This window comes from Staurois parvus, unplaced genomic scaffold (genome assembly GCF_062004578.1).
Source record: "Staurois parvus isolate SC_StPar_1 unplaced genomic scaffold, SC_StPar_1.0 ptg000566l, whole genome shotgun sequence".
Classification (NCBI taxonomy): domain Eukaryota; kingdom Metazoa; phylum Chordata; class Amphibia; order Anura; family Ranidae; genus Staurois; species Staurois parvus.
Genome location: NW_028318362.1, coordinates 5,806,774 through 5,950,952, shown reverse-complemented (window position 1 = coordinate 5,950,952; position 144,179 = coordinate 5,806,774). Strand labels below are relative to the sequence as shown.

Sequence of the window (144,179 nt, the reverse complement as noted above, 5' to 3'; positions counted from 1 at the left end):
TTGCTCAGTTTTTGGTATAAAGGAGGCAAGGGACAGATGCAGCAACAGATCTATGCTGCATCCACCAAGGTGAGTATAAATGTTTGCTTTTTTTTTTTAGTTTTAAATATTTTAAAGCCTTAACTTCCCAATTGAAAGGACAGCTGAGTTGAATTTCAGCTAGTTTTTGAGATGGGAGTGATATATTTAAGGCTTCAGATTTCTGGTAGTTTATTTTTAAATTGGATACATATCCAAAATCATAAAAAAACTGCCAACAAATTAGGAATGGATGTTTGGGGTCTAGTTAAGAAAAAAATATCATCAGCATAAGCTGCCACTTTGAACTCTCTGTTCTGAACCACATGGCCACATATGGAGGAATTAAGATTCACAGTGCGTACAAAGGGTTCCAAAGTTAAAATAAACAGCAGAGGAGATAATGGGCAGCCTTGTCTCGTGCCATTAGATATTACTACTGGTTCCGAGAGTGCGCCATTAATCTTAATTTGAGCAGACGATTTGCAATAGAGAGAGGAGATCCAGGAGATCATTTTAGAGTCCAGGCCAACATGTCTACACGTAGGAACATATAGTCCCAGGAGAAAACCCTCAACGTTATCCAGGCTTTTCCTGTGTACCAAATTTACAGCTTTGATTACGTTATCCCTTGCTTCCCTGCCAGGCATAAAACCAACTTGCTCCGGGCCTATTCGTTTAGACAAAAGGGGTCTCAGATGGTTGGTCAGGATTTTTGCCAACAATTTTAAGTTTAGATTTAGAGATGAGATTGTCCTATAACTCGTGCAATCAGCCACATCTTTATCGGGTTTCGGGATTATCGCAATGTGTACTGAGGAGAATGAGGTGGAGATATCTTGAGGTTTGCTAAGGGAATTGAAAGTCCGTAAGAGAGGTGCCTTCAAAATCTGCTGAAAAGTTTTATAGTATTGGGCAGTGAATCCATCAGGACCTGGACTTTTGCACAACTTTAGTGTTTTGATAGCCAGTGTTCTTCCTCAGATATAGGTTGCTCCAAATCTTCAATCTCTTCAGCATTTAGGGTAGGCATTTTACTATGAAGTAAATATTCTTTGAGGATATATTCCCTGGTACCCTGTAAAGCAGAGGGTTTGTGCTGTGGTGGGAGATTATATAATTGTGAATAGAATTCTTGAAACTGTTTGGCGATAAGTTCCGTGGTATGTTCCATTTTACCATTTTTTTCCCTAATGCTATGAATATTGTTAGCCAACTGAATGTCTTTTAAGGCCCTGGCAAGAAATGTACCACTTTTGTCTCCATATTCATAATATATGCCTTTGCGTATAAACTATATATGTTTTGCATTCACATCTAAGATTTGTTGAAGGAGTTTACGCGCATCTTTAAGTTTCATCGCAACCTGGATCGCAAATGAATATTTGTGTTGCGCTCCTAGAGATGCAATTTTATTAGAGATATCTGCAATCTGTTGTTCGCTTTCCTTCTTACGCCTGGCTCCCAGTTTTATAAATTCATCTGTCTGTGTGCATTTATGTGCTTCCCAGATCGTCAGGGGGAGCAACATCTGCTGTAGAGTTTTAAAGAGAAAAGGTTGGTGATCTCTCCCGTTATATGTTGCTGGATCTTTATATCCATCTGCAAAGTGGGATTTAAACGCCAGTTAAAGGTTTTTCTTGTATGAGGAGTAACTGGGGCCAGGCTTATGGAAACAGGGGCATGATCTGAAGTAGACTGCTTACCAATATTAGCTGCTTGTAAATACGGTAAATCTCGCTGTGTCAAGAAAACATAATCTATATGAGAGTATTTGTTATGTGGGGCTAAGTAGCAGGTGTAATCTTTGTCCTCTTGGTGTAACGTTCTCCAAGTATTTACCAGTGTCAATGAACGCAGCAAGTTTTTAATTCTATTAAGAACGCTAAATCTCACACTGGAAGTTCCAGTGGAGGTATCTATCAGTGGATCTAGTGGTACATTAAAGTCTCCAACTAGGATAATACAACCAGAGGAGAAGCATTTCAACTCATCAACTATAGTTTTGCAAAAAGAAACATGCAAGTTATTTGGAAAATATACATTAGCCAATGTGACCTGGCGACCTGCTAATGTGCCTTTAAGAAATAGATATCTTCCTCCCAGGTCTATCACTTGTCGCGTTTTACCGTGTTATTCAGCGTTAGAGCGTTTTTACAGCTAAAATAAACTCTAGAAACCCCTGGGTCTTTTTTCCAGCCAAAAGACGTTGATTACAGTCTATGTGTGCATGAACACATAGCATAACATACTGGGGAGTTTACTGGATGTAGAAAAAAATGTCAAAAGTCAACAACAGAAGCTGTAAAACGTCCAGTGTGCATGAGGACGAAAGGTGCTGATGAAAGCTTCCATGGACAAGGTAAGTAAGAGATAAGCACATTGGGATAGCTTTGGCAGAAAAGACATTACAGAAGGCTTCTGTTTATTATGAAAGGTAAAGGCTAAGCTCACCTTTTCAGGCAGAATTTCTGTGTCCAGTCAAGCTGTGAATTTATTTCCACAATGCATTTTCAGACAGCAGCAGGGGTCAATGGTATTTCAAGGAAGCTCTGTACTTCCATCATAAATATTTCTTATGCTCTACTGGCCTTGTGTGACTCGATAGCATTTTATTTATCAGTGTTACATATTCAGTTTCTTCTTCACATGTAGTATTTTTTTCTTTTGTATCCTTTTATTTTTAAACTGTTTACATGAAGTTGTTGTGCTCAGTGATCATTCAACATCTGACCCTGATTTTGTTTTATGTGAAAACATTAAATTGGTTGTAAAGGCGGCTGAAGGTTTGTTTTTTTTTACCTTCCTGTATTCTATACTATGCATGAAGTAAAAAATCTTCTACGTGCAGAGCCCCCCTCCCCCAATCCTTACCTGAGGCCCCTCCAATCCAGCTGTCAATCACAGCCATGATACACTGCTAAAGGGCGACACCTGTGCACAGGATCATGTGTATATATATGTAATTTTGCATTTCCGGGTAGGGGGCGCTCGCAAGCCCTACCCGTGCCACCATTCATGGCCGCGGATGTCAATCACCGGATCCAGGCCAGTAATTACCCGCTGGCGTCCGTTGATTACCGAGCATCTCTGACGAGGAGGAAGATAGTTTTGTCTACTGTGCACAGTACAGCCATTCCGATCAGTGTGCTTACAGTGAAGAACACACCCCTGCCCCCTAGTAAAACACTCCCAGCACACAGTTAACCCTTTGACCACCCCTCACATTGTGCAGTGCCATTAGTACAGTGTCAGTGTTTTTTTTAGCACTGATCACTGTATTGGTTTCACTGGGGTGTCAGAGACACCAACTTAGTTCCCCCCCGTGTCAGAATGTCCGCCGCAGTCCTGCTAAAAGTCACTGATCGACGTCATTATTAGTAGAAAAAAAAATTCCCATTATCTATACCGCCATTTGTAAATGCTATAACTTTCACGTAAACCAATTAATTTACACGTATTGGGATTTTTTTTAGCAAAAACATTTCGCAGAATGTATTTTTGCCTAAATTTATGACAAAATTAGATTTTTAAATTTTTTTTCACTGGACATATTTAATAGCAAAAAGTCCAAAATATTGTTTTTTTTCCCTCAAAATTGTCTGTCTTTTTTTGCTTATAGCGTAAAAAATCAAAAACGCACAGGCGATCAAATACATCCGAAAGAAAGCTGAATTCGTGGGAAAAAAAGCCCCTAAATTTCATGTGGGTTCAGCGTTGCATGACCGCACAATTGTCAGTTAAAATAACGCAGCGCCGTAGCGCAAAAAATGGCATGGTCATGAAGGGGGGTAAATCCTCAGGAGGGCAAGTAGTTAACCTGGAAGATTGAACACATGCTGTGAGTGCATCACTATGGCACCCTTCATTCACAGTGTACTGATGCAGAGAGTGGCACTGATGTCACTACATAGGCTTTGATCTTGGCATCAGTAAGGACCAACCAGCCCAGAAAAGAGGACAAAACATTTCCCACCTGGGCTCTGTTTCTTCTGCTGATGGGTGGAAGTATCTTCATCCATATCAATGGAAGAGTTGTTGACTGCTGCAGTCAGTTATTCTTTAATCGCCTACCGCCGGCCATATAAGGAAATGATGGGTGAAAGGCGGTTCTCTCGTTCTGGGAGGACGTCATATGACATCCTCCCACTCTAACCGCGCGTGCGCGGCTCTGGGGGTGCACAGTGCGGCGATTGGTGGAAAGGTAAAGGAAAGGGCCGAAGATGTCAGCTCGGTCATGTGATCAGCGGTGTCCAATCACAGCTCATCGCATGTAAATAAGGAAATGCCAGTTATCGGCATTTCTCTCCTCATGAGCTGTCACACTGTATTCCTCAGAGGGGACATGTACACTGATCATCAGGGCACTGATGATCAGTGTAGCCCCAGCAGTGCCACCTGTCAGTGTCCATCAATGCCAGCTGTCAGTGCTCATCAGTGCCACCTGCCAGTGCCACATATCAGTGTGTACCAGTGCACATCAATGCCACATATCAGTGCCCATCTGAGCTGCCTTTCAGTGTCACCTATCAATGCCAGTCAGTGCCACCCATCAGTGCTGCCTATCAATGCCCCGCCTATCAGTGCCAGTCAGTGCCGCCTATCAGTTCCAGTCAGTGCACATCAGTGCTGCCTAACAGTGCTAGTCAGTGCCACCTATAAGTGCCATATATGAGTGCTGCCTTTCAGTGCCCATCAGTGATGCCTGTCAATGGCCATCAGTGCCACCTACAAGTGCCTCCTCATCAGTGCAGCCTATCAGTGCCCATCACTGCAGCCTCATTAGTGCACATCAGTGAAGGAGAAAAATCACTTATTTACAAATTTTATAACAAAAACTAAGAAAAAACATTTGTTTTTTCTAAATTTTCAGTTGTTTTTGGCTTGTTTAGAAAAAAATAAAAAACCCAGAGGTGAATAAATACCACCAAAAGAATGCTCTATCTGTCTCAAAATGATACAAATTTGATATGGGTACAGTGTTGCATGACCGTGCAATTGTCATTCCAAGTGTGACAGTGCTGAAAGCTGAAAATTGGCCTGGGCAGGAAGCGGGTATAAGTGCCTTGTAGGCTAGTGGTTAAAGAGGCAATCACTAGAGTTCAAAATAATCTTAGTAAATACTCTGGAGTTTTCATTTTCCATAGATGTAGAGATCCAGAATATCTACAGAAGTACTGTTGGGGAACATTATTCTAAATTAATTTTTGAATTGAGTATGATCTTCATAGCTGGCTGCTGTAGACAACACAAGTTATATTCAAAAATTAGCCAAATGAGATGAGATTTACTATGTTAACTTTGCTTGGCATTCTACTTTATTAGATTCCTTATCAGGGGCGGACTGACAACTCATGGGGCCCCCGGGCAATAGGGGATCATGGGGCCCCTGTGTCCTTGCCCAAACTCAAAAAAGCCTATGAAAAAGTTACCAGGGGCATCTCATGGGGCCCCCTACTGATGCCGGGCCCTCGGGCAGTGCCCGAGTTTCCAAATGGTCAGTCCACCCCTGTTCCTTATATTTACTGAGATAAATACAGTTGCAGACCTAAAATCACAATATAAGTGTTGGATTTAGGCGCTAATTAACCTCAAGACCCGAATTTACGTAAGAAGCTGTAATGATGGACTTCAGTGTAAGCATGATCTGACAGTGCTAAGTAAAGCCAATGCATTACATGCAGACAGCAGGTGAATGGCATGTATGTGATGCACAAGGCTTTTTGGAGGGGTCTGGGGAAGTGAAAGGTGCAAATGAAAGGATCTGTGATAATTACAACAGATTTGTTTATTACACTGAGTGGAATAGTCTAATGGAGTAGAATAGGCACGCCTTTAGATATTCTATGTTTTTTGCATTTCTTTCACTGTAAAGCCATTTAAATATGAAGTAATTGTAGGCTGCAGACAAACCTAAAAAATCTTGCGCTTAAGAAAATCCTGTCGCCAGACCACTCAGTTCAATAAAAACCTCACAGTATGATTATATGTGCAATTAATGTATTTTCTGCATTTTATTTACGTATAAAAAACCTCTGTTGTGTAGACATCTACTTTCCTTGAGACCACTTCTGGACACAAACCCCTTGGATGTGATGTTAGCAGCTCCAGGAGACTCGGAGCTGCCTTTCAAATGACATGCTGTAGTATTTCCCTTCACTTTCCCCCCTACAGTTTGCATATTCTCCCTGTGCCTGTGTGGATTTCTTCTGGGTACTCCGGTTTCTTCCCACACTCCAAAGACACTGCGTAAATCGTTGGTTCTATGCAGGTACCTGTAATAAATAAAAAATAAGTAAATAAATTTAAAAAATAAAGTGAAGGGAGGGGTGAAGGAGGTGGGCTGGCACAGAGAGTAATTAGACACTCCCAGAAGAGATCGCTATGACGTACAAGAGGCGAGGAGGTTTGGTTAGGGAATTAGGGAGTAGTTGAATTCAGGGGCGGACTGACAACTCATGGGGCCCCCGGGCAATAGGGGATCATGGGGCTCCTGTGTCCTTGCCCACACTCAAAAAAGCCTATAAAAAAGGTACCAGGGGCATTTCATGGGGCCCCCCACTGACCCCGGGCCCTCGGGCAGTGCCCGAGTGCTCGAATGGTCAGTCCGCCCCTGGTTGAATTATATAGCCGGTTCAAAGACACATTTCACACAAATAAAAACAGAATTAGGTGAAGGAAAAAATTTCATTTTTACGTTGAATTAGAGAATTCATCCTACTGAACCACTTGCCCTCTGGAAGCTTTTACCCCCTTCATTACCAGGGCCTTTTTGTGTTATTCTGCACTGTGCTACTTTAACTGGAAATTGCAAAGTCAGGCAACACTGTATGCAAAAATAAATTTATATTGTTTTTTTCACACAAATAGAGCTTTCTTTTGGTGGTATTTGATCACCACTGAGTTTTGTTATTATATAGATGAAAAAAGACTAAGATCCCTCCCTCCTTGATATTTTCTACTTTCTGTTATAAAACATATCCAGTAAAAAAAAAATTAAAAAATCAGACCTCTTCATAAATTTAAGCAAAAATATATTCTGCTACATGTCTTTGGTAGAAAAACAAATAGGTGTATATTATTTGGCTTATGTGAAAGTTAGAGAGTCTACAAACTATGGGATATATATATATTTGAAAATAGATTAATCTTGATGTACTGACTGCCTATCTCATTTCTTGAGGTGCTAAAATGCCAGGACAGTACACATGCCCCATAAATGACCCCTTTTTGGAAGTAGAAAGTATAAGGTATGTAGTAAGAGGCACGGTGAGTTTTATAATGTTCTAATTTTTTGACACAATGTTTTGTGAAAGTGAAGAAATTAAATAAAAATTTTTTTCTTTCCACAATTTCTTTTACATACTGTCACCAGTGCAGTACAGTGTCATCATATGACTGATGTGGCAGTGAAACTCACTGACGACAGTATGTTAAAAAAAACCAAAAAAACTTTTTTTATTTAATTTTGAAACATATATATATATATATATATATATATATATATAATTTCAACTGTTTATTTGTGTTCTTCCAGTCATCAGAATAGCTCAGTGTCACCATAATGACACTGTACTACTCTGGGGCAGGGGAGTGTGATCTGGAATTTTTTTTTTACACTTTTATTGTTTATCCACTTCCATACCAGGCACTTTTACCCCCTTCCTGCACAGGTCAATTTTGAAGTTTCAGCGCTCTCACACTTTGAAAGACAATTGCGCGGTCATACAACACTGTACCCAAACTAAAATTTTATCATTTTCTTCACACAACTAGAGCTTTCTTTTGGTGGTATTTAATCACCGCCGGGGTTTTTATCTTTTGCTAAATAACAAAAAAAGCCCAAAAATTTTGAAAAAAAAAAACATGTTTTTCTTTGTTTCTGTTATAAAAGTTTGCAAATAAATAATTGTTCTTCTTAAATTTAGGCCAAAATTTATCCTACTACATGTCTTTGGTGAAAATAACCCAAATTAGTGTTTATTATTTATTCTGTAGGAAAGTTATAGAGTTCACAAACTACGGTATATATCTGAATATTGATCAATCCTGAAGTTCTGAAAGCCAATCTAATTTCTTGAGGTCCAAGAATGTCAGAACAGTACAGATATCCCCCAAATGTCAGGACAGTACAGATATCACCCAAATGACCCCTTTTTGCAAAGCAGACAGTCCGACGTATTTCATAAGAGGCATGGCGAGTTCTTTGAAGTTGTAATTTTTTTGTCATTTTTCGGAAATGAACAAATAAAAAAAAATGATTTTCACTATTTTTTTTTTTTTTTACATACTGTCACCAGTGCAGTACAGTGTCATCATATAACTGGCATGGCGGTGATCAGGGACACTGACTGGTGACAGTACGAAAAAAAAAGATTTTTTTTTCATATTTCACCATGACCAAAGTAGTATAATGTTACCATAGTAACATTGTACTACTTTGGGGAAGTGATCTGTATTTTATTTTTTTTACACAATTTGCTTATAGCAAAGAATTACTTGTGGCGGGGCAAAGCTTCACGGCCATGGCATGTGTACAGCCATAGTCAGGCTGTAATCTTAATATTTGGGTGGGCAACCATGGGGCGGTAAAACTTCAGATTGACTGCCTCTTTTTACTGCTGCCTGTGTGAAAGAGCCCTTAATAATTTCTTAAAGCCTTTGTCTTACCAACCAAGCAATTCCCCCTGTGCCCCTCCATCCCATTCAGCATTTTTATTTCTTTAATTTACTGTAGATTAATTAGAGGAGTAGCATGGAGAGAACCATTCATTAACAAATACATTACTGGATTGAATGTTGTCTTTATAAAATTTGCTTATAGTTCAGCTTTCAAATTTAGTTGATTTTACTCATTGCTTTGAGTGTAATGTATTGGTTATTATTATTATTATTATAGAGGATTTATATAGCGCCAACAGTTTGCTCAGCGCTTTACAATATAATGGGAGACAATACAGCAACAATACAGTTCAATACAAGAGGGTTAGGAGGGCCCTGATCCTGGGAGCTTACAATCTAAGAGTATCTAAGAAAATATCCTGCCCAACCAGTAGCTGTTTGGTGGCCATTCCAAACACAACAAAAAAAGCGTAATGTGTGATGCCAGTCGTGAGTATCAGGTGCTTCCCTGAGATGTGGTTGATACTGTATAGTGCAGCCAGTCTATGGAAACAAATGAGATTTCTGGTTTAGTGTCTGTGGACTCGTAAAATTCAAGACATACAGGAAAAAAAAAGAAAAGGTTTTTGGATGGAAAATATTCACAGGAAATGTTTGTGCGCATTTTATTCCATGGTATTGTTTTTGCAGGAAAAAGGAGAGTTTGTTTTCAAAAGCAAGCCGTCTGCCTTAAAATAAATACCAGTGTAACAGTGCTCACATGGCAATACAACTGCTCATCTTTCCATTGGGAAACCTATCGAGAACTGATTAGCAGTCTCTCAGGATGTCATTAATAGCATTGGGATCTTCTGCTAACCAGACTGCACTGTACCTTTCATTTTCTGAGCAGTTAGATTATAGAAGACGATTGCTGATTGGTTGTTGCATCAACTGAAACTATTTTAAAGCCAGACTCTGGGAAAAGCACATACTGTCTAAATACAAGAGTCGTTTATTCTTCCTTGAATCTCTATGTGCCTTGTATATTTCTTTCAGATCTATGCAGCAATCTAGGGTGAAATTTTGCCTCTGTGCAGGAGCTACCTGTAATAAAGACCAGTCACTGCTGCTCTCTCTCCTGGTGCAGGATGACTGGTCTTGTCTCCGCCCCCTCCTGTAGTTTTCTGCAGCCAGCCTGTAGTGGGCAGGGCCTTTCCCACAGTTCTGCTCTCTACACAGGCTATGCGCAGCACAGTAATGAGGTCACTGCTTCTTTTACAATGTAACATCTGGGATTGTAAAGCATTTGCTCTCCAAAAAGTGAATTTATACCTTTTGTGGATCTTTAGGAATAAATTTACATGGAAATTTTTGTGCCTGGAATTCAGCTTTAAGGTATATTGTATTTAAATGGAATTAAAGTGGTTCTAAAGGCAAAAGGTTTTTTTCACCTTAAAGTGATATTAAAGGTTTGGCTTTTTTTTTTTTAATGTCATACTTGCCTGCTCTGTGCAGTGGTTTTGCACAGAGCAACCCTGATTCTCTTCTTCTCGGGTCCCCTGCCAGCGCTCTTGGCTCCTCCCCCTTAACCAGGGCCCCCAATAGCAAGCCACTTGCTATGGTAGCACTGGTGCATGGTCGCTCACGAGCCCTGCTCTATGCATTCATAAGACAGATAGAGCTGCGGCTCAGCCCAGCCCCCTCTCCTCATTGGCTGACTGCCAATGGCTCCTGCTGCTGTCTCAGCCAATGAGGAGGGGGAGATCCAGGACAGCCGAGACTTTCATGCAGATCTCTGGATAGAGAGGGGGCTCTGGTGAGTATTGGGGTGAGGGGAGGAGCACACAGAAGTTTTTTTGCATAGAATGTGTGAAGGTAAAAAACCTTCAGCCTTTATAACAACTTTAATGCATTCTCTGCATTAAGATAAAAAAACTCCCCCAAACACCCAATTCTGCATGTGGAGACATTGGGGTTTATTTACTAAAGCTGGAGAATGCAAACTCTGGTGCAGCTCTGCACTGAAACCAATCAGCTTCCAGGTTTTATTGCCAAAGCTTAATTCAACAAGCTGAAGTGAGATGCTGATTGGTTACCATGCACCAGATTCGGAGTGCAACAATTTTAGCAAATCTAGTTTATTGTCCATAAAGGCTCCAGTCTTTATGCCAGAGATGTGCATTAGGGCTGTTTCACATAAACATTTCGATTGGGTATGCCTGCCCGTTTTTAAGGTGGACCCAATCGGAACCTACATTCTCCTCTATGGAGTGGCGGGTGTAAATAGACACATATCCGCTGACATGTGATCCGATCCTCCAAAAAGGTACAGATGGGGATCCAATTCCCCTTCCTTCCGTTGGATCGGGTTGGATCAAAATGGATCAAAACCACCCATTGAGGAGAGCGAGCAACTCTGTGTCTGCTCTTCAGCAGTGGATTGGACACAGAGCTTTCATCCGCTTGTTCAGCGTAGGGATCCCCCGCTGAGCAAGCGTATCCGTTAAACTGGTCTGCTGCGTGTGAAAGGCCCCTACAAAGGCTGGAGCAAAAGAGAGAGGTTCTGGGAGAACATTTGGAAGCAGGTTGGGAGTCATACTATGCCAGACACCAAGGCAGCCGTGGTAAATCTCTATATTTCTGTAGGATCAGTATGCATACATATGATGTCACAGATTATACTGCTTTCTTCTCACCAAAACAAAAATGCTTGAGAAAACTTGACTGCAAAACACGTCAAATACAAACATCTACACATGGAAATATGCATGAAATAAAGCTTCAGCCCAGGTGTTAATGGAGGCTAAAACAGGAGAATGCACAGATCTGGCTTCCAAACAATGTTTATTTGTAAAAAGAAATCCCATATTCTTCTCACATTTAGCAGGCTGAAAATATCTTTGAACAGCCTTGGTCACTGTGCAGGAAGGTCATTAACCTGGGGCCAGCAGTTCTGCAGCAGATGATCAGATCCTCAACACCATAGAACAGACAGACCAGAGAAAGAAACGTCCATGTCTCTCAGCTTGATCCACGCTCTTCTAGTAGCGGCCAGAGCCTGGCAGCCTGTATACACCTGCTTATTTCCTGTATCATGTCGTTACCTTGACAATGCATTGTCGGGGATACATACCAGTATATGTAGACACTCACGGATAATTGAACAAGCTCACGTATTAACCCTTAAAGCTTAACTCCTGAAATTATTTTTTATACTTAAATTGGGCCAGCTTGAATCAATGTAAGTATGCATATTTGGAGGCGGCTGGTGATGCCATAAATCACTGTAGTAGTCTACGCTACATACAGTGAGAGCCATGATTTCCAAGGTTCTGTGTTAGTGGCTTCCCTTCTGCACAGAATGACCACAGGGGGTCTTTCGCTCGGCACATCTGGCATTTATAGAAAAGCCTGTATTGTTTTCAATGAATACAAGATGTTCTCTGGTTGGACAAGGTGCATATTGTGATGTCCAATCACAGAATGCCTTGTAGTCATTTAATAAATACAAGGTGTTCTATGAATAGCAGTAATGTTCGGTGAGAAACCCTTTGCTTTGTTGCTCTGTGTGCTTCTTACATAGAACCCCAGCAAGACCCAAAAGATCATGGCTGTCACTCTAGTAGCAATTAATATGAGATTTTACATTTAATAAGAATATCTGAGGTTGAGTGTGTGAAACACATTTCATTGTGAGCAGCAACACTTGATTATTGGTTGACACTGGTAGGGTAATAGCACATTTGATATATATTAATAGGTTGTGCAGAGAATTATTTACATATATCATCTGTCACTTTAGTAGCCCAGAATACTACAGTGGTTGTCAGCTTCCCCAGCAACCCTTTAGGTATGAGTAATGCACACTTACAAACTGGACCAGTGGAAGCATGTAATAAAGATCATTCCTAGAATTTAGCTTGGAACAATAATAAACGAGCAGCACAGTGGCTAAATGGTTAGCACTTCCGCCTGGCAGTACTAGGGTCGCTGGTTCAAATCCCAACCACAGCACCACCTGCATGGAGTTTGCATGTTCTCCCTGTGCCTGCGTGCGTTTCCTCCGGGTACTCCGGTTTTTTCCCACACTCTAAAGACATGCTGGTAGGTGAATTGGATCCTGTCTAAATTGGCCCTAGTATGTATATGTATGAATGTGAGTTAGGGACCTTAGATTGGACACCGCTTGAAGGTTAGGGACTGATGTGAATGTACAATATATATGTAAAGTGCTGTGTAAATTGACGGTGCTATATAAGTACCTGAAATAAATAAATAAACAGCATGGACTGCATTTACATTTGTCAATCACAGATCCTGCCTGCGATTCCAAATTGCAGCAAAACACGTGATAGTACTCTTAATGGCACCCCAAACGGTGCAAATTTGTTGCGATTTTTATCCGACAAGACAAGCATTTAAAAATCATATGAAGCCCATTGTCGAAAAAGGTGCATGAGCTTCCTTTGCATGACAAATGTGGATAAGGCAGTCCATTCAATGATTAGGCTGCCCTATGCACGACACACGGAATAACGTGAAAATCATGCAAACAAAATTACAAGCAGGACCACTTGTGTCAACAGGGCCTCACTGTACAATGTTAAACAGAAAAGTTGTACAATATTATTATTTCATTGTATTATACAATAATAAACAAAAATATCTATGTTATCTAGATAAATAGAGCTGTGTGTACAAAAGAACTCAACCTCTCTTTTGTTTATTGGTTCTAGAAAAGAGAATTTGTGTGCACATACCTCCTGCTTATCTAGATAAATTATAGCATTCTTTTTAACTGAGGGGTATCTGACATACTTTAACCACTTGCCCTCCAGAGGATTTACCCCCCCTTCCTGGCCAGGCCATTTTATGTGATACGGCGCTGTTACTTTCACTGACAATTGCACGGTCATGCAACACTGCAAAAAAAAAAAAAACCCACTGAAAGCGCATCCAGGAGCAGCAGCGTTTTGGCAGAAAAATTGCTTAGCATGTGTCTAAATGTGCATTAACACAATGTGCATTTAGTTCTTGAGCAATAATTTATTATAATGGACAGAATAAATTATTATTCTGGCCAATTAAATTAATTCATGTCCAAGTGCTTGAGGTGCCTAAACACATCTAAACATGTTTCACACGTTTCCAAGCCTCAAGTGTTTTTTCTACAATTGCTGCTTCCAGGCGGAAAGGCGTCTACAAGAGATGGCCAACCATCCAGTGTGCAGGGGTGTATTTACCACAAGGCAAACAAGGCTTTTGCCTAGGGTGACATTTTTCAGGGGTGGCAGCACTGCCCCTTGGACAAAGGGACAGAAGAAGGAACACAAGCGGCATGCGGACCTGGTGGGTTCCGAGAGAGGCTGCGAGTTTCATGATGGTGTATGCATAGCCTGACTTTCGTTCTCAGGGATGTCTGAAGCTGTGAAGGTGTCTTTCTTTCTCTCACCATGGGGGATGGTGGCTGGTGTATGGGGGGCAGTGGTAGTGGAAGGCTCTCTTGGGTGGGAGGCAGGGGTGTTGTTGATCAATGTCAGGTTCTCTCTGTGGGGGACACCGGTTTTGGTGTTGCCTAGGGCAGCATAAAACCTAAATACACTACAAGTGTGCATGAGGCCTTATAGTGAACCTGAGCTGCTGTATTTGTGGCAGGATTGGGCCATTCATAACACCCCCATGTCTTTCATGGCATTTCTGTTTTTATTTCTTTAAAAAAAAAAAAATACACAGGTAGATTTGTTTTTCTACAGGTAATTGTTTAAGTCCTCTTGCACACTGGATGTTTTTTTACAGCTGTTGTTTTTGGCTTTTGACGTTTTTTTCTACAGCCAGTAAACTCCCCAGCATGTTATGTGTCCATGCACACATAGGCTGTAATCAGTTTTTTTTGGTAGGGACATTTTTTAGCTGGAAAAAAACACGGTAAACGCAACAAACCGCCATTTTTGGACTTTTTTTTGTAAAAGAAAAAGGCTAAAAACCGCAAACACGGAAAAATACAGCTAAACGCTAATGTAAAAACGCCAAAAAAAGCTGAAAAACTCACGTTTTTAACGTGACTTTACACAGCTAATGTTAGCAGCGTTATGAAAACGCCCAGTGTGCATGGAGCCTAACTCTCGGGAAATCCTTTTTTTACATTCACTAACTCATACTTGTTGGACAGTCTAACCACAAGAGACTGTAAGTCATCATCAGAGATGGAAAGAAAGCAAAGCACGATGCAGGGGTTGTTTACATGGTGCTCAGACCAGCCAAATGCAGCATGTTTTCAGGAGAAATGGCTTTTGTTTGACATCCATTTGGTTTGCCTATGAACTCTACTAGGGATTCAACATTGGTTCTTCACCCAACATATTTTACACTGAAGTCTTCCACTTGTGTCTGGCATTGACTTATTGCACATGCTGCAAATTAGCTTTACAATGAACATAAAGCCAGAGAGTGAATGTAGCCAGCTCCAGGAATACAAATGTGTCTGGATTCAGCTGTTATATCTGCCATATTAAATAAACTACATTCTGTGTACAACAACATTTTATACACCTTTTTCAAAAAGATGTGGAGTAATTTGGATCCTTGTTTAAAGTGTATCTAAAATGAAGTGTATCTAAAGTGTAAGTTCGGTTTAGATAAATTGGTGAGGGGTTAGAACATCTGTAAGGCTTTTATTGCTTTCTGTGCCCCAATTGGGTAGGTTCACCAGAAGTGAAAGTGATGGAAATTCCAAAAGTTGTCGCCATAGCTGGAATAGAGTAGAAATCTTCTTGTTCCAGATATTTCTGCCTAAGAGGGAATTTCCTTCACTTTGGGGAAATGTTCTCTCAATTTTTGTTCTGTCTACTGAAGTGAAGAGAAATCTCCTTGGGTTTCAACCACCTCTATCCAAACACAAAAAAAGTAAGTTATGACTTTAGATATACTCTTTTTTTTTTTTTATAAGGTTGTGCCTACTATTATTCCTCAGCATGAAATGTCTGAGTAGCCCCAAACCAAAGAATATAACATCCCAATTTATGTGATGCATCGGGAGCAGTTACTGGCCTACACTATGTAAGCCAGTGGTGGTTAACATGCTCAATATAGGGGGCCTCAGGTACGATGTTGGATATTACCAAAGGGTCACACGAGATATTCAGTGAATATAATGCAACAGAAAGCTGTCAGACACTGCAAGCATGCTACAGTAGATGGTCAGAAACTAGAGACATGCTACAGAAGATGGTCTGAGACTTCGACATGCTAAAGAGATGGTCAAAAACTGCAGACATGCTACAGGAGATGGTCAGAGACTGCAGACCTGCTCCAGGCAATGGTTAGAAACTGCAGTCATGCTCCAGGAGATGGTCAGAGACTGCAGACATGCTCCAGGAGATGGTCAGAGACTGCAGACATGCTACAGGAGATGGTCAGAGACTGCAGACATGCTCCAGGAGATTGTCAGAGACTTCAGACATGCTCCAGGAGATTGTCAGAGACTTCAGACATGCTCCAGGAGATGGTCAGAAACTACAGTTGTGCTACAGGAGATGGTCAGAAACTGTAGTCAGTGACTGCAGACTTGCTCCAAGAGATGGTCAGAAACTGCAGTCATGCTACAGGAGATGGTTAGAAGCTGTAGACATGCTACAGGAGATGGTCAGAGACTGCAGACATGCTTCAGAATATGGTCAGAGATTTCAGATATGCCAAAAGAAATGGCCAGAGACTGCAGACATGCTGCAGAACATGGTCAGAGATTTCAGATATACCAAAAGAAATGGCCAGAGACTGCAGACATATCCTAAAAGGTGTTAAGATGTTGTGCCATGCTACTGGAAATGACCAGAGACTGTAAACATGCTATAGGAGTGAGACTAGAGACCTGCTTCATGAGACAGGTGGCATAGCCTTGAGACATGGTACATGAGACTGCTAGAGACCATGCATATTACAATCCCTTTACAATGCAATGCTTCCGTGTTTGTGCTCCCCACAGACTTCTTAAAAATGACCTGTGCCACATTTGATATTTTGCTCAGAAAGATCCATTATTAAAGGTCAGAGAAAAAACCCCCACATAAAAATAGAAAAGGGATAGACAGCACAGAAAAAAATAAGATTTGTGTGATAGAAATGACCAAACTATTAACTACAAGGAGACACACTAAAGAATACTGAGTAACCACCAAAACAGTCCACTGTCTGCAAGGGCCCTGAGGGCCACACAGTAAGTGCCATCAGCCACAGGTTAGGTACCAGAGAACTAAGCACTTCTGTCAGTTGACTTTAGGAAGCGGAAGCAAAGACATAACTTGTGTTACTTTGTTAGATTCTTGACTTGATAATATTGGGGTGAATGTGGCCATTGGCTATAGTTAGTAAAATCAGCTTCTTTTCATTTTTAACCACTGGCTTGCTTTTTTTCTAGTCCAAAAACCAGCATAGTGAAACTTGAGGAATGCTGGGCTAGTTAATTAACCAGGGCAGGACAAGGTCATCTGATTTCTTATAATAACCTGGACTTCTTTCAGATGGCATATGTACTACATATAACTGATGACGAGGTCACTTACTCACTTTTTGGATTGTAATATCAAGTTATTATGGAGTGCACATCTGCGTGTCATAGGGAGCCAAAAGCAGGCCTTCATTTTAAGGAAGGTTTAGGATGTAGAACTTGGCCAACATATCAGCACCTGAATTTTGCCAGAATAATAGATATAAAATGAATAGCTCGTTTCTAGGAATTCTGAACATTAGTAGTGAATTAAAGGATAAGTTCACCATCAGGAACATGTTCCACCCATGTTTAAAGTGTATCATGTAACATGCTCCTATACACCCACCTCCTGCCGTCAGCACTCTGTGACAGTGGGTGGGGGGGTATTCTCCCCACACCAGTTGGCATAATTTGAACACAGCATGGCCATGCAGGGCTCCACCCATATGGGCATCATTCATTTGCAGAATCCTGTGAATGAATGGACTCCAAATACTGTCAGCCATTACAGCAGATGGCTTGTAGTTCTCAAAGAACTGTGGGGGGTTTTCGTAGTTCATTACAGGAGGTACAGGCAAACAACTTACTGAGAGTCGGCAGGATCCAGGCATTGCACCCTCAATCTTCTGATTGTGGGTGCAAAGCTTTACAGGCTTCAGTGTAAAAAAATAATAAATGCACTTTTTTTTTTTTTTTAGAACATCACGGGACACAGAGCAGGTTATAAATCATGACTTTTTTATGTCCTGTGATGTATTCGAAGAAATGGATTTTACAGGTAAGTACAAAAATCCAATTTTCTTTTTCGTACATCACGGGACACAAAGGTAGACATGATTTATAACCTGCTCTGTCTCCCGTGATGTAATTCAAGAAATGGATTTTACAGGTAATTACAAAAATCCAATTTTTATTACCTGGAAAAAGATGTACATTTCCTCCTTTTTATTTTACTTTTTTACAAAAGGTGAACTTAGCCTTAACTAGGCAAAGTGCAATGTGCAGTAATAGTGACTATCAATGTTTGTCATTGGCTGGAATGCGTTCAGTAAGCTGGGGTCTGATTGGCTGTCATGGTTTCTGTATCTGTTGTAGTTAATCATTGCACAGCCTACTTAATTTTGCCTCCTGTATCTGCTGTCATTATATATAAAATTGTTAACCTTATTTATCTTAAACAGATTCTTAAATAAAAGGACGTGGAGTGTTCCATTGTGCATTTCACATTTCAGGTGATTTATTTTAAATCACCTTGTCTGGTAACATGATGGACAGGAGCTAAAAATAAAATGGCTTACATGATAAGAACCTTAAGCATACATTACTCAGCAGGGACTGTTCTTTCACTAGCTGAGCAACATAGACGGTAATTGTTTCATAGTAAAATCATTTCCAAAGGTTAGGAATGCTTTGCATCTGTTCAGTTCATAGTTCCATATTGGATGCGCAACCCTGCTGGACTACATGTCAAATATTTATTTTGGTCCCTTTTATCAATTTCGCATTGCATGCAGCGTTTGCTCTCCTTTGCATATTTTTGAACGGTTTGTATTAGGGATGCACCGATATATCAGCCACTGAAATGTTTTGGCTGAAAATATTGTCATCGGCATCTTGCCGATAGGAAAAAAGGTGCTGATAATGGCCGCCAAAAACACGCAATTTTACCTGTGATTTTATCCACGATTTTGCTGCAATTGTACACTGTTTAGGGTGCGTTTTTCATCGGTCATGTGACTTTTTTGTCACATGACCTATGAAAAACGCACCCTAAACAGTGTACAATTGCAGCAAAATCGTGGATAAAATCACAGGTAAAATTGCGTGTTTTTGGCACCAAGCATCAAAATGCAACACGTGTGCATTTTTGATCAGTTTTCAGTGCATTTCAGGACTGGTTCATACAAATGCAGTTTGGGCTTTGTCCATTTTGCAGTGCTTTTCTAAGTGAGTTTTGTGTTTTTGCATGCGCAATGACGCATTTTTTTAATGTGTTTTGCGTTTTTTTAAATTTTTTTGGCTAACTTGTTGCTGGGCAGATTAAAAACCCAAAATGCACCAAAAACGCAATATGTGTTGTGGTAATACGGCTTACTTATAGTGCTTTAAAATATCCCATGGTCCACCTCAGGGAGACGCGGGGGGGGGGGGCAGGGGGGGTACTGGAGCTGACCTTCCCCATACAACCCACCCCCAATCTGTCCGTTTTCTTCTCTTCTTTCCCCTATTCTTTTTGCTCTTTGTTAACTTCAGTTCTTTCTGGCCATATGATACTTTGAATTGTTCGGTTCCATGTAGATTGCCTTGCCACTCGGCTCTGCTATTTCAAGGATAGTGAGGGGGAGGTGAGCATCTTAGGGCACTGAATGATGTGGGGTCCTTGAAAGGCTCTGTAACTATCGTATGTGCCCATTACGAATTCTGTTTGTAATCTCTACTATATGCGATTGGTCATGTTATTGTATTCTGTATAACATTGTATTTTCTTGCTGTGACCTAATTAAACTGTTTTATGGAAAAAAAACCCAAAAAAATCAACACGTGTATTTTCGATGCTGTGTTAATGTGTTTTCAATGCATTTCAGGCCTGGTTTATACCAATGCAGTTTGTGTTTTGTCCGTTTTGCATGCATGTTTTTGATGTGCTTTTAGTTGCTGTTAACCCTTTGATCGCCCCAGATGTTACATCCTTCCTGCCCAGTGTCATTAGTACAGTATCAGTTCTTTTTATTAGCACAGATCACTGTATTAGTGTCATTGGGATGTCAGTGGCAGTTAGTCAGTTCCCACCCAGCATCAGAATGCCCGCCACAGTCCTGCTATAAGTTGCTAATCACCGCCATTACTAGTTTAAAAAAAATTGAAAGCCCAGTATATATTCCACCATTTGTAGACGCTATAACTTTCATGTAAACCAATTAATTTACATGTATTGTGATTGTTTTTTTTTAGCAAAGACATGTAGCAGAATATAGCAGAATAGCAGTATTTTGGCCTAAATTTATGAAGAAATTAGATTTTTTACTGGATATTTTTGATAGCAAAAAGTCAAAATATTGTTTTTTTTCAAAATTGTCTGTCTTTTTTTGTTTATAGCGTAAAAAGTGCACAGGTGATCAAATACCACCAAAAGAAAGCTCTATTTGTGGGAAAAAAAGGACATAAATTTCATTTATGTACAGCTGTTGCACGACCATGCAATTGTCAGTTAAAGTAACGCAGCGCCGTATCGCAAAAAATGGCCTGGTCAGGAAGGGGAGTAAATCCTCTGGAGGGCAAGTGGTTAATTAAAAAGTCAAATATCATACAATTATATATAAAAAATATATTTCTAAAAAAATTGTCCATTTCGGATTTGGTTTTCGGCCAAATACATCCTGAATTTATAGTTTGTTTCGGTCCACAAATTTTCTGTACACCACTAGTTTGTTTGTATGTTTAAGCAATAGGTATGGATAAGACCACTGAGTTCAATTAGTAGCTTATTGGAATAGTGTTGATTGATAATTGTATGTATCATACTCATTCCTATAGTTTTTGATACTTAGACAATACAGCAAAATAAATTACAGCTTGACTGCAAACATTTTTTTGCCATCTTTTCAAAAAGTTTGTGTTCTGGCATCCTTAGAACATGGGTCTGATACAGCTTAAAGAGGTATAGAAACACTACTGCACTTTCCCCAGTAGCTGGAAATTCTGCCTCATTAAGGAGGATTTCATTGTCGTCGATGAGGTTTTGCTCACTACTGAACACATTTTGGACACTTATGTAACTGCAAGATACCTTTAGCTCGGAGCAAAGTGTTATTATTGACATCTCTATCCAGAGAAATCTATTATCTCTTTGCAAGCCTGGAGATGTTAAGGTCAGAGCAACACTGAAATGTAATAAAAGGTAACTGATATTTAAAGAACATTAACTCTCATCTTTTAGTCCACAAATCCTGTTGGAGGCCCTTAAAGTATTAGAAATATCCTAAAATTAAAAAAAGATGTGGAACCCTGGATGGTTTAGCCAGAATGTGCTGGTATGCATCACATACTAGCACATTATGACAGATTTACCATAAAACAAAGCCCTCCAGCAGCGCGCTGTCACCACTATCAACGCTTCCATCTTCACTTGGTCTTCTTTCTGGGTTTGCACTCTCCAGCCGTTTGAATGGCTGGGCTGTGATGATGTCACTCACACACATACGCACAGGTGTCATGGTTGTGGCACTGTGCTCCCAATGGACGGCATATTTGAGTGTGCCATGCATTCAGAGTGCAGTGTGCATGTATCGGTGACATCACTGACTACTACAAATCGCTGTATGTTTAGGAGATCTTCGTTGTACCTACTGGTAAGCCTTATTATAGGCTAACCTGTAGGTACTAGTCATAAGGTGGAATTTACTACTGTTTTCAGCCCTTAAAGAAAACCTACATCAATAGGAATATGGGTTTGCCATTGCTCACCTCCTGATAATGCTAGTTGCCTGCTCTACGTTCATTACTTTATGTCACTAACCTAGAGGAAGCCTGCATCAAACTGAGTCACAGTGAAGTCAGAACTCGGTCAGCATACAATACATGTTGCAGGTCATGGTCTCAAAATGTACTGAAGACCTTGGATCAGCATGGCATCCAGACAACTGGCATTTTCAGAAGATGAGTTTAGTAGTGCCTTCATTTTTCCCTTAGTATAGGTTTCTTTTTGTGACAGGAAAGCAGGAAGAGCTGGATGGAATTTTTATTTTTCGAATAAATGAATTTCTTACAGTGTATGTGGTTTTTGTTTGGGAATTTAGATTCATTCAATAATCAAATGTTAAAGCAAACACAATTTTGAAGTACTTGCGAGTTACCTTCGTCCAGTCATCGAATAGGCAAAGAATTTTCAAACAAATAGCCAGATGTACATTTATTCGAAAATCTACTAGTGTATGGCCAGCTTTCGTGAATTTACTGATGGCTTTTCTGCATAAAGTGGGCCTTTTTTTAATACAAATATTTCTATATCTTTTTATTTTTTTTTTCAAACAAGTTTTATTAAAGTATGTCAGCAAATAAAAAATCAAACATTATCGAGTGTGAATAAGGTACATTTCAAAGGTGTTTACATTAGAACCAATGGTCAGAATCACAGAATGGGGTATACATCGTTCTATTGTTAACAAGTGAGATCTTTAAGAGGTAGAGGGAAGTAAATAACAGTAGCCCTTAAAATCGTTATAAAAATTTCAACAAATATGTTATGGCTTGAAGGCCCCCCGATCCCGGAAACTGCAATTTCTTGATGTAGCTGTCGGAGGTATCAACTTCCATAGGGCATTACAAAGTTCAACTATTTGCACTGTGGCCAATGCTGTCATATCTTTTTATTTTAAACAACTCAAGTTCTAAGCTTCGTGATAATAATCATAATAATCATATTATAATATAATAAACTTCCTAAAAGCTTTTGACACCTAAATCTATCTCTCTACTTCTCAGCTCACTCCATTAGTGTCCTCACACATCACTCTTTTATTAACAGACATATCAATGTTTATGTTACATCACTTCCTCAAACTCAGTCTATCCAAATCCGAACTCATAATATTTCCTTCCCCACGAGCTCCTTCCCCTTACTTCCCCTTATTTCTCTGTTAAGATCGACCGCTCAACCATCAACTTGCATTCCATGGTGCTAAGTGTATTCCTGGACTCTGAACTCTCCTTTTGGGCCCACATCCAATCAATGTCCAAAACCTTCCACCACAGCATCTCCAAATATGCCCCTTCTTAACCAATGACACCACAAAGCTCCTAGTCCACTCCCTGGTCATCTCTCGCTTCAACTACTGCAACTCCCTCCTCATTGGCTTACTTCTCCATAAGCTATCCCCTCTTCAGTCCATCATGAATGCTGCTGCATTTGTTTACCTTACCAACTGCTCAGTGTCTGCCACCCCTCTCTGCCAATCCCTCCACTGGTTTCCGCTCACCCAACAAATTAAATTCAAAATTCTAACAACAGCTTACAAAGCTATCTACAACTCTGCCCCCAGCTAGATCATTAACCTAGTCTCAAAATACCAACCTAATTGTTTTCTTTGTTCTTCCCAAGACCTCGTGCTTTCTAGCTCCCTTATCACCTCCTCCCGTGATGCTTGCCTCTAGGACTTTGGAACTCTCTACCCCAATCTGTTTGACTATTTCCTACTCTGGCCACTTTTAGACGATCCCTGAAAACCCTTCTCTTTAGAGAGGCCTAACCTGCCTCCACCTAACAACTGTACTTTTATTTTCTCCATCAGCTCATCCCCCCACAGTTATTACCTTTTGTATCTCTTTACCCTCCCTCTTAGATTGTAAGCTCTAATGAGCAATGTCGTCTGATTCCTACTGCATTAAATTGTGTTGTGATTGTACTGTCTGCACTTGTAAAGTTCTGTGTAAACTGTTGGTATAAATCCTGTATAGTAATAATAATAATCATAATAATAATATTTAGTAGTCTAAGCCTAGCCCTAATTCTTGCTTTAGCCATCTGAAAAAAAGGCAGTGTAGCCATTACTGGGTCGCACTCAATATCTGCTGATAATGGCTGGGAAACTTTATCACAGCTAGGTGACTATAAAGTTCTAAAAGGGTTACTAATCCACAGTAAATATTGGAATATAATAGAATTTATTGAAGCTGGGTAGTCGAAATAAATTCTCTAATACTTCAGCTCTACTAGCATTTGCCTGATTGCTTGTCAAGGCCTAGCTTTTATGGACTTTGAGATGGGCTCTATTAATGCATTTTGAATAAAGATTGTTCTCTGCTGTCTGAAAAATGTTATATTAATAGCCAGAGCTGTATAATGATATCTAATGATGTGCCCTATTATTGTAACATATGGCCACAGTGACATTTCCATGAACATACTGTGCGCAAAAAATTCAAACATCTGCAGAAGTTTCCTGACTGTTATGGTGTACATGATGAAATGGGGCTCATTCACACTAGCCCCTTTTTTTTTTTCTTTTCTGCCCTAGCGTGTGCTGCATGCAGGCAGCCCATATTAGTAAATGGACATGCATCAGCTGTATGGACCTACCCGGGAATGGTTGTGCAGCCCTGGATGTACAGGCTGTGTGTCCATGCACCCGTACAGATTCACCCACACAGCCGATGTGTGCCCATTCACTAATATGGACTGCCTCGAAGCAGCTCAGCACTAGGGCAGAAATGTTAACAAAGAACTTTTCATCCTTTACAGGGCTGAGCGCCCGTGAGAATATACCAAATGTGTTACAAATGCATATGCAGTAAATCTCAGCAGATTTGCCCATGTTTCACCCTTTAAAGACCCTGCAAGTACAGAAAAATTAAGTTTGATGATCCAGAAATCACTCTGCTCTTAATTTCTTGCGCTGACAACATTGAATGTGTTTAGTATTACTAAAAGCAAACCTTTAGTTTTGGATAGAGTACAGAGAGGTTAGAATGATTTTTATTGCTGTCTATGCCCCCCCATTAAGGAGATTCACCCTCTTTACAGTATTTGTCCTGTTTACCATTTTCATTGAAAGTAAAAGTTGTCCCTAGAAATGTAATAGAGGGGAAATCTTCCAATGAGGACACTAGTTCTGTTGATTTGGGGGTCTCCAAGAACTTCCCTTAATTTGCAGGGATTACCTCTCGCTTTCTGTTTGGCTATTGGACAGAAAGTGAAGGGAAATCTCCCCAATGGGACACAGATGACGGAAAAAAAAATCTGAAGGGTTATAACCCTCCCTTGCTCTATCCAAAATGAAAAGAAACGTTTTGCTTATAGTTCTACTTTCGTGGTGCTAACCCTGCCTTGTTGTCTTCAAACTACTAAATCTCATTTCCACAGCAAGGGGATTAATTGTTCTGTAGTCCTAGATCTGGGAGAGCTAATTACTCTCCTTAAGATAACACAGGAGGTGTGCACAGGACACAAGATAGTTCTGGGTTTCTGGTTTTTATCTTCCTTTTCCTCTCCCCTCATCTATTCGCAGGAGGGCTGTTCACAGAATTCAGTGTTTCAGAACACCTTGCATTCTGTGAACACTTGCCTTCTATTTGTGGGTTTCTCCTTACCCAGCTGCTAAGAAAATGCCCATGCATGTGTGCACCCGGTCGGTGCTATGTACATACATAGCCACACACAGCTGTGCCTATCCACACCCCTGTTTCCTCCTCCCCGTGATTTGACTGAGGACAGCTGAAGCCAACCACTTTGCTGCTCTCAGTACGCTCCTGTAGAATCCAGATGATCGGTATATTGGCACAGATCAAAAGACCTGGCAGCAGTGAAGCAGGAATGCATGTAAGTGTTTGGGGACAGGGCATGGGCACAGAACAAGATAACAGTTTTTTTGTGTTTTTTTTGTTTTTTTTTAAGGGCTAAGTCACATCATGGTGCAGAGATGTCAGTTTTTCTGCATGCGCTCTGCAAGGGCACAATAGAATTAGTTGTCCTCCATGTGCCCTGTTCACGCCACAACACTGGTATCATGTGAAGATTCTTTTCTGCACAGGAATCTGCAACATGTATAAAACACATTGAAGCGCGCATGTAAACTGATGTCTCTGCAAGTGAAATCTGCGCATCATTTTCCATCAGTTTTTCTGCACGTATGGTGTGAATGAGACCTAATGCAAAAGATGCATTAAGGTAAAAAACAGCACGCAATTAGCACCACCTTAGGTTCTTTTGCTCATGGACAGTTGAGTCCATTCAAAAATGGTGGTGCTATCTTAGTTCACTGTATGTAACAAAAAAAAAATTAGATTTTTGTTTCGCATATGCCTGTATGCTGTACCTTTGTTTACGATTGCACCAATGTGTACACGAGTACAGCAGAGCACAGCCATTCATGTAAATGACAGGCTGTGTGCTGCATCTGTGCTGCCTGGTTGGAGAAAATGCACCAGAAATTACGCTGAACAGGCTCAGTTGACCTGTGTGTAAGAGCCCTAAGGAAAGAGAAAGAAGGGGGAGGACCTTGTCAGTATAGGAATACCCTGATAGGCTAGGGCAGGAAGGTGGCCCCACCGTATGCTTCCAAGTGTTACTAAACCCAGGACTCTGCATTCACTATACCTGGTATACTACAGTACACAGAACATGGAAATGAAATTAGTTTAGTAAATGTAAACTGCTAAATACCTTTCCTCATCAGCAGTATATAGCAGTCCTGTGACTTTGATCAGCGTCCAGCTGATTAAGCTTGCAAGAGGAGTTTTCAATCTATGCTGAATGTCCTATGAGGTCGCATGACCCCTGACCCTCTGGACAGTGCTGATTGGCCCTTTGCTGATCATATGTACCCCCTCCCCCCAAAATAAAACATAAAACAACTCTAGCAATACACACCAAACTGAGCATGTGCAGAGTGCCTCCAAGGGCTCTGTACTATCAGTGGATGGATTGAGGACTGCATAAAAAGGAGGATCAGAGAAGACAAGATCAAACAGCCTTTCTACACAATGCAGAGGATTAACCCTTAGGTTCCACAGTGTGTATAACAAGCATGCTTTACTGCGTATGCAAACTGTTGTGGGTTTAGTAACCCTTTACGGCTACATTTACACCAGCAGTTCAGGCTGGTGCGAATTGTAGCGGCAGTTCCTTCTATGGTTCTCAGCGGCTCTCGGCAGTCAGGTGTGACCACCAGGCCGTTCACAATAATGACAGTTCACCAATGGCAAAAGCTACTCGTGGCTGTCTTCACAGCCAGTAATTACATGCAGTGATCACTGCTGGGCACACACAAAGTATGCCGCATCTAGCCTCTGAGAGCCGCTGAGAATCAGATTAGGTAGCTATTTGGCAAGAGTTCAAAGTTTACTATTCTTATTATTTGTAATTTACAGTACTGTAATTGTAAGTGTAAGTGTTGAGAGTTTTGGATTATTACAGACCAGACCTGCCAACATATCAATTACTACAAAAAAGAGGCATGTAATGCAAGCAGAAGGAACATTGGTCTTATCTAAAAATGTTTTTGACAGAGTCTGTGTTGCCATAGCATCCAGAATTTCCCTTTTAATATTTGACTGTAAAAACAAGACCTAGAATATGATAGCCAGAGACCCTTTTTATACATGAGGCCCACTGTGATACCAAGAGACACGGCAGGTGGGGGTCATGTTATGTATCCTGTGCTCACAGATGTGCTTCACATCTAATGAAAACTTGTCGGGAGCATTTGGTAATGATTGTTCATATGCCTAATCTGCTGTGTCAGTGCTTTGTAGAGTCACTAATCATTGCTGTATGTCATAGGTTTGTGCAGGATTTGGAAAGATCACATTAGCGCTATGCTTCATTAATGTAGAGAATATGGATGACTCGAAGATTATTTGCCTCTCCACCAACCAACTGCTGCCTCCATCTTTGTTCTCTTCCATTTCCAGAGCAAATCCGTCCTCCCCATTAGCACATCCCAGCACATGCAGAGAACAAGGGGCACAAGAGGGAGTGTTGGGTGTGACTGCAAAGAAAAACAGGTCCTCAAAACTGTGATTGTTTCATGTAGACGTTTGTCCTTAAAGTGGAACTTCACCAAAAAGGGGAAGTTCCGCTTCTTCCTTTCCCCTCCTCTACCATATTTGGCATTTCATTTTTTTTTTTTGGGGGGGGGGTACCTAATTTTGACAGGTACCGGTTTCCACTTCTGCATGGATTGCCTAGATGCTCTGTCTGAGCAAAGTTCTTCTCTCTTTGCCCTCACTGTAGTCTTCTGGAACATATCACAGGTCCCATAAGAGTGCAAAACCATTCACAAGGTACAGCACGGCTCAATCATGCGCAGTGGGCAGCCGGCTGTGAAGCCGAAAGTAGCATAGTCGGCTGCCTACAGTTAGTATGCCGGTGCCAGGAACCCATTGCTGGATCCCAGGACAGGTAGATGTCCTTTATTAACTGCTTCCCGACCGCCCTATAGCAGAAATACTGCTACAGGGCGGCACGGGTGTGCAAAATTCTGTGTATATACATGATGTTGAATATCCAGGTAGGGGGCACGCGCTCCCTACCCGCTCCACCTTTCGCGGCTGTCAATCACCGGGTCCCAGCTGTTGGTTAATTGCCGGTGCCCGGTGATTACCGAGGATCTCCAACGGGGACGAGAACTGTTTTGTTTACTAACAGTTCTCCTCCCTGTCAGCTCGGGCACACTGCTTTGGATGGCTGTGCACAGCACAGCCATCCAAAGCAGTGTGCTTACAGTGAAGCACACAGACCCCGCCCCATAGTAAAACACACCCAGCACACAGTTAACCCTTTGATCGTCCCTCATGTTAACCCCTTCCTACCCAGTGATATTAGTACAGTGTCAGTGCTTTTTTTTAGCACTGATCACTGTATTGGTGTCACTGGAGATGTCAGTGACACCAAGTCAGTTCCCCCCCAATGTCAGTGTCCACCGCAGTTCCACTATAAGTCACTGATCACCGCCATTACTAGTAAAAAAAAAGAATCCCCAGTATATATAGCCCCATTTGTAAACGCTATAACTTTACCGTGAACCAATTAATTTACACGTATTGGGATTTTTTTTAAGCAGAGACATGTAGCAGAATACATTTAAATTTATGATGAAATTTGATTTTTTTTATTTTTTTCACTGAACATTAGTCTCTTTTTTTATGTAGCGCAAAAAAATAAACGCACAGGCAATCAAATACCACCAAAAGAAAGCTCAATTAGAGGGGAAAAAAGGACGTAAATTTCATTTGGTCACAGCGTTGCATGACCGTGCAATTGTCAGTTAAAGTGACGCAGCACCGTAACACAAAAAATGGCCTGGTCAGGAAGGGGGGTAAATCCTCTGGAAGGCAAGTGATTAAAAGCCAACAGCTACAGGGTTTGTAGCTGCTGACTTCTCATTGTTTTTTCCAGCGTGAAGAACTGTTAAAAGTATAACAAAAGGCAAAACTTTTTTTTAGTTTTGGATAAAGTGGAAAGGGGTTAGAAAATCTGTCAGGTTTGTATTGCTGTCTGTGACCCCGTCAGGGAGATTCACCCTCTATTTGTCCTGTTTACACTCATCACTGAGAGTGTGTTTGAAAGATAATCCCACATCAGCAGTAGGGACTCTAGTTCTAATGACAACCAGGGATTCCCCACAATGTGTGTCTGCAGCTTCCCTGTCCGAACACAAATCCCCGGACACCACCCGCTGATTATGCAGGAAAATAAGACAGCACCCGACTCTTCTTAATACAGGAAGTCAACTCCATTATTTTTACACAAACACAAGATATATACACAGGGCGGGGAAACACAACCAGGAACAGGAAACATATCATCAGCCCGCCCCATCAGTGGGAAGGTCTACAGGAAACACCCCCTACCCATCCAAGACACAGAACATTGGGATGCAGTACATGGCAGAGAACAATGGACAGCCACATGGCAGAGAACAATCCCCCACACCAATGCACAAGACTATGACATTCATTATCACACCCTGTGCCCCTTAACAGGCACAGGGTGGGTTAAACATAATGAAGGGAACATGAGCTGACCCAGGGGTCCCCCCACCCCCAAAAATCACTCCCGTCACAGTGTCCACAATCACAAAACGTAGATTTAATCTGCAGTGTGTTCCTCATGTAGATACAAAAAGATAAAACTCCTCAAACTGTGAAACCATGTCACCAATGCATTCCTCTACCACATGCTATGTCAAACACGCTTACTGTGCTATGAAGACTTCGTTTGTGACTAAACACATAGGATGGGACCGATGTTCATGAAATCACCACGCACTGGGAAGTCTGCACATCCCTGGACTGGCTTCTGTTTTTACAGCACTGTTGTATTTACAATATGTGAGTACCAATTGGCCTTTTAACTTAAATATTTTTGAATGGCTTTTACACTATGTGGTTCCTTTGGTGCTTTCTTTTGATTGTATTTGAAAGTCAGAGGGGACTGGCAGACCCCAAGGGTAATAATGACTACGCTCAATAACATAATCTCATTCAACTGGATCAGTATCAAGCGATGTTTGACTTCTCCAGTGTTTAACATAGCACACGGTGGAGAAATACATTGGTGACATGGTTTCAGTTTGAGGAGAATTATCTTTGTTTTGTATTCGCACTACAAACAAAATCAATCTACTTTTTGTAATTGTGGACTCACATTGTGGGGATATTTTTCCTTTTTTGGGAGTTTATTTTGCACTTTTATTATTTTCACTGTATGCTTGTTACATCACTGCCCAATTTATTGTATTATAATTTTGTGTTGCACAGCACTTTTTTATTAATATGTCATGTGGGATGGACTCAACTGGGCAAAGCACAGGTTTACTTTATTGAGGCCCTATTGCGGGCCTTGAAATTTCCACCCTCCTGCTCGCCAATTCCTCCCCCCACTGACACCAACGATGGGGCACTATTCCTCCCCCCACTCACACCAACGATGGGGCACTATTCCTCCCTCCACTGACACCAACAATGGGGCAGTATTCCTCCCCCCACTGACACCAATGGTGGGACACTGTTCCCCCCCACTGACACCAATGATGGGGCACTATCCCCCCCCCCCACTGACACCAATAATGGGGCACTATTTCCCCCCTCCCCACACTGACACCAATGATGTACATGTGTCTGTGTATGTATGTACATGTGTCTTTGTGTACATGTGTCTATGCATGTGTATTTCTGTGTATGTACATGTATCTGTGTGTATGCATGTCTGTATGTGCCTTTGTGTATATACATGTGTCTGTATGTGTGTGTGTGTGTATATGTGTCTCTGTGTGTGTATGTACATGTCTGTGTGTACAGGTGTCTCTCTTTGTGTGTGTTTGTTGGTGGCGAGTAACTCTTAAGGCCTGGCTAGTAGCTCAGGACTTGAAATTTTAAGCCCTGCCCTATTGGCAGACTTCTGTTTCAGTAAAATATTTCCCATGAGAGTATATGTGATTTTGACACATTTTATGCTGTTAGTTACATTTAAAAGCTTCTCTTGTGTAGACACCCAAAAGTCCTGAAACTGCTGCTTGGTGGAGGCATCTTGGATGTTATGTCAGCAGCCCAAGCAGGCTCAGAGATGTCACTTAAGTGACCATTATTGAACTTCTACCTGCTCCTCCAGTAGCCATATAAAAGGTTCTGTGGGAATGTTAAAGGAGGAGAGATAGAGTTGGGTCAGCATAGACATCATTTGGACACCCCTAGAAAAAGAGGGCTATGATGTCTGAGGAGACATAAGGCTGTGCTACGGAATTGACTCTCTTGGAGCAGTCAAATTTTCTACAAAGTTCAAAGGCACATTGTAAGAGAATAAAAATCAGCAAGAGCAGATAATTTTGATACAAAACCCTACAAAAATATTTTTCAGTAATCATGAAATAAACAATAAGTACAAAAAAAAGGAAGACAGTAAAAGTTGTGGTGTCCCATAACATTAGTGGTTAGTGTTGAAGTATGACCCCTTGGTATGGTTGTTAGTGGAAAATTGTGAACTTGCATTGGTGGTTAATGTAGGTAGGAGATCAATCCACTATTGCTCATTGCTCAAATAATTCTTAGCAACTTTAGGAGGAACCCTGGTTTGGAAGCATTTATCTAAGGACTTGGCATGGGTACTGGTGGAAGAAAAAAAGTTGGCACACATGTTTCCAGTAAGAACAATGAATAGTAAAGTAGGTACCATGGACCAACATGTTAAGGAAACACAGCAAATTAGAGAACAATTCCAAGCAACTAGTGAAATCAATCAGTGAGCTACTAACACAATCAGTTTACCATTGCAACCTTGGTGAAGTCAGAAAGATCACCCAACTTACTCTAAAGTAATATTAACATTTCATTTTTTTAAGCAGTTTCAGCAGATGAATTTATCACTGTTTATGCAGTATTTTTATCTTTTTTTTCCTTGTCTATGTTCCAATATAAGCTGGTGCCATGAGGACAAGGTTTCCCATTTCAGAGTGGCTTCTTTCTCCTATGGAGCCACCTTTGCATGTAGGGACTACAGTTGTTTCTCCGTGCACTGTGTGTATGAATAGGAACAAACAGCTCTGTAGCCTAGGATGACAGGATGACAAGGTATTCAGCCTCTCCTTCCTCCTCCTCTTCCCTTCTCCAAACTAACATACTGACAGGAGACTGCACTGGCAATTGTTAACTCCTTTCTGTGAAGACTGGAAGTTCAGGGAAGCCGTACTGAGAGAATAGGAGCCAGCAGCATGGAAAGTTGCTGGGATGGGAGTTTTAACAAATAATTTACCGGAGAATGTTTATTTGATTGTGCTCAGTATATTAATCTGAAATACTACTTATCGAAGTTAATAGATATATGCAGCAAGAATCTAGAAAGTGCCTCACAGGGTCACTGGGAGTGTACTTCCTGAGTCTTTTTTATGTAACTTTCTTTGTCTACTTGTATTGGCAGTGGGATTCAGTCATCCAAGACAGATTAGTCTGATTGATGGCTATGACCTACAATAAAAGCTTAGTGGCCCCCACTTAGTCTAACAAGCTCCAATGAATTGTATGCTGCTGACTAGTGAGGCTGCATGATGAGAAAGGTTCGTCCAGACCCAAAGCATGCTGTAGAAAAAGTAAGAGATAGCCTGGCCCGAGTGGCTAGCAGGTAAAAGCAGCCTCAGCTTGATTCATCCAGGACATGCCCCTACAGGGCATGCCCCTACAGGGACGAAACATGTTGGGGCCATGGCTTGGATGAATCGAGCTGAGTCTGCTTTTACCTTCTAACCATTCAGGCTGCGTGATGAGCGTGGCGGCTGGTCTGTCTCTTCCTATTTTTGCAGCATGATTAATGGCTATGATATATTTTTTTTTCATCAAGCTTTCTGTATAATGGAGGCAGCAAGGAGCCTGTAGCGTGTGTTTCGATATATCTCTCCTGCATCATCAGCACTGTTTCTCCTGTCACCAAATTGCTAATTAAAAAAGTACAGGCTGGGCTGGTGCACTACAGCAGTACGTAGATGAAAAACTAAGGAACTGCGTAGGTAGGCTGTGCCCCCTGCATGCATCTCAATGAATGATTTTCAATTTGGAGCTAAAGTGATTGGACAAGTGCTGCTAGAATGAATCTGCAGGCCGGTAGGCTATAAAGTGGGGGAAGACGAATTTGCAGTACTAAGGTGGCCACCCAGCACACAGCACTTTCTCATTTTACCTCTATTTTTAAGTGTGTTTACATAGTGGAGGAGTGAATCTTCATTTTACTGTATATTCCAGAGGTTGCGGCAGGATAACTGCGAGAAATGCTTTTTCTTCTTACTGGAACAGTATGTGAACCTGCGCTTTCTGAATTTGAATCAGAAAATAATTAGCCATACTCTTCCTTGATGCCTGAAAGCACTTGAAATATGCTTTTCTATTTTTGAAAACCTCCTTGCAAACATAATGATATAAACAGTAAATTAAAGCCATCAAATCATTCCTTGAAAATACTCATGCTGAGTACCTTGCAGAGCTGAGCCAGATATGAAGGTTTTTTGTTTTTATTAAGCTGATCTGAACCTTATGCTTCTCTAGTTTAAGAGATCACACCCGCTATATAATTTTGTTTTGGCACTTGTACCAGAACATTGCCTGGCATGTAGGTAAAAAAGACACCCAGCTGAAGTCTGACAAAGCATACATATTTTATAGCTAACTTGAGTGGTTTCCAGCCTTTCAAGTCATGACACACTACGATCAAACTGAAAATGTTTATGACACGTAGCATCATACAATTATATGGTTTGTAGGCTCTACCATAATATACAGTAACCCAGGAAACACGTAGAGAATATATCAAGTATTTTTTGTTGTTTTGAAGGGAGTAAACTGTGGTTTAAAAATATGTTTTATTTATGGTTAGAAGTAAAATAAAAAAAAAGTTTTCTTTCAAACTAGGGAAATATGAAATATGAAATATTAAATTTCTGCATTCTCCTTTTAAGTCAGCTTTAGGCTTCTTTCACATTTTCTATGGTATTTCGTCCTTTTTTTGTATAAAAAAAAAAATCCTGTTAACAGTGCTCACTTGGTCAAACAAAAGTTTACAAACACAAGTGAACTTTCAACCCTATCACATTTTCTTCATGTGAATGGCTCACTCTGATAAAAAAAAATGAGTGCATGAAAGAAGGTAACAACAGCTGTGCTGCCTCTTTAGGAAACTTATAGTGCTCTAAGAATCCTTTATCATCTATTAATGTTTATTTTCAAAGCTATGATCATGTGTATATGGTTGAACTGGATGGCCGTTTTTTAACAAGACTATGTAACTATGTTTAAGTATATATGTATGTATACACTTTATGGCAAAACATAGCTGAATAGCCCTTCAAGTTATGGAGTTCAGATACACAGGGCCAAGGACATTGACCTACAACCAATGGCAGGATGCGTTTTAATATCTATCAGTTCTCAATAGATAATATCTCCATGAGGCAAAGTGTGGCCCAGGTAACAAATTGCCCGATCTCTTTTGCCTGCAACAACCGACTGCATCAGAGGAAATGTTAAAATTGATGTTTGTATATTTACGGTGTAATAGGGTAAATATCTACCACATCTTTTATCCTATGTATGGTGTAGTAGGGTAATTATCTACCCCATCTTATATCATATCTATGTTGAAGCAGGGTAACTATCTACCCAATTTTATATCATATCTATGGTGAAGCAGGGTAACTATCTACCCCATTTTATATCATATCTATGGTGAAGCAGGGTAACTATCTACCCCATCTTATATCTTATCTATGGTGAAGCAGGGTACCTATCTACCCCATCTTATATCATATCTATGGTGAAGCAGGGTAATTATCTACCCAATTTTATATCATATCTATGGTGAAGCAGGGTAACTATCTACCCCATTTTCTATCATATCTATGGTGAAGCAGGATAACTATCTACCTAATTTTATATAATATCTATGGTGAAGCAGGGTAACTATCTACCCCATTTTATATTGTATGTATCATGTAGTAGACTTACACGCTCCTGCACATCCCGCTCCCATGCCACCTTTCTCACCCTTCTTCTCCTCCTAACCACAGGGGACATCTCCCCAAACCCTAGCCCTCCACCATCTCGCTCACCCACACAGCACCCTCCCGCTTCCAGGTCCTGCCGCAACCCCCTCAACCTAGTATCTGTCCCCCTTCTCCATAAAACCACCCCTCCCGTTTTCGTGTGCACTCTTGAATGCCCGCTCGGTGTGCAACAAGCTCACCGCCATTCACGACCTCTTTGTTTCCCGCTCCCTCAACCTCCTAGCGATCACAGAAACCTGGATCCAGGCCACTGACTCTACCTCCCCTGCTGCACTCTCCTATGGAGGTCTCATCTGGACCCACTCAGCCAGACCCAATGGTCGTAAAGGTGTGGGGTTGGTCTACTCCTGTCACCGCAGAGCACCTTCCGAGTCCTCCCAAACCCCCCCTCTATCATTCTCCTCCTTTGGGTCCACTGCATTCGACTATTCTCCCCAACCCCCCTGAAGATTGCCGTAATCTACCGGCCTCCTGGACCCGTATCCCGCTTCCTTGATGACTTTTCCGCCTGGCTACCCTTCTTTCTCTCCTCCGAGCTACCCACCATCATCCTTGTGGATTTAAACATCCCTGTCAACATCGACAACCCGGCCACATCCCAACTTCTCCACTTAACCTCCTCTTTTGCACTTGCACAGTGCATACAATCCACCACCCACTCCGATGGCCTTCACCCGCTATAAATCTGCCTTCCACACCTACACCTCCTCCCTCCACGCTGCCAAACAAGCCTACTTCCTGACTCTCATCAAGACCCTCTCCTTCAATCCTCGCCGACTCTTCTCCACCTTTACCTCTCTGCTTTCTCCGCCCCCACCTCCAACCAGCATCTCACTCACCGCCCTTGAGATTGCCAATCACTTCAAAGACAAGATTGACACAATTCGCAGGGACATCGCCGCTGCTCAAACTCCCTCCAAACCCGTCCCCTCTCACACAGCTACCCCCTCATCACCCCTCTCCCTCGGCCTCACTACTGCTCTGACCTCCACCCCACCTAACATTCCTTACACTGAAGCCCCCTCAACACTCCACATCTTCGACCATATTACCATCGAGGAGGTCACCAAGGTCTTCTCTGATGCCCGCCTCACCACCTGCCTCCTCAAACCTATCCCTTCACAACTCCTATGACCTCCCTCCCCTCCATCCTATGCTCCCTCATCCACATCTTTAATCTCTCCCTCTCTTCCGGCGCATTCCCCTCCCCTCTGAAGCACGCGCACATCACTCCCATACTTAAAAAGCCCTCCCTGGACCCCAATGACCCGAACAACCTCAGACCCATCTCCCTGCTCCCATTCACATCCAAACTCCTTGCGCGCTTAGTCTACAATCGCCTAAGCTCTCACCTCAATGACAACAACCTCCTCGATCCCCTACAGTCCGGCTTCCATCCCCTACACTCCACCGAAACTGCCTTACTCAAACTCTCCAACGACCTTCTAACCGCCAAAGCTAATGGCCACTATTCAGTGCTCCTACCCCTCGACCTCTCCGCGGCCTTCAACACAGTCGACCACCCGCTCCTCCTCAAAAAACTACACTCCCTCGGCCTCAGAGATTCCGCTCTCTCCTGGCTCTTGTCCTACCTATCACAACGCTCCTTCAGCGTTACCTATAACGCTACCACCTCCCCCTCACTCCCCCTCTCTGTTGGGGTCCATCAAGGCTCCATCCTCGGGCCCCTTCTCTTCTCCATCTACACCTCCTCCCTTGGCCAACTCATACACTCTCACGGCTTCAACTACCACCTATATGCCGAGGACACACAAATCTATCTCTCAACCCCTCGCCCCTCAGTCTCCGCCCGAATCACAAAGCTACTAAACGACATATCAGATTGGATGTTGCTCCACTTCCTTAAACTGAACCTTTCCAAAACCGAGCTCCTAGTCTTCCCCCCAGTCCGCACACCACCCCCATTGACTTCTCCATCATGTCCAACAATGCCACTATCAGGCCCGCCTCACAGGCCAGAGTACTTGGTGTCATTCTTGACTCCAATCTATCTTTCCAGCCCCAAGTCCAATCATTAACAAACTCCTGCAGACTCAACCTCCACAACATTGCAAAATCCGCACGTTCCTAACCCCAGAAACCACTAAACAGCTCATCCACTCCCTCATCATATCATGACTAGACTACTGCAACTCCCTCCTCACTGGCCTGCCTCGCCACAGGCTATCCCCGCTTCAGTAGATCCTGAATATGGCAGCCAGACTCATTCACCTTACCAACCGCTCCGTTTCCTCCACCCCCCTCTGCCAATCCCTCCACTGGCTATTGATTGCACAACGGATCAAATTCAAAATCCTAACACTGACGTACAAAGCTGTCCATCATACTTCCCCAAATTACATCACCGACCTAATAGCCAAGTACCACCCAACACGCACACTCCGCTCCTCACAAGACCTCCTTCTCTCTAGTTCCCTGGTCTCCTCCTCCCATGCACGCCTCCAGGATTTCTCCAAGGCGTCACCCATCCTCTGGAACTCTCTACCCCAATCCATCAGACTATCACCTACTCTCCATTCTTTAGGCGCACCCTGAAAACCCACCTCTTCAGGGAAGCCTACCCCACCCCCTGCTAATTGCTGACCTAGTCCACTCCTCCTACCACCCCATCCCCCACAGCTATCTCCTCCTGTACCACTATCCCCTCCCTCCTAGATTGTAAGCTCGAAGGAGCAGGGCCCTCGAACCCCTCCTGTATCACATTGTATTGTTATTGTACTGAGCGAACTGTTGGCGCTTTATAAATACTGTATAATAATAATGATAATAGTAGGGTAAATGGCTATATCCTATATCTTATGTATGGTGTAGTAGGATAAACATCTACCTATTTCTTGTATACAGTATAGCAGGTTAGTTATCTACCCAATTTTATATCTTATGTATGGTATAGTGGGATAACGATCTATCCCATCTTATATTATATCTATGGTGAAGCAGGGTAACTATCTACCCAATTTTATATCATATCTATGCTGAAGCAGGGTTACTATCCACCCAATTTTATATAATATCTATGGTGAAGCAGGATAGCTATCTACCCCATTTTATATTGTATGTATCATGTAGTAGGGTAAATAGCTATATCCTATATCTTATGTATAGTGTAGTAGGATAAACATCTACCTATATCTTGTATAGCAGGTTAGTTATCTACCCCATTTTATATCTTATGTATGGTGTAGTGGGATAATGATCTACCCCATCTTATATCTTATGTATGATGTAGTAGAATAACTATATGTAGAATAGGATAACCCTGCCCTCCCCTCCCTCCTCACATTAGAGAAACGGACAGGACTTATACAGCCAGTCTGGTGCATTCTTGAAATGTCCAACATTTCATCTGTACCATGGAGTGCTGTCACTTCATTGGGCCGGAAAACAGTTGTACATGGGTAGACATAAATAATGTAGAAAAGGTTTTCATTTGCCCAGTGTGGAATGCTTTCATATTAGAGATTTAACTGTTATTGTCTTTTCTGATACTGTTGACAATGAAGCCTATGCATGCATCCGCATGAGCTGTATCAAAACTGTCATTTTTACTTGATTGATTTCTCTGTTGCTATGGTGCCATTCTAGGTGGTATCACAGTGCTGGTTACTAAAAACAAAGTCGTTGGCTGACAAATCAAAGGAATGACAGTCAGTCACTGTACCTTTACTGACAGCTGTTTAAAAGGTCTTGTAGACAATTATTGGACACTGGGGAAAACTCAGCACATAAAAGACAGCTAGACTTAGAAGATTTTCAAACATTTTGTTCTGCTTTTTGAAAACAAAATGTACAATTTATCAGCTATTCTGAAAACTCAGCATTCTTAATTTCCTTAAGAAGAGTTGATTATGGTTTTTTAAAATAATGTATTAATGTATGGCAAACACATATACTGTATATATCTTTATAGCGTACATTGATGCGTTAATAATAGTCTTCCCATGAAAGACCGTCTTGCATAATGTCCGTATTATCCTTCTAAAGGGACACTCGTACATTCTCTAGAACAAGTTTGGTCTCCCACCAGTATGCTCTTCACTTATTGGAGGAAACTAGAGCATCTGGAGGAAACACACTAACTGAGAAGTGTACAGTTTCACTGCAGGTAGTATTCCTGGTCATTGAGTTAGTACTTAATTAGTAAAATTCTGAAAACCTAACTACAGCACTTACAGAAGCCTGTAAAGTTGTTTCATATGGGAAGAGAAGATAACCCACATATGATGTAACTGTGTAATCATAGTACATGTGTTATCAGTTAAAGCTGAACTCCAGGAAGATATAGAAACCATAAATGAAGTCAGCTCTGTAATCATAAAGGAATACTGTAACTATAGACAAAACCTTTATTTTTTATGTTTGGATAGAATGGTTAGGTTTTTATTGCTGTCTGCGCCCCCATTGGGAATGTTCAACATCTATGTTTGTCCTGTTTACTGTTATCACCAAGATTGAAAGTGAAAGAAAATCTCCAATTTTGTGTAGTCACTAGGATAGGAATAGATGGGAAATCTTACACTTGAGACAGTAGTTCTGGTGACACCCTGCACTCTTGCACTTTGAAAGGATTTCTTCTAACTTCCTGTTTTAGCTATGGGACAATAAGTGAAGGTAAATGTCCCCAATGGGGGGAAGGTTTTACCCTCCCTTACGCTAAAAAAAGTTTTGCCTTTCGTTCTACTTCAATACTTAATGAATACATAACATTTTTTTTTTTAAATAAAAGCAGTACCTGAATTTGAATAGGTTATCTGCCTCGTGTGTACTCTGTAAACTAGAACTCAGACTGGCAGAGGTAGAAGCAGCACAAGGAGCCAGGCAGTTGTTCTGCAGTGCTCATGATCTAACAATGAACATGCTGATTGGAGGGAGCAGAGTGAAAGAGAAATGAGCTCATCAGTCTTCTGAGTCTTCTTCATGGTCTATTCACAGGATGGGTGTCCTGTAAGTGTTGCCTACTTGCGTTGCCTACTTCCTGCAGAGAATTTAGGTATTGTGCTTGACAAGGCTATGTAAATCTCCAAACTGGCTGGGCAGAAATACAGATCATTTGATAGATAAAAGAGTTTATATGTATTTCATGTGTGTAATAATCTGTTTGCTCCGGCTTTAAGGAATAGAAGGAAATTAGGGCATGCCAGCTGATAGGCAGAAATACCCATACACAATGGATAAGTCTTCCAGTTTGGCCATTTCACCTGTATTATGTGGCCATCTATTGCTGCCTTTTTAAACCTTTGTAAGTTGGAGGAACCCCTGATATAACATCTTGGTCCCAAGGAATCCCTGCTAATAATGACTACATCAACAACTTACTGTACATTTCATGTGATGGCCACTGGGAAGAATGCTCCTTACATTTGTGGTCATTGGGAACATTTTATTTTTTTTGAAAATAGCTAAAAAGATCATTGTTGTCAGTGGCTAATTATCTGAAAGACATAAACTGTGTATTTCTCAAGAAACCCCTAGCAACCTTTGGAGGATATACAAGCTTTCATGGAATCCTGGTTGAGAAAGGCTATGGGTAGGGTCAAATGTCCTGATCAAGGAAAACACGAAGTCTGTCCCACCCCCAAGATGAGCTGACACCAGGACTGTCTTACTGTGGTTCACTTTCGTTTATTCATTCTCTAAAAAGGAATGATCATTCATTGCATGTTAAATAAATGGAATTTAACTGCAAGTCATTACAGTAAGCCCCCTATTTGCGATCAAATTCCATTCCATGAGCTCATTTGTAAGTCCAACTTGTTCGTAAGTCCAACAAAGATCAGCACTTGAAGACAATGGCTGTGGGGGAGATCACTGTAGCAACATTACTTGTGTTTTTTTTTTTTCATTCAGCCTGCTAGGTTGAACAAAAAAAAAAATGAGTGCCCTGCTTTAAACAATTGGACATGTTTGCATTTTTTAAAGTTCGCAAGTTGAATGTTCGTATGTAGGGGACTAACTAAAGTAATTTTCTCTCCCTAGATTCAAGTACGAGTTTTCCTTTTTCTGTCTTTTTTAAACTGCTACCAAATTTACTTGCTGTAAAAATATTCTAAATGCCAATTGGCATTAGGTGATATTTATGAAATCACACTGTTTATTGTGCTCTTTTGTTTACTGTATGAGTTAGTATTTTATGTTCTGTGGAAGCCTTTGAGATATTTACTTTTGGCAGGAGGAGAAGCTAATAAACTGCAGAATTACATGACTAAAGTCTCACGCCAGTGGTTTTAATGTCTAAAAATGTTCCCAGCTTTTTCCACATCCTTGAAGGGGAAATGCTCAAGTCAAAACTTTGCAGTACGCAGTAGTTCCAAAGTAGAGAATATCAGCAACAATGACCCGTTTCAAAGACGCTGTATGCCTATGAATAGAGTTCAATGTTCAGGGCTGTTAATTCATCTTTCCTATTCTTCTTTTCTTCAGTGGAACACAATTCATGTATAAAGCTTGGGGTGCCGATCTCTGCCTTTTAAGTTATGGCAGACTGTGGTGAGGGGCCAATAGGAGTCAAAAAGCTCTCTGCTGATATACTTGGAGCTTAGATCACCAATTTCATATATTGCACTGATGAGTGTTAACAAACCTAAAACGGTGTTGCAAGATTGAAAAATGGCTTTCTATTTTAGTCTATAATTGAGTGGGCTAGTATGCTTGGTTGATCACTGGGACTTAAAGGAATTGCTAGCATGGCGTCACCAATATCCTTATATGAGGAATGAGCACCCTTTTTTTAAGGTGATGAGCTATAACATCATTTATATCATTACAATTTTACTGTAATAGCCAGTATATTATTCCCAAACTTACCCTACTCATATTTGGTGTTGATAACAAATTAACAGTTTAATTCATTGAATCTCAGATCCAATGTGGATCCTGCTGATCCTGAGGACCCCAGATTACCTATATATAAAAAAAAGCCGAGGTGTTGGTTAAATTTAAAGAGAATATTTGCAAGGCAGTGTGTACACTTTACCTCTACCCACCTGGCAAAAAAATATTGTCAGCAAAATACAGATAATACCTATTAGTAAGCCCTGTGGGCGAAACGCGTTAGTGGAGTGATCCTGGGGGAGGATTGTTGTTGTGGTTATCAGCTCTAATAAACTGGTGTGTTTAAACTGTTCGATTGGAATCCAGATGGCTCTGTATGCCACCTGCACCTCGCACTTGAGGCAGAGTGGGAGGATTTGGCTGAAGAGTGGAGTAGGAAACCATTCCACACACCTACTACAAATAATACCTGATGATGTTTCTAGAAATGCAGAGCACTTTTCACTTCCTTTGAGCTGCACTGAAGAATGCCTTCGTTCCTAGCAATTTGTTGGAAACTACCAGTTATCCTGCCCCCCCCCATGTAATGGGGATGAATAAATGAAAACATGTTAATAGTCCATATAAGGAGAGCCGCCTAGGGTGACAACAACGGCTCCTTCTATAGATACAGTAGAGGAGTGATGTAGCCACCTAGGCTAGGAAAGGAAGTGTATTATATGTAGGAATACAAGGTGAAAATAAAGCTAAAGAAGCTTGAAAAAAGAAAATTGAAACAGACACCACAACAAGGGCAAGTAAGCTGCAATATATTTCTTTTTTGGCTTTGGGTTTAGATATACTCTGAATTTCCTAAACGTTTGCACATACAGTTGTGTTCAAAATAATAGCAGTGTGTTGAAAAAAGTGAGTAAAGCTCAAAATCCTTCTAATAGCTTTTATTTCCATACACACAAATGCATTGGGAACACTACACATTCTATTCCAAATCAAAACATGAAGAAAAATATATCAAATTTGTGTTGTTCCTCTAAAAAAAATTGAAGAAAAGTTAATATTAGACTGTTCAAAAAAATAGCAGTGTTTGTATTCTTCTTTACAAACTCAAACATTCACTATATAAACTGAAAAATGTTTGAAGATTTTGCTTTCCTTTGAATCACTTAATTAATATTTAGTTGTATAAGCACTGTTTCTGAGAACTGCTGTACATCTGTGTTGCATGGAGTCAACCAACTTCTGGCACCTGTGAACAGGTATTCCAGCCCAGGATGATTGGACTACATTCCACAGTTCTTCTCTATTTCTTGGTTTTGCCTCAGAAACTGCATTTTTGATGTCACCCCACAAGTTTTCTATTGGACTAAGATCCGGGGATTTGGCTGGCCACTCCATAACGTCAATCTTGTTGGTCTGGAACCAAGATGTTGCACGTTTACTGGTGTGTTTGGGGTCGTTGTCTTGTTGGAACACCCATTTCAAGGGCATTTCCTCTTCAGCATAAGGCAGCATGACCTCTTCAAGTATTCTGATGTATTCAAACTGATTCATGATCCCTGGTATGCGATAAATAGGCCCAACACCGTAGTATGAGAAACATCCCCATATCATGATGCTTGCGCAACCATGCTTCACTGTCTTCACAGTGTACTGTGGCTTGAATTCAGTGTTTGGGGGTCGTCTGACAAACTGTCTCCGGCCACTAGGCCCAAAAAGAGCAATCTTACTTTCATCAGTCCACAAAATGTTGTGCCATTTCTCTTTAGGCCAGTCAATGTGCTGTTTGGCAAATTGTAACCTCTTCAGCATGTCTTTTTTTTCAACAGTGGGACTTTGCGGGGGCTTCTTGCAGATAGCTTGGCTTCACATAGGCGTCTTGTAATTGTAACAGTACTCACAGGTAACTTTAGACCTTTGATCTTCCAGGAGCTGATTGTTGGCTGAGTCCTTGCCATTTTGGCTATTCTTCTATCCATTCGAATAGTAGTTTTTTGCTTTCTTCCACGTTTTTCAGATTTTGGTTGCCATTTTAAAGCATTTGCGATCATTTTAGCTGAGCAGCCTATCATTTTCTGCACTTCTTTATATGTTTTCCCCTCTCCAATCAACTTTTTAATCAAGGTACCCTGTTCTTCTGAACAATGTCTGGAATGACCCGTTTTCCTCAGAATTTCAGAGAGAAATGCACTGTAACCAGCATGTACAACATTTGCTGCCTTCCTTCCTTAAATAAGGGCAATAATTGCCACCTGGTTTTCAAAGAATGAATGACCTCACTAATAGAACTCCACACTGCTATTATTTTGAACATGCCCCTTTCAATTAGTGATTCAGTTACACAGAATCAGCAGCATGCATGTCATGACTGTTGGGTCTGTTGGATTTCTATTACTCTACTACACCTGCTAGTAAATTATTTGCCATGTAGAAATATAATTTCTACCAATACCAGTGATTGATCAGGTTAGTGATGTCTGACTGCTATTATTTTGAACACAACTGTACATGTGATTAACTTTTGGTTTTAGTTTAATCCATTTATGTTTGACACAAGTTTACTTTAAATAAAATCAGTTTGTTTTCTGCCATGTTTGGGGTCTGATTCTCAGTGTAAAGGCTTGATGTAACTACTATTAGGAATAGAAGCTGTTACGTTTTTACAGATGGCTTAAATTGTACCAGTCATTACAGTAAAGCAATTAAGCAAAAGTTCTTGTGTTTTGCATATTATGAATTAGATTTATACTTTTGTTACCAACCTGCCACTCACATCTGTCTTTGCAAAGTTAAACTCATGTAATTAAGGTGTGTCTCATTCTGTATTGTAATTCTATTTGTGCGTCTGGGGAGATGTGTAAAAACAAAACTGGCTTTGAGTAGCTTGCAGAACTGCTATAGCGTGAACTCATATTATGCAATGACATTTGTATTAGTAATCCATTCTGTTAGCATAATTCAGTGAGGTTAAAGCCCAAACTTGTCTCATAGGTATTGCAGGAGACTGATACAGAATACTGAGTTATCGCCCATTGTTGCTGGGTGTGGGCTTGGAAATGATAGGCAAAATGTCGCAAGGGCTGTCTTGTCCAATAATCACGAAAGCTATTAATTGATTTATTCTTTCTTAACCCTTTGCTGCCAAAGCGGTTTTTAAGTTTTTTTGTTTAAAAAATAATTTTAGGCCTGAAGATTAGTTAACCCCCTAAACATTAAATATTTTGGTAGTTCCAACTTTACAGTAAAGTAAATTTTATGGTAGGGGTGTCAAACTGGCGGCCCTTCAGCTGTAGCAAAACTACAAGTCCCATCATGCCTCTGCCTTTGCGATTCGTGATTGTAACTGTCAATCTTGCAATGCCTCATGGGACAGCTGGAGAGCCAATTTGACACTTGTATTTTAGTGCACACCAGCAAAAATAAATTATCCATTTTTTTTATAAATATGAAAGATGAGGTTGCACCAAGTAAATAGAGGCTCAACATTGAAAACTACTTGCACCCATGAAACGGCAACAAACTTGGTACCCTATATTTTCCATTGGTGACATTTTAAAAGCTCCTACAGGTCATCAGGTTAAAGTTAACTGTGAATAATGGCTCTAGAATTATTGCTCTCACTGCAGCATGTTGGTGATATGTTTCATGCATAGACACCCCTGACATGTGCATTTACATTTGCGTGTGTAAAACACATACCCATGATGTCCTGCTGTAAATTGTCAGTTCGGCTTCTGTTAAAATGTTAGAAAACTTTAGTCGATCAGCAGCTGCAGCCACTGATGACTGTATTCTGGCAGTGGAGAGTCCTGCAGTTAGAATACAATGTCCCAACAGGTGGGGGGATTCTTCCATGCACTGTGCTTTTATGGATGGAGTAGCCTAGTAGTTGAACTTGAAAAAAATGACTAGCATTCCAGAGAAGTGCAGAACAGCCTAAGGAATGAATGAAGTGAGCCAAGTAAGTGCATGACCCATCCAGGGTTTTCTTTGCTGAAAGTAGACAAACCACATTACATCCTACAACACCCAGAAATTAACAAATACTGTGCAAAATAACTTATTGTGATAAGATAAAATAATACTATACAAGATAAAAACATTGACCCATATTTTCCCAGGCTCATCATAGAAGGTTGCCTTCCATCTTAGGCTCCATTCACACTAGGGTGTTTCAAATTAAAATGAATGGCACCTGAACATGCGATCATGCGTTTTCACACTTTCACAGTGCTTTTTCAGATTGTGGGCAGAATAGTGAAACATCCTAGATGAATGGAGTCTTAGCAGACTGATGTCACCAGGCTTCTTCCTCCCCTTATCTTTCAGCCCTGCTTTTTAGCTTCTCAGAAAGCGAACCTTTATAGATCTCTTGATGTTTGACACATTCAAATATTCATATTTTTCATGCATAATATTGCAGGCAGGAGTGGAAAAATGTGTGAAATTCTAAATAAAACAGAAATAAATTATTTCCTCACAGTTTTAGGTGGACCCTTTCCTTTTTTAGTATGACTGTGGCTCTGTGCATAAAGCCAGGTCCACAAAGATGACACACATGTATATTGGAATTGGTGGACAAATAGTTCAAAGGAATACATTTCTTGAATTCATCTAGGGCCTAGTTCACACCTATGCAGTTTGCTTTTGATCCATTTCTGCAGTGCTTTTTGCAGTGCATTTTGTGTTTTTTTTTTTTTTTTTTGCAAGCTTCTTTTTTCACACATTTTCTAATGCCCTTTGCTTTTTTTTCTTGCGTTTTTGTTATGTAGGTGAAAGATGCAAAACACATAAAAAAGGCGCTGCACACTGCATGCGTTTCTGCGGCATATCCATTGAAGTCTATTGCACTAAAATAGCACCATTTTGCATTTAAAAAGTCCCTGATCCTTTCCAAGAATGCAGCGGCTGAAAAATGCATAGATGTGAACGTGTCCCATAGGAAATAATGTTAAATAGACTGTAGTGCATTTCTGCAAAATGCACTAAAAACTCATGTGTGAACCAGGCCTTAAGTGGGATTACCTGTACTGTGTTGAGTGATGGGTCTGATAGACACTCATACAGTTACTGAGCAGCAAGCTGTATCTCTTGGACATGGCTCAATGGCCATCCTAATAAGGTCTTGTGGTATATTTAGTGGTCAATTTATCAATGATTTTACCCAAGATTCACACAACTTTCTTATGAGTTTGACAAAGTGTAAATCTTGTGTGGAAGCTTTGATCAACAGACTCCTCAGTTGGAATACTTGTGTTTGTTCCCAAAATATAAAAAATAACCCCCTGTTCTTTATTTCTTTCAGTTTTTGGGGATAGCCTTTCTTGGAGTTGGCCTATGGGCATGGAGTGAAAAGGTACGTGTTAAAATTGTAATTGGTGTGGTGTATGCATATGTATGTATGATTATATATACATGAGGGGTGTTCAGGTCAAACCGGGACTTTTGAGTTTATATAATAAAAAAACAAATTTCAAGGAGTGGAAACTGCATTTATTTTTCAACATTCTCCCCTGCTACATTAATTCCCTTATCCCAGCATTTAACTAATGCCTGGAAAGCTTTGGTATTGAAAGATTTGTCAGTACACCTGAACCATCCTAGGACAGCTTGCTTCACTTCATCATCACTGTGTTCACCGATCTCACAAAAAGATTTGTCTCTTGTGCAATTTCAACGTTCCACATGCTGAATGTTCACAGGAATAACTGCTGTGGGCTGGGAACCACCATAGCCGGAATTGTCACCGAGGGATGTTTGGCCATCCTTGAAACGTTTACACCATTCAAATGTCTTACTGCAGCTGAGTCTCTCATCACTGTACTGTGCTTGAAGTATTCTGTAGATATCTTCAGGTTTTACACCTTCATTCACAAGAAACGTCATCACCACATGCTGTTCTATGCACACACTAATGCTGTTGTCTGCCATCTTGATTAACGGACAAGATGTGTGCCGCCTATTAGTAATATAACACACTTGCCACTTACTACTGTGTATAGTACCGCCATGCTAGCATCCCTTTTTATATCTGTAAAATGAAAAGTCTGAGTTTTACTTGAACGCCCCTTAGATGTGTGTGTATATATATATATATATATATATATATATATATATATATATATATATATATATATATATGTGTGTGAAAGAGTTCTTGATAGACTAACAGATTTATATTTAATGACATACATTTGACATACATGACATTGAAAACTACTTTTCATGCTGCTCTTGTTTTAATACAATTCTGAAAGCTGTACATACTGTATGTATTCCTAAATGCTGTTAATATGAACCTATGCTTAGGACATATTAAATTAATCATATAGCAGGTAGAGAGGCTCCCGTATTGCTTTGTGAAAGGTGCTGGAAGGGGGAGCTTAAGCACCAAAACTTGGTGAAAAATTATTTTCATATTACATGAACAATTAATTAGCATGCCTCTTCATGTAAAACTCACCATTCCATACAGTAGACCTGTACCTATGGAAGACATAGTCAAAGAGGCAGTTTTCCTGTAAAGCCATGCCTTTCTCACACCGGTGTATTTTAAGCATGCACCCTTGTGAGGGCTGTATTTACCTGCAAAGGGATGACTATGTTTTTACATAACATAGGGAAAAAAGAAGGGGGGGGGTTAAGGCTGCTGATGCTTCCAATTTGGGTGCACGGCTGTCAAACTGGGTGCAGAAGTTGCGTCAGTGTAGCCACTGCATCCCAATTAACATTAATAAATCCTGTGATAAGTAAAAACACATCTCATCTCATGTAATCTATTATATGAACAGTCATACTATTCCAAGCCAAGTTAGGAGCAGTTAAAAAGAAAATATGTGTGAAAATTAGTGTAAAAGCAGTGATCTTAGCAGATGGATGTTGTAACTGGGTGCCAAAGGTTGTGTGACTGCAGTCCCCAATGATGGAAACTTGGCCCTGGTTGTATGAAGTTCTCAAATGGCCCTTTAGACCAGTGGCTTTCAACTTATAAGCTATAGGGGGCCTCAACTTTGGCCCCTAATATCACCAAAGGGCTGCACATAATGTTCAATTTATGTAATGCTTGAGAAAGCTGTCAGATACTGCAGACCTGATAAAGGAAATGAGGGTCAAAGAGTGTGGAAATGCTAAATTTTCGGCTGAGGATATGCTATAGATGGCAGTATGAACCTGGGAACATGTTACAAGAGGTTAGTAGAGATCAATGCTGTTACCCTAACCAATGTTCCCACTACAGACTGCTGAGGTCTAAGGGCCGCACATCATATAACAAACGGCTGCATGAGGTCCTTGGGCCACAGGTTGGGCACCAGGACTTTAGACTAACTGCTTGGGGTTAACTACACTGATGTTTGCTTAGAAACAGAATAGGTACCAACAACACAAAATAAAAATGATTCTTCGGTATGTCAGTTACACAACTGTAGGCCAGAAAGAACCAGATGTAGGGAGGTGCTGCTGAAATAATCTTTATTAATGATGGAAGTTAGACCTCTGTAATCAGAGGAAAGTAATAGCAGAAAGAGAAGAGGAATACTTTATGGAATGGTTAGGAAAGTAAAGAATAAAATACTGAGCCTGATATTTGTGTGGCTGTTTATTGATTTCCTTAGCAGTTTGCGATTATTTCCTAACCATTTACTTTTCTCCTTAGGGGCAGAATAGTAAGACGGAGTTCCATTTACCTGTCCATTCTAGTTACATCAAATGCAGTTAGTGTTATACAAGAAACAGGAATGTTCTATCTGGTGAAATCCCAACAAAACAGAAGACACTAAAATGTCTTCTTAAACTTGTTCTGTCTGTCTGGCTCCAGAATATGTTTAGACTTTGAACATGGAGGAATCTGGGGGCTGATATTTTTATTAGTTTCTTCTGAATGACTTAGTGGTTAGAACTCCTGCCTTGTAGCACTGAGGTCCTGTGTCATTTCTGTTTTACAGCATTCCATAGTGAAAAGCAAACCCATATTCATTGGTAAACTGAAACCCATATTCATTGGTATTTCTTGTTATGCCGTTGTATAAAATTCATTACTTAATGGAAACGTATCATGTATTTCTAGCAAGTGCAAATTATATCAGAGGAGTGGTTTACTTTAAAGGGAAAATTACATTTAAAAAGTTTTCTGCTAAAGAAGATGCTTAATAACTCTTTGGCAAGCGCTGACTCAAATATTCACTGTTGGGAAAGCTATACTGTCCAATACATCTTCTACAGGCACTGTTGGATGTGTTGTGTGCTTCCACCACCCACTGTGTTCTACAGTTCCATCTGCTGGTTTCAACATCACTTCTGTGTCCTGAAATTATGTAGAGGCTGGAGGACGGAATCACAGACCTCAGTGAGAAACCGGTTATGGGATGTCAGGTGCTTACGAGTCTTAAGCAGGTGACTCTCTTTAGGAGAATGAAGACTGAATTTGGGGCTGCCAGAGAGGTACATAAAAGGAATTTCATCCTCAAGCCACCCCCATTATTTTTTTTTCTTGACCTTTTTATCTGATGCTTGGCTATGCACATTAAGGATACTCACCCATGCAGCAGATCAGTGTCGTCATACCGAGGTCCTCTTCTCAGCAGCTGCAACTGGGTACCGTGCTACCATGTTTCTCTGTGAGTTCATCAAAAGACTGTGCTGGCTGTTTTAGGTTCTGGCACAGTTTTCTGATGACACACTGCTTGGACTGCCTCCTCCTCTATAAGTGAATAGGGTGATATACAGGGTTCCCGGTGCCTCCTGGGGTATGAAAGTCACATATCCCAGGAGGCTTCGGGAGCATCAACATCATTTTCCTAGGCGAATAACGGAGGAATGTGGGGCAGGCCAAAACTAAGAAACAAATTAAAAAAATGATAAACAGAAAACAAAACAAGATGGATGTGCTGCAGAAGGGGGGTGCACGGTGGAGAGGATGCAAGTTCATATAAAGGGTGAAGATCCATTTTAAGTATCTTATTTTTCAGGAAACTTTAAAAAAAAAATCTGGTCAGGGAAAGTTGCTTTAAAGTCTTTTTTGATGTCACTTCCCAATTTTAAGTGTTTTCTTATCCAGCCTCTGTGACCAAGCCCCGATGGGTGGGATGAAATGCATCAAAGGGCGTGGCTAGCGTGGCACTGAGGCCACTTCACACACCCAACATGCTGGACTCTGGGGCTGGTTCTAAGCGATGTCTGCTCTCCCTTACCTTACTCTAGATATAGGAAGTGATTGATTTTCAATAACTTAGTTGACTTAGTAAGAAGGACAAGTAAATCACTGTGATGTAGCACTATAAAGCAGGAAGCAAAGAGTAAGCATGTAATGAGCAAATATGGTGGCCCGCATGCAGATTTACAACTATAAAATAAAGATCAGTAAGAACAGTACATGTTTTTTTAAACACCCTGCATCAAATCTTCATTTACATCTAAACCAGTGGTCTCCAAACTGTGGTCAGGGGGCTTGTTGCGGCCCTTTGCTTGTCTTTATTTGGCCCGTGGAGCACTTTTCCTCACACTGATTCAAATGATGGGGCACCATTCTTTCAACAATGGGGCACTATTCCTCCAACTTATACCAATAATGGGACACTACTCCTATTTAAATCAGTGATGAAGTATTGCTTACCCCCATTGACAACAGGACATTTTCTTCTCCCACCAGCCAGTCTGCCCCCCCCTAAACCTGAAGAACAGTAAACTGGCCTTTTTGTTTAAAAAGTGAGGAGACCCCTGATCTAAACCGTTGCACATACATTATATTGCCAAAAGTATTGGGACATCTGCCTTTACACGCAAATTAACTTTAATGGAATTCCAGTCTTAGTCCATAGGGTTCAACATTGAGTTGGCACACCCTTTGCAGCTATAACAGCTTCAACTCTTCTGGGATGGCTGTCCACAAGGTTTAGGAGTGTATCTATGGACATTTTTGACCATTCTTTTAGAAATGCATTTGTGAGGTCTAGCACTGATGTTGGACGAGAAGGCCTGGCTCACAGTCTCCGCTCTAATTCATCCCAAAGGTGTTCTGTTGGGTTGAGGTCAGGACTCTGTGCAGGGCAGTCAAGTTCCTCCACCCCAGCTGCTCTGCCATGGAAACCCATTCCATTAAGCTCTCTACATACTGTTGTTGTGCTAATCTCAAGGCCACATGAAGTTTGGAGGTCTTTAGCTAATCACTCTGCAGAAAGTTGGCGACTTCTGCACACTGTGTGCTTCAGCATGCGCTGACCCCGCTCTGTCATTTTACGTGGCCTACCACTTCGTGGTTGAGTTGCTGTTGTTCCCAGTTGCTTATTGCACAGATGGCAACCTATCACGGTAACACACTTGAATTCACTGTGCTCCTGAGAGTGACCGATTCTTTCACAAATGTTTGTAGAAGCAGTCTGCATGCTTAGGTGCTTGATTTTATACACCTGTGGCCGTGGAGGTGATTGGAACATCTGAATCCAATGATTTGGAGGGGTTTCCCAATACTTTTGGCAATATGTGTATATCTAAGAAATCACTGAAAAACACAAAACATTCCCTTTAACAAGCTGAAGTCTTCCATTCCAGCTATCAACGAAGAGAAGTGCTGTATTACATTAAAACACAATACACTGAAGGCATGCATTTCAATTAAACTTCATTTCTTATCTTTAAATGTAATTTGGGCTCCCAAGTTAATAGTTGAATATAAATGTGTAGCTGTAGGAAATATTGAGACGTTACTCTTGTACCTGTGAACTATTTTGCCTCAAACCTTCCCTGTGATGTTAGAAAATTATGTTTTTTATTAAGCGGCAGCAGAATCACTATGTAGCTTACAGGGTGAGTGTTCTACTGAGGTGTTTGATCATTTTGGAAGCTATTACTAAAGGGGATGGCCTGTCATCTAGTCTGGGAATATATGGGTCAACTGGGATTAAAAAATGCTGGGATTTCAGAATCATGAATTTAGTTACGGTGTGAAATGAAAGTATTTTTATGATGCTTGTTGCACTCGACTGGTGTTGGAACGGTACTCTATAGAGTTGTTCACAGAATTCAAGTGACTCCTTGATAATAGCTTTTCATTGTGTTGGGCTATGAGTGTTTCTTCCACACCCTCCACCATGATCCACTCCTTTATGTATAAAATACTCCTGAACCTTCTAAACCTCTCTCAGTGATCTTTTGCAAAAGGCCCATATAACATTCTAATGATGTAAAGCAGACTTAGATTAAAGCAACATCACCCTTCAAACAGTGCAAGGTAAGTCATTTGATATTTTTGATGTACTATTTTGTGCATTGCCCAGGCCCACTGTTATTCATTCTATAGCATTGAGTGGTTGCAAAGAAAAGAAGCCACTATATTAATGGAGGTACAAGCTAGCACTGGGCCATTTTATTGTTCTTAGTCTGAGCCATCTGATAAAGTCATCAGTGTTATCCAGTAATCACAAGCAGGTATGGGTAGTTTATTAACAAAATACCATGTGAACCACGCATAAATTAAGTGCATTAAATTTGACAATACATGAGTAATATTGCTTCACATATACAAAGTGAATAATTGTAACATTCAGTCCCAGTATAGAAAAATAAAGTGCCCAGGTGTTGAATACTAATTGGTGAACTTCGTGCAAAAAATGAAAGGTGCTCCTCTGTGCTCAATCTGTGCCCCACATGGATGTGCACTCACCGTTAGCCGTGGACCACCTATCTCTAAGTTTGGAAATAGCCCAATTCTTGATGGCAAGAATGGCACCAATATTCATTCCTGGGAATCATGCGATCTTGCTTATAGTAACCAACAGGATGATGACCAGTGTGGATATAAATGACAGTGTAGTTTCAAAGGAGTGCACTTCCCGATGACGATCCATTGATCGAAACCGGTCGAGGTTTGATGATGCAACTTCTACTGACGTTATTTCCGCCCTTTGGAACGCATGCTGGAATGCTGTGGCCATTTTGGTTCCTATTCACAGGCAGCAAGGCTGAATACACTGAGTGCCAGGTTATGAGCACTTTGCTTGTGAGTTTTATTCTTATAATTTCTCCCCATCATTAAAGTTTTTTTATGGTTTTACACTGAAATGTTTGCTTTTGTTTCTGTTCACATGCTGAAACTTGGTTTACTGCCTGGGAGGAGAGGAGAAAGTTTAAAAAGGCTCTTTTGAAACTACACTGTCATTTATCTAAAGTGAATTGGTGCAGCGCTACCCCAGTATTATACTACTCTCTTACTGGCTTGTCCCAAACCACAGATAATTAAACCAATATATGCTATATGATAAATATGTAAAATAGACTAGAATGCACATAAACAGTTTAGGACATATAAAATATTCATAAATCCTTATAAGTGAGTAAAAATGCCACTGATGCAATACAGTGATAATAACAAATCAATCTCATTAAGTGAGCTGATCTACTAACGTGAAAAAAATGAAATAATGTGTAGAAATAGAAATGCCAGTGAGAAGAAAATGTCCTGATTGGACTTCAATATATATGAACTGTAATAAACAAAAAAGGTGAATCCCTGAATGTGGGATCAATAAGGAATGGTGACCACAAAGGATAGAAATTAGCCAATTAAAGTGAAATGTTTTCGTGAATCCCTTAATGTGGGATTAAATATATCACACAATAGTGACTAGAGTAGTGAAAAATAGTAATCAACATGAAAAGTGAATCCCTAAATGTGGGATCAAAAATGCATTACTAATGAATAGTGACCACACCAGCTTTAAAATAGCAACAATTGGTGAAAACTAAAAATCGTGAATCCCTAAATGAGGGATTACATATATCACACTAGTAATGACAATTCAGTGATAATGCAAAAAAAAAAAAAAAATTATAAATAAAATAAAATATGTGTAAATAAATATGTGATGTCACACCAAAAATGTGATATTCAAAAAAGAATGTTGATATGTCACATAAGACAGGGCTTGAAAAAGCCTCTCGCCTGCTGGCCAAATGCGAAGAGAAATTCCTCTGTGGCGAGCGGCGAGCACAGATGAAGCATGGAGCAACTGCACCTGCGCTCCAAGCCTCATTGTGAAGCCGAGTTCCGGTTTGCAACTTCCAGTTTCCGGCTTTTGCGGCACCACCGCTGAGGGGACAGATGCAGGAGAGGCGTGCTCTCCTCCGCTGAGAGGAGACACCCTCTCCACCGCCGCGGGGGACTCGGAGGGACTAGGAGTTAGTACTGTATACAACATGTCCTATCACTATAATGGAGTACAGGGGAGCTGGAATATACATTACTCAGTAATGTATATCCCAGCTCCCCTGTACTCCATTATAGTGATAGGACATGTATACAGTAATGTATATCCCCCTCCCCTGTACTCCATTATAGTGATATGACATGTAGACAGTAATGTATATCCCAGCTCCCCTGTACTCCATTATAGTGATGTGACATGTATTCAGTAATGTATATCCCAGCTCCCCTGTACTCCATTATAGTGATGTGACATGTATACAGTAATGTATATCCCAGCTCCCCTGTACTCCATTATAGTGATATGACATGCACACAGTAATGTATATCCCAGCTCCCCTGTACTCCATTATAGTGATATGACATGTATACAGTAATGTATATCCCAGCTCCCCTGTACTCCATTATAGTGATATGACATGTATACAGTAATGTATATCCCAGCTCCCCTGTACTCCATTATAGTGATATGACATGTATACAGTGATGTATATCCCAGCTCCCCTGTACTCCATTATAGTGATATGACATGTATACAGTAATGTATATCCCAGCTCCCCTGTACTCCATTATAGTGATATGACATGTATACAGTGATGTATATCCCAGCTCCCCTGTACTCCATTATAGTGATGACATGTATACAGTAATGTATATCCCAGCTCCCCTGTACTCCATTATAGTGATATGACATGTATACAGTAATGTATATCCCAGCTCCCCTGTACTCCATTATAGTGATATGACATGTATACAGTGATGTATATCCCAGCTCCCCTGTACTCCATTATAGTGATATGACATGTATACAGTAATGTATATCCCAGCTCCCCTGTACTCCATTATAGTGATATGACATGTATACAGTGATGTATATCCCAGCTCCCCTGTACTCCATTATAGTGATGACATGTATACAGTAATGTATATCCCAGCTCCCCTGTACTCCATTATAGTGAGGACATGTATACAGTAATGATTACTGTATACATGTCATATCACTGTAATGGAGTACAGGGGAGCTGGGATATACATTACTGTATACAGTTTTATATTTTGGACTCTTTATTCTAACGAAAAATGTAATTTCATAAGCTTTAAGGGGGTGTGTTTGGGGGCGGGACAGGGGTGGGAATGGGGGGCGGACCTGGGCAAGGTTGGGTGGGGCAACTGGTGGAGAGTAAGTTTTGTGACCGGCTAGTAGGTCTGCACTCTAAATTTTAACCCCTGACATAAGAATAGTCCAAAAAAATAAATAAGCGAAGTTCAATGGTGCGTATAAACCACCAAATAATACAGCGACTCAGAAGGTGCAGGTGATATAATTAAATTTGCGTGACAACCAGAAGGAAATAATCCATAAACTACTGAATTGCCCCTTCACCTCCTTGAAGTGACCCAAAGGGCCAAAATGCCTTTTAACAAACAAGAATGACTATCCACGGCCTAGTCAAGCCCTCTTGGATAGTACAGGTCCGCAGCGGTGGTGTCCCCTTCACAGATTAGTAAACAAAGCAGCAGGATCCCCCTCAGGGATGATATGGTATAATACAGCTAGCTCACATCAAAAGGTTAGGATATAAATGAAATATATCTCCCATAGTGTGAAAACTCCTTTGAAACTACACTGTCATTTATATCCACGCTGGTCATCCTCCTATTGGTTACTATCAGCCAGATCACATGATTCCCAGGAATGAATATTGGTGCCATTCTTGCCATCACGCATTGGGCTAGTCCCAAACCAGGCGCTTAAGACCAACCTAGAGATAGGTGGTCCACGGCTAACGGTGAGTGCACATCCATGTGGGGCACAGAGGAGCACCTGTCATTTTTTGCACGAAGTTCACCAATTAGTATTCAACACCTGGGCACTTTATTTTTCCGTATTGGGACTGAATGTTACAATTATACAATTATTTACTTTGTATATGTGAAGCAATATTACTCATGTATTGTCAAATTTAGTGCACTTAATTTATGCACGTTCCACATGGTATTTTGTTTTTTTGTATTATTGGTTCACAAATTAGGACTGCAGTGTATACTTATCAAAGTTGCATGAATATCTATTCCTAAGTGCAACAGCACTATATTTTATTTATGGGTAATTTATTATAGTTGGTTCACATTAGGGTTGCACTGATACTGGTATCGTTGTCGATACTAAGCATTTGAAGTATGGGTACTTGTGCAAATCAAATGCAAACCTGGCAATTACCATTTGTTAAGGAGCAACAAGTCCTGGCAATTGGAGCAAAAAGCAGCCTGACAATGTTTATCAACAACATTGCTCAACCTAAAACAGAATGATAAAAAGAAACATTGTTTAATTTTGTATCTTTCTGTTTATTAATCTACAGTTCAAAGGGATGAACTTCAATCTACAAATACAGTCAGTTAAAAGCAACTCAAAAGTTTTTTTTTTTTCTAATAAATGTTCTTCTTTTTAACCCCTTATTAACCCTTAATTTACTCTGATCAGCTCTAATTATTATTATTAATATTATACAGTATTTATATAGCGCTAAAAGGTTTGCTCAGCGCTGTACATTATAGTGGGGGACAGAACATGAGACAATACAGTAACAAAACAAAACACGAAGGGTTCGAGGGCCCTGCTCTTTCGAGTTTACAATCTAGGAGATAATTAACTTCTTATTATCCTTCTCCATTTTAGTATTATTTTCTTGCTGATTTTTTTTTTCTATTTTCATATTACTTTTCTATTTCTATTTTATAAACTATTAATAATTAAAACTTTTTTTGTTTGTTTTGTTCATTAATATTTTTGTACCTTTGACATATATTTATACATTTCACATTGAAAAAAATGCAAAATTGAAAAAAAAAAAATCAAGTTACTTCTACGTCTTTTTCGGGAGTCTTTCAGGCCAGCACCTTGAGACCTCGGCTCCTCCCCATCTGAGGAAACACCTCCACCCTAAAATAAAAAGACCTCCACTCCCCTCTGACCTTAGTTCACCAAACATCCTCCGGTCACCTGGGGGAGACACAACGTGAGACAACGTAATCACCACAAATCATGCTCACATAAATCATATCAATACTGGGTGGGAAACTGGTGCTGGCCTGAAAGACTCCCGGAAAAGACGTTACCGTAAGTAACTTGATTTTTCCCCTTACGTCTTTCAGGCCAGCACCTTGAGAGGATAAGCGAGTACTCACCCCTCGGGCGGGCTAACTGCTTGCAAGACCTTACGACCAAAGGCCTGCTCCTGCACCGAGACCAGGTCCAACCTGTAGTGTTTGGCAAATGTGTCATAACTGGACCATGTTGCCGCCCTGCAGATCTGCCCCGGAGATGCCCCTGCAAACTCAGCCTGAGTAGCCGCCACCGCCCGTGTGGAGTGCGCCCTAATACCGTCCGGAACCTCCAGGCCTTCCGCCTGGTATGCTCCAGAAATTGCCAACTTCAACCAACCTGCCAGCGTCCCTCTGGACGCCTTTTTCCCTTTCCTAGTTCCCTTGAAAAAAACAAAAAAGGATTCGGTGCTTCTAAACTCCCTAGTCCTTTCTAGATACTGGAGTACGCACCTTCTGACATCCAGTAAATGAAACTTTTTCTGATCATCCCCAACCGGGTCAGGAAAAAATGAGGGAAGGACTATATCCTGTTCCCTCTGGAATCTTTGTGCCACCTTTGGGATGAAGGATGGGTCCATTCGAAAAACTACCCTGTCCAGAAAAACACGGAGATAGGGCGACCTGATGGACAACGCTTCCAACTCACACACCCTCCTTGCCGTGGTGACCGCTACCAAGAAGGCAGTCTTGATGGTGAGTTCGTCAATCGAGCAGGACTCCAGGGGCTCGAATGGCATCCTCGTCAACGCACCAAGAACCCTGGCCAAATCCCACATCGGGAACGGACTGGCCCTTGGAGGCCTCTGCCTCACTAGAGCCTTAAAAAATCTAGCCACCAGCACCTCCCTGGCCAGGGGTGTCTCCAGGAACACGCTGAGAGCAGAGATCTGTCCCTTGAGAGTGCTAACCGATTACCCCATGTCAGCCCCCGCCTGTAGAAATTCCAACACAGACACTAAGCTGTGGGTTGTCAGCGACATCTGCTCACACCAAACAGTAAAGCGACCCCAGACCCTACCGTAAATGGCCTGGGTCTCCCCTTTCCTACTGGCCAGTAACGTGGCCACCAACCTGGGTGAAAAACCTTTCCCTAAGAGGAGCTGCCGCTCAGAAACCAAACGGTTAACCTCAACTTCCTCACGTTGGGGCAAAGGACCGGTCCCTGTGATAACAAATCCTCCCTTGGTGGCAGTTCCCAGGGCGGACGGGAGGTTAAACTCTGCAGTGTGGCAAACCAAGCCCTCCGTGGCCAGAAGGGCGCTATCAGAATCAATGAGGTCCTCTCTGTTCTGAATTTCCTCAAAACTAGGGGAAGCAAAGGAACCGGGGGGAAGGCGTAACACAGCCGGTAGTCCCACTTTTGACTCAGCGCGTCCACCGCCCTTGATCCGTCTTCGCGAGACAGGGAAAAGAAGGCTGGGACGTTGTTGTTCCCTCCCGAGGCAAAAAGGTCCACGTGCGGGGACCCCCACCTCAACACAATATCCTGAAACACCTCGGGGTTCAGGGCCCATTCCGATTCCCTGAGTCGTGTTCTGCTCAGAAAATCCGCTTTCCGGTTTAGCTCTCCCCTTAAATGCACTGCAGACAGGGATGCCAAGGTCACCTCTGCCCAGGACAAGAGCGTTGCTGCCAAGGCTCCAAGGGCCCTGCTCCTCGTTCCCCCTTGCCTGTTTACGTACGCCACTGTCGTGGCATTGTCCGATAGGACTCGCACATGGTGGCCCCTGATTCTCACCTGGAAGGCTTGAAGAGCCTCTGCCACTGCCCTCAGCTCCCTCCAGTTTGAGGACCTTTTCCTTTGTTCCCAGGACCATTCCCCTTGAGCCACCAATCCTCCCGGTTGGGCGCCCCAACCCCTGGAGCTGGCATCTGTCGTTACCTCCCTGGACACTGGGAAGCACCATAATAACCCCTGGGTTATACTGGACGCCCTTCTCCACCACCACAGCGACCTTTTTACACTGGGGGGAACCAGTACTCGGTCCTCTAAGGAGTGAGAACTCCCGTCCCAAACTCCCAGGATCCAACACTGGAGGGGACGCATATGCAGACCCGCCCATTGCACTGCCGGGATGGAAGCAGTCAGTAGACCCAGTACTGACATGACCTGCCTTATCGTTATTGGCCCATTTCCCTGAACCAGTCTGATCCCAGCTTCTAGCTTGGACACCTTCTCTGGGGTCAGGCTGACCCTCTGCCTCACCGAGTCCAGAGAGTAACCCAGGTAAACCATCTTCTGAGAAGGCACCAGACAAGACTTCTCCAGATTCACCATCCACCCCAGGTGTTCTAGATGGCCCCGCACTATACCTAGATTCCGCAGAAGGTGAGCCTCTGAATCTGCGAAGAGCAGCAAGTCGTCCAGATAGGCTATCACTGAAATTCCCATCAAACGAATAGGAACCAGTGCCTCCGTCAGAACCTGGGTAAAAATTCGCGGAGAGGAGGACAGGCCGAATGGAAGAGCCCTGAACTGCCAGTGTCGCATTCCTCCCTCTCCCTGCACTGCCAACCTGAGGAACCGCTGAGAAGTTTCCGCAATGGGCACGTGCAGGTATGCGTCCTGCAGGTCTATGGACGCCATAAAGGACCCTGGCGGGATCAGGGACCTGACTGTAAATATAGACTCCATGCGGAACCTCCGGTAACGCACAGATCCGTTGAGGGGTTTTAGGTTCAAAATCAGCCGGAAAGCTCCCGACGGCTTTTGAACCAGAAATACATGGGAGTACACCCCCTTCCTTTGTTCCCCTTCTGGGACCCTGACCACAACCCTTCGGTCCTCTAGATCCTCTAAAGCAGTGATCAGGGCAGCGGCCATTGTCGTGTTTCTCGGAAGCGTCGTCACCAAATATCTTTCGGACGGTGTTTTCACGAACTCCACCCGATAACCCCTTCTGACAATATCCAGAATGAAGGGGCTGGTGACCACCGCTTCCCACTGCGAGAGGAAGGCCGCCAATCTTCCTCCCACAGGAGGCACCGAGTCAGTGTGTCTTCCGGGGCTGCTCAGGAGGGCGAAAAATCGCTCCTCCCCTGCCCCGACCTCTCTGTCCTGTAGGCCTACCCTGGCCCACCGATCTAAGGCTCAGTCTCCTTAATGGACGGGCCCTACGCGTCCCTCCCTCCAGTAACTTATTTTTGAGGGGAAAAGATTTTTTCTTGTCTGCCGTTCGGTCCAGCGATTCCTCCAACATCTGGGCCGAAGAGACAATCTCCTGTGAGAGGGATACCGCACAGTCTGACTTTGGAAGTGATGTCCCCTTGCCATGTCTTTAACCATAGTGCCCTCCTAGCTGAATTGGTGAGAGCCGCAGACCTAGCCCCCAACCTCACCGACTCAGCAGATGCATCCGCAATATAACCTACCCCCTGTAGAAGGGTCTCAAAAGAGGCCAGGATCTTTTCTTTGGGGGAGTCCGCCACTATATGAGCCTGCAACTGAGTAAGTCAGTACTCCAAGTTTCTGGCTACCACTGTCGAGGCCATGGCTGGTTTCAGATTATACAAGGTAGAGTCCCAGGCTTTTCTAAGAAGGGATTCCGCTCTCCTATCCAGCAAATATGGTAGGACCCCCATGTCCTCAAACGCCAGGTCAGTCCTCCTAGTCGTTTGGGAGAAAGCTGCGTCTAGTTTGGGGTTCTTGTTCCACACTGCAGCGGGATCCTCACTAAATGGAAACTGTCTTTTTAACGATTTAGAAAAGAACGGCTTTCTCTCTGGGTCCTGCCATTCCTTCTTAATAGTTTCGATTAAGACGTCATGTACCGGGAAGATTCTGTAACTATGCTCCTCCAACCCTTGATACATCTGGTCATGGAGAGATAGGGTCTTAACCTCCTCCTTTATGTCCAGGGTCTCATAAATTGCCCCCAAGAGCTCATCCACCTCCTCTAAGGACAATTTATACCGGGAGGGACCCCTACTTCCCTCCGAGGGACCCTCCCCTGCGGACTCCTCCTCTGACCGGGAATCCCCCAATGGTTCCCCCTCATCCCTAGCCACGAGAGGCTCCATGCTGTGACTTAAGGTCGCTGGGGGGGAAGCGTAGACTGGGGAAGCGCAAACCGCTCCATGAGCGATTTAAAGGAGTCAACGGTGCTAGTCAGATCCTTTACCGATCTAGCTAAGTCCCCCTGCTCAGGCCTGTCTTCCCTCACCAACCCCTCTATGCATGGGCCACACAGCACCTTCCTCCAGGATTCTCTTAACACTTCCTTGCAGGACGGGCATCTCCGTTTGGGCTCTTGGTGTTTTGTCTTAGCCCGAGCTTTGCCCTGAAAAACATAAAGGGGCAGGGGGGAAGTCACCATACTACCCAGTATCCCAAACCGGGTCCTCTTCCCTGGCAGAGCCTAAGGGCCTGCACCCACCGCAGACCCCCTGCCCTTACCCTACCGGGAATGCCTGTGGAGCTAGGGGGTAACAGATAGGGGAGGCCTCCACTGAGGCACCTTACCTGCAGCTGGCTGGTGCTGGTGTCTCCTGGTCCCGGTGCCTCCGACATCACGCTCCGGGAGGGTGGTCGCTTGGTGCAGGCCTGTCCCCCAGGCTACTATGCACCGCACCGCCTTTTAAAATTTGCGCGCCGTGGATAAGGGCCGCGACCGGAAGCGGAAGTCGCGGCCCGGGGTGAAGCCCCGCCCCTCCCGCCGGAACTTACCGTCTCCCGGCGTCCGGCCCAGCAAACAAGCCTGCCAGCATGGGAAGGAGCGAGACCTCACCCCGATCCTCACCAGACCGTACCACGGCCACCCCGACACCCCAACTCGCCGGAGGGGGTCGGGGGGCGAAGTGCAGGTACGTGCCAAGCCCCGTCACCCGGGGTGCGCGCCCTCTGCCACACAGCCTGCCCAGGGAGGATGAGCAGCCGGACCCTCCGGCCTTCACTCCCGGCTGCGTTAGGCCTGACAGCCGGCTATCCGGCCCTAGGCCCCCCTGCCATCTGGGTGACAGCACCTTGAGCTTCCTCGTGTCTCCCCACCGGAGGAAACACCTGAACTGAGGTCGGAGGAGAGTGGAGGTCTTTTTATTTTAGGGTGGAGGTGTTTCCTCAGATGGGGAGGAGCTGAGGTCTCAAGGTGCTGGCCTGAAAGACGTAAGGGGAAAAAAACATTTGTAAATACCTTTTCAATGCGTTGTACCAGAATCATAATTTTATTGTCATTTTAACCACTTGCCCTCTGGAAGATTTCCTCTTCTTCCTGACCAGGTCATTTTTTGCTATTCAGCACTGTGCCATTTCAACTGGTAATGGCGCGGTCATGTAACGCTGTACCCACACAAAGTTTATGTCCTTTTTTCACATAAATAGAGCTTTATTTTGGTGGGATTTGATCACCACTGGGTTTTTTTATTTTTTGTGATATGAACGAAAAAAGGACAGAAAACTTTGAAAAGAAAAAAAGATATTTTTTACTTTTGGTTACAAAAAATATCAAATTAACTCAAAGTTAGACATAAGTTTAAGCCAAAATGTATTCTCCTACATATCTTTGGTAAAAAAGATATTCCAATGAATGTATATTAATTGGTTTGTGTGAAAGTTAAAGCGTCTAAAAGCTATGGTATATATAGTGCAATTTACCTAGCTTTTACTTTCTGACTGCCTATCACATTTCTTAAGGTGCTAAAATGCCACGGCAGTACAAAGACCCTCCAAATGACCCCTTTTTGGAAAGTAGACACCCCAAGAAATTTGCTGAGAGGCATGTTGAGTCCATGAAAGATTTAATTTTTTTTGCCACAAATTTTTGAAAAATTACATTTTTTTTTAACCACTTAAGCTCCAGAGGATTTACCCCCCTTACTGACCAGGCCTCTTTTTGCTACTCGGCACCCAAACGAAATTTACGTCCTTTTTTTCACACAAATAGAGCTTTCTTTCTGTGGTATATGATTATCTGTGTGCTTTTTATTTTTCACGCTATAAACAAAAAAAGGCCAAAAATTTTGAAGAAAAACAATATTTTTTACTTTCAGCTATAAAAAATATATAGTAAACTCAAAGTTGGTTATAAATTTAGGCCAAAATGTATTCTGCTACATGTTTTTGGTAAAAAAAATCCCAATAAGTGTATATTGATTGCTTTTTGTGAACGTTATAGCGTCTACAAACTATGGTATAGATACTGCAATTTACGCCATTTTTTTGCTATACAGTGCTGTGCTAGTTTAACGGACAATTGCGCGGTCATGCAATACGGTACATAAATGAAATTTACATCCTTCTTTTCCCCACAAATTGAGCTTTCTTTCGGTGGTATTTGATCGCCTGTGCGGTTTTTATTTTTTGCGCTATAAAAAAAAAGACTGACAATTTTGAGGAAAATAAACAATATTTTGGACTTTTTGCTATAAAACATGTCCAGTAAAAAAAAATGTAAAAATCAAATTTAGTCATAAATTTCTGCCAAAATGCATTCTGCAACATGTCTTTGGTAAAAAAAACCCCCCCCCAATACGTGTAAATTAATTGGTTTTATACTAATAATGGCGGCGATCAGCGACTTATGGCGGCGATCAGGGACTTATGGCGGCGATCAGCAACTTATGGTGGGACTGCGGCGGACATTCTGACATTGGGGGGTACTGACTTGGGGTCACTGACATCCCCAGTGACACCAATACAGTGATCAGGGCAAAAAAAAAAAACACTGACACTGTACTAATGGCACTGGGGAGGAAGGGGCTAACTTTATTTTGCAGGAAAGGGTTATCTGAGTGAGGGGGAGTGTTTTACTAGGGGGCGGGGGTGTGTACTGAAGGAAACACGGCTGATCGGGAGAGGGAAACTCTTCTGTCCCGGTCAGCGTGTTCTCGAGCTGTCAGGGAAGTGACAGATAGCACAGCTACTACAGCTGTACTCTCTGTCACTGATTGCTGCCGATCGCCGGGTCATAGCCGGTAAGGACCGGCTGTGACCCGACGACTGACATCCGCGGCTGTGATCGGCGGGACAACCAGGGCGGCAGCGCGCCTCGCGCGCACCCCCTACCTGTTTACAAAACACACATTTTAAAACGTGGTTTTGGCTGCCCGTGCCACCCTGCCGCCGTATTTCTACAGTGGCAGGGCGGCAAGTGGTTAAACTAAAGTTGTCTCTTGATATGATATGAAATGATATATTGCTCACATATGTCATGCCTATATGTGGAATAACACCCCAAAACACATTCTGCTACTTCTCCTGAGTGTGGGGATACCACATGTGAGAGACATTTTGTCAGCCTATCCACATACAGGCCCCCAAAATCTGGTGACCACTTTCAGGCGTTCAAAGGGCATATTTGCTCATATCACTTCCTGACTACCTATTACAGTTTTGGAGACCCTAAAATGCCAGGATAGTATAAACACCCCCCAGATTACCCCTTTTTGGAAAGTAGACCATCCAAGGAATTTGATAAGAGGCATGGTGAGTATTTTGCAGATATCATTCTTGTCACAGGGTTTTAAAAAAGAAAAAAATACATTTTTGTTTTCTTTCTTCATTTTCTAAAAACCTGTGGCAACAAATGAGATCTGCAAAATACTCACCATGCCCCTTAGCAAATACCTTGGAGTGTCTGCTTTCCAAAAAGGATCATTTGGGGGGGGATGTTTCTACTATCCTGACATTTCAGGGCCAACATTAGAAGCTTATACCACATATCACCCACTCTTCTAACCACTTCCATACTTTTTGTTTACATTAAAAACCATTTTTTTGCTAGAAAATTACTTTGAAACCGCAAACATTATATATTTTTGTTAAAGCAATGATGCTAGAGAATAAAATGGTGGTTGTTGCAATGTTTTATGTTGCACAGTATTTGCGTGGCATTTTTTCAAATGCAATTTTTTTTTTTTTGGAAAAAATACACTTTTTTGAATCTTAATCCACAATACATTGTAGGTGCATTCCCACTCTGAGAGACAAAATTAGAAAACAAATTCAGGAAATCACATTGTATGATTTTTAAAGAATTTATTTGTCTTGCACTGCTGAACATAAGTATTTGAACACCTAAGAAACAGCAAGAATTCTGGCTCTCAAAGACCTGTTACTGTGCCTTTAAAAAGTCCACCTCTACTCCACTCATTAATTTAACTTAGTAGCACCTGTCTGAGCTCTTTAAAGACACCTGTCCACAGTCAGTCAGACGCCTACTACTACCATGAGCAAGACCAAAGAGCTGTCAAAAGACACCAGAGACAAAATTGTGGACCTCCACAAGGCTGGAAAGGGCTACGGGGCAATTACCAAGAAGCTTGGTGAAAATAGATCAACTGTTGGAGCAATTGTTAGAAAATGGAAGAGGCTAAAGACGACTCTCAGTCTCCCTCGGACTGGGGGTCCATGCAAGATCTCACCTCGTGGGGTATCACTGATGATAAGAAAGGTGAGGAATCAGCCCAGAACTACAAGGGAGGAGCTGGTCAATGACATGAAGAGAGCTGGGACCACAGTTTCAAAGGTCACTGTTGGTAGAACACTACGCCGTCATGGTTTCAAATCATGCATTGCACGGAAGGTTCCCCTGCTCAAGTCATCACATGTCCAGGCCCGTCTGAAGTTTGCCAATGACCATCTGGATGATCCAAAGGAGGCATGGGAGAAAGTCATGTGGTCAGATGAGACCAAAGTAGAACTTTTTGGTCTAAACTTCACTCGTCGTGTTTGGAGGAAAAAGGATGAGTTGCACCCCAAGAACACCATTCCTACTGTGAAGCATGGGGGTGGTAACATCATGCTTTGGGGGTGCTTTTCTGCGAAGGGGACAGAACAACTGCACTGTATTAAGGAGAGGATGAATGGGGCCATTTATTGTGAGATTTTGACAAAATCTCACAATAAATAAAAACAACCTCCTTCCCTCAGTCAGAGCATTGAAGATGAGTCGTGGCTGGGTCTTCCAACATGACAACGACCCGAAGCACACAGGCAGGATAACCAAGGAGTGGCTCCGTAAGAAGCATATCAAGGTTCTGGAGTGGCCTAGCCAGTCTCCAGACCTAAATCCAATAGAACATCTTTGGAGGGAGCTGAAACTCCATGTTGCTCAGCAACACCCCCGAAACCTGACAGATCTAGAGGAGATCTGTGTGGAGGAGTGGGCCAAAATCCCTGTTGCAGTGTGTGCAAACCTGGTCAAGAACTACAGGAAACGTTTGACCTCTGTAATTGCAAACAAAGGCTTCTGTACCAAATATTAACACTAATTTTCTCAGGTGTTCAAATACTTATGTTCAGCAGTGCAAGACAAATAAATTCTTTAAAAATCATACAATGTGATTTCATGAATTTTTTTTTTAATTCTGTCTCTCAGAGTGGGAATGCACCTACAATGTGAATTTCAGACCCTCCACGATTTCTAAACGGGAGAACTTGCAAAATTGCAGGGTGTTCAAATACTTCTGTTCCTCACTGTATAAAAGATGATGTTACGCTGAATAAATAGATAACAAACTTGACATGCTTTAAAATTGCGCTTGCCTGTGCTACGGCGACAAACCTCGTAAATTGTAATATCAATAGGCGGCGCTTTAAAAGCCTTTACAGGTCACCACTTCATATTTACAAAGGAGGTCTAGTACTAGAATTACTGCCCTCAATCTGACGTTTACAGTGATACCTCATATGCATGGTGTAATCTCTGTTTATATATTGACATGGGACCAAAACTTGCTTTCGCCTTTGCACACGAGCATGGGTGATTTTTTTTTTTCATTTTTAATTTTGATTTTTTTTTTTTTTTTTTTACACTGTCCCTTTCTTTTTTTAACACTTTTATCACCCATGTGATCAGGGCCGGTGTGTCCACTACGGCAGCCTCCTAGGGCGCACTGCCACCTAGGGGTGCCCAGGCGCAGCACAGGCTGGCACTCTCTTTGGGTGGGACGCCACCACGTCATGAATGATCCTTCAGCTGAGGGAAGGGGTGGCAGAGGGGGAGGAAGAAAGGACAGAGGAAGATGTTTGATGCCAGTGCAGCGGCTGAGTTGTCGCTCTTTTTTTTGGGGGGGGGGGGGAACCTACATACTCTACATTTTATATTTGTGACATATGTTGGCTTGTCCTTCAAAGCCTTGCAAGATCTATAGGGTCTGGTTTGCATGTTTGGAGTGGAACCTGCATATGGTTACCACGCAACTGCATACCCTTGCTATATTGGGGTGAGGTATGTACGTTTGCATTACAGCTTCATGTTATATAGATATATGAACTTGGTTGAACAGATCCAATTGTTAAGTGATAAATAGACATGCAAATCATTTATAGCTATATTTAATACTATTAAAGTGGTTGTCAAGGCTCAAGGTTTTTACCTTCATGCATTCTTTGCATGAAAGTAAAAAGCCTTCTGTGTGCAGCATCCCCCCTAGCCCCTCTAATACTCACCTAAGCCCCCTCTCGATCCAGCAATGTGCACTGGAGTCTTGGCAATTCCAGAACTCCCTCTTCCCATTGGCTGAGACAGAAGCAGAAGCATCCCCAGGAGAGCCTGTGGGGGACCCGGGAAGAGGAGGATTTTGGCTGCTCTGTTCAAAACCACTGTACACAGCAGGTAAGTATAACATGTTTGTTATTTTTTCTTTAAAAAAACAAGCCTTTAGAATCACTTTTACGTGTATCATAGTTTTAACATTAAGAACTTGTTAAACATAAAAAGCTGAATTAAAGTGCACATACATAAGAGGTTATCTTTATGAAAATCTATCTTGCCATGCAACTTGCCCACTGGTGACATAAAACATCCCTCGTTAGTAGAGCACTTGGTCCTCTGATTGGAGCACCATGCAGTAGAATGTCAGCTGTGGTGCAGGCAATCTTTCCAAAGATAGCCATATTGATCACAAACAAAATTATGTAAAACACATATAGCTTTTCTAGCTGTGTATGCATTCTCAACCTTCATATTAATTGTAGATTGTAGAATTCTCTACTTGTTGGCAAAAAGCCTAAAAGTGCATTCTATCATTCTGTGGGTCTGGCAGTCCATAATTGAAGGTTCACTTCTTTTACATAAGCACTCGTTAAGAGTAGGACTGTAGCAAATGTTCAAACATGCATGGGACAAACATAGATCTATACTTGGACAAAAGTTAACAAAAGAACCCCCCCACCCCAAAAAAAAACAAAAAAACTTTTTTTTTCAAAAACTTGTATAAGTTTAAAAAAAAATGGCAGATTCGATGGACCATTATGTTTCTATGTTTCTCCTCTGCCAAAGGCCTTATCTCCAACAAACTCAAATGGATATGCTCCCACTTGCTAGCTGTAGTCAGCACTCTTTCCTCTCCTCTGCCACTACAGCTCGCTGACACACGAAAACCAGAGCTGCAGATCCCATGACCAGACCAAAGCAGGCAGAAAATAGGTAAGCAGTGGTAGAAGGACTTCGTGTTGAGCTGCAATTCCACATGCTATTAATAAACAATTATCATTAAACGCTATAGTTGGGGGGGGAGTTTGCTCACCTCAAGCTGCTCTATTGGGGACAGTGCCTTACAAAAAGTGGAGTCAAGCAATTCAAGATCTAATCTCAACATTTCTATAGGCTTTTAAAAACTGAAAAAAATATATTATTAATAGTCATTCACACCTGAACGCAGTGCAGGAAACCCACAAACGTGCAAATTGGATCATGCTTTGCTGGGTTTTTTTTTTACCTTCCTCTGGATCAACTGTGGGTATAGGATTATAACTTTTTTTTTAATGGTTGAACTAGATGGACTTTTGTCTTTTTTCAGTCAGACTAACAATGTAACTATGTTTCCAGCATGAAATTCAAAATGCAGTGCAGTTGTGATCTGGCGTCAATGTCAAGTAACAACACCCCCAACGCAGTTTGTTTGCCTGCACCAAATTGTGGCGCAGTGCGTTTGCTTGTTTGCCTGCACAAATTGCACACCCAACACACATTAACTCATAGGATAATTTGTGTTCATGTGACACACCAGAATGGAAAAGTGTGAATGCACCCTAAATAGCAACTCTGCTAAGCAATATTGTTATCTAAATAACTAACATAACTTTCTCTCATCTCCGATACTATTATTGGTATTGATGCATCCCTACACATAACATAATATATATCTAGATGGGTTTCAGAAGCCGTCTAGCCCATACTGTCATCTCTGCAAGGAGAGGAGAGAAAGCCGCTTCACAGGTCTGGGGATTTGAAATCCCTGCGGCTTTCTCTCCTCTCCGATACTGGTATCTGTATCGATGCATCCTTACACATAACATAATATATATCTAGATGAGTTTCAGAAGCCGTCTAGCCCATTCTGTCATCTCTGCAAGGAGAGGAGAGAAAGCCGCTTCACAGGTCTGGGAATTTGAAATCCCCGCGGCTTTCTCTCCTCTCCGATACTGGTATCTGTATCGATGCATCCTTACACATAACATAATATATATCTAGATGAGTTTCAGAAGCCGTCTAGCCCATATTGTCATCTATGCAAGGAGAGGAGAGAAAGCTGCTTTACAGGTCTGGGGATTTGAAATCCCCACGGCTTTCACTCCCCTCCGATACTGGTATCGGTATCGATGCATGCCTACACATAACATAATATATACCTTTTTAAGCTCCTTTCACACCCTGATGTGCACACACACAGCAACAAGAAAGTAGCACACAGTCCCATGTTAAGCAGACAAGCAGGTGCCAGTCCATCAAAGTCCATATATGGATCCAGAGATGAGGGAAAAGTGGGAAGCACACTTGATCTTGCAGTTCCTAAAGGTCATTAGCTGGTGGCACAGCTCTGAAATGTAATATCAACCGGAAAACAGCAATGAGTTTCGGGGTCCAACCTTTCTCAAGCCTCTTGAAAGAGAGGGGTAAAGCCCCGAAATGCTTTGCCTAGCAACTTTGTCAGAAGTAAGTTATCTCCCCAGGGCCATCCAGGCAACTGGAAAAGCCACATATTGTCATGTCTCCGAGGGTCCCAGGCTGTGTATGCGGTTTGCCAGCTAACATTCCATCTCAGAACCCTTCCTCCAAGCTTGTGACTGTTGGACTCTGTACTGCTACTGCACCTCAGATTGTCTAGTGATAAGCACTCCTCTGCTGCACTGTAAGTAATTTTATGCTATTAGCAATTCAAGTTTACATTTACCACAAAAGATCTGCACCCTTTTTCTTCTGTTTCCATCCAGTAATAATTGCACTTAAAGTGGTAGTGGGGAATAAAATGTACATCTGAAAGAAAACCTTCTTTCATATACGAACGATCATAAATATTTATTGTTTGTGTAAAAAGCTGAATTTTTGTAGTGGACAACCTGTACTAAGAATGGTGAAGATGAGGTCAGCTCCATAATTTTAAAGTTCATGTATAAGGAACAACAACTTTTCTGAATAAACACCATCCAATGTGGCTGCAATCGGCTACAATTTGGTGCCTTCAGTGCCAGCAGCAACAGCAAAGATCCATCCAGTGTGTTTTAGGAGCAGTGATGACCTCAGGCCTGTTTGAACACAGTCCCAGCCTGCTTTAGCTATCTGGGAAGCTGTCAAATTTGACAGCCAATTATAGGAGCATATGTGTAGCTGTGAGTGCCTCCGCCACCTTTGATTAGCTGTTGGCTTTGAAACTTTCTGGCATGATAGCTCAAGTGGGTTTGGACTCATATCCAGATGTGAAGAGATCAATGCCAGTCTAAGGCTGGGGGCAATCTCTTTTTCCAGGGGGATGAGGACTGTGATTAGCCACTGCTAAGGCCAATCACAGTCCTTCTAACTCAGGGAAAAGAAGCTGTGCATGGGAGGGCCATATGGCTGTACTTTGGGATAAAGGGCCACTTACTACTGACCTCTGAACTATGCCTCTTCTTAGGGAGTTTGACAGGGGATGAGCAGAAGTTATGTCGGCACCTCACCATCTTTTTTACCCCTCAAAACATGACCCACTCTGCTGCAACCCCCCGTCAGTTGAATGGGGTGCAGTTGGCTGGCAGTACTGCCTACCGAATGTGATGGAGGGGGGTAATTTTTGAGCAAACTGGAGCAAAGTTGAGCTGTTACTATAGCAACCAAGACAATGCTACTTTATTTTCAAGGAGAAAAAGGAAGTCTCTGTTGCTGTCAGTAACAACCATTTTTCCTTTTTCACAGTTCCAGAAAGCCGTTTGCCTTCATTAGATTTTTTGCTCTGTGTGGTGCGAAGAGTAAATGATACCTTCCGTGTATATTGAAATGTTTACATGGCCCCATAGCTTGGTTTGTGCCAAGATAACAGCTGCATATCTACTTGTATTTTTATGAGTCCACTGCCCGCTTTTTTCCTGGGCCTTTCCTCATCCATTCTGTTTTCCTATTCTCCTGCTCTTCAGGCTGTTCTGTAGAAAAGCATGTGTGTAAACTGAGGCTAGGCAGAGATAAAAATATTCCTCGCACAAATTTCTTCATGTGTTTAAGTATTTATGGATCTGTCAGGGGGTACAGACTTCTTTTTTACAGTCAGTAACTTCAGAATATAGCTTTGGCTGACTGCACTTTTCTGAATTTAGAATAAAGGGAAAGTAATGAGGTGTGAGGAAGAGAGACGGATCCCTAGCAGTTTACACATTCAGCATTTACTGGCTATTCCTCCAGACTTGCAAGACTTCATGCTAAGCTTTCTATAGAGATAGATAAGGATAGAACCCTGTTTAGGGGAAGTGTAGGAATTGTATGAATATGTATTTGTAGTCAAAATATATTGATTGTTCAAAACCCCTTTTTAAACCGATCTTTTTGCTGTCTGTTTCCGATTAGGGAGATTTCTCTCCAGGAGACAACAGGAAGTGAGATAAAATCTCAAGTGTGGGGAAGTCCCATCTTAGACACATGTTCCCATTGGAAGATTTGCCTCATGTTTTTGTGACTGAAAAAGTTTTAATTTCCCTTCACCTTTTGACCTAATTTGCCTCAAAATGTTACTAAACCCACAACAATAAAAACAGTCAGTGAAGCATGTTTGTTATACTCACTGTGGAACCTAAATGGTTAATCCTCTGCATTGTGTAAAAAGGAGGTTTGATCCTGTCTTCTCTGATCCTCCCCTTCTCCTACTGTCCCCAGTACATCCTCTGATAGAACAGAGCCTTGGGGGAAAGCTGCATATGGTCAGTTTGGTATGTATTGCTAGAGAGTTTGTTTTACTCGGGAGAGTGCATGTGATCAGCACAGAGCCAACCAGTGCTGTCCAGACAGAGGGTCGGGGTTATGCAGCCTTATAGGACAATCAGGGGAGAATGAAAACTCCTACTACAAGCTTTAACTAGTGCTCGACTGGACACTGATAGAAGACACAAGATTGCTCTAATTGCAGATGAGAAAAGGTATTTAGCAGTTTATATTTGCTAAAATAATTGCATTTCCATGTTCTGTGCATTGTGGGAGATCAGATATAGTAGTGAATGCTGGATCCTAGGTTTAGTAACACTTTAAAATGGTAGTTAAACCCGAAGATTTTTTACCTTCATTACCCCCAGTACTTAGACGAGCCTGAGCATGAGCCTGATCCAGTGATGTGCATGAAAGCGGCTGTTGTCTCGGCTCTCTGCCTCCTCATTGGCTCAGAGACTGTCAATCACAGTTTTTTTTAATTAAGCCTTTATTATCACTTTGAAATAAAAATAAAATAATCTTAAAAGTAGTTATTTCACTAAAAAAACATGGCTTATTTAACAAATTAAAATTTTTTATGCTGTGATATTTAGCACTTAATTTAGTATTTGTTTTGTTGTTTTTTTCCCCCAGGCTATAACACTGCACCAGAGTGAGACCAATGAAGGAACACTAAGAATTGTGAAACTGTTAGGTCTGTTTCACACAGGCTTCAGCTTGTATAAGAGCAGTATAAACAAAAAGCTTTTATGAAACTTTCAGCAAACTTTTGCCAAGCTTTTGGCAAGCTTCGAGCAGCTTTCCCTAAGCCTTTAAAGCACCCTAAAGCTCCTGTTTGGAAATGTAATTTGCAGATGTTAATGAGAGTGCTGATTGTCACTTTAAACAAGCTGCTAGCAGGCTTCGGCAGGCCTTTTTAAAGCCTTTTATAAAATGCTGAAGCCTGCTAGTATGCCCATTAGGACTTGTGTTGAACATTGACAAACTGGAGCTGAATGGTACTTTAAACGCTTTAACAAAGCTTGCTGGAAACTCTGTAAAAGCATTGTAAAAGTTTGTTGTCCACACTGCACTTATGCAAGCTGAAGCCTGTGTGAAACAGGTCTTAGTGTTCCTCCCTTCAAAGAATGCTCCCTTTCTGGTGCAGCGTTACAAATTATTTGTGTTGTTGAGCTAACATTACTTTATCACACCAATGCCTTGTTTTGCATTTACACTTGAGCAGAGCGAATGTCAACCATTTTTTTAAAGCATTTTTGCATGCGTATTCAAGCATTTTAAAGGTGTACTAGCCCACACAGCCAAGGTAGAAGAAATACAGGGACAGGTAAAATGGACCTGTATGCAGAACCTGTGCATCCAGGGCCATGCATCTGTACCTGGCAAACTCGGGTGTGCCGATGAGTCCACACAGCCAATGGGCACTCCTTCACTTTCTATGCACTGCCTGCATGCAGCTCAGAGATGAGAATAAAGTAAACAAATGGCTCTGTCCATTGCATGGCACTGAGTGCCCGTGTGAATGAGCCCTAATGAAGCATTGTTGCTGATTAACTCTTATTCGATCATTTTTTTTTTGTATGCGTTGGCTCTTAAATTATCCTACATGATTATTTATTTGTTCCTAGATACACATTATATAACTGGATACTAACATTTATAGGTAAAGTTGATCCAGGGAATATCCGATTTCCTCTCAGGGGATCAAGAAAGAATTTTTCCCCCTGCAGCAGCAAATTGGATCATGCTTTGCTTGGTTTTTTTTTTGCCTCCCTCTGGATCAACTGTGGGTATAGGATTCTAACTTTTTTTTTATGGTTGAACTAGATGGACTTTTGTCTTTTTCAGCCAGACTAACTATGTAACTGTGACACTAATATGACATGTAATAACTCTTAATGTTTAAACCAGGGCTTTTATTCTCAGAGAATAGGCGCAGGAACTCTCCCCTTTCAAGCCACTCCTTGTCCCTGCTATCCATCCATCTCTGAGTACTGTCCCTTAGTTCCACCCACTACCCACCTTCCAGTACTGCCTCTTTTAGAAAATACAGAACAACGTATCATTTTGTGGTGCTAAGTAATTTGTTTGGAATTTGTTAATAACAAAAAGCAGTAAAATAGATTCCCTGCAGCCAGCAACAATAGACCCGCCCCAAAACAAAATACTTCCCCAGCAACAATAGACCCAAACCAGCAACAATAGATCCCCTTACAACAAAATAACCTCTCAACAACAATAGATCCACCCCAGCAACAATTGACACTCTTCATCAACAATAGATTTGTCAGCAGTCAGCAACAACAGATCCCCCACAAATAAATACCCCCAGCACCAATAGATTCAACCCAGCACCAGTAGATCCCCCCCCCAGGAACAATAAACCCCCCCAACAATAGACCTCCACTTTCCAGCATACTCCAGCACTCCGAGCCCTTACATACATTCTGTGCTGAAAAAAGAGCCCTGGATTAAATCACCCCCCCCCCACAGATTTTTATGGGCATGCAGAGTCTGTAAAGACAGGCCACTTTCCCATGTAATGCTCACCCCCGGTAGAGTGGCTGAGAATGACCCAGGTTCTCCCTTACTAGTGTAGAGGCTGCCAGTCACAAACACAGTTCCATGCACACAAACAATACAGGCTCAGTCTAGGAAATGTCTATTTTAGAATTTATTGCTGAAGAACTTCAGGATACTCCAAAATGTTATTAGAATCAATAGCAAGACATACATCTTAGCACAAATCCTTATAATGGCAGGCACACATGAAAGTCCCAAACCCAGGTTTTACTCACAATGTCCTGGGAGCTGTCTGCCACCCAGCTTCCTCAGGTAATCCACAGTGAGGGAGAGAAAAGATTCTTCTCCAGACCAGGACTCCAGGACAGTGCCCTCCAAAAAAAATATTTTAGCAATCTTTTCCAGGCTCTCAGCCCAGCACCTGCTGAGGCCCAAACTGCAATTCTTCAGTGCACTCTAGCTGCCTCCCAGGAGTAGCAGCCCCAGGAGAAGAGGAACCCTTCTAGAGGAAGGACACTCTGGCCAGGCCTCCCAAACATTTATCACCTCCTCAGCCACTTGCTAGATGTCCCCTTACAGGGACTGGCTGAGGCATGATAAATATTCATAACTGAATATTTGATCCTACCTGCCCTATATTCAGGAAAATTCTTCCAAAAGCAGAATCCAGAACACCCAGCTTTGACAGCCCTGACCAGACAAAAGCAATAGATCACTGCTCCACTGACTACAGTAAACCAACAACTAAATGTAGCCTAACATCCTAACTAGAGGAGAGTGATACTCATTTAATGGGGGCAATTGTCACAGCTTAGGGTTTGTAGCCATATTCTTGACCAGTGGGGTCAAGTTCAACCTGGCATTTTTTTGCAGGGGATATTGGATCGTAATCCCTAAATATTTGAATTTATCAACCACTTAAAGTGGAGTGTCTCATGGGGAAACTTCTGACTTTGTTGTTCCAATAGGAAATATAGTAGACTTGTCCAGGTTAACTTTTAGACCTTAGAAGGTGACAAAAATTTCAATGATCTGGAGCAATTTATGGAGTGACTACAGCTTTCTATTTAGATATATCAATATATCATGTGCATAAAGATAAATCTTTTCCTCCAATGTATGCTCATTATTGTGGATTTTCTATCATTAATGCAAAAAAGTATTGGATATGGGATAGCCCTGCCGTGTTCCCTGTTTAAAACTGAAAAAGGGGAGTTGAATTCATTAGTGTGTACTCTAGCTACCGTGTTGGTGTTTAACAATCTTACCCATTTAACAGATTAAGGCCCAAAGCTCAATTTATGTAGTACTGTCCATAGATTTTCCTATTCTAGAGAATCCAGGACTTTATGGATGTACAGGTACACCACAAAGCTGGATTCACCATATCACAGCACTTCATGCATGTTCAGATATAAGCTTCTAATCTTTATAAATGCACTTTTTACAAGGTGTAAAGATCATCTTTGATCTGGCTTCATGTTGTTCAAAGTCACTTTAGAGTGGTCATTAGGTAGAAGTTTGGCTAGAACGGGTGTCGGCAACCCGCGGCTCCAGAGCCGCATGCGGCTCTTTTTCATCTTTGCTGCGGCTCCAGAGCACACTGCCCACCAGGTGACAGGCAATAGGGTTTCAGTGGTCGGCAAGCCGCGGATCGCAAGCCACATGCGGCTCTTCTGTGTGCCGGGCTCCCGCTCCCCTCCCTCCTCTCGGGCGGCCGCCTCAAAAGTCAGGACTCTTTTAATCCGGCCCGCGGAGCGTGGAACATTGGCTGTCAGGATGTAGGCGGGGCAGCCAGGATGTAGGCGGGGCAGCGTGACGAACTCCTCCCACAGTCCGCCCTGAAGACCGGAACACAGCGCGGGAACACAGCGAGAGGAACGCGCGGAGCAAAGGTAAGTGAATGGAGACAATATGGGGGATGAATTACTATAGGGGGGATGAATTACTATGGGGGATGAATTACTATGGGGGATGAATTACTATATGGGGGATGAATTACTATATTGGGGATGAATTACTATGGGGGATGAATTACTATATGGGGGATGAATTACTATAGGGGGGATGAATTACTATGGGGGATGAATTACTACATGGGGGATGAATTACTACATGGGGGATGAATTACTATATGGGGGATGAATTACTATACGGCGTAGCTACTCAACGTGGTTCAGCTCCGCCTCGCCACGAGTACAGTGCCTGGTGACGTCAGGCCTCCTGTGTGCGAGGGGGAGGAGTGACAGAGCCGAAACCAGCGTGAGCTAGCGTTGCATGAGCGTGAAGAAGAACACAGCACTGCGCGGGAGTGAAGAACAAAAAAGGGTAAGTTAATTTAACGTTTTCTATGAAAAGTAGTTCTGAGGGGGGGTTAAAAAAATATTAATAGAAAAGTGACAATAATATAATAATATATTTATAATTTGGATTACATTGGGCCCTCATATTTACCGAAGGCTATGATTGTGATTATGACGATACACTGTGGCCCTGATTAACCCTTTGCTTACTGGGCCCTTAAACCCCCTTCATGACCAGAGCGCTTTTTGCGATTTGTCGCTGCGTCACTTTAACTAACAATTGCGTGATCGTGCGACGTTGTACCCAAACAAAATTGTCGTCCTTTTTTTCAAACAAATAGAGCTTTTTTTGGTGGTATTTGATCACCTCTGCGGTTTTTATTTTTTGCGCTATAAACCAAAAAAGAGCGACAATTTGTTTTAAATGTTGCAATGGTTTTGCGGCTCCCAGTCTTTTTTTTCCCTTCGGAAACGGGTCCAAGTGGCTCTTTATGTCTTAAAAGTTGCAGACCCCTGGGCTAGAACATTGACATCACAATTTAAGTGATGATATGGGGCATATGAGTCAGAGTTCTGCATTCTTGCTAGAATGAGGAGAACTATTATCAGCAGCACTCTCATAAATTCTGGTAAAGTACCCTGGGAGAATGTTTGTTGAAAAGGGGAAGAGGGAGGATTAAATCTAGATTAGGTTTGTGCCTTTCTATGGGTAGGCTCTTGGGCTCTATAGGTCTTCATTTTGCAAAAGATAAACCTTTTAGTTGTAATTTCATCACCATAAGTTTGTAAGGGACAACTGTTAAACAAGTCCCCTGGCATATTAGACTTGGAAAGGATGGGACGTAATCTATCTAGTAGGGGGTCCAGAATAAGGTTGAATTTCTCCCAGAAAATGGGTAGGTCAGGGGAAGGTAGAATGGTTTATGTTCAATTTCTTTAAACAGATCCTTGTTTAGTGCTAGGAATTATAGGTTTGTGTATCTTGCAATAAAGCATAACTTAATGACTTTTATAGTCTGTGAGGAAAGTAAAAATGTAATAGGCTGGTTTTTGTTAATGAACATGGACGAGTCTCTTGAGTATGAAATAACCAACACTTTGCTAATGCTAAGGTTTTCTGGGGGTCCTTTTGAAGGCTTCATGTACACTGGAACTGCCATAAATGTTAACTCTACTGGCAGCAGAAAAATGCTAAATGCTGAAAAAAACGCGGTACCACATTTAGCACTTGGATGTTCATTAATTTTATTGGCCAGAGTACTTGCCATTGAAATGAACACCCAAGCGCTAAACATGGCTAGCACCTAGGCGCCTTTACACATGTTTGGCATTTTTCTTCTGCGTTAGGGCTCATGTACACAGGGCGTTTGAAAACCTTTTCTTAACCCTGGAAACTGATTGCTAGAAAGCATAGGTTAAAAACGTCAGTTTAGTCGTGTTTACCTACTGTGTTTATGTGTTTGCGTATCAGGTGTTATGCGTTTGTGTTTAGAAGTGTTTTTAAAAGATAACCTCAGGAGATCCTCCCAAATGCCCAGAATGCAGTGAAAAATAGTAAATAATTAACTATTTCAGACATTTTGTGAGAAATAGAGAGAGCAGAAGCAGAGAGAGCACTACTTTCTGATGGGTGTCGCAACTGTAGCAAAAGCGGCTCGTGAAACATGCTTGGCACTGTGGGAGGAGCTACATAGTGCTGTAATGCCTCCGGTTACATTCTGGAGTGCACACAACACTCCTTGTGCTTTTTTGCTGTGTTTTTATGTGTTCCAGTACAGTTCTGTGCAGAAATAATGCAGCATGTTCTACCATTTTTTCCTGCACACGAAACCTGGACACTGGCCAGCATCTGGATATGGACCAGCCCAAAAACACATCTAAACGCAAACACGCATAAACACCTTTACAAGCGTTTACACACAGTTACAAGTGTTTGGTGTTTGAAACGCCGGTAAACTCTACTCCTGAACGCAATTTTTGTGCTTTAAAAAAAATGCCTGTAACCTTAACTGCCTGTAAACTACTGTAAACGACTATGTGTACATGAACACATAGGAAAACATAAAGGCTGGGGGACAGGAATTTTCCTTTCATGCTCCTAGAACACAATCATGTTGCACTGCTCAGCCATTCACAGTGAATGCAATGCTTCCTCTGATTGGCTGAGGTGGTGACGTGGGTGGATGATGTCATGATCTCCATCTCATTCAGTCAGAGGAAGGTTTAGAGTACGAAGCTCCCTGTGAAAAGGAGACTAAGGCTCAGCCCAACTCAATTCTTTTCCGGGTGTGGGATGGGAAGTTCTTGTCCCGCTGCTGGAACACAGTGCAGTATACTATATGTAGATGAGACTACATACAGTTTACACAGGGCACACAGCCACTGCATCTGTTAGTGAAGGCAATACTTCAAATGAACTATTTAGGCTTCACTAAAAGATAGAGATCTACTTTAAGAATTTGTAAGATGGATGTCTATACTGCAGCATCAGAGGTGGTAGGTGAGGCAGGACCAGAGCTTTTTACAGGGGAGGGGGAAACACCACATTTGCCATATGGTCAGCCAGTATTTGTGCAGGAGGGGGAACTCATACAAATGAGCGCAGAGAGGCCACTCCACGTGGAAACATGTGAACAGTTAATCATGAGCTCACCACTGCTGCCTTGTTAATCATTTGCATGATGAAGAGAACTGAAAAAAATAGGCGCTGTGGAAAATGCTCTCAGACAAGCACCTTAATGAAGGTGCATCTTTATTGGGTGAGACAAAGTAGCAAATATAATAAAATTTGACCAGCCAGAAGTGGACAGTGTGACTCCAATGGACGGCCCGTCCGCACTGAAGGGAGCTGAGATCGGAGAACGCTCCTGTCGACTTCAAATCACGCGGTGTCAGCATCCCGGGTACTGTCACCATGGCAAGCGAAGGCAGTGTCCGGCGTTGGCTTCAGCTGGGAGCATGTGTAGGGTTACCAAGACGACATGTTTTGTGCAGTTGCGCTTTGTCAAGTCTTGTGCAGGAGGGGAGTCCTTGGGTGACAAGGAGATATCATGAGCTCCTGGTTTGCTGGAGCTTACTGTCTCCCTCCACTGCTAGTTGGCTGTACCGCTGGTTGTGGAAGCATTGCAGTTCTTCCTGTTGCTCAGGTGTGTGGGTTCCCGAGGTCCAGCTATATTCATGCTCAGCAAAAATGAGTACACCCCTTTTGAAAAGTAAGATTTTAATCAATATCTCAATGAACACAAGAACAATTTCCAAAATTTTATATAACATTTGTTTAGCTCATTACATGAAAGTAAGGTTAATAATATAACTTAGATTACAAAATATTCAGTTTTACTCAAATTAGTTGATGCAAAAATGAATACACCCCACAACAAAAACTACTACATCTAATATTTTGTATGACCTCCATGATTTGTAAGGACAGCACCAAGTCTTCTAGACATGGAATGAACAAGTTGGCGCCATATTGCAACTTATCTTTTTCCATTCTTCAAGAATGACCTGTTTTAGAGCCTGGATGCTGGATGGAGAGTGATGCTCAACTTGTCTCTTTAGAATTCCCCATTGGTGTTCGATTGGGTTCAGATCAGGAGACATAGTTGGCCACTGAATCACTTTCACCATGTTCTTCTTTAGAAACCACCTTGTTTCACTGTAGGCACCATGCATTTTTCTTTTACGCCTCACCTTTGCGATGCCATACAGTTTTGAAGCCATCAGTTCCAAAAACATTTATCTTGGTGGCATCACTCTAGAGCACAAAGTCCAAATAGTCTTCTTCTTTTTCAGCATGGGTCCTGTCAAATTCTAGGCAGGCTTTTTTGTGCATGGGCTTTAGTAGAGGCTTCCTTCGTAAACGACACCCATGCATGCCATTCCTCGGCAGTGTACACCGTGTTGTGTCATGAGAAACAATCACTCCACTTTGGCTTTCTACTTCTTTAGCTAACTGCAGTGAACTTGCTTGGTGATTTTCTTCAACCCTTCTCATCAAAAAACACTCCTGTTGAGGTGTTAACATCCATCAATGGCCTGGACGTCTCTATGAGGTGGTTGCAGCATGTTTGCTACAGTATTCTAACTGATAAGTAAAGCTTTGATGATCTTCTTGTAGCCTTCACCTTTCTTGTGTAAAGAAATTATTTTCTTTCTCAGGCCTTGTGACATTTCTCTTCCATGTGGTGCCATTGCTGACAGCATGAAATGGGAAGGGATTTTCTTTGTTAAGTAGCGCACTTTTATAATCAACTGTCTGCTGGACACCTGTTTAATGAATAATTAGACTAACCTGTAGTTGAATTCTCATTAATTAGGATTATGTTGTCTAAAATTTAGCTTTGCTCCTAAGGCTTTCCTTGGGGTATATTCATTTTTGCAAGTAAAGGTTTTTTGACAAATCTGTTGTGGTGAACTTATTTATGCTGAGAACTGTATACATACAGGCTGTGTATGTACTGTATGTATGTGTATATATATATATATATTGGGATTGGGGTAATCAAACTCAAGTGGTAGGTGCATTTACAATGAGTTGCGCCAGTCCCAAACTGTGTTTTAGAGCATGGCAGCCCACTTTTATTCAAATCAACAGAAAGTTCACATGTGCATCAGTTGCCCACGCAGGGGTTTCTTCCACAAAATATGCACAAATGAAAATACTGAGCCACCTGGCTCATTTGTTGCCAGTACTGCTGCTTCTCTCACCAGTCCCTTTGACTGTGTTATCCAGCTCTCTTGGAACACCTATGGATTGAGGATCTCCTGACACCCCAATAGGAGATGACCTGACTCCTGGAACTGAGACCTGCTTTCTCCTGGCTGCTGGCTGGGGCACCTCTGACCCCTCAATGAGACTCACTGTCTCTTGGCTTATAGCTGGGGCACCTCTGACCCATGGTTGAGACCCTCTGCCTCCAGGCTGGGGCTCCCTGACCCCTGATTGAGACCTTCTGTCTCCCACACTGGAAGCGGTCTCCAAACTGGCCACAATCCTGAGCTTTCCTCAGCCGTGTGTACATAGCAACCCTGCACACCTGGCAGGCATCTGGCAAAACCCGGACACAGGATTGAAAAAACACAGCTTTCTTTGCTCAGAAACAGCAATCTGGAACTTCGCACTAACCCTAATTTGTAATCCTTTGGTACATTTTCTTATATTCTCCCAGTGACAGAGCCTCCCTCTGTCATAATATGTACAGTATATTATGTCTGAGTATAGACCTATGTTTATATTAAGGATGTTTGAATCTGCTTACTGTTGATTGACTGCTGGAAGTCTGTTCCAAGTGTCGACAACTTATTCTATGCTTGACTCATTTGCAACCATCAAATCACGTGGCCAGATTGCCCTGCTCTATTTTTTGTGCAATCCCGTGTGCTTGGCACATTGAAATGAATGGACTGTCAAAAACAGAACACCTGTTCTGGTGTGAACTGGTGCTTAGTGCAAACAGCCACTATAATGTCTTCTGTGTTTCCATTTGAGTCTGATGCCTATGTGATGCTGTGGTGGCCATCTCACCCATTTACTGCTGCCTGGGTCGCTAACAGTGTGTTGAAGACTGTTGGAGTAAACCAAAAGTGAGGAGTGCGAGCTCAAATATTTGGAACTTAGTAGTACCGATAGACATAACAGATCACAAATGAGCATTTAGAACTGCTCTGTTCAAAATAAAGTAAAAGCTGTGTCTAATGCAGTGTTTCTCAACCTTTTTTCAGTGAAGGCAGTCTTTAAAATTATGGATAGTCCCAAGGCACCCTTTAAAATATGGACAGTGTTGAGGTACTCCATTCTAAAATGGGGTGCCTTAAGACTGTCCATAATTTTAAAAGGGCAATCCATTCTAAAATGTGAAAAACTATTCTAATAGTTTTATATAACGCAGCAACATCCACGCATATAGGACACCCAACATTAGAGGTGATTTATTCTTCCAAAGCAAATACATTCTTGCACACTGGTACTGACTAGTATTCCAGTGTCTCTCTTCTCCCTCACTGAGCTAATGTAACCCCAGCACTGATAGAAAGGGACAGGGGAGGGTCAAACTCGTATGATGTGCAGGCAGCTTGTATCCTCCTTATCAGCTGATGGTGTCATTGGTTGTCAGGATGCCAGCGGCTAGAAGGTCGTAATGGTGCACAATGAAAACCTGTGGCTTAGTGTAACTAAAAGGCAGGCTTGATCCACTTGCTGGCTTGTATACAAATTTTGAGCAATTTTTAGACATTTTGCCAAGGCACCCCTAAAGAAACCTCCAGGCACCCCAGGGTGCCTGGGCACCCTGGTTGAGAAAGGCTGGTCTAATGGACAGCAAATAGAGAAACCTGCCTGCCACATAGCTCACATTTTCTGAAAAATGTTCAGGCAACCTCTGTGATCATAGATTAGTTTCTTATAGAGGAGAGTTGTATTAATCTCTGCTTTATATTGTTGTAAGGTAGGTACCCCATCTTGGATCCACACCTCAGCTATCAGCTTAATGGATCTCAGGGCTTTTTGTGGAATAGCTGTGAATCAGCTCAGATTGGTTCAGGATTGAGGTGCTGTTTGTGACCTACCTACATACAGGGGGGTCAACATATTGCGAAGCGTGATCCCGTCACTTCTGGGTCCCATATGACTTCACGTCCGGTCCGCTAAAGCGAGACTTGGAACACACGCTGGCTATCTACAGTGAGATTGTTATTCTTTTATCGGCTGTACAAACTGCTTCTGGGATACAGGTACTATAACATTATCCTGGTAGTAGTAGTGTCACAGTATATATAATTTATTGCGCAAGTGCCTCTCTATTCAGGGTTTGTTATTGAACAGGTTTCCCTAATAAAGTTGCCGTGAATATATATGCAGTTTGTTTATTAGTTTTATAGAATTTACAGGTTTACTATGCTTTACGGAAATATTATTGCATAAAAATGTACTGTATGCTTTCTGTATGTTTACTTGGGGCTTTGTTTCATATATGGTTGTGTCTTGTGTTTCCCTTTCAGGGTGTGCTGTCCAACATCTCCTCCATTACTGACCTCGGGGGGTTTGATCCAGTCTGGCTGTTCCTTGTAGTAGGAGGGGTGATGTTCATCCTTGGCTTTGCTGGGTGTATTGGTGCACTCCGGGAAAATACCTTCCTTTTGAAATTTGTGAGTAAATTGCAGAATCTATTTTGCTTTTTTCCATATGATATATTTAGGTAAATGTGAATTTCAGTTAGTGTGTGTGAATATATGCATATGAATGTAACTTCTCATTTTCAGCCAGCAGATAGAGCTTTATAGTCTTTTGCAGATTCTCTTTATCTTTTGTTTTTTACTTGTTTTCAGAGGGAATAGATGCTGAGATGCCTAGGCCAAATTTAGTAGTGTCAACATGTATGTTAACTTAAAGTGACTGTCCTCACCTTGTAAAACAACCCATGCAGTTTAAAATAGAAATGATAGGCAAAAATGTTTTGTATAAATATATAAAAAAATATATAAATACCTTTTTTACCCTTTTTTATAATTTATCACATACCCTCTGTTCTCAGCTGCATAGAGAGCTGGGGGAGGAGAAACAGCAGAACACCGAACTTCTCAATGAACAGCTGTGCAGGGGGGCATGTCAGGACAAGTCTGATCATTGGAGGAGATCAGCCTGTGTTCCCAGCATAGCTAAAGAACTGGCCATGCTTTGCTCTCATGCCTATTGTGGGAATAGGAAAGCAGAGGGACTGGCAGAACAAAAGGAATTTCAAACAAAGGAAAAATAAAAAAAGGGCAAATCCTATCACCTGCCTCCCTAATCTACTAGTTACGCTTCATAATTGTGTCAATATTTCTGGTCTATCTACAACACCAAGTCTAAAGCGCTTAAGATTTCTCTCGCCCTTTCACCAGTATCCTAATTGAAACTTGCTTTTGAATTCCAATGAGTAGACTTTGAGCACCTTTTTGGTTATGTACTTGGCTAAGTCCTATGACTCTTTATATGCAGCTAACTACCTCGTGCTAATAACTAAACTTAAGTAGCTCCTTACTACTTGCGGGAAATACAATTTCCTTTGGTTTAGCAAAATTGCAATTCCTAGTGGTGGGTTAGAGTTCCCATTTCTCTCTAATTATTACTTTGCAGCACCAATTAGTCAACTTGCCAAGTACCATAAGTACATGAAACCAACCCGTGGGTCTTTTTGGAGACCTCTGATATTGATCACGTGAGAAGGGATAATCTACTATGATTTCTCCCTAAGGATTGAATAGGACTAATCCAATCAGTTTAAACGCCTTAACACTTTGGGACTCCATTAAGGATGTCTTTCATTCTTGGAATAGAATCTCCTACCTCTGTCATCCATTGGGCCCAGTCCAAGATCACACTTGCCATTGCCAATGTGCCAGGGATATTAGACTATTCCATTATTTAAAAAAAACACACACAACATTACCCATAGAGAACCTTTTAGATATCTCCAAATTTAGAACTTAGACCTCCCAGATTGCCCCCTTATTTTACTCTTTTGGAACTTATACTCACTTTCACAAGTTCAAAATCTTTATTTTAACGGAATCTGGTTCCCGTGTGTTGCAGGGTTTTCTCCTCATTGCTTTTGTGGTTGTTTGGACCCTGGAACATTCTTACATATGTTGTTAAAAGTATATTAAATTATAGCCATTGTCCTGGGAAAACCATTGGCTTGAAACATGGTGAAGTGTTTGCTATAGAAAATCCATAGGAGATTACTTTGTCTCAATTTAGATTTTAGATCAGAGGTGTCCAACATGTGGCCCAAGATGGCTATGAATGTGGGCCCTACACAAAATTGTAAACTTACTTTAAAATGTTGCTTTTTTGGGTGGAAATTTTTGTAAAAAATCCATGTACACTTAGCGAACACATGTGGCCAAAGAAAGATATTTGTGTCTCTTTATTGGATTTTATAAGTTTTATCTTCCCCAAGGAAAATACCCCACGCTTCACAATCAGTCCTTATTCATGTTATCAGGTCTCGGTAACACCTGTACTTTTGAGCAACTATTTTCAAGGATGAAGCACATGAAGGGCAAAATTAGAACCAAAATATCTGATGAGCACCTTGAGAATTCATTGAGAATTCCTACTACATCCATCAAACCAGATATTGATGCGTTAGTATATAAAAAACAGTGTAAAATATCACACTAGTTTTATGTTGCCCTCTTTTAAAATATTACTAAAAAATTACATTTTATTGCTCAGATAGATACATTATCTATATCAGTGATTGTTAACTTGCGATCTGCCAATTTTTCTGCTCATCTGCTATAATTATTGTTAGTATATTTTATGTGTAGCCCAAGACAATTCCTCTTCTTCCAATTTGGCTAGGTGTTCAGTCTCACAGCAATTTTCAGACTGTTCTAGGCTCGGAAAACGTCCCACTTTCTTGAAGTCAAGAACTGAATAATTTGGTCAATAAGATAAGCATTATGACCAAATTCAATTAAATGTGGGCTCCCGGGGGTTAAAAATTTCTCCCAGCCAATTTTGATCAGCGGCTTCTTCATTTATAACCTGCTGTGCCAAACCCATGGGTAGAATTGCCTCTCCCTTTCCTTGCTCTGATTTTATTTCTCAGCTTGTCGGACCTTACTCCCTGTTCTTCTTCATTCTTTATGCTGACCAGTTATGGCATATACAGGGGCATATTTACCAGAAGGCAAACAAGGCATTTGCCTAGGGTGGCATTTATCAGGGGGGCGGCACTACCCTCTGGAAAAAGGGACATTTGTAGCATGGGGACCAAGTGGGAGTCGAGAGAGGCTGCGGACTGCTTGATGGTGTATGCAGAGCCCAACACTCATTCCCAGGGATGTCCGGATCTGTGAAGGTGAGTAGCTTTCTCTCTGTTGCTGGGGGGCGGGGAATGTGTGTTAGTGGAAGGCTCTCTCGGGTGGGGGGGCAGGGGTGTTTTTGGTCAATGTCAGGCTCTCTCCACAGGGGGGTGTCCGATTTTTGTGATGCCTAGGGCAGCACAAAACCTAAATGCACCACTGAGTATATATAACATGTAACCGCATATTTGTTTCATACTCACCAAGCACACAGCTTCTTTTCTCACACTTATCCATATAACATTTATTTCTACTTTCCTTATTAACACATGAGTATGTGTACCCTGTTTTATGTTGGCTTATCATTTGACCCTTTCTTAAAAAGCTGGGATTACTCAATTGACGTGACCAATGCTTATTGGTTACCTTTAACAACTTCTCTGATATTGTCGCTTTTAGTTTGCAAATGTAATAAAAATGTATTGAACTGAAAAAGAAAAGAAAATCCTTTGTTAACTCATTGCCTCCATTCGTAGGCCATTGTCCTTCACACATCTGCGCCAGCAAGGACATCACAATAGGATTTTCAATGCACACCCTCCACTTACCACAAACAGCATGAATATTCTCTAATAACAGCTACATTGTATTTTATAGTTTAGCTTCCATAGTGCTTGTATAAAAACCGAATGACACATACTTCATAAAAAAGCGCATTCTTTCTATTTTGTACTATGAATCAAAATAAAAAAGAAATTGCTAGCTATCACTTGTTTCCAGGCAATAACAATATTGGAGATTTGACTCTGGCAAGTTATATAAAATATGTGTGTAAATCTTTTTCTTTCTTGACATCCCAAAGTAGTAAATAGAAAGAATAGTACCTATAATATAATCATAACAGGACAGTGATTGGTGAAACATGTAATGGAATAATGGACAAGGACTGCTTTGGGAAGGCACATGGGGGAGAGTTTGGAATGAGGGGTAGCTGTATCCACATTTGATTTCTTTTTTTCCAGCACCAACAAGCAGATCCATTTACGTCCCTGCAGGGAAATTGTTATTATATTATTATTATACGGGATTTATATAGCGCTAACAGTTTGCTCAGCGCTATACAATATAAAGGGAGACAATACAGCAACAATACAGTTCAATACAAGAGGGATAGGAGGGCCTTTTGGAAATAGCCTTTTAATTGGTCAGGGATTCCAACCGAGGCATTTTGGCACCAGAAACTATCACTGGTTTGTTATCCGTGCTTATGGTCTGATAATTACAGCAATGTAGCTGCCTACCACTTCTCTTATATCTTCAGATGGATAAAGATGACAAAATTACAAACTTTTTAGTGTGGCGCTACCAAATGGTGCTATAAAACACCTTCCTCCCTTATGTGTGCAACACTTACATACTATGTGTGCTTCCTCCACAAATAAATCCAATACTGTGATATTAAAAATTCCAACAAATGTATGATGTACACCTCCCTCAGAAACATACTCCTGTGTGTATTTATGTAACAGTAATTATTTGTGACATCCTCAAAATACGATATGCAAAAAATGCAAAAAAAATACAAAAATGTGCTCTGATGATGCATGCTACAAAACACCTCCCCCCCACTGGAACACTGAATGTGTTCCTGTGCAGAGTCTATACAATAACAAACATTTGTGACATCCACAATATGCAATTCCTCCCACAAACTGCTTTAGCGCAGTCCACTTAAAGTGTTCTTGATTCCAATGCAGTGCTACGTTCCTTCATGTGACACTCATGCTCCCCATCCCTGTTGAAGCTGCAGTCACCAAAAATTTACACTCCCTTTTTACAGGCAAGTCATATGCGCTTGGTAAAGCTTCCACCTTCCATTTCTCCGCACCGCCTCTTATTGAACCGCTGCCCCTCTCTGCCAATCCCTCCACTGGCTTCCACTAACCCAACGTATAAAATTCGAAATACTAACCTCAGCTTACAAAGCCATCCACAACACTGCCCCTAGCTACATCGCCAACCTCATCCACAGATATCGCCCAAATCGCCCACTCCGCTCCTCCCATGATATCCTCCTCTCTAGCTCCCTCATCACCTCCTCCCACGCTCGCATCCAGAACTTCTCCAGAGCCTTTCCCATCCTCTGGAACTCCCTACCACAGCATGTCCGGTCAGCCCCCACCCTGTCTGCCTTTAGGCGATCTTTGAAACTCACTTCTTCAGGGAAGCCTACACCACCTCCACCTAACTGTACTTGAATCACCTCCGCCAGATCATCCCCCACAGCTATCACCTTTTGTATCACCTCCCCCTTCCTTTAGATTGTAAGCTCCACGAGCAGGGCCCTCCTATTCCTTCTGTACTGAAATGTATTGTAATTGTACTGTCTCCCTTATATTGTAAAGCTCTGCGCAAACTGTTGGCGCTATATAAATCCTATATAATAATATTAATAAAGTTATAAAGGCCACTTCATGTCTATCCCTGTTAAAGCTTCTATTTGTTTTTTCTTCCAATAACTTTTCTCTACTCATATGTTTTACCTACCCAAACAATTTTTCCAACTGTTCAGCATTGATATCCTTTTTCCTAAAACGTCTCTACTACTATACTTGCCTGTTCCTCATAGTCTTCATCAGATTGGCAATTCTTACGAATCCGCATTAGTTGTCCCTTAGGGGCATTCCCTATCCATTTCGGGCAATGGCAATGGAGGTGGGTATATATCCATTTCTACCTGTTTGTTTAAAAAATGGTTTTGTACACAATTTCTCCTCACATTTCAAAACCACCAAATCCAAATAATTGATTTTTTCCTTATGTCATTCTCCCGAGAAGGATATATTGTACCGATTATTGTTAATTTCAGAAAAGAATTTTTTTAACGATTCCTCAGTGCCTTCCCATAAGATAACGATGTCATCAATACATCTTTTATAAAATTTCAATTGGGATTAATCTTTTCCATATATTTATTCCTCCTCCCACTTACTCATAAACAAGTTATCCACACTAGGGGCATACTTTGCCCCCTTGGCTACTCCTTTAGTTTGTAAGTAATAATCTTTCTGGTACCAAAAATAATTGCTCTCCATTGCCATTTTCAACCCTTCCAAAATATACCTAATTTGTTCTTGTTTCAAGTTTGACTGATTATATAATGCCCACTCCACAGCTCCTAGACCATCAGTCTGTATGTTATGATGGGGGTCCGGAAGGCTGAACCGGAGGGACAGAAACCACGGAGCGCCATGATGAGCTCTGGGGCCTTGGGAGTAATTCCTCTGGTGAAGCTGGAAAGACCCAGTACCTCCTGATTCGGACGGATCTACCTTGGTCTGGCCTGGGGCTGGGGACGCAAAAAGTCCGCAAACTCAGTGCCCCCTGGGGAAGACGCTCTCAGGGGTGTCACTAGTAACACTTGGGTGTGGGACCCCACGGTGTGAAAATGACACATGGCCACTGTTTTTCACTTCTTTTTGCACAGCGCCCTAAGGACCAGGTCTTTTGGCTAAGTCCGGGGCAATTTTTGCTACAGGCCTCAGTGCCTGGTCTGTGCACTATTTGGCACGGTACCACTTTTTTATTTTCTATTTATTTAATTTAACCACTCCCACGTCTTGTCACTTTTTCTGTTCTTATGTGTGTGTTTTTCACGGATGGAGGGTGTGGGTCCTCGGGCCTTACCTGAAGTCTAGGGGGAGGATGTGTGGCCCTACGGTTCCTTCCTCCCCTGATCCCTAGGGGGTTTTCTCTTCGGGAGAACCCCCTTGCCTAGTACTGGATGTCCGGCTTCCATAAGGAACGGTGGTCCACCAGGCCTTTTGGCCAGGAGGACCAAATGGGAACCTTGTCCCTGTCAGGAGCTTCGTGCCCCGGGTGATCGGGTGAACGGTCCAACCCTTCCGGGGGTAGGACAAACACACCCCTAAGTGCACTTTTTCGTGTGGTGTTTTGCACTTGCACATTTTTTGTGAACACTTACGGGTTTTTTCGTTATAGTTGCACGTTTGCGGACTTAAAAAAAAAAAAATAAAAAAAATCAGTCTGTATTATGTTGGTATATAATGAGTTAACATCAATCGTGACTAATAAACAATTACCTATATCCTTTTCTTTATCCAACATTGAAATGAGCTGTTTACTGTCCCTTAGATGTGATTTATTTATTACCACCAACGGCTATAAATAACCATCAATGTATTCCCCTAGCCTTGTAAAGAGAGAATCACTTTTTTGTATTTTTTGCATATTGGGGGAGGTGTTTTGAAGCACGCATCCCACAGCTTGCAATATCAGAGCACTTTTTTGTATTTTTTTTTTGCATTTTTTGCATATTGTATTTTGAGGATGTCACAAATAACCACTGTTACATAAATACACACAGGAGTATGTTTCTGAGGGAAGTGTATTGTAGTACATCATCAATTTGTTGGCATTTTTAATATCACATTATTTGATTTATTTGAGGAGGAAGCACACATAGTATGTAAGTGTTGCACGCATAAGGGAGGAAGGTGTTTTATAGCACCATTTGGTAGGTCCACACTAAAAAGTTTGTAATCAGTCACTCGCATGCTCAATTGGAATTCCTTCCTGGGAACAAGCTGTCATCGGTCAATTTTTAGTGGGCTGCTGCTGTACACGTACCTTGTCCCATTGTATAGCCTCCCTCCAAACTTCTTTGTTCAACTGGGTTGTAATGGTTTTCAATGGCTATTCTAGGTAAATCTGAGTGGTGTTGATTTGTATATACGATATTTAATATTTGGTTCTTTGAATATAGTGTGTTTGCTATTCTTGTTTGCTATCTAGCAACTTGTGATTATACTATATAAGGTACAGTAATCCTAGGGGAATTGGATAAACCCTCATAATAAATATTGAAGCCTTTTAATCCATTTTTATTCAGCCCATTGTTGTGTTTTATGTATCTATTTGCTAAATGTTATATATGTATTTCCCATGTGACATCATCTGGAAAGAACAGTGAGCTTTATTGTCCAGCATTTACCATATGTTTTTTTTAATTTTAATTATGAGACCCATAAACCACTTTTCTCCAGCCTTCCTTACAAACATAAATATTGGGAATTCTATAAAAAAAAAAGTGTATAGTGCATAAAGGTTAATAGATATTGTTGCCCTAAATGCATGGTATATGAATGTAATATAGGTTTCAGGGGACACCTTTGACCCTGTGGAACAGCTGTGTACCTATCATGTAAAGTGGGCCTTTATTGGCAGCCCTCCTTAGAAGGTGACTAGTAGAAGTGAAGTGGTATCTTTCATTCTTATAAAGCTCTTAGACAGGGTCCATGTACAGTGTTTATTGTCTATTATAAATGAATTACAGGGATTCAGAATATGATCTTGTGCAAGACAAATAAATGCAGACGAGTGGTAGCCTTAGGGTAGATATGGTGACATTTTCTTTGATCCTATAGGATGACTCCAAGCTGCCTGTCTGCAGCTGTAGCACTACTCCCCTCCCCGAGTAGAAAAACGATACGGTAGAAGGAGGAAGCTATGCATTGGCTGGTGCACCAGAGAAATTCATGTCTTTGCATTGTGTTACATTGCAGCTTTGTGTGGCAGCAGCAGTTAGCAGCTGCAGCAATCAATACTAAGACACATGTAAATCCACTGTATTAATATGACATTCTGTGCATTGTTGAGCTGAATAGAAGAAAATACAAGAAAATGTAAGTGTTTATAGAAAAGCAAGTGTTGTCCACTGTTCACTATAAATGGTTAGTGTCAGGAATCCTAAAGCGGCTCACATGATTTCACCTGTAGACCTTTGACATGTATGAGGTCAAACAATGCATTTTATCCCTGTGCATCAACAGTACAAAATAAACTTTTGACATATATTGCTTCTCAGATATTAGACCAGAATGTTTAGGCAGTGGCCATACAGTGAAGGATACATTGAAAAGCATATAAAGCTGAATATCAGCTTTATCTTAAAGTGATACTAAAGGTTCAGATTTTTTAAAATAGCAGACATGTCATACTTATCTGCTATGTGTAATGGTTTTGCACAGAGCAGCCCCAATCCTCCTTTTCTCAGATCCCCTGCCAGTGCTCCTGGCTCCTCCCCCCTGCTGAGTGCCTTCAAAGCAAACTGCTTGCTCTGGGGGCACTCCTGCATTCTCACTCCTGAGCCACCTTTTATGTTTATAGGACACACAGAGCATGGTTCAGCCCTGCCCCTGTTCCCACCTTACTGTCTGTGATTGACAGCAGCAGGAGCCAGTGGCTCAGCTATTGAGTAGAGAGAGACCTGGGAAAGCCGCTGCTCTTGTGCACATTGCTGGATCAGGCTCATGTAAATATTGGGTGCACTGATGGGGGGGAGCTTCACACTAAAGGTTCTTTACCTTCATGCATAGAATGCATGGAGGTAAAAAACCTTCAGCCTTCAGAACTATGTTAAGTCTTGCTCAATTTTCATAGGCTCCTCACCTGTACTAGGGTCGCTTACTCTGATTTCACTGCAATGTGAAATAGAAACTACAGCATGTAAAACTGAGACCACCTCATTTCCTAGATGAAGAACCTTCAGCATCATCTAGCTTTTTCCTCCCCAGCCTTACTTTCTCTGAACCAGTCCATTTATTCATTGGATTTCAGTTCTTTTAATCATGCCAGCCAACTGCTGTTGAGAGGAGTACTGAGGCAAGATGCTCTGATGTTTTCAGGAAGCTATATACAACACCCCCTTGGCCCCTCCCACCTCCAAGAGTTCTGATTGTGTAAGCATTTAAAGTGTTCCTAAACCCACAACAGTAAAATCAGTGTTTGTATGCAGTAAAGCATGCTTGTTATACTCAATGTGGAACCTAAGGGGTAAAAAGACTGTTAGATCCTCTCTTCTCTGATCCTCCCTTTCTTCAAGTATTCTCCTCTTATCTCCTGATAAGACATATTGTGTGGAGTCAATCTGCACATGCTCAGTATGGTATGTTTTGCTATAGGTTTTTTTTTTCTTTGGAGAGTGCATGTGATAAACACAGAGCCAATTGGCACTGTCCAGACAGAGGTCAGCGGTTCTGCATCCTCCTAGAGCAGATTGAAAACTCCTCCAGCAAACTTTAATATTTGCTCTGCTGGATGCTGATAGAAGTCACAAGACTGCTCTAACTGCTGATGAGAAAAGATATTTAGCAGTTTATATTTACTAAAATAATTGCACTTCCGTGTTGTGTGTACTGTGGCAGACCAGATATAGGGAATGCAGAGTCCTGGGTTTAGTAACACTTCAAATTCAAGATCAGTAAAGATGCAGTGGACATTGAAATTACTTTTTGCTATTTGTAGGACAAAATGTTTAGTTAGTAAATAACCAAATATTTCCTTGCGAGGTAAGACAAAGTCTACCTGAAGGGTTGCAAAAGATTTGACACCCATGGTCATGTAAAGTTTATAAAAATTGGGTATCTCTGGAATGGGACCAGTTATGAAAGCTATGTGGAGAGTTATTGCCCAGGAAGTGGAAACGGGGGTAATTGTAGGGATAGATAGAGTGCTTGTAGGGGTAGATAGAATGATACAAGGTTACTTCAATGTTTTGTACTGTACCAATTGTTAATAGAGTGAGCGGTGATGGAGAGTCTGGCGCTTGGAGAGAGCCACATGTTATCAACTCCAGTTGGGTTGGTCTCAATAGCTTCAAGGCCAACCAAATTGGTGTCTCAGATGTAGCTTGGTCTTTGGTAAGTTATGTGCTAACTGTGATTCTAGATAGTACTTGGCAATGTTCGGCAATCCCAATCCACCAGAAGGTTCGGGGGGTAAATAGTTTTGTGGGGAGTCTACAATAATTCCATACAAACCTATTATGCTATTTTGAATGACATGGTAACTATGAGAGGTGACCATAATCAGGAGTACCATAAAAAGGTACAATTATTTGGGAAGTAATATAATTTTTACTGATGGGATGCTGCTAACCCAGGATAGAAAAAAGGGGCATCAGGTCGACATTAGGGTTTGTAACTTTGATTTACTAATAGCTATATGTAAAGTATCGTAAGAGTTTGTGAGTTAAATACCCAAACAGGAACCAACTGCTCGGGAGGTAGGCTCTGAACCACTCCCCTCACTATACATGAGACCCATCGCCTCTGCCGGTTTTGCTCTCTTGCTGTCATATCATTCTTCTCTTGTACTTGTTGCCCCTAGCAACAAGTGCATTATAGTTTTGTTCTTCTATATGCCAATACCACCATACACCCCTTGAAGTCACTTCAGACCAGGCATAACAAAAGTTTCAGCGCTCTACTTGAAACTTTCAGTATTACAGCTGACAGAACAGCAATAGTTAGTCTCTCCCTAACTCAATACCTAACTCAAGCTTGTGGCTGCCCCAGCATACCTGCACAGGCAAGAGTCCATACAAAGCGAAGCCCACAGGCTTGCTCTCTCAGGTGGAACTGCTTCCCTTCTCTCTTATCTGTAAGCAGCTGGAGATTACATTCTGTGGCTTGTCTGTGTCTTTCTTTCACATGCAGACTGTCTGACTGGGTAGAGCCATCCCCCTTTTATTATCAGCAGGGGAGAGAGGCAGAGATCAGCAAAAAATGCGGGAAACATGTTAACGGTTTCCCTCCCTACTGGGGCAGCAGCTGTCTCACCAGCATTTCGACCTGCTTACATGCTTAATAGCCCTTTTGATTTCAAAAGTTGTTAACAATTGTTCCAAAGTATAAATGTGAGTTTGTGGAATGTCAGGAAGCTGAAGATGAGAAAACATATTATTGTCAGTGTATGTATGAAATTCAGGATGGGAGTTATAAAAGTGAAATATATGCTTTATAAATTCTAGTAGGCATTTTTAGGGTTAGGCATGTAGAGAGAGCATCCTATATGCAGTTTGATGTATTTGAAAGTTGTATCTTGATTCTTAAAGAAACACTAAAGCTTCTGAGATTTTTTTTTAAAATAACAAACATGTCTATACTTACCTGCTCTGTGCAGTGGTTTTCAACAGAGCAGCTTCATTCCTCTGCTTTTTGGGTCCCCACTGGCGCTCCTGGCTCCTCCCTCTCGGGCCAGTGGGCTCCCGTTGCTGTCTCAGCCAATGAAGAGGAAGAGTCCTCCGACAGCAAAGGCAGTCCTTAGATGTGGTGTCTGCATTAGTTTTCTTTTTTAAGCATTTTCCCTTTATTTTGACCCAGTTATCTGGCTAGTAACCCACTCCCTGGCTTTGGGTGGCTATGCTTACTTCTTGCTTACAGTGGTTGTGTCTATGGAGGAGCAACATAGCCACCCCTAGACAGAAACATTGCTAACCTGTGGCAAGGGTAGTGTTGGTTGGGCTAGTAGATTAGATGGACTTTGCATAAGTGCCATGCAGGTCTCCTGCTCACTGTCAGTACATCTGCTTCCTCGTACATCCCATACAGGCAAGGTGTTTCATACTGACAGGAAGAATCAATGTACTACCACAGCTCCACAGTGCCATGGTAGTTCATTGAGGACTACAAGCCGACAGGTGCTAAGGCTGTTGGGACTTGTAGGCAATTCATTCACAGAACACATTAATAACATGGTCATGTGGGCAGAGCCCCCCAAACAGATGCACTGTTTTTCAAATCTGACAGCTAATACGGGGAACTTCTCCCCATACTTCTGGGTTGTCAGCGGGATCTGGAATATGTTACATGTTCCACCCTAAAAACGGGTGGAACTTGTAACATGTTCCCAAAGGTGAACTTATCCTTTAAGTCCAGCTAACACTTGAAGAAAGTTTTTTTCGTTTTCCTTTTGAGTTAAAGCTTTTACCTAATTAAAAAATGGCATGATCAAACTACATTTAAGTATGAAATGACCGTGGTTATTCGAAAGATATTAAATCCTAAGAAAATGTCTGTAACTGTTGCCAGCCAATACAAGGCGGTAAATAATATGCTTTCACATTATTGTGATATTATTAATTGAGTCTATATATAATTGTTGTTTTATTTGCAGTTTTCTGTATTCTTGGGAATTATTTTCTTCTTGGAGCTCACGGCGGGTGTCCTGGCATTTGTCTTCAAAGACTGGATTAAGGACCAGCTGTATATCTTTATCAACAGCAACATTAAAGCTTACAGAGATGATATTGACCTGCAGAACCTCATTGACTTCACACAAGAATATGTACGTATGACTTAAAGAAAACTTTAGTCTAGCTTTGCTAGTTCTATGCATGAATAGCTTTCATTTTAATAGTTGATTACTTAGTCAGTAATAGCCAACCTTGCACCACTATAGGAAAGAAAGCTCCAAATTCTTCATGGAACAGCATTTTGTTTTTATTATTACATGCTGAAAAAGTGACTACACAACACATATGGCCTCTATTGTTTGAGTTTACTAAATGTATGTTTTGTTTTTTCTTATAGAAAGGTTTTTTACAGTGCATAAATTGGTATTAAACCCCCAAAAGTGTGACATAATTGCCATGTACCAATATTTACAGCCTCTTTCTCATGGGTATCAGTAAAAACAGGCTTTTGAGCTGTGGTTTGACCGCCCACCTAAATATTACCATACAGAAATGGGGCCTGTACACAAGCCTTGATGCCTTACGGAAGTGTCAAATATAACACGGCTTGTCAAACTCGCCCTTTCAAGTCAATGGGGCCATGCTGCAATGGTGAGCCAAATGCCTGATTCATTGTTGCAGAGCATTAGACCCATTAACCACTTGAGCTCCAGAGGATTTACCCTCCTTAATGACCAGGCCTCTTTTTGCTACTCGGCGCTGCACTAATTCAACTGATAATTGTGCGGTCATGCAATGCTGCACCCAAACTAAATTTACGTCCTTTTTTTCACACAAATAAAGCTTTCTTTCAGTGTAATTTGATCACTTGTGCGCTTTTTATTTTTCACGCTATAAACAAAAAAAGGCCAAAAAGTTTGAAGAAAAACAATATTTTTTACTTTCAGCTATAAAAAATAAATGGTAAACTCAAAGTTGGTTATAAATTTAGGCCAAAATGTATTCCGCTACATGTTTTTGGTAAAAAAAATTAAAATAAGTGTATATTGATTGCTTTGTGTGGAAGTTATAGCATCTACAAACTATGGTATAAATACTGCAACTTACGCCATTTTTCTGCTATACAGCACTGCGCTAGTTTAACGGACAATTGCGTGGTCATGCAATACGGTACATAAATTAAATTTACATCTTTTTTTCCCCCACAAATTGAGCTTTCCTTTGGTGGTATTTGATCGCCTGTACGGTTTTTATTTTTTGCACTATAAAAAAAAAAGGCTGACAATTTTGAGGAAAAAAAAACAATATTTTGGACTTTTCCAGTAAAAAAAAAATGCAAAAATCAAATTTAGTCATAAATTTCTGCCAAAATGCATTCTGCGACATGTCTTTGCTAAAAAAAAAAACCCAATACGTGTAAATTAATTGGTTTACGTGAAAGTTATAGCGTTTACAAATGGCGGGAAAGATACTGGGATTTTTAGGTTTTTTTTTATACTAATAATGGCGGCGATCAGTGAGTTATGGCGGTGATCAGTGACTTATGGCAGCGACCAGCGACTTATGGCGGGACTGCGGGACTGCGGCGGATATTCTGACATTGGGGGGTACTGACTTGGGGTCACTGACATCCCCAAAAACACTAATACAGTGATCAGTGCAAAAAGAAAAACACTGACACTGTACTAATGGCACTGGGGAGGAAGGGGTTAACTTTATTTTGCAGGGAAGGGTTATAGGAGTGAGGGGGAGTGTTTTACTAGGGGGCGGGGGTGTGTGCTGCACAGGACACTGCTGATCGAGAGAGAGAAACTCTTCTGTATCGATCAGCTCCTCCTCGAGCTGACAAGGAAGTGACAGACAGCACAGCTACTGCAGCTGTGCTCTCTGTCACTGTTTACCGCCGATCGCCTGGAAACAGACGCTAAGGACCGGCTGTGACCCGGTGACTGACATCCGCGGCGGTGATCGGCAGGACAGATAGGGCGGCGGCGCGCCTCGCGCGCGCCCCCTATTTGTTTACAAAACACACGTTTTAAAACGTGGTTTTGCCTGCCAGTGCCGCCCTGTCGCCGTATATCTACAGTGGCTGGGCGGCAAGTGGTTAAAAATCTCTGTTCAACAAAACAGTAAGGCAATCTAAAAATGCTAAAAGGTGTTCTGATGCAGTGCTTAAGTGGTATTGATAAAATCCATATAGTAAGTCTATAAATGGAAAAAATGAATGTAAAATTTTTATCCAAAGGATAGGGTCCCAACACCAATTCTGTGAGGAGCTGTAACACACTGCACCTCAGGTGATAGAGCCAATCAGCTTACCAGATGAGTATGACCCTCAAATTATAGAGTGGTCATAAAAGCCTGATATCTCCATGGAAAGCCTGGCTCCACATCAGTCACCATAAACGTCCTCTCGGAACTGAACATACACTATCACCGATCATCACCGTCTCTCCAGAAGCAGTGATGAAAATAACCCCCACCTCCTCCACCTCAACCAGCCTAATCCACCTCTACCACAGACTGGAGACAGCGGCCAATAGGTGCCACCCCTCTCCTAGCCTCGTCCAATCAGAGGCGTGGGAAATCATAACAAGGAACGAATCTTTAAAAATGCTGTTCAGTAGCTGCCCAAGTGTGAACTTAATCTAAATGCGGCTGCTTTAGTTTTTGTTTTTAGGCTTTTTTCCCTTTTTTTTACCTGGTGATCTGTCCAGTAACACAATTCTGTTAAAGTATCTCCATTCTGGTTGAAGTAGGTGCAACAGCCAGTTGGGATTGACTTAACTAATGAATTAAAGCCAAACTCCAGCTAACACATTTTAAGCAGTTACTGCAACATTTTTTTTCCTGTTTTGGCAAAAAGGTTTCACATAAATTAACAAAAGCTGACCATCATAAGGACCCCTGTCGGTTGTAAATAGTTTGTCTCAACCCTCTAACTGACACTTTTGATTGGCAGTTTGGTTTGGTTTGCTAAACTGGTAATAAATTCTTATTATTATCTTGTTCCTACAGGTAAGTTTATCTGTAGGTAACATGAATATCTTCTAAACTTCAGAATATATTTGTTGGCTGCAACCAATGATGTCCCTGGCTCATATGCATTAGCTCTGCATTCAGATCACACTGAGTGCGCCCTAAATGCAGAGAGCGCTGTGCTATATTCATTACTCCTGTGTACATGCACAGGAGTGACATCATCATGACCCAGCCATTGAAACTGCAGGAAAGTGCGAACCCAGAAGGAAGACAGGGTGAAAATGGAAGCACCAGGAGTGGGGACAGCTCAGCGCTGGAGGGCTCTATTTAATAGGTGAATTTATCTTAATGTACTAGTATGTGGTGCCCATATAAAAAAAAATCAGTATAGCAACACTTTAAGGAGATTGAAAAATAACAGACTTACGGACCATATCAACAGGTGAAAATAAAGGAAAAAAGACCTAAAAAGTTAACTAATACCGCCACTACATCTAAGGACAGATAAGCTGTAATATATTTTTTTTTGTTTTTGAGTTTAATTCCATTTAAAACTTCTTTTGAAAGAAAGCGAATAGTCTTTCATTGTTTTTGCACATGTAATATGAAAGAGATAATCATCTAAGACACCTAATCAATGTGTGTTGATATTTTATTTAGGCAAATCCTTCAATTTATGTTCTTTAATATACATTATATGGACATACACTGATTACATTTTTCAAGCGTACCTCATTTTACGAACGCCTTGGTTAATGTAATTTTTGGTTTACGAATGAAAATCCGTTGAAAATAATGCCTCGTTTACAAATTTTTTTTCGAAATACGAAGCAAGTTTCCCCAGGATGCATTGCACCTGGGAGGTTTATAGCGCTGGCCCCATGCCTTTACAGTGCACTTTAAAAAAGAGTTTTGAACAGATAAGTCTTTTGTTTTTACTTTTTTATAACATCCAGAACGAAGTAATTGGTTTTCAATGCATTTACAATTTTTTTTTAATCATGTCCCTGTACAGTATTTATGCCTTTAAAGTGCACTTTATAAAGAGTTTTGAACAGATAAGACGTTTTTTTATTTTTTTCTGACCTCGGGAATGGATTCATTGGTTTTCAATGCATTTACAATTTTTTTTAATCATGTCCCTGTACAGTATTTATGCCTTTAAAGTGCACTTTATAAAAAGTCTTGAACAGATAAGACTTTTTTTTTACTTTTTTCTGACCTCCGGAACAGATTAATTGGTTTTCAATGCATTGCTACGGGAAACCGTGTTTCGGTTTATGAATTTTTTGCAATACGAAACGTCCCGGAGAACGCATTAAATTCGTAAACCGAGGTACGCCTGTACAGGTTTTGCTTCCTGCTCTGCAGTACTGCAGAATGATTGTGCTTTACTGCTTATTCTCACAGCGTGGGTCAGCAACTCTCGAAAAACAATACATTTCTTATGTAGCTGATATACTGTACTCCCTGTGTGACTAATATTTTTTTTGTTTTTAGTTGTTAAAGTATGTGTGAACCCTCCCATCGTAAAACAACCCATTCAATTTAAAATAGAAAAGAAAGACAAAAAACATTTGTGCATACAGTTGTGCTCAAAAGTATGCATACCCTTGGAGAATTGGTAATAGTATGTACCATTTTTAAAGAAAACATGAGTGAGCAGGCAAAACACATTTCTTATATTTCTTATGGGATTCACATTCAATTGTAGGTCATCACAGAATGGACCAATCATAAAACAAAACATGGCACCAAGTAAGCAAATGAAATGATCCCTGTTCCAAAGTCCTCATAACTTTAGTTCTTAATACTGTATATTGCCCCCTTTAGCATCAATGACAGCATGCAGTGTTTTGTAATAGTTGTCTGTAAGACCCTGAATTATTGCACCTGGTATTGCTGCCCATTGGTCTTGGCAAAATGCCTCCAGGTCATGCAAAGTCTTCGGTCATCTTGCATGAACTAAACGTTTGTGATCTCCCCAGAGTGGCTCAATGATATTAAAGTCAGGGGAGTATGATGGCGACTCCAGAACCTTCACCTTTTTCTGCTGTAACCACTAGAGGGTCAACTTGGCCTTGTGCTTAGGGCCATTGTCGTGCTGGAAAGTCCAAGAGTATACCATGTACAGCCTTTGTGCAGAAGAATGCAAATTGTCTGCCAGTATTTTTTGATAACATGCTGCATTTATCTTGCTATCAATTATCACAAGATTTCCCATGCCTTTAGAGCTCACATACCCCCAAAACATCAGTGAACCACCACCATGCTTCACAGTGGGAAAAGGTTCTCTTGTTCCTGTTGACCACTCTCAAAACATAGTGCTTCTGGTTGGGACCATAAAGCTCTATTTTGGTCTCTTCACTCCAGATTACCAGATGTGCCAGAAGCTATGAGGCGTGTCAAGGTGTTGTCTTGAATATTGTAACAGGGCTTTTTTGTGCCATTGGTGTAGTACAGGATTCTTTCTGTCATCTCAACCATGCAGCTCATTTTTGTTCAAGTATCGTCATATTGTTCTTCTTTCCAGAGCAGACTGTATTTCTCCTGAGGTTACCTGGGTTTTTCTTTGTATCTCGAACAATTCTTCCGGTAGTTGTGGTTGCAATCTTTCTGGGTCTACCTGATCTTGGCTTGGTATCAAGAGATACCTAAATTTACCACTTCTTAATAAGTGCTTGAACAGTACTGACTGGCATATTCAAGGTTTTGGAAATCTTTTTATAGCCTTTTCCATCTTTATGAAGTTCCATTACTTTGTTATGCAGGTCTTTTGACAGTTCTTTTCTGCTCCCCGTGGCTCATTATCTAGCCTGCTCAGTGCATTAACATGAGAGCTAACAAACTCATTGACTATTTAAATACAAACACGAACTGCAATTTAAAAGCCACAGATGTGAGAAATTAACCTTGAATTGCTATTTTAACCTGTGTTTGTTACCTTGTGTGTCTGTACCAAGGCCAAACATTCCAGGGTATGTAAACTTTTGATCAGGGCCATTTGGGTGATTTCTGTTATCATGTGATTTAAAAAGGACTAAGTGATAATAAATGGCTTCATATGATCACTATCCTTAAAGTGTTACTGAACCCACAACAGTAAAATCAGCCTGTGCCTGTATATGCAGTAAAGCATGCTTGTTATACTCACTGTGAAACCTAAGTGATTAATCCTCTGCATTGTGTAAAAAGGCTGTTTGATCCTGATTTCTCTGTTCCTCCCCTTGTTCAAGCGACCACCTCTCCTGACAAGACAGAATGAACCATAGGCATTTTGCACATGCTCAGTTTGGTGTGTATTGCTAGAGAGGTTTTTTTTTCTTGGTAGAGTGCATGTGATCAGTACAGGGCCAATCAACACTGGTCAGACAGAGGTCAGGGGTTTTGCATCTTCTTAGAGAAGAGAAAACTCCTACAAGCTTTAGCTAGTGCTTGGCTGATAAAAGTCACAATACTGCTGTAACTTCTGATGAGAAAAGGTATTTAGCAGTTTATATCTACTACAATAATTGCACATCCATGTTCTGTGTACTGTGGGAGACCAGATATAGTGAATGCAGGGTCCTGGGTTTAGTAACACTTTAAATAAAAGAGAGTTTTTTGGCATGATCAGTCATGTTTTTAATATCAGTGGCAACATTTCACGATTTCTGCCATTGTGTGCAAACTTTTGAGCACAACTGTACATCTAAAAAAGACATTATAAATGCCTTTGTCCCCTTTTATGTAAGTGATTACATACTCTCTGTTCTCAGTTTACTAGTCTATATCAATATCGCAGTTAGATGTGCAGTACAGTAACCGCAGCCACATTTGAAGCCATGTAAATATGTCTTTTTTCTGTATTGTTAGCCATGATAAACTTGGTATACCAGGACTGGTGTAAATATGTGACATTCAATAAAGTTAAAAGTCGGAAAACAATGCACTGCACTGCCCCTGCGCAGCGCACACTGGCATTTAACAGAGCATAATGAATACCCAGTGGTATGAAAAGGACATTCATCTTTTCTCATTTCTATTTCCAAAACACTGTTTGAAAGCATTGTTTTGTAGCATGCTATAGCGTTTCTTGCAGCTGAACGACTGTTTCCAGCCAGTATGGCACTTACTTAGATTAAAAAATAAAGATCAAGCAGTATATACATAATTAAAAGGTTATGTAATTTATTTACAGCTATGTGATTACACCATCTAAATTATTGATCTGAGAAGAAATTTAAATTTTTATAGTGTAAAGCGAGTTTCATAAACCTGTGGACATAACTGAGTGGCATTATTCCAGACTGCAAAATCCAGATTTTGGCCCAGTTTTGCGATTTTCCATAATTACATGACAGCGATAGATTAAACCTTTTGTGAAGTACAGTATGTAACTATCAAGCAGGCTTTCAGTTTATATGTAGTGCACAATATGTAAGGCAGGCCATAGACAAGTCGGAAACTGAATGCTCTGTCGATCGGAAAACGAAAATGGTGTATACATTTGTGCCATCATTGGTTTCGATTTTCTAAACAAAATCCAGCATGTTAGATCAGGTATTTTCATTCGTGACACAAAAATCATGTGTTATAGCTGGAACACTAATGAGGAGAAAAATAAACGACCAAAAATGTTTGGTTTTCGGCTCGTCTATGGCCTGCTTTAAGCACCACTACAAAGGCCTAAAAAGAATGCCAATTACTTGAAAAATAAGTTTTATTAGGCGGCCATATGATCAAGGGCGGACTGGCGACTCAAGGGTCCTCGGGAAATAGGAGATCATGGGGCCCCCAGGTTTAAAGATGGCCGCCTTGCAGCAGCCATCTTTATGACGCAACATTAATGCGGCAGGCCTGCGTGGAGGGTCTCCGAGCTCAGTGACATGCGGAACGGCAGGAGACTGGAAGCTGGAAACCCAATAAAAGTGCCAAGAGCCTCTCATGGGTAGTGCCACCCTAAAGTGTTATTAACCAGTTGCTGCCCAGCCTATAGCCAGATAACAGCTTGTCCCTCCGGGTGGACGCCAAATGGCGTCCTTTCAGGCATTCGCAGGGCCGCTCTGCGGCGTGATCTGTCACCGGCCGTGTACCTCGGACACGGCCAATGACAGATCTGTGTACCGGCCCCGTTGCCAGTACCATGTCACCAATCACAGCAGGTCACATGACAGTTGTGTACAATGGATGGCTTTTTTTCATGCCATCCATTGTATACAAGTGTGTCTAGCTGTGAATGGTCACAGCGATCACATGCACAAGCTGGGCCAATCACAGCCCATCCGTGTCATGTGATTAGCCGTGGCCAAATCACAGCTAAGCTAAGCACAAACCCCCCCCCCAGAATTAATCAATGTCATTCAGGTAAATGCTTGCTTATAGCAAAGTAATTCTTTGCTATAAGCAAATTTTGTAAAAAAAAAAAAAAATACTGATCACTTCCCCAAGTAGTACAATGTTACTATGGTAACATTATACTACTTTGGTCATAGTGAAATATGAAAAATAAGTATTAAAAAAAAGAGAAAAAAAATGTAATAAAAAATTAAAACTAATAAAAAAAAAATCTTTTTTTTTTTCGTACTGTCACAAGTCATTGTCCCTGATCACCGCCATGCCAGTTTTATGATGATGCTGTACTGCACTGGTGACAGTATGTTAAAAAAAAAAAAGTGAAAATTGTTTTTTCAATTTCTGAAAAATTATGACAAAAAAATTACAACTTCAAAAAACTCACCATGCCTCTTATGAAATACGTCGGACTGTCTGCTTTGCAAAAAGTGGTAATTTGGGGGATATCTGTACTATTCTGACATTCTTGGACGTCAAGAAATTAGATTGGCTGTACTTCAGGATTGATCAATATTCAGATCTATACCATAGTTTGTGAACTCTATAACTTTCCTACAAACTAAAAAATACATCCTAATTTGGGTTATTTTCACCAAAGACATGTAGTAGAATACATCTTGGCATTCGCAGGGCCGCTCTGCGGCGTGATCTGTCACCGGCCGTGTACCTCGGACACGGCCAATGACAGATCTGTGTACCGGCCCCGTTGCCAGTACCATGTCACCAATCACAGCAGGTCACATGACAGTTGTGTACAATGGATGGCTTTTTTTCATCCCATCCATTGTATACAAGTGTGTCTAGCTGTGAATGGTCACAGCGATCACATGCACAAGCTGGGCCAATCACAGCCCATCCGTGTCATGTGATTAGCCGTGGCCAAATCACAGCTAAGCTAAGCACAAACCCCCCCGGAATTAATCAATGTCATTCAGGTAAATGCTTGCTTATAGCAAAGTAATTCTTTGCTATAAGCAAATTTTGTAAAAAAAAAAAAAAATACTGATCACTTCCCCAAGTAGTACAATGTTACTATGGTAACATTATACTACTTTGGTCATAGTGAAATATGAAAAATAAGTATTAAAAAAAAGAGAAAAAAAATGTAATAAAAAATTAAAACTAATAAAAAAAAAATCTTTTTTTTTTTCGTACTGTCACAAGTCATTGTCCCTGATCACCGCCATGCCAGTTTTATGATGATGCTGTACTGCACTGGTGACAGTATGTTAAAAAAAAAAAAAGTGAAAATTGTTTTTTACATTTTTTCAATTTCTGAAAAATTATGACAAAAAAATTACAACTTCAAAAAACTCACCATGCCTCTTATGAAATACGTCGGACTGTCTGCTTTGCAAAAAGTGGTAATTTGGGGGATATCTGTACTATTCTGACATTCTTGGACGTCAAGAAATTAGATTGGCTGTCAGTACTTCAGGATTGATCAATATTCAGATCTACACCATAGTTTGTGAACTCTATAACTTTCCTACAAACTAAAAAATACATCCTAATTTGGGTTATTTTCACCAAAGACATGTAGTAGAATACATCTTGGCCTAAATTTATGAAAAACAATTATTTATTTGCAAACTTATATAACAGAAACAAAGAAAAAAACATTTTTTAATCAAAATTTTCAATATTTTTTTGTTAATTTAGCAAAAAATAAAAACCCCAGCGGTGATTAAATACCACCAAAAGAAAGCTCTAGTTGTGTGAAGAAAATGATAAAATTTTAGTTTGGGTACAATGTTGTATGACCGCACAATTGTCATTCAAAGTGTGAGAGCGCTGAAACCTGAAAAATGGCCTGGGCAGGAAGGGGGTAAAAGTGCCCGTTATGGAAGTGGTTAAACCCACGGCAGTAAAATCAGTCTGTATATGCAGTAATGCGTGCTCGTTATACTCACTGTGGAACCTAATTGGTCAATCCTCCACATTGTGTGAAAAGGCTGTTTGATCCTGTCTTCTCTGATCCTCCCCTTCTGTCAATTTCCCCAACTCATCTCCTGAGCCTTGGGGGCAAGCTGCACATGCTCAATTTGGTGTGTATTGCTAGACAGGTTTTTTTTCTTGGGAAAGTGTATGTGATCAGCACAGGGCAAACTAAACTTTTGACATATATTGCTTCTAAGATATTAGATCAGAATGTTTAGGCAGTGGCCATATAGTGAAAAATACATTAAACAGCATTTAAAGCTGAATATTAACTTTATCTTAAAGTGATACTAAAGGCATAGATTTTTAAAAATAACAAGCATGTTATACTTACCTGCTCCGTGCAGTGGTTTTGCACAGAGCAGCCCCAGTCCTCCTTTTCTCAGATCCCCTGCAAGTGCTCCTGACTCCTCCCCCCTGCTGAGTGCCCCCAAAGCAAGCTGCTTGCTCTGGGGGGCACTCCTGCATTCTCACTCTCGAGCCACCTTTGTATGTTTATAGGACACACAGAGCATGGCTCAGCTGTGCCCCTGTTCCCACCTCACTGTCTATGATTGACCAGTGGCTCAGCTATTGAGTAGGGAGAGACCTGGGAAAGCCGCTACTCTTGTGCACATTGCTGGATCGGGCTCAGGTAAATATTGGGGGCACTGAGGGGGGAGGGGGCTTCTCACTAAAGGTTCTTTACTTTCATGCATAGAAGGCATGGAGGTAAAAAACCTTCAGCCTTTAGAACTACATTAAGTCTTGCTCAATTCTATGTTACTTTAAGTCTGGCTCTCTCCTGTACTAGGGTCACTTACTCTGATTTCACTGCAATGTGAAATAGAAACTACAGCATGTAAGAATGAGACCACCTCATTTCCTAGATGAAGAACCTTCAGCATCATCTAGCTTTTTCCTCCCCAGCCTTACTTTCCCTAAATCTGTCCTTTTATTCATTGGATTTCAGTTCTTTTAACCACCTCCTGCCCGCCATATCGTCCAATGACGGGTGCAAGGTGGTTCTCTCGTTCTGGGAGGACGTCATATGATGTCCTCCCATTCTCACCGCGCATGCGCGGCTCTGGGAGCACGCAGCGCGGTGATCGGCGGTGCGTTGTGTCCCTCGGACACAGCGGATCACTGATCTATGGAAAGAGCCGAAGATGTCGGCTCGGTCATGTGATCAGCTGTGTCCAATCACAGCTGATCACATGTAAACAGGGAAATGCCGGTTATCGGCATTTCTCTCCTCTCGAGCTGTCACACTGACAGCTCGAGAGGAGAGGAGAGCTGGTAATCAGCATTCCGCGGAGGGGACATGTACACTGATCATCAGGGCACTGATGATCAGTGTGCCCGGATGATCAGTGTGGCCCCAGAAGTGCCACCTGTCAGTGTCCGTCAGTGCCAGCTGTCAGTGCTGAACAGTGCCACGTGCCAGTGCCCATCAGTGCCACATCAATGCCACATATCAGTGCCTACCAGTGCATATCAATGCCACATATCAGTGCCCATCTGAGCTGCCTTTCAGTGTCACCCATCAGTGCCAGTCAGTGCCACCTATCTATGCCAATCAGTGCTGCCAATCAGTGCCACTTATCAGTGTCAGTCAGTGCCGCCTATCAGTGCTGCCTATCAGTGTGCATCAGTGCTGCCTATCAGTGCCAGTCAGTGCCGCCTAACAGTGCCAGTCAGTGCCGCCTAACAGTGCCAGTCAGTGCCGCCTATCAGTGCCCATCAGTGATGCCTGTCAATGCCCATCAGTGCCAACTACCAGTACCTCCTCATCAGTGCCACCTATCTGTGTCCATCAGTGCAGCCTATCAGTGCCCATCAGTGCAGCCTCATTAGCGCACATCAGTAAAGGAGAAAAATCACTTATTTACAAAATTTTATAACAAAAACTAAGAAAAAATGTTTTTTTTTCAAAATTTTTAGCAGTTTTTGGTTTGTTTAAGAAAAAATAAAAAACCCAAAGGTGATTAAATACCACCAAAATAAAGCTCTATCTGTCACAAAAAAATTATAAAAATTTAATATGGGTACAGTGTTGCACGACCGCGCAATTGTCACTCAAAGTGTGACAGCGCTGAAAACTGGAAATTGGCCTGGGCAGGAAGGGGGTATAAGTGCCCTGTAGACTAGTGGTTAATCATTCCAGCCAACTGCTGTTGAGAGGAGTACTGAGGCAAGATGCTCTGATGTTTTCAGGAAGCTATATACAACACCCCTCTGGCCCCTCACACCTCCAAGAGTACTGATTGTGTAAGTATTTAAAGTGTTACTAAACCCACAACAGTAAAATCAGTGTTTGTATACAGTAAAGCATGCTTGGTATACTCACTGTGGAACCTAAGGGGTTAACCTCCGCATTGTGTGAAAAGGCTGTTTGATCCTTTCTTCTCTGATCCTCCGTCTCCCACTGTCCCCAATCCTTATGCTGATAGAACAGAGCCTTGGGGGAATGCTGCACATCACATGCTCAGTTTGGTGTCTATTGCTAGAGAGTTTTTTTTATCTTGGAAGAGTGCATGTGATCAGCACAGGGCCAATCAGCACTGTCCAGACAGAGGGTGAGGGGTCCTGCAGTTTCATAGGACAGTCAGAGTTGAATGAGCACTCCTCCTACAAGCTTTAACCAGTGCTCAACTGGACACTGATAGAAGTCGCAAGACTACTCTAACTGCTGATGAGAAAAGGTATTTAGCATTTTATATTTACTAAAATAATTGCATTTCCATGTTCTGTGTACTGTGGGAGATCAGATATAGTGAATGCAGGATCACGGGTTTAGCAAGATTTTAAAGACTGTGGTAAAAATGTATGAGAAACAACATAACTAGCAGATGGAAGTACAATTTCCTAGCAGATAATGTTCCCAGTTTAAGCTGATTAGGCTGAAAATGATTAATGACTGCAAGAAACTACATGAAAACTGAGTTAACTCTTGGCTCTTCCACTTAGTACGATAAAAATTGTTTTCTTCTTTATCTGTTTCCTTTGTTACAGATAGCTTTTCCTGCATATTTTGTTTGCAATCCTAAAACAACCTCTGTAGTTATGAGATTGGTGATTATATAATTTACAACTAATTTGATCAAGAATAATATTTTTAAATGTTTTGAATATTTGGACCAATTAGACCTTAGTGCAAACAGTCAGCGCTGACAATTTGACCCCTTCACACAGAATATGTGCTTGTGCAGTATAAAGACATAGCTAAGGCAGTGTAGGCTTAGGAAAGACCAAATGGAACCGGAACACTAGTTCATTTTGGTCTTACTCAGGCATGCTGTATTCTCTTGATAATTTAGTCAATACAATATAAGATCATGGGCACCATTAGCAAGAAGGCACAAAGGTGTGTCCATGATAGAGTACTGTGATCGGTGTCTCTATTAGATGGACTAATTGGTAATATTGGTTGTAGGATGAGAGATAATTAGCTAGAAGGTTGGGGTATAGGTGGGGGGGACATAAAAAAAAAATTTGAAGGGTGTTGTCGTTTGGAGAAAATGACAAGTGCTTCCAGGAAGGACCAGGTGCATTCTGAATGTGACGGCGCTGACCAAAAAGGATCCATCTGATCCATCCTGGAAGTGCTAATGGAAAAGAGGTGGAAGAATGATTTCAAATCCCAAAACTGTTGGAGCAGCTGCGGGGCTCGGCAAGCACGGAGGTAAGTACAGTGGGACTATGAGGAAAGGTATTTGGTGTTAGCACACCTTTATATTTTTTCTGTAAAGGTGAACCAACCCTTTAAGCAGTTTTCCACACATGTAGCGTTGGACTGCATTAGGCAATGTTCCCTAACACAGTCCCAATGCTAGAAGAAAGCAATATGCCTTTTGTCCTATGGTCTCAGTTCACACCAATACACTGTGTTGGTGTGCGCTGAAAAAAAGTAGGACTTGTTGCATTTTTGTAAAATTTTGTAAACCCCCAAAGTTATATATTCTCTGAAAGTAGAAGCCTTGTTACAGTGTAGAGTAAAATTATGGTAGTTGCGATTTTTTATGTTGCATTATATTTGCTCAGTTATTTATCAAACACAAATTTGCAGGAAGAATACACTAAAATGAATTGCATTGCTTAAATAGATACCAAACATGTCACATCTTAAAACTGTGCATGGCTGTGGAATCACAAAAAACTTTGGTACCCAAAATTCTTCACAGACAACAGTTTAAAAGCCTTTAGGTCATCAGTTTAGAATTTTACTGTGAGCTATGGCCTCAGAATTATTGCTTTCAGTCTGACCTTTGTGATAACTCACATGTGTAGTGCAGTTGAGATTTTCATACATGTGCTTGCCCTAAGCTGTGGTGTTTTTATGGGGTGTGTGCGGGTGTGACAGGGGTGCTTTTATTTGTTTAATCTACAGTAATTCTTTTTTTTTTTACACTTTTAAATGTTTTAAACTTTATTGGTACAATAACCGAGTATGACAGCTGTGACCCCTGTCATTAGTCACAGGAGGAATCAGGGAATGCATGTTTCCCATGGTCCCAGGCTCCCTTGAGAGCCCCATAAAAGTGACCACCCAATCATTTTCAATGGAAAGCCTTTTTTCTGGCTCTTAATCCTTAATTTTTTATTAAAAGAAAAAAAACATGTTATATTTATCTGCTCTGTGCAATGGTGTTCAACAGAGCAGCTCCAATCCTCCTCTTCTGGGATCCTACGCCAGTGCTCCAGGCTGCTCCTCTTGACGAGTGCCCCAATAGAAAGCCGCTTGCCATGGAGGCACCTGTGTGGGCTCTCTCCTGAGCCACCCTGTTTGTGTCCGTTGCTTGGCCCCGCCCCTAGGTCCCTCATCACAGCCAATGGCTGTCACTTCTATTAATCTGCCCAGTGAGGAGGGAGACAGAGCCACTGCTCTTATGTACATCACTGGGGGGATCCTGCAGCACAGAAGGTTTTTTGCCTTAATCAATAGAATGCATTTCTATTAATTAATATTTAAGCCTGAATTGTTTTTAAATGTTGTTGCTGCCCTTGAAACTCATTCTGCAGATAGCATGTGCTTGGCTCACTATGTCACCGTATTGTTACTCTATGGGTAGTGCTACCCCCTTGTGTAGTATACAGAGGTATGGTTTCTCTTTTTTCTTAAGCAAAAATATAATTTTATATAAGGTAATACATTAATAGGATCACCCAAATTACCCTTGCTTCAAGAGGGACTGTGCCTGAAGAATGGAATTGACTTCTGGGCTTCTTATAGAAATTTTGTCTTCAGCAGAAAAGTGTAGGGTCCTTGGACCCCTCCCTTTCACTAATATTTGCTGGGATCCTATTGCCTATTTGTTATATTAGGGCTTCTTCACACTTGACTAAATTTCTAACTCTTACCAAATGCTCCTATAGCATTAGTATTGGCGTTAGACAGGTGTTAATGCACTTTAGCATGGACTTTAGTATGGGCATTAGACAGGTGTTAATGGACTTTATTATGGGCGTTAGACAGGTGCTAATGGAATTTAGCATATGCGGTAGACAGGTGTTAATAGACTTTAGTATGGGCTTTAGGCAGGTGTTAATGTACTTTAGTATGGGCGTTAGACAGATGTTAGTGGACTTTAGTATGGGCGGTAGACAGGTGTTAATGGACTTTAGTATGGGCGGTAGACAGGTGTTAATGGACTTTAGTATGGGCGGTAGACAGGTGTTAATGGACTTTAGTATGGGCGGTAGACAGGTGTTAATGGACTTTAGTATGGGCGTTAGGCAGGTGTTAGTGGACTTTAGTATGGGCGGTAGACAGGTGTTAATGGACTTTTGCATGGGCATTAGACAGGTGTTAATGGACTTTAGCATGGGCGTTAGACGGGTGTTAATGGACTTTAGTACGGGCGTTAGACGGGTGTTAATGGACTTTAGCATGGGTGTTAGACAAGTGTTAATGAGCTTTAGTATGGGCATTAGACAGGTGTTAATGGACTTTAGTATGGGCGTTAGAATGGTGTTAATGGACTTTAGTATGGGCGTTAGACATGTGTTAATGGACTTTAGTATGGGAGTTAGACAGGTGTTAATGGACTTTAGTATGGGCGGTAGACAAGTGTTAATGAGCTTTAGTATGGGCATTAGACAGGTGTTAATGGACTTTAGTATGGGCGTTAGAATGGTGTTAATGGACTTTAGTATGGGCGTTAGACATGTGTTAATGGACTTTAGTATGGGAGTTAGACAGGTGTTAATGGACTTTAGTATGGGCGGTAGACAAGTGTTAATGAGCTTTAGTATGGGCATTAGACAGGTGTTAATGGACTTTAGTATGGGCGGTAGACAGGTGTAAGTGGACTTTAGTATGGGCGGTAGACAGGTGTTAATGGACTTTGGTATGGGCGTTAGACAGGTGTTAATGGACTTTAGTATGGGCGTTAGACGGGTGTTAATGGACTTTAGCATGGGCATTAGACAGGTGTTAATGAGCTTTAGTATGGGCATTAGACAGGTGTTAATGGACTTTAGTATGGGCGTTAGACAAGTGTTAATGAGCTTTAGTATGGGCGTTAGACAGGTGTTAATGGACTTTAGCATGGGCATTAGACAGGTGTTAATGAGCTTTAGTATGGGCGTTAGACAGGTGTTAATGGACTTTAGTATGGGCATTAGACAGGTGTTAATGAGCTTTAGTATGGGCGTTAGACAGGTGTTAATGGACTTTAGTATGGGCGTTAGACAGGTGTTAATGAGCTTTAGTATGGGCGTTAGACAGGTGTTAATGGACTTTAGTATGGGCGTTAGACAGGTGTTAATGGACTTTAGTATGGGCATTAGACAGGTGTTAATGGACTTTAGTATGGGCGTTAGACAGGTGTTAATGGACTTTAGTATGGGCATTAGACAGGTGTTAATGAGCTTTAGTATGGGCATTAGACTGGCGTTAAAAACACTCCCCAAATGCCCTATGCACAGTTTTGCTGCATTTTGTAAGCTTTTTACAAGCGTTAAAACCTCACCACAAATGCCTATAATAAACTGTAATATTATTAACATGCAAACACACTGCGAACACCCTGCAAACACCTGCCAGTGCGTTTGCGGAGCATCACCGTAGACTTGAATGGAAGGCATTGAAAGGCCTCAAACTCCTTCAGACTTGACATGAAGCATGAATTTTGAAGCAACGCCTTGCTAACGCTTCATGTTTTGATAATGTGAACAACACTGTGTGCTGTCTATAGTATCATTTGCGTAGGCATTTGAATAGTCTTAAAACACCCCTCAAATTCCTGCTTTCAATGCCAGTGTGAACTAGGCCTTACTCTTTTCCTTTGCTGTTCTACATATCTAATAATTCTGTATCTGTTTTCTACAGTGGCAGTGTTGTGGTGCTTTTGGAGCTGACGACTGGAATCTAAATATTTACTTTAACTGCACAGATGCCAACGCTAGTCGTGAGCGATGTGGAGTGCCATTCTCCTGTTGCACTAAAGATCCTGCTGTAAGTTATTTCTGTTCTGCTCCATTTCCCTTGCCACTTATCGAAATGCACCTGATGTAAGATTTGTGCCTCTGAGCTTTCAGTACTTCCATTTCATGTGACCAAATGAACCCAGTTCAGCTTCCTTAAATCATAGAAGCATGTCACTCCGCAGTTCATTCCTGGCCCTCCTGTCTCATCACCCGGGAGTTAAATGACAGAGGAAGAATTCTGCATGACGTTTTGCTTATGTTAGAGCTGGAGAATGCACAGTGATGTTGCTCCTTTACAGCGCACAAAATCTGGTCTGTTTCCCATCTACAATGTTCAAGTCTTGTAATATTGCAGCCTGATAATATGGGGTACATTTTATTTCATAGACTGATCTCCTGGCAGTACTGAAGCTGCACGCTCTTTTCTGGCATGGTGTACTTTGCTTGGAAGGATGATGGAATTATAATTTGGCTGGCATTACAAGATTTAAAAAAGCAATTGGAACTGCATTGCTCTTACTGATAACTATGATTTTCTTTCTGTTCAGATGTTTATGGCTTTGCGTTCATTGTAAAATACATTTCACAAAGCTGTTAACAAAGAAAGGTGTCATTTTAATGAGCATAGCCGAAAAAATTGCTAAAACTGTTGTGGCTTCGTAGTGTTACAAATTACCATCCAACATGATTCAAGAAACAAGCTATCCACAGTTCTGACCCCGTGTAATAATACAGAAGAATCATTGAAGGATTAATGTTCTTATTTTGCCATGGTGATAACAAACTTACATATAAATGTATATACAGTATATATGTGTGTGTATGTATATATATGTATACTGTATATACACACACACACTGTGTGTATGTATGTATGTATATATATATATATATACACACACACTGTGTATATATATATATATATATATATATATATATATATATATATATAAAATCCATCAGTACAGTAACATGACAGGACCACGTCATGTTTTTAGCAGAAAGCTAAAAGCCAGGTCAATGGAAAATTTAGAGAAGAAAGGCAAATGGAACAATTGAATCACTTCACCGATCTTTTCTAAATAGGACCTTTACTAATATATTGGGTTAGGACTTTTACTTATATATAGGGTTAAGCTTGAACTTGGGGTCTTTAATAACAAAATAAATGGTTTATACATATCCATATGACTTCTGCACTGTCATTCCGATGATTGGTTGCTCATGCAGGCAAGAACCCCGTTATAGACAAGAAAGAGGGGAGTCAAGTGTTCCCCATACTGAGAAGTTGACTCAGTTTCTAGGATTTCCTGACAATATATCAGGGTGGTGGGGGAGAGCGAAAGCGGTAAATATTGGCTTCTTATGGTCCATCTTGTAAAGTACATCTGTTGTGTATGGACACAGCTGAATTACCATGTAAGCCAGGCAATAAATGGGATCTTCTTTTGCAGCATCTCTGGGAACTTCCTGGTTCCCATATAACTACCTGTGTAGACAGTGTGCTAACTGACAGCGAAGCATGCTGGAAAATAGTTTTTTATAACAAACAGTGAGAAAAATGGTAATGTAGGTCTAAATTCAATTAATAAATCACAAGTAAGCTATGAAAGTAAAAAGGGGAAAACCGTTCTTTAGCAAACTGTCAGATACTGTTAGCGTGTGATATTTATATATTTACAATAACATATTCTTCTTCTTATAACTTTTAGGAAGATGTCATCAACACTCAGTGTGGCTATGATGTCCGACAAAAGCCAGTGAGTACAAGAGGGCTGTCCAGCTGTGTTTTATGATTAATGTTTCTTAAGATAATACATTTCCATGACACTGTTAGTTAACATTAACCTTCAGAAGTTTATGTCTTTTATATGTAATTAGTACGGAACAAATACTTTTGAATTGCTGTGATTATTTTTTTTTACATTTAGGAATTAGACCAGCAAGCCACCATTCACACCAAGGGTTGCGTTCCTCAGTTTGAGAAATGGCTGCAAGACAACCTAACCATTGTGGCTGGGGTATTTATTGGCATTGCCCTTCTACAGGTAAGTAAGCTTGATTGCAAGAATGGTAATATCAAGAGGGAATCAAACTTTATTATTATAGCAGGTTGCCTGATCCACATCTCTCCTGCAGTCTGTTCAGAGTTGGCAAATAAAATTACCCACTGCTCTGGTGAATTTGTAAAGAAGACCTGTGGAGAAAGAAAGTGTGACTGCAGTTAAAGTAACCCTTTCCTTTCCACTATTAAGATAATGCCTGAATTAAGAATAATAACTTTTAAATGGATCTTTAATATACATATACAGTGCTCAGCATAAATGAGTGCGCCCCAACAGATTTGTCAGAAAACCTTTACTGTCCTTTCAGAATCAACCTTTTCTATGTGACACTATACTACAAAATACTCCCACAAATGCGGCCCATTGATTGCAAACAAGATTTGTTAATTTGCACACATAAAAAAAAGTATTATTCCTCACAAATGTATTCAGGACCATATTGCAAAAATGAATACACCCCAATGAAAGCCTTAGGAGCAAAGCTAAATTTTAGACAACAAAATCCTAATTAACAAGAATTCAAATACAGGTGAGTCTAATTATTCATTAAACAGGTGTCCAGCAGACAGTTGATTATAAAAGGGTGTTACTTAACAAAGAAAATCCCTTCCCATTTCTTGCTGTCAGCAATGGCACCACATGGAAGAGTAATGTCACAAGGCCTGAGAAAAAAAATAATTTCTTTACACAAGAAAGGTGAAGGCTACAAGAAAATCAGCAAAGCTTTACTTATCAGTCAAAATACTGTAGCAAAAGTGATACAAAAAGTTAACAAAGATGGAACTGCAACCATCTCACGGAGACGTCCAGGCCATACACAGAAGTTAACACCTCGACAGGAGTGTCTTTTGATGAGGAGTGAAGAATATCGCGATGCAAATTCACTGCAGTTAGCTAAAGAAGTAGAAAGCAAACTGGGGTGATTGTTTCCCGTGACACAATACGGAGTACACTGCAGAGGAATGGCATGCATGAGTGTCGTTCATGAAGGAAGCCTCTCCTAAAGCCCATGCACAAAAAAGCCCGCCTAGAATTTGCCAGTGCCCATTCTGAAAAAGAAGACGACTGCTGGGACTCTACTCTGGAGTGATGAGATCAATGTTTTTGGAACTGATGGCTTCAAAACTGTATGGTGTTGCAAAGGTGAGGAGTACAAAGAAAAATGAATGGTGCCTTTAATGAAACATGGTGGTGGCAGTGTCCTTCTGTGGGGCTTCATGAGTGCTGCTGGTGTTGGGGAGATGCATTTCATTGATGGTATCATGAATTCACAGATGTATTGCTCTATATTGAAAGGGAAAATGCTACCATCACTCCGTGCCCTTGGTCGTTGTGCACTTTTCCAACATGACAATGATCCAAAACACACATCTAATGCCACTGTTGCCACTGTTTCTGAAGAAGAACAAGGTGAAAGTGATTCAGTGGCCAAGTATGACTCCTGATCTGAACCCATCAAACACTTATGGGGAATTCTGAAGAGACAAGTTGAGCATTACTCTCCATCCAGCATCCAGGCTCTAAAAGACGTCATTCTTGAAGAATGGAAAAAGATAGATGTTGCAATATGTTGGCAATTTGTTAATTCCATGCCTAGAAGACTTGGTGCTGTCCTTACAAATCATAGAGGTCACACAAAATACTAGATGTAGTTTTTGTTGTGGGGTGTATTCATTTTTGCATCAACCAATATGAGTAAAACTGAAGATTTTGAAATCTAAGTTATATTATTAACCTTACTTTCATGTAGTGAGCTAAACAAATGTAAGACTCAGTTTTGTCAAAATATTGGAAATTGTTCTTGTGTTCATTGAGATATTGTTTTAAATCTCACTTTTCTAATGGGGTGTACTCATTTATGCTTAGCACTGTACAGTATCTATTTGAAGATCGGAAAATTAAAGCTGAACTTCAGGAATTCAGTCACTTTGTAAAATGTTTTGGAACCTCACATATCTGTTTTGTTTACAACTGACAGTTTTGCTAAGCACTGGGAGTGCAGGTATCACTACACTTCTGGTGCTTGGACAGGAGGTATGCTCCTTTCTCACACACAGCAATTCTAGCTGAACCTCCCCTCTGCTGTTCATTCATAGGAGGCTTTGTATTTGTATATGGGTTCATATAATACAAAGTGCTCTGTGATTGGCCAGATGGAAGGGCGGGCACAATGGCTGCATGTGACTCTGCAGCTGCAGGAGCTGAGCCCAGGAGGTCCAGCGCTAGAAGTATAGCAAAAGCCATGCTCCCAGCACTCAATAAAAATGTCAGTTGTATATTAAAGAGATAAGTATACGAGGTGGCATGCACCTCATTGGACTTAATGTCTAGTAATCCAGCGCATTTTTCAAAGTGTCTGAAGTCTTCACTTTAGCTTTAAGGGCCTTCTTCCTGTATACCTCAGGTTGCTGCCTGATGGGAAAATCCTGTGTATCCAGTTGGAAGTTGCATAAGATGGAAGTGAGCAAGCCAGCCTTAGACTTTTTATGTCTAGGACAATTCTTTACTGGTTAAATAAAATATATGGTCCAAGGTTAAGGTTGGGAGAACAGAGATCCCCTATATATATTTCCTATGGCTTCCAGCAGCACTCATAATATTAATAATTTCTATCAAAAGTAAGTAGTCAGCACATAGGAATCTCCCTGAAGTCTATGCTCTGGCACTTTATTGCAAATCTGAGATTCATTTCATTGTAGGACTGTAAGCAGAAAGGAACAGACACAAGGCAGAAAAGCAATATGTCCATTCCCTGAAGTTTCCAGCCAGAGATTTTAGTTCTAGACTCTTGACTAATCTTAACTTATGATCCTGTCATAATAGATTAATGAGTGCTGTCACTGCCAGAGCATGTCAAAAGCTGTGAATCTGTGAACTGTTAGTATTTAGTGAGTTTAGGATCGGGAACCAGGGTACATCAGAACTCAACCCTCACTTTTATTGTGGGTCATTGACTCCAGAAAAGACAGTGACACCACCAGGAACTTGTTGCATTTAAAACAAGTCAGCAGTCACAGCGCCATTTTAGGTAACTGTGTGCATTGGATAGTGTGCAGATGTTTTTACCATGGATTGATTGGACATGATTGAATAACAAATTGGCTTTGTCAGAGGATTTGGGGTTAAGTGACATTAGCTGGCTTTTGTCTATACCTACTGTTTACTGGTATCTATGGAAACCCTTCCGCCATTTGATAGCAGGCTTTATTCCTCCCTAATCCAACAGAAGCCAAATCTCCACTGATCTTAAAGGGACAAGCGCTCTGACCAAAACGTTTGTAGGTCAATATTTTAGGTGAGAGGCTGGTGGTGGTGGTTGTATCACTAAAGGTGAAAGTGCATGAAGACAGGTGTATTCACTAAGGAATTGGTGTGGTGAACCAGGAACAGCCAATAGGGCAGCCACTAAGGACTATTATTTTATGTATTTATTGCTTTGTGGAAATTTTTGACTGTCTTTGGTATTTATGGTATATATTAAGTGACGTATGTTTTTATACACATGTATGACTAGTGTATTTATTTAGTGCAGTGCTGGATCCTTTAGTTTATATATGTTTTATGTGTATGAAGGGGGTAAAGAGCACTGAACTAGTTTTTTAGGGAAAAGCTTGGACATTATGCAGATTGCCTATTGCTGGTTCCCCTGAAAACAGTCATCCTAGGATTCTTCTGCGATATACAGACTGGATAACTTTCGTCCACTCCAAAACTTACTTGATCAGGTTATTAAAAATCTTTTATATAATTACACTGGCCATACATTATACAATTTTCTTGAGAATTTAGATTGACCAAAAACCATATAATACGAGGTAAAACCTAAACAACACTTTCAATTGTATCCAGTTAGGCAGGACCATGCACTACATAGTTGAAGGTAAATCTAAAGGAAATTGGGCAAAAATTGGACAGACATTTATAAGAAAATTGTATAGTATATGGCCAGCCTTAGGCTGGCCATACATTATACAATTTTCTTTAGAATTTTGCTTTAGATTTACCAAAAAACATAATACGAGGTCAAACCTAAAGAAAAAAACTTTCAATTGTATCCAATTGGGAAAGACCATTCACTACATAGTTGAAGGTAAATCAAAAGGAAATTGGGCAGAAATTGGACAGAAAATTGTATAGTGTATGGCCAGGCTAAGGCTGGCCATACACTATACTATTTTCTGTTCAATTTCTGCTCAATTTCCTTTAGATTTACCTTCAAGTATGTAGTGCAAGGGCTTGCCTAATTGGATACAGCTGAAATTGGTTAGGTTTGACCTCATATTATATGGTTTTTGGTAAATCTAAAGCAATTTTCTAAAGAAAATTGTATAGTGTATGGCCAGCCCTATGCAGGCCATAGATGGGTCGAAAACCGGCCATTTTTTTTCAGCCAAAAGAAAAATCATCTGATTTTCGTACTGTGTGTGGGTTAGTTCGTCACCCGTTTTTTGAGTTTTTTTTCTCTTTTGGATTATCGGTCATGTTGGGAAATTTTCGAAAAACAACCGATATTCTCCTCATTGATGGTCAAACCGTACGATCATTTTTACGAAAATTTTATGCGCATGTGCAATGACCTGGAAAGAAAAGAAGTTTCTCGCATATGAAATTTCATTTCCGGAACAAAATGGGTAACAAAGGTCACAAAATTACACCATTTCCTGTTACAGGTTAAGATTTTCACGGCTTAATCGGCCGAGTTTAGTAATCATTGGTGGTTACGTCGGATATAAGACCGACCGATATTTCGTTTATCGAACGAAAAATCGGAATAATTTCGTACCATCTATGGCCTGCATTAGTCATGGTTCTTCTCCTTAGCCATGTGATGTAGTCTGGTAATAGTGAGGCCTTTGTGTATGCCAACATTTCAGTGTATAAACAAACCTTTCTTCTAGGCACAGTAACAGAATTCCAATCATCTGAAAAGACTTCAGTCATCGCTCATTGTTTTTATACATTGTGCATGAATTGTATTTGAAATAAGCTACATAATCACAGATATTCACCACTGGATATACATAACCAGACTGCTTATTAGACAATCTGAGAATGTATTATTTGACCTCTTGGATACATTAGCCTTCAACAAAGTGTTTGTCCTATTCTTCTTTGTTTTTCACAAGTATTCTTATAAGCAATGACATCTAGTCAATGAGCATGCTATATTCATCAAGATGACCCAATGCATTGAGGTTGAAAGGTACAATCCATCCAAACTCAGTAATGTAGCCTGAAAATGCATACAGGGGACACATACAACCCAGGGCTTTAATTTTTCATTCTGGCAATACTTATTTACACCCTGTCATCCTGCTCTGAAAAATTCTCTGCAACCCAGTATTCCTGTGATTCTGCAGGCTAGGCATTCTCTTCCCCTGTTCATAGTTCTCCAAGCAGTTTAATTACACACAAGAAAGCCAATCTAGTTATAACACCCCCCAGTTATTAAGACAGAAATTATTTATGTCTCTCCTCCTCGTCCACTGAAGGAAGCATAGTTGCATTTAGATCTCAGAGAGAAAGGTTAAACAGAAATAGCTCTAAACCTTTTCTTGTTTTGGATAGAGTAGGGTTAAATCCCTGGCAGCCTTTCTTTGTGTCCCGTTGGGGAGATTTCCCTTTACTTCCTGTCTCATATGCACACCATGAAGTGAGAGAAAGTCTCACAGACAGGTGGATCTCACTATGTAGTGACAATGGTGCCTTTTTTCCCTCACTTTCAGCCCCAGGTGACAATGTTGCTATAAAAATTTCAAAGGGTTGTTACGCCTTTAAAATTCTTGAAAAAAAATTCATATACTATCCATTTTGTAATTTTATTTTATTATAGTTGCAGTTCAAATACTACTGTAAAATTGCTTAATGGAAGTTATGATGGTATGAGGGTTTTCTGTGAACAGATGTGCTCCGCTCACTGTTTTTCCCTAGACGTCTGCACAGAGATGGAGACTGCATTAGGAACATCCCCTGTAATGGGCATTTACATTTTCCTGAAATACTTTTCAAAGACCCAGCATGTCTCCAGTTTTTGTGTCCTAATTTTTCCATTGAATTTATGTCCTCAGTAATTTCAATCTTTGCTGACACAACTTCTTCAGCTGCTCTCTATATAGAGAGAGTGTTTCCTCAGCCTCACATTCGATGCCAAAAGTAGACCCTGCTGAAATGGATGTGTGGGGCCTGCCTGGCATGTTGCTTTTGGGCACTGGGATCTGTATTTTGGCTGTTTCCAGACCAGAATATGCTGGGTTAGAGGGGAAGCCCTTTTCATGTTCAAAGTTGTGGCAGAGCACCAGGTGTGACCCTGTCTTTTACTCTTACGTTGTGAGCAAGGCTGTTCACAGCACAGAGAGCTTCCTCACTCTTTGCACCATTTAGAGTCTTTTCAAATTTCCTGCCACTGTTCGTTTTACTACAGTAAGGGATTAGGGATGAGGGACTGCTCTTCCCCATTATTCAGCCTGGAGGAACCGTCATCCTGCTGCTGCTCCAGAAGCACCATACGGATCTTCAGTCTCTGGTCTATTTCCACTGCCCACTTATAGCGACCTGGTAGCCACCTGCCATATACAGTTGCAAGAAAAAGTATGTGAACCCCTTGGGATTACGTGGAGTTTTGCATGAATTGGGCATAAAATGTGCTCTGAACGTCATCTAAGTCACAACAATAGAAGAACACAGTCTGCTGAACATAATACTACACAAACATTAGATGTTGCCATGGTTTAATTGCACATAACATGTAAACATTCACAGTGCAGGGAGGAAAAAGTATGTGAGGCCCTAGCTTAATGACTTCTCCCAGAGCTAATTGGAGCCAGGAGTGAGCCAACCTTGACTCCAATCAGTGTGATGATATTGGATGTGTTGCTGACAGCTGTTCTGCCCTTAAAAAACACACACCTGTTTTGGGTTTACTGGTTTCAAGAAGCACTGTCTGATGTGAACCATGCCTCGCAGAAAAGAGCTCTCAGAAGACCTACGATCAAGAATTGTTGACTTGCATGAAGCTGGAAAGGGTTACAGAAGTATCTCCAAAAGCCTTGATGTTCATGTGTCCACGGTAAGACAGACTGTCTACAAATGGAGAAAGTTTAGCACTGTTGCTACTCTCCCTAGGAGAGGTCGTCCTGTAAAAATGACTGCAAGAGCACAGCGCAGAATGCTGCATGAGGTAAAGAAGAATCCCAGAGTGTCAGCTAAAGACCTACAGAAATCTCTGGCACATGCTAACATTTTTGTTGACACATCTACAATAAGGAAAACATTAAACAAGAATGGAGTACATGGGAGGACACCACGGAGGAAGCCATTGCTGTCCAAAAAGAATATTGCAGCACGTTTGAAGTTTGCAAAAGAGCACCTGAATGTTCCACAGCACTACTGGCAAAATATACTGTGGACAGATGAAACCAAGATTGAGTTGTTTGGGAAGAACACACAACACTATGTGTGGAGAAAAAAAGGCACAGCACACCAACATCAAAACCTCATCCCCACTGTAAAACATGGCGGAGGGAGCATCATGGTTTGGGGCTGCTTTGCTGCCTCAGGGCCTGGACGGATTGTTGTCATTGATGGGAAAATTAATTCCAGAGTTTATCAAGACATTTTGCAGGAAAACGTACGACCATCTGTCCGCCAACTGAAGCTCCGCAGAGGATGAGAGATGCAACAGGACAATGACCCAAAGCATACAATAATTCAACAAAACAATGGCTGCAACAGCACAGAATACGCCTTCTGGAGTGGCCCAGTCAGAGTCCTGACCTCAACCCGATTGAAATGCTGTGGCATGACCTTAAGAGAGCGATTCACACCAGACATCCCAAGAATATTGCTATACTGAAACAGTTTTGTGAAGAGGAGTGGTCCAAAATGACTCCAGATCGTTGTGCAGGTGTGATCTGCAACTACAGGAAATGTTTGGTTGAGGTTATTGCTGCCAAAGGAGGGTCAACCAGTTATTAAGTCCAAAGGTTCACATACTTTTTCCTCCCTGCACTGTGCATGTTTACATGTTATGTGCAATTAAACCATGGCAACATCAAATGTTTGTGTAGTATTATGTTCAGCAAACTGTGTTCTTCTATTGTTGTGACTTAGATGACGTTCAGAGCACATTTTATGCCCAATTCATGCAAAACTCCACGTAATCCCAAGGGGTTCACATACTTTTTCTTGCAACTGTACAATCCTCATTAGCATCAGCTGCCTTGGTTTCTGAATACTCAAGGCTTCATATTGTGCCTCGTTCCATTATGGCTGAACAAAAGGCATTTGCCAAAACACAGAGAGGACAACCCCACTACTAAGTGTAAAGGTTACATACTTCCCTAGTGGTTCTAGGGATGTTTACTCAGTATCCCCAGAAGGACCACATACTTGTTATCTATAACCTGAGGCCCGTATCATTATAGGGTTATCTTCATCTGAGCCTTCCTCAGTTCTATCACTTGAGGCTGAGGTACATCTTATCCACTGAGGTCTTCTTAACTGTTTGTGCTCAGCTACTAGGGCACCCTGTCTGCAGAGGCTCTAAGCGCTCACCAGCACCATCCCCTGCATAGGCAGTGTATCTTACCAGGTCATGCTGAGTTCCCTGCACTCAGGAAACCCATTGTACCTGGTTAAGTGAGAATTTGGCTTTGGGAGTACCCTACACCTAAGATTACACTCTTTTCTTCAGACATTCTCAGATACTGTTTAACCCCTTGTGGTACCTGGTATCCCTCACATTCAACTTCTCCAGAGGGATCCTATGACCTACAAAGTCAGCTGGGACCAGTTTCTACTGCTCCCTTTCTTAACAAGGACCTAGATTTTGTTTCCTTCAGGAGCACTTGCTACTTCTCAAAGCACCGGCTTATGTTCACCCTAGTGCCCTTTCCTAACATCCCCATTGAGGATGTCCTGCTAAAGAAGTCTACACCCTGTGTGTCATTGGACCCTTCATTAACTGTCAAGAAAATGTTCCTCAGAGTCTAGTAGGGTGTTGAAGGAATACCCTTTTAACATAGTCCCCCTTTTCTCTTGATGACTCTCAATCCTTTTCAGTCTCCTCCTCCTACACTTTGGGTGCCTGGACCCGGGGTGACACATCCAGATGGTCTCTATGAACCCGGAAGTGTAAAGGTCATATGCATTGGACCCATGAAAAGTTGTATTTGACAGCCATTTTGTTCAAGTCTCAATTCATCCAAGCCATTTTGTCAGAAGAGACATAGCCACAGTGATCTTTCCCCCTCTCTTCTCCTTCAGGTTTTAAAACCCACAATCTCTTGCATTTCAGACACCTCTTATCAGTCTGTTAATAAGACTAGCAGAATCTAACCCCAGTACATGTCTCAGTGCCTCATAAAACTGTTCAATGCTGTAGAATAATATGCAAGTTAGCAGACTGTAACGTAGTTATTCAAACAAATGAATACCTATAGAAAACTGTATCTGGGCCCTGGTCATAAACACAGTGACATTCCAGCAGCCATACCTTTGACTTGGTAATTGGTCAGATCATTTCTGACAACATTCCCCTCCCAAGCAAGAAAAGGAGGCTGTCCTTGCAGTTTTCAGCTCTCGTGTGCCATCAAACAAAGGAAGATCTGTCAAGTTATGAAACCAATACAGGTGAAAAATTAGAATATTGTGCAAAAGTTCATTTATTTCAGTAATGCAACTTAAAAGGTGAAACTAAAACATGAGATAGACTCTGGGCTAAAGAAAAACAGACCTGGTCTGTTGCTCAGTGGTCCAAAGTCCTCTTTTCTAATGAGAGCAACTTTTGCATCTCATTTGGAAACCAAGGACCCAGAGTATGGAGGAAGAATGGAGAGGCACACACTGCAAGATGCTTGAAGTCCAGTGTGAAGTTTCCACAGTCTGTGTTGATTTGGGGAGCCATGTCATCTGCTGGTGTTGGTCCACTGTGCTTCATTAAGTCCAGGGTCAACACAGCCGTCTATCAGGAGATTTTGGAGCACTTCATGCTTCCTTCCGCAGACGAGCTTTATGCAGGACTTGGCACCTGCCCACGCTGCCAAAAGCACCAAAACCTGGTTCAATGACCGCGGAATTACTGTGCTTGATTGGCCAGCAAACTCGCCTGACCTGAACCCCATAGAGAATCTATGGGGCATTGCCAAGAGAAAGATGAGAGACATGAGACCGAACAATGCAGAAGAGTTGAAGGCTGCTATTGAAGCATCCTGGTCTTCCATAACACCTCAGCAGTACCACGGGCTGATAGCTTCCATGCCACGCCGCATTGAGGCAGTAATTGCTGCAAAAGGGGCCCAAACCAAGTACTGAGTACATATGCATGCTTAAACTTTTCAGAGGTCCGATATTGTTCTATGAACAATCCCTGTTTTATTGATTGCATGTAATATTCTAATTTTCTGAGATTGTGGATTTGGGGTTTTCATGAGCTGTAAGCCATAATCATCACAGTTATGACAAATCACGGCTTGAACTATCTTGCTTTGCATGTAATGAGTCTATCTCATATATTAGTTTCACCTTTTAAGTTGCATTACTGAAATAAATGAACTTTTGCACAATATTCTAATTTTCCGAGTTTCACTTGTATATCACCTTGCTCATTGACTGAAGTCTGCTGAAACTCCATTGCCTTGCTGTCTCTTTGTTTTCTTGTAATGCCTTTTTTTCTGTAAATATTTTATGTACACCATTTTTACCTTTTCATTATTAAACCATATTTTGAAATATTATAAAACTGTCTCTAATGCTCTAATACAAACAAAAGCATCCCTGTCTCCTGAAGAGCACTACTGTAGTGTAAATCTCTGAATATACCTGTCTGTGGTGACAGTGTGTGTGTTACAGACGTTTATTCTAAAATCATAGTTGATATTGCTAACATTGGGAACGTTCTCTACTTCTCAGTAAAAAAAAGTAGGTGATGATAGTTTAGAGAGTTAATTGCTTACTTAACTAAACCCAGTGACAATCACTCTCAGCCTGTTGTCCCTTCAGTTGTGGTCCAGCAGGCTGGACAGTTGTTGTGCAGGTGAGGCTGAGAGTGTCAGTGTTGCAATCAGGTGTGAGGTTGACCAGTAATTTGTCACAAATCAGTGAAAAGGGCAGTGGTCTGACCCACGTTTGTCACAGGAAGTACCTGGCTTGACCCAGTTTTTTCAGTTTCTTGGGGTTTTTTTTTTCCTTGCCCCAGGAAGACTCCACTTGCTAAGGTATACCCATACCTGTGGTTTATGTCTGGCTCCCCAGAACAGATAGTCCCCTGTTCATTGGGGAGTTGGCTTCTGGAGGTGAACTCTGTTGAACATCACCTAGGTGTTGCAGGACCTTCACCTCCAGGAAGGTTTCCACCCTGTGACAGGGCAGGTGGCTTGGCTGCTACACTAAATGATGCTGAGAGTTCTACTCTCAACCATACAGTGTTGGGTTGCATTGGCTTTTTGACATCCTTAGACAGAGACCTCCACACCCAATGAAGTGGTCTCAGTGAGTGATGATCCTCACACTCTTTGGATATCCTATTTGTGAATTTTGATGCCTGGCAGGCAACTTAATTCCTGTCATGGAACTTTCTTTCCCTGATCCTAAGGGTGAGGTCTTCACATATAGATCAGCTCTTATGGACCTGTTCTCATGTGGGCTTGTCACAGTGTCATTTTCTGTATACCACATCACATTGTTAGTCTATTTCTTCCTCATCAGGTTTTTTGGGGGGTTTACAGCCTGATGCTGTTTAAGACTCAATGTTCCCTTAGGTGGGGGCATGTCCCTTGACAATGATCTTTTCTGACCTGTCTTGAACATCAGGTTGATTCTCTGTTGCTTTTCCTTGTTTACTGGTAGTTTTCCCATTTTGCAGAGGAACTTATCATCTGGTTCAGATATAAGCGTTGTCTTTCCAGCAGTTCTGAGCTGCAGACAGTTCCCAGTTCCCTTTTGGGCCTGTCAGGGGCTTTTGCCCACCCCTCAGTTGGACTGCATGTGGAAATCCCAACAGTTTCTGAATTCCTGTACCCCTCAATGGCTGAGAAAGACAATTTTTGCACTTACCGAAAAAAATGTCCCACCTACCTGTGTTTTTGCTTGTCCTGGTACTGCTTTCTCACAAAACTGAGACATGCTGGGTACAGAAGAAGTTATACAGGAGGGGGGCTATTTTTCTTTTTGCCATTGTCCTAAGCTTTCTATAGGCAGCAGTGTAATCCAGCTGTTTGTGAATCTTGGTGTCCCTCAATGGATTTAAAAAAAAGAAGATGTTACAGCAACTACAAAAATGTGCAGTAAAGTTGCTTAAATATTTTCAGTGTATATAGCTCACATGGAAGGGATTGTTATTGCTACAAAACTGGACATTCACTTGCATGTTTATTCATCTTATTTGGTGTGGCTGATGATATAAATAAGGCGGTTTGCATATCACTGCACACTGGCTTAGGCATTTGTCTTTTTCTTGCAGATATTTGGCATATGTCTGGCTCAAAATCTGGTGAGTGACATTGAAGCTGTCCGGGCCAGTTGGTAGAGATATTCCTCTGGAGATCAAGCTCTGTAGAACACACTGGAAGCAGATACTTGGCTTGGCAGCTTGATAGTGTGGACCGGCGCCTAGAATGTCCAGAACCCTCTTCTGAGCAGCAGAGAAGAATTCTTGGGCAGCTTTCCTCATAACTGATGGCACAAGCGAGCAGCACAGGTCTCTTCCATACAGGAACCACTGTAGATCTCTCGGTCACTGAGAAGTTAATGTGAAAATGAACAATTCTCCTTTTCTATTGTAAATTGAATTGCATGTGTTATCAACTACAATGTAATTATTCCACCAAGCACTGTATCCCATACAGGGAATACTAGAAGATTCCGTACACATATTTGGCAGATGGGTGTATTTCCGGTAATAGCACTACAATCAAATCCTATTATCCATTTCATGCTTTAAACTGCAAAGATGTCTTGTAAATACTCTGTGTGACATGTCACCGGATGAAATTTTGTTTGTATTTGTATAGTAAATGGATTTGGACTAATTTGATAGACTTGACGGTGGTGCTATGGCAAGGTGAAATCTTAAATACAACTGCTTTTGTAAAAACTTCAACATTTCACAGATGTGTCAGTTATGTCCTTTGTGTAGCATTTTGTAGATTTCAGTTGTGTTCAGTATGACAGTCTGTATGTATTATGGTGCAAAACACCTCCCCCGGTAACATGAAGTCACTTTTATAACCTCTATGAAATATAATTTGCATCAACATTGGTTGCATAACACTAATACAGTCCATGATTAAGCTCTGAAGGGCAAAACAAGACACGTTGAGGGCATGGACTGGCGCGAGTTCGGGCTGAGATTGCCATTTACCTTCATACCAGCAGGTCTGAATCAATGTGCGGCAAATGGGATATATCTTCTGTTAAACAGCATGCCATAGCTGGTCAGGTCCAAGTTAGAGGAAGAAATATTTTTGCTCCCACGTACTGCAGAAGTTTCATGCACTGATGAGGGTGGCAGCATGGTCTACAGTGACCTAATGATCTTAGTGTTACTTATAATTTATATTTTTGCAGTAGTGACAGCAAAACCTATTGGAGGATTTCCCCTCGCTTCGTGTGATGGAGGGCACAAATTAAGGGCATATCTCTCAAACAGGGACTCCTTCACTTTCTGTGTTGGTGAGGGCAGATCTCTCCACAAGGAACTTGGGTAGCAGTTCTAGTATAGTTTGGAAGAGTCTCCATCAGGTCTTTATTGCAATCTGTGTTTCCTTCCTCTGATTCTGTCATGGTAACAGTGAGAGTACAGTAATTCTCCATTAGTATTTAGACAGCTGTAAAAGTATGTGTTTAGTGTAGTTTGGAAGGGTTGAGTTCTCTATCCAGTCTTTATTTTTTGTGCTGAACAGATTTCCCGTTGATGTAAATTTTGTTTCTGTCCTGGGAATATTAGTCCCCATTATAGGAAGTGAGGGGAAAGCTCCTTGGCATAGAGAAGCCAGAAAAAGAAAAAAAACTGACAGGGGAGCCAACCCTTCCACACTCCAAAACTAAAAGCAAGAACCCTATTTTGGTTGGAGGTTCAGTTGCACTGTAAAGCAGGAACACATTACCTGAGTCTCAGCTTTATTATTAGCTAATTTGTACATTAGCCACCCTACTGATAACTGATTATGTTAAAATGAAACCTTTTCTACAGTTTTTTAAAGAAAGAACTGGTTCGATATCAGAACTTCAGGAACTTAATATGTACAGTCTGGGGGAAAGAAGGGAAAGGAGAGATCTTTAAATACATCAAAGGGGTGAATATCGTTCAGGAGGGCAGAATTTTTAATATAAAACCAAAAATCAAGAACATGTTAAACTAACAGGAGGAAAGTTCAAAACTAATCTTTATTATTTTATTGAAAGGGTAGTTGATGCTTGGAATAGACTTGCAGCAGAAGTAGTGAGCCAGTCAACAGTAAATGGCTTCAGACATGTGTGGGACAAACATAGGTCTATACTAGACAAAAAAGTTAACGAAAACAAAACAAAACAGCAGAAAAAAATGCAAAACGTATAAAAAAAAAAACAAACCCTGCAAAACGTATAAAAAAACAAACAAAAAAACAAAAAAAAAAAAAAAACCAACGGGCAGATTCAATGTACCACTCAGTCTTTTCCTGCCATCACTTTTCTACAGTTCTACGTTCATCTTTATTGTATTGATAGTAGATCAGAAAGCATGAATCACTGGAATACTGCACAAACAGGTGAAATGACACATGGCTCTGTTCTGTGGATGCTCTAGGGGCTTTAATATATACATGCACTTTCTTCGTACTTTCTCTTCACTCTCCTCCATTTATTCATCACACAAGGGCATTAGAACTGTCAGTACTAAAATGTGATGTATGTAGTGAATATGGCAGATTGTGTACCCAGGCATTGGAGGTCATTGCTGGAACAACAGCCTTCTGTGCAAGGATGGCCCTATATATTCCTGTGTAAAGCTCAACATATTCCCCATGAATGCTGGAATATCCACAGAACTAGCCCAATTCTGACCATCCTACAATGAAGACTCAGCTCCAAGACAGATAGATAATTTTCTTTTTAACCAAGGAGAACCTCTTATCTCTTGCCAACCCATCACTGGATGAATATGATAATACAGTGTCTTTGTCACCTTTCTTCATCATACTTACTGAAAGCATAACTTACAATATATGTAAACCCCTAACAATGAACTTCTCTTATTTGCTCCAATTTGGTCTGTTTTTTTATTATTATTATACAGGATTTATATAGCGCCAACAGTTTGCTCAGTTCTTTACAATATAACGGGAGACAATACAGCAACAATACAGTTCAATACAAAAGTGTTAGGAGGGCCCTGCTCCTTGGAGCTTACAATCTAAGAGGGAGGGACTAGTGGTACAAAAGGTAGTAACTGGGGGGGATGGACTGGTAGGAGTAATAGAAGATTTGGTTATTAGCTGAAGGCAGGATTGGTTTCCTGAAGAGATAGGTTGTCAGAGATTGCCTAAACGTGGGCAGAATAGGTGATATCCGGATAGATTGGGGTAGATTGGACACATTTTGATATATCTGTTTGATATCTGAAGTGCAAAAAGAAAAAAATTGGTCTGATCAGAATTTCAGCACTGTCCTGTGTTATCTCAACAAGCTCTCCTAGATTTTATCTTTGTCTACAGAATGATAAGCCTTCATGTTGTAGAGATCCACGTGTGGGAGTGCTTGTGTAATTTAGAAAAAGACACTTAGCAGTGCTGACACCACTCAGTCCACAAAAATGGAATTTAAGTCCCTGTTTACACTGTCACATCGCATGTGATTCGCACAGGAATCACACCACATTCCTATAAAAATCACATGCGATTCTGTGCTGAGCGATTTTAGCCCAGCATTTTTTATGGCTCAAATCGCACCGCATCCGCAGAAAAAAAAAGGTGCAGGCACCTTTATTTTTTTTGCCGAACTGGAATTATGTTTATACCCATGCAATCCAATTCCGGCAAACACACTGAGTTCCTGATTTTGGGGTTTTAACCATTTGCCGCCCGGCCAATGGCCGTTTGGCGGCGGCAAAAGTGCTTCTGCATTCTGGGTGCACGCCATGCTCAGTTCGCGCAACTGCAGAGCGGCGCAGCAGTGCGATCTGTCACCGGCCGTGTACCTCGGACACGGCCGATGACAGATCCGAGTACCGGCTCCCGTTGCTGGTACCATGTGACCTGCTGTGACCGTGAATGGATTGATCAATATTCAGATCTATACCATAGTTTGTGAACTGTATAACTTTCCTACAAACTAAAAAATACATCCTAATTTGGGTTATTTTCACCAAAGACATGTAGCAGAATACATCTCAGCCTAAATTTATGAAGAACAATTATTTATTTGTAAACTTTTATAACAGAAACAAAGAAAAACGTGTTTTTTTTCAAAATTTTTGGTCTTTTTTTGTTAATTTAGCAAAAAATAAAAACCCCAGCGGTGATTAAATACCACCAAAAGAAAGCTCTAGTGTGAAGAAAATTATAAAATTTTAGTTTGGGTACAGTGTTGTATGACCGCGCAATTGTCATTCAAAGTGTGAGAGCGCTGAAATGTGAAAACTGGCCTGGGTAGGAAGGTGTAAAATTGCACGGTATTGAAATGGTTAATGAAAGATAAGTTCACCTTTTGGACAAAAATAATAGATGCATATTTTTTTGCAGGTAATAAAATATGCATTTATTATTTTTCTCCAAAGCAGCCTGGAAAGCATTGCACCAGAGATCAGTAGATCACTGATGCCATGCAGGTCTTCTGCAGACCTGCCAGAATATCTGCTTGCCATATGGGATATACGGCCAAGCAGATATTCTGCTAGGAAACTTCAATGAACGATCACAGTGCTCCACAGCGCCACTAAGGCTGCCGGGACTTGCAGTTCATTCATTCATTCACGGAAGCCCGTGAATGAATGATGCGGCCATGTGGGCAGAGCCCCGCACGGCCCTGCTGTTTTCAAATCTGACAGATAGTTCAGCGAGACTTCTCCCCGTATTATCTGTCAGAGGGAGGGAGGGGGGGCGGTGGGCGTGGCTGCAGCTATGGGAACATGTTATATGTTCCAAAGGTGAACTTATCTTTTAACTTTTAATTGACACTGTCAGCAGATTGCATGAATAAGTGCAAATGCTATGCGGTGTGATGCAGGAAACACATTGTATCAGTGTAAACCAAGCCAGAAGAGAAAACATTTGTAAAAATGTACATGTACTGCAGAAATGTACTGTTTTTTTTGTATTTTAAATTGGCACGGCCAGCTTGTTGTGTATCATGGGAACTGATATAGTGTTTCTCCTAGTTCAGAAATTTTTCCTTTATGGAATGAGAGAAAGAGTAAAAGTTGTGCTCACTTACCAAATACATTTGCTTACATTAGAACATCCAGGGTGAGATAATCTAGACAGTGATAGAAGAAATTACCTTCATTTTGAACTGCTTCACAAAATAAAAATATATCCAGAAAAAATGTAATTAGTTTTACCAAAGGTGTGGGTACTTTTCAGTAAGACCTCCTACTTTTATTACTATTAGACTATAAGAAACAGTAACCAGAACAACAAGTACAGAAGCCCCTGTGCCGAAAATGGAAGTTCATGATGCACATGGCCGAAAACTGAAACTGAAACGAATGGTTCTTAATGTTTTTTTTTTAAATTCAAGTATTGTGGTTGGCGCTTTTGCATTGAAGTCAATAGGATGCGATTTTGCATTGAAGTCTTTGGGATGAAAGTTTGCATTGAAGTCACTAGGGGGCTTTTTTGCATTGAAGTCAATGGGACATGATTTTGCTTTGAAGTCAGTAGGGGGAGTATTTCACATTGAAATCAATGGGACATGATTTTGCATTGAAGTCTGTGGAATGCGATGTTGCATTGAAGTCTGAGGGACACGATTTTGCATTGAAGTCACGAGGGGGCGTTTTGCATTAAAGTCTATGGGACACAGCATGCCATTATCAAAACCTTTTTTATCTATCGCCCAAATGCCAAGAACCCTATTTTCAGCGCCCAATATTGTATACCGGTGCAACCCTAGATACAGGTTAGGAAACCCTGTTGGTTTTTTGTGGTCACAGCTAAGATGATGTTTGAGTTTACAGCTGCCTTGGGTTTGAGCTGAATCCTGTGGGAGAATCACTGTCCTGGCCAATTCATGTGCAGATTCTCCAGGGAAACATCTCCCCGCACTATAAGATGAAGGGCACAGGGCAGCCATAGTGCTGATTTTAGCTGCTGTCAATCCATAGAAACCTTATTTTACTGTTTCAAAAAAAATGGGCTTTTGTTTCAGGGGGTGGCTTGGGGGATTTTCATTTATTTTTGGGGTTTATTGTGTGTTGACAGAGCCCTAAAATGCCTTGTCTGAAAAAGAAGTGCAAAAATAGTGTGCATGTAAACCACATCAAGTTATTTCTCTCCCATTCACTGTATTCCCTATCCCCATAGTAAAATAAAAGTTAGGCTTACACTGGTTGGGCCTTTTAACCCTAAAAAAATGTCCCTGCTGCTATCCAGTTTAATAGAGCTGTATCATCTGAAGTATCTTTATTCTTGTAGTAAAGCCCTAGCTTGTGCTGTTTGTCTCTAGTAAATTTGGGCCCAGCCTTTCTCATTAAAGTTGTCCCATTACTGGCCAGTTTTACACTGCTGTATACCCATTTCTTCTTTATTTCTATCTTTATTGCTGGATCTTCTTTCTTCCTCTATCTTATTTACTGTAGTAAGACTCCAACCTGCGCTCTAAAATACATTTAGGCCCAGCCTTATTCAATAAAATTGCCTTCAGCTGGCAATCTTAACAGTGCTGTATCTTCTGCAGTCTACTAATTCTTATAGCAAAGTACCTGTCAGTACTCAACTGATTTACTAAAGGATTTGGAAATCTTCACATAACAAATTGTGTGAATATTTACTTCAATTATACAATAATATGCAGAAGAAATAAACAGGAATATTCACACCATTTAAAGCTCTCTCATTAATAATTGTGCTGCTGGCCGATTTTACCATGCTTTATCTTCTGTGGTCTCTTAATTCTTAATGAGAGCTGGATTAAAATTGGTCAGTGGCTGGACAGATTTACATTAGCAAGAACAGGGACAGCTTTAGCAACCTCCTGGCCAATTTAGATCTGCTGGTCAAAGCAGGTCCATTACTGGGTGTTGCTGCTAGACCTATATAGGAACAAATATACTTTTTTTCAAACTGATATGACTCAGATTGAAGTGCTGCTGCCTTATGCATGCCAAGATAATTGTAAAATATAAAAAAAAGCAATTCCACACCCCACATATGCACTTTTGTTTTTTTTACAGATGTTTGCATATTATCCCTAATAATGATCAGAATTTACTAACAAGATTCACCTTCCATACACTTCAGTAGGATTCGACTCTTGCACCCGGGTTGGGGGTGCAACTTGGCATGCGATATGCATGCCATGTGACTTGAAAATCGTATGCCAAGTCTCGCCCTATTGTCTACAATTACAGAGGTCAACTCGGTGTGGTTCCGTCTTGGTCGGAGCTGCACCGATTTCTAAAGTAGCACATGCACTACTTTTGGTGCGATTTGCATAGACATCTGTGTCCGATGTCTTGCAAATCACACCTTATCGGCATGTCCCCCCGACTTTGAAATCGTGCGACTTCACTGTAAGTTGCACGACTTCAAAGTCAGGCTTGATGTGACTGGGGTGTAAGGTCAAGTTCCCTGGCTTTCACACAGGATATGCTGAACTCTTGGTGAACTGAACCTTGGCATATTTGCTCATCACTAGTCATAGGTGACTTTGTATTATTTGCTTACCATGACTTTTATCTTGACAAACAAGTTGATAAAGTCAATAAACAACAAAAAAAAAGTTGACCTATAAAAGGAAGGAAAAAGTCATGCTGCCACCTATTGGTCATGAATCAGTTAGCAAAGGACTGGCTAGATAAAACAATGACTACTGAGCAGGACTGCAGTGCTCCCTGTATTTATGCATTCCCATTCACACTTGGAATGCTCTGAGGCACATGTGGTAATGTGCATTTGGTTAAGGCAACTTTGGTATGAACAAGCTGGCAAGGCACGCAATGAAAAAACATGGACTACATGTTGTTAAAAAAAACAGTGCACACCAATGCACAATATATATTGTGGTGCACTGCAGTTTGTTGGGCTTTACTGTACAATATGTTGGGATATAATGCATGGGGTGCCATGAATTATATCACAATGCACAACACATAGAGCAGGTACATTGTCATGTGTCGTGGCAGTGTGCGTTAACAATTGCATTGCCACAACACACAAGTTTGAGTGCTTCATTTCTACATTAGACCATTTGTGCCCCAGTTTCCCCTAGTGGACTTAGATGTACTCCTATTGCTCAAACAAAATATCGAATAAAATGCCTCAGTAAATGATTCGATGTTATATTGTACTCGTTATCATAATAGTGTCATTGGAACCGGCTTTTGGTTCCCCACTACTAGGTGCTATAGCTGGCAAAATGTTTATGGTTCAGAGCTAAACTCCAGCATTATCTTAGGTTTTGAACAGCTGTATAGACGTCTCTCCTGTACTGAAATTACTTACTCTGATTTTGCTGTACACTGTGAGCTTCTCACAGTGTACATTAGCAGTTACAGCAAGATGACAGAACCCTCCTCAGTTTTTGGCTGGAGGACATCCAGCATCAAACATGCCTTGCTATGTACTGCACCTTGCCGGCCCATCCAACTGATCATGATCTGACTGCATTACATATAGATGGACAGGAACCCAGTGCTGATGGATAAACCTAGGTCTAAATATGTAATGAATGTCAGAAAAGTGTTACATACAATTTTAGTCAGCTTGTTGATATGTGCAGAAAGGAGGAACTACAGAAAGGCAAAATATAAGCAAATTAAACTCTAGCTTTAAAATTCCTTGAAATATAATACTAGTCCTCTTAGCTGGAGGACATCCAGTATCATACACAGAGTATAACTGGATACTAACATTTATAGGTAAAGTTGATCCAGGGAATATCCGGTTGCCTCTCAGGGGATCAGGAAATTGTTTTTTTTTCCCCCTGCAGGAGCAAATTGGATCATGTTTTACTAGGTTTTTTTCCTTCCTCTGGATCAACTGTGGGTATAGGACCATAACTTTTTTTTTTTTTTTCTTTAGTGGTTGAACTAGATGGACTTTTGTCTTTTTTTCAGCCAGACTAACTATGTAACTATCATCCATACATGCTATGTACTGTACCTTAGTGCTCCATTCAATTTATCATAATCAACCTGCATTGCTATGGACAGGAATCCAGTGCTGACGTCAATGGGTCTAAATATGTAACGAAAATCAAAAAAGTTTGACATAAAAATGTAATTAGCATGTTGATATATGCAGACAGGAGGAACCACAGAAAGGCAAAATATAAGCAGATAAACCTCTAGCTTTAAAGATTCCTTAATGATATAAATACTAAGGTTTTAAAACACAAATCGTAGAGAGAGCAAACGAAAGTACTAAATGACTGATTATGAGATTTTAAATCAATTGATCTAAATTTTTCAATATAGCAATATCGGCATAACTCCAGTAACTTTGTAATTTTCTCTTTACACTATTGACTTGGACAAGGGTTATACAAGTTGTGTCTATTGACCCTGCATGTAAAGATAGAGGGCCACCTTAAAGGGAGTGATAATAGCCCAAATCCAAGTTATTTATTTCATGGGTCCCCAAGCAGTAATACACACATTGATAAGGGGGAGGGGGGGGGGGCAATTGTAAAACAGTATAAATTTCCTGAAATACAGCAACCGCTGTATTAGGGCTCAGGTACACTGCAGCTGATAAACTCATGTTCAGGAGGTGTTCAGCGTTTTTTTCAGCAGCCCCTGAACTCTGCTTTATGGTTTCCTATGTGTCCATGTACACATAGTCGTTTACAGTCATTTTTTTGAACGCAACAAACCTGCGGTCAGGAGTAGATTTTACTGGCGTTTCAAATAACAAATGCTTATAAACGCAGTTAACCGCATTTATAAGCGTTTGCATTTATAAGCGTTTTTTAACTGTTCCATATCCAGATGCTGTCCAGAGCTTTTTTTCATCATCAGAAATGCATGCAAAGCTTTTCCATGTATTCAATTGGACCTAGTATACCAGTGCAGTCAGTTCTAGGTTTTGCATGAAGGAAAAAATGGTAGAACGTGCTGCATTATTCTCATGATGGGATCCATAGTGAATACAACCAGAAAAGACAGGTCATCTTAACACATACTGCTCTCTCTGCTTCTGCTCTCTTTATTTCTCTCTAAATGTCTGAAATAGTTAATTATTTACTATTTTTCAGTGCATTCTGGGCATTTGGGAAGGTCTCCTGAGGTTATCTTTTAAAAACGCTTCTAAACGCATAAACGCGGTATGCAAACGTGGCTAAACTGAAGTTTTTTAACCTACATTTTCCAGCAGCCATTTTCCATCGTTCAGAAGAGTTTTCCAAACGTCCCGTGTACATGAGCCCTTATCCGCCATCAGCTCAATTAGTTATTTTGAAGGACACAGCAGTGATCAGGTACTGAGATACATCTTAGGAGAGGAACCTTTTATATACATAAAGTGCCTGCTTTAAATTGCAATTCTAACTGACTGTGCACTTCTGCCATCTACTGTTGAAAATGTAGTAATGTAACCTTTCTGCGCTCAAGTTGACACTGGGCAGTTTGAGCAAATGTGTTTGCCGTCGCATTGACGTTTCCAAAAACCAGGCCAAACAATAAACATGTATTTTTACATTGTTTATTATGCACACTTATTGCTTGCGGGGATGCGCATAATTTTGACAGATGTCTCCAGTGTCCAAATGTATACCGGAACAGTTGCAGTACCAAAAATCAAATGGAATTTTCTGTAAAGTTTTAGGGGCAATCTTACATCTGTTCCCTATTTTTGAAATGCATACTGTAGGTAACTATTAAGAATAAAAACAACCCACTGAAATAAAGAAAGCCATGGCACATCCCTCAGCTATGGCAAGCAAATACATAATTTCATACACTACTGATTTTCATACCTACTCTGCTTTATACAACATTTTTTCCTGCTTCTTTGGTACATGCATATTTAATGGGAAGTTGTAATGCTTGTCACATTAGTTTTGTCTATTTTCTTTTTTAGCTGAATCTTAACACATTCCTTAATGTAACAGCCCTATTTGGATGTTTAATGCAAAATGCAAACAGGGACAGAGATGTATACATTGAACTTGAGTGTACACTTTGGTAGATGTTAGGACATTTGCTGGATGCACAATGGAACTGTATGCCCATGTGAGCTTGCAACACGAATGCACCAGTCCTCATAGTGAATTCTCCCAGCCCTAGTGCATCCCTTAACCTCTTGCCGACCGCGCATAGCCGAATGACGGCTTCACCGCGATCTCCGTGATCGCTGTGTCCTACGGACACAGCTGATCACGTGATGTGGTAAAAGGCCAATCACAGCGGCCTTTTACCACCTGATCAGCGGTGTCCAATGACATGCTGATCAGAGGGAAATGCAAGTGCCGGTTCTCGGCTGCACTTTCCTCACACTGTCAGATCGTGAGGAAAGTACTGCCAAGAACCGGCAGTTGTCAGAGCGGGGATCGGCACCGATCATCAGGGCACTGATGATCAGTGCCCTGATGATCGGTGCCCAGCAGTGCCACCCGCAAGTTCCGCCCAGCAGTGCGCCCACTAGCTTCGCCCACCTGTGCCCAGCAGTGCACCCACCTGTGCCCAGCAGTGCACCCACCTGTGCCACTCTGCAGTGCCACCTACCTGTGCCCAGAAGTGCCACCTACATGTGCCCAGCAGTGCCACCCACCTGTGCCCACCCACCTGTGCCCACCAGTGCCACCCACCTGTGCCCACCCACCAGTGCTGCCCACCAGTGCCACCCACCAGTGCAGCCCAGCAGTGCTGCCAGTCAGTGCCCAGGGGTTGTGCCAGTCAGTGCCGCCAGTCAGTGCCCAGCAGTGATGCCAGTCAGTGCCGTCTATCAGTACCCATCATCAGTGTCACCTATCAGTGCCGCCTATCAGTGCTGCATATTAGTGCCACCTATCCGTGACACCTCATTAGTGCTGTCTATCAGTGCCGCCTATCCGTGCCACCTCATTAGTACTGCCTATCAGTGCCCTTTAGTGCTGCCTATCAGTGCCCATCAGTGCCGCCTATCAGTGCCCATCAGTGCTGCCTCATCAACGCACATCAGTGAAGGAGAAAAAATGCCTGTTTGAAAAATTTTATAATAGAAACAAAGAAACTTTTTTTTTTCAAATTTTTTGCACTTTTTTATTTATAGCGCAAAAAGTAAAGCGCCCAGCGGGGAGTAAATACCACCAAAAGAAAGCTCTATTTGTGAGGAAAAAATGATCAAAATTTCATATGGGTACAATGTTGCATGACCACGCAATTGTCAATCAAAATGCGGCAGCGCTGAAAGCTGAAAATTGGCCTGGTAAGGAAGGGGGTATAAGTGCCTGGTAGGCAAGTGGTTAAGTAAGTCTCTCCCTTTAAATTTCTGATACACTATATTGCCAAAATATTGGGACACCTGCCTTTACGCGCACATTCACTTTAATGGCATCCCAGTCTTAGTCCATAGGGTTCAATATTGAGTTGGCCCACCATTTGCAGCTATAACAGCTTCAACTCTTCTGGGAAGGCTTTCCACAAGGTTTAGGAGTGTGTCTATGGGAAGGTTTGATCATTCTTCCAGAAGCGCTTTGTGAGGTCAGGCACTGATGTTGGATGCTCTAATTCAAAGATATTCTACCGGGTTGAGGACAGGACTCTGCAGGACAGTCAAGTTCCTCCACCCCAAACTCTCTCATTTATGTCTTTATGGACCTTGCTTTGTGCACTGGTGTACAGTCATGTTGGAACAGGAAGGGGCCATCCCCAAATTGTTCCCACAAAGTTGGGAGCATGAAATCTTCCAAAATGTCTTGGTATGCTGGTGCCTTAAGAGTTCCCTTCACTGGAACTAAGGGGCCAAGCCCAACCCCTGAAAAACAACCCAACACCATAATCCCCCCTCCACCAAACTTTACACTTGGCATAATCCAGTCAGGCAAGTACCATTCTCTTGGCAACTGCCAAACCCAGACATGTCCATTAGATTGCCAGACAGAGAATTGGTCACGCCAGAGAACACATCTCCACTGCTCTAGTGGCGGCATGCTTTACACCACTGCATCCAACGCTTTGCATTGCACTTGGTGATGTAAGGCTTGGACGCAGCTACTCAGCCATGGAAACCCATTCCATGAAGCTCTCTACACACTGTTGTTTTGCTAATCTGAAGGCCACACAAAGTTTGGGGGTCTTTAGCTATTGACTGTGCAGACAGTTGGCGACTTCTGTGCACTGTCATTTTACGTGGCCTACCACTTGGTGGCTGAGTTGCTGTTGTTCCCAGTTGCTTCCACTTTGTTATAATGCCACTAACAAGCATGCCAAGGTACTTGATTTTATACACCTGTGGCCATGGAGGTGATTGGAATACCTGAATCCAATTATTTGGAGGGGTGTCCCAATACTTTTGGCAATATAGTGTATCTGTCAATACACCCTGTTCCAAATTATTATGCAAATGATATTTTTCTCATTTACCTAAATAATTGATGTAAATAACAGTCAGCAGAATTCTCATGTTATCAACTATTAAGAGTACAATTCAAATTTTATTGAACAAACCTCCTAATGATAACAGTATTTTTGTTAAACATAAAAAACTTCCAATGCACTGTTCAAAATTATTACGCACAGTAAGTTTCAAAACACTTTATAGGTTATAAAGAACTGAAAATTGTCATTTGTTGTGTTTGCAGCATATTTACTGAAATCAAAAGCTATTTAAATCAAACTTTTAACAACATTTTAACTTTTTAAACATTTTAACAGGTCACGTTACATTGTAACATAGGACCCCTTATTTGATCACAGCTTCACAAGTCTTGCATCCATTGAACTTGTGAGTTTTTGGACAGTTTCTGCTTGAATTTGTTTGCAAGATGTCAGAATAGCCTCCCAGAGCTGCTGTTTGGATGTAAACTGCCTCCCACCCTCATAGATCTTTTGCTTGAGGATGCTCCAAAGGTTCTCAATAGGATTGAGGTCAGGGGAGGATGGAGGCCACACCATGACTTTCTCTCCTTTTATCCCATAACAGCCATTGATGCAGAGGTATTCTTTGCAGCATGAGATGGTGCATTGTCATGCATGAAGATGATTTTATTACGGAAACCATAGTTTTCTTCTGTACCAGGGAAGAAAGTGGTCAGTCATAAACTCCACATACTTTGCAGAGGTCATCTTTACACCTTCGGGGGCCAACCAGCTCTGTTCCCATGATTCTGGCACAAAACATGACTCCACCACCGCCTTGCTGATGTCGCAGC

General features: G+C 41.4%; 2 protein-coding genes across 2 annotated transcripts; one reads left to right on the top strand and one right to left on the bottom strand.

Moving 5' to 3' along the window:
* Positions 1–47,170: 47,170 nt before the first annotated feature.
* Positions 47,171–130,791, top strand: TSPAN5 (tetraspanin 5). The gene is made up of 7 exons (XM_089691645.1): positions 47,171–47,290; positions 85,170–85,316; positions 97,944–98,114; positions 115,532–115,657; positions 117,342–117,389; positions 117,561–117,677; positions 130,153–130,791. Exons 2-7 carry the CDS (start codon positions 85,251–85,253, stop codon positions 130,216–130,218), a joined length of 594 nt encoding a protein of 197 aa, XP_089547771.1. The 5' UTR covers positions 47,171–47,290; positions 85,170–85,250; the 3' UTR covers positions 130,219–130,791.
* LOC149450668 (uncharacterized) lies at positions 59,328–60,872 on the bottom strand. Its single transcript, XM_089691624.1, has 2 exons — positions 60,439–60,872; positions 59,328–59,964 (listed from the first exon to the last, which is right to left on the bottom strand). Exons 1-2 carry the CDS (start codon positions 60,870–60,872, stop codon positions 59,328–59,330), a joined length of 1,071 nt encoding a protein of 356 aa, XP_089547750.1.
* Positions 130,792–144,179: the final 13,388 nt, after the last annotated feature.

Excerpts from the sequence above, each read along its gene's own strand:
- LOC149450668 (XM_089691624.1), bottom strand. The coding sequence starts at position 60,872 with ATGGAGTCTATATTTACAGTCAGGTCCCTGATCCCGCCAGGGTCCTTT. Across the intron at positions 59,965-60,438 it reads TACTCTCTGGACTCGGTGAG|GGGCCACCATGTGCGAGTCC; the intron begins GCAGAGGGTCAG and ends GGTGAGAATCAG.
- TSPAN5 (XM_089691645.1), top strand. The coding sequence starts at position 85,251 with ATGTTCATCCTTGGCTTTGCTGGGTGTATTGGTGCACTCCGGGAAAAT. Across the intron at positions 85,317-97,943 it reads ATACCTTCCTTTTGAAATTT|TTTTCTGTATTCTTGGGAAT; the intron begins GTGAGTAAATTG and ends TTTTATTTGCAG. Across the intron at positions 98,115-115,531 it reads TTGACTTCACACAAGAATAT|TGGCAGTGTTGTGGTGCTTT; the intron begins GTACGTATGACT and ends TGTTTTCTACAG.